This window comes from Mesoplodon mirus (genome assembly GCF_964341445.2).
Source record: "Mesoplodon mirus genome assembly, chromosome: 20".
NCBI lineage: Eukaryota > Metazoa > Chordata > Mammalia > Artiodactyla > Ziphiidae > Mesoplodon > Mesoplodon mirus.
The window spans coordinates 28450353-28594531 of record NC_138996.1 but is presented as its reverse complement, the minus strand read 5'-3'; the positions used below and the strand labels follow the sequence as shown (position 1 = coordinate 28594531).

Here is a 144179-nt window from a genome sequence, read left to right as displayed (position 1 = left end):
CAGCTTATCCTTCATCTTATAATTACAATAGGGTAGTGTCTGGTGAACATGTACAAAACTTTTAGCATATCAATCAAGGTAAGTCGATACTTATTTCTGTATCTTGTCATCACAAAGCTGAACAGAATAGCTGTTTATAAAGAAGGGCAAAGAGCTTTTCTGTAATATTGAAAAGTTTGTTTTCACAGTTTCAAGGGCAACTGGCTTATAACCATTACCCATGAATATTTATTATAGGAAACTACACTGAAAACCAAAACTATTTATTATCAGGCTTTTTACAGAAAAAGTTTGCCCACCCCTGATCCAAGTGGATACTAAACTCACCATTTTTATAACTTTAAATGAACAAGCAATGTTCTACAACAAATATTTCTCCTATCATCCATCTATCTATTTACCAGTCATTCTGGGTGGGGTAGGAGGAGGAAAGACAGGTCAGGTAAGGTAAGGCTGTCCTCATCCAATGCGCAGGGCCAAAGCAGAGGAAGATCAAAACTCCAGTGTAGCCCCAAGACTGTCCCACCACATTCCTCCAACTTTCCAGGCAGATCCTAAAGGAAGAAGACATCCAATTAGCACCAGCTAAAATTACCTGAAAAGGTGAAGAGCTTAGCGTAGTTTCCAACAGCTGGGGCCTGTGACCTGAGCCCAAGTCAGCCTGGGAAGAGACTCCAGATGCTTGTCAGAGAGACCCATGCTCGCTCCCTTCTAAGCTTCTGAATTCTGTTAACTTTTTCCTTCTTGTGCCATTGAACAATCTTTATAAAAAACTCTTGTCTTGACTGAAATCAGGGGAAAAGGATTCTTTTCTTTTCCAATATTTGCACTGGGATAGCTCAGATGATCCAAGTGCTCAATGAGGCCAGGTGTGGTGGCTGCAGGATCTGGGAGAACAAGGGGCACACCCAGGTGGGGAGCTGGAGAAAACATATCTGGGGCAGGGCAGTGGGCAGGAAGGGCCGGGGTTGAGCTCCTTCCCACAGGATTGGCTCTCCCATGCTGCAACAGGGAGGGCCTCTCCATCCAACAGAATTCCAGGAGTCAAGTTACATGTTGGGAGAGATGAGATGGGAGTCCACTTGGTGCTCTGTGCATGGCATGGAGAAGTGACTTTCCTCTGGGAAGCCAAGTGGGTAGAGATACCCCCTGGGAAAATGGTAAAGTGAGAAAGTTAAACATTGTCACATGTAGCCAGGCCCTGCCCAGAAACTTCAGGCATCCAGTGGCCACAGACTCAAAGCTTCATGCCAGCTTGAGCATCTTACTGTGGCACCCCACCTAGGCCTGTCCTAACAATGCCCATGTTTCAGATCTTCCTAGACCCTCAACCCGCCACCTCTGGATTGCATGTTTTCTATGGAGACAGGTCCTGCTTTCTAGATTTGTGACCATATTCTGATAAATTCACCACAAGGTCAAATGAAGTCCCTGCCACCCTTTGTGTAAGATATTTGAAATTTTTGTAGATATGCCCAGTCTTGAGAAGAAAGCTGAATGCTGAGGATTTCTGGGTCATTTCCTCAGTATTGGATTTCATTAGTGGGTTTTAGACAACCCACGCTGAGGCTTTGTGACTGTCACATATGAATGTCACAAAAATAACAGAAACGTGCTCTCAACTTCAAGGATGACCATCAGAGACCAATAACCATGGTAACAACCAGAAGCACCCTAAAGAAGTGTGTTGGATTCTTCCAGGCCCTGACATGAGCTTCTTCATTCTTTGCTTCCGCCCTCCTGCTTTTCTACTTCTTCAATTTTCCTTTTCCCCGCTTTTGCTTGATTCCTTCCTGCCCCCATACTCTGGAATTATTCCTGGAAGACAGGTGCATGCCAGCATGTCAGCCCCATGCGGGCCGGGAGAGGGTTTTCTGCTTTGTTCCCAGCTGTGCCCACAGTACCAAGAACTGTGCCAAGCAAAAAATGGGAGCACTGTTTTGTGAATGAATGAATGAATGAATGAGGTAGCTAAGGGCCCCGGGGACGTTGTCACCGTTACCGCATTTCTAACGCCCACCAGGGTTGCAGGCCAAAGCCTATTGCTTTCTTTTTTTTTTTTTTTTTTTTTTTTTTGCGATACGCGGGCCTCTCACTGTTGTGGCCTCTCCCATTGCAGAGCACAGGCTCCAGACGCGCAGGCTCAGCGGCCATGGCTCACGGGCCCAGCCGCTCCGCGGCATGTGGGATCTTCCTGGACCGGGGCACGAACCCGTGTCCGCTGCATCGGCAGGCGGACTCTCAACCACTGCGCCACCAGGGAAGCCCGCTATTGCTTTCTTGATGCCTCATAGGGGCATCAACAATCGGTAAATGTTTTCTAGAATCTCACCCCTCCTCCAACAAGTCTTCAGTGAGATGAAATAAAAATTCCCTTTCCGAATCTGTGTTTTTGGGTACCGTCCAGTTCTCAGTCGAGCCAAGACCAAAGCTTTAACTCTTGGGATGCTTCAGAGCTTGAAGGAGCCCTTGGAGCTCACGTGACTTCCTGCACGGGTTTCTATAGAGAATTGGAAAATTGCACACATGCCTGGAAGACCATTAAGTTGTCTAAAGTTCTGTTCCTCCGGCTCCACGCCTATTCAGTCTGTAAAAATGGCCCAGCAGAGACCGCACGACCTGCCGCAATCAGCGGCTGTCGTAAAGTGCGGCTGCCGTAAAGTACGGCTGTCGTGAAGCTCAGTCCCCGAAAAGTGTTGCTGTCGTAAAGGCAGGGGTGAGTCCTCCTCCCTACCCTCTCCCTTTAGATCAGTTTTCCAGACCTTCCCTGAGCAGTGGGTGTGCACGAGGCAGCTCAGAAATTGAACCTCCTGAGGGGGCGCTGACCAGACACTCCACCAAGCACTTTTCCTGCGTTTTCTCATTCGATCCTTCTTAGAACTCTCCATTATTAGCCCGTTTCCCAGATGAGGGAACTGAGGCTTAGGTGGGTTAAATGGCTTGCCCCACACCACAATTAACTAAGTAGAGGAGTCCGGACGTGAACTCAAGTCTGCTTTGCACTAAAATTTGTTCTCTTAACTTTTACAGAAAGTTCCAGGTGTGAGGTGACAAGAGTTACAGGTGCTTGGGCTCTGCGCTCTCAGGAAGTCCTCACTTCAGAGAACAGATGCCTCCCTTGTAAATATCTTGCACACTGAAACTGCTGGCCAAAAAAAAACACGGTTTCTGCTTCTGCATGTTTTGTTGTAAGCATGTAGCAAACCGTCTATATTTAGCATAAATGAGTGTTTGTGAGTGGTCCCGGGAATCTAAATATAATGTATTTTGTTTCTAAGTTACAAACAACTAACTTACAAGGGGAATTTTGGTCTTTAGCCTGTTTATTAAATCAGGCACTTTCTGAACTTTCTTCTACAAGAGGAGAAAAGGAATGACCTTTTACTGAATGTTCCTCTGTGCCACTGTTGTACAGAATGAGTCCATCTATTCCAGTAGCCCAAGGAGAGAGGCCCTTCCCTCAGTTTATAGGTGAGGAAATGGAAGCTTAGACACAATGAGAGGCAGAATCAGGATCCAGACCAAGTTCCAATGCCAAAGCCAGCCTGTTTCCATGGTTCCTCTGAGCTGGCTGGCATCCTCCCCACACTGAGCATCTGGGGCAGGCTGGAAAGCAGGCCACCACGCTCCCAAATGCTCTCCCAGCGAGCGGGAATCATGCGGTCAGGGTGCGCAGCACAGCGCAAGCCCGAATATCAGCTGTCTGTGTTCAGTGGGTCTACCCTGAGAATCGGAGAGAGCGCCGCTTTAAAAACCACCCTCGAAGATTCTCACCATGAGGGGGACCCCCTCAGGCTGGTGACGAAGAGTCTCTCCTGGACCAAACTCCAGCCAGGCTCCTCTGAGCCCTCTTCTCACCTATACCTCAACTTTGTCCTATATAGACTTGAACAAACACTAACCTAGTTTCTCAAAGCTCAAAGCTGCATCCCTAGGTGACCCTAAGCCCCCCTTAAACTGCCAGCTTGAGAAAACTCAAGGCTGACAAAGAATTGACTGTTCCAGCCAACACCTGAATGCAGGGCCCCTGGCTCCCAGCCTCTGTGGGAGCAGGGGAAGCTAACTTCACGAAGTGCCAGTTGACAAACCCAGGTGGGCTTCACGTGGACCAGTCGCTCCCGCCCTCACTTTCTGCGAGTTCTCACTTCCCTGAGTCTACTGAGCCCTGCTCACCGCCCTGCATAGTCCCTCATTCTCCCTTTAAAACACTCGGTGACTTCTGTAAAATCGAAGTTGAGTTCAGTTCACACTGGGCTCTTTCCCCTGTGCCAGTGGTATATTACTGATTAAAATCCAACCTTCCCACTTTAACTAGTGTCCAGCTTTGTCTGTCTTTGACACCGGTCAGCCGGGGCAGGCAGAGCCGCCCCTCAGTGACTGTCACTCTTAATACTCCACAGCCCCCTCCCGGTGCCCCCTCGGCCCCTACCCTGACACTGGTCCCAGCAGCCACTCTCCCTGGCCTCCGCTTCCCGCAGCCTCCTGCCTCTCCCACACCTCCTCCTGGGTTTCCACTTCTCATTGCTGGGAGGAAAAGCAGGAGTCGCCTGAGTTGGGTTCTGGCATGAAATAGAAGAGTGTTTGGGCCAGATGGATGTTCAGGTCGCTGAAACAGCCCATCTGAGCACTACTCGTTCAAACCCTACAGAGCAGCTATTAAGGGGATCGGGAGGAAGTAGCTTACTTCCGAGAGCCCAAGAACCGGGTGCTGCAGAGAAGGGAGGTGTTGCTGGGAGCTCTGGCCGCCACCGCGTGGTGCTGTTGGAGCGGCCCCTGCAGGTCTCCGCGCCCCGCGTTGGGGAAGAAGACGACGCTGGTGGGGAAGGAAGAGGGCTCTCGGCCACCTTGCGGGGGAGGACGCCTCAAGGCTGGCATCTTCACTCTTAGCTGCCGGCCCTTCAAACCACTGCAGATGGGGTGCCAACTGGGAGTTTCCATGGGAGTTGGGTAATTTCCAGATAGCTTAGTGTTTCCTCCCCAGCCGTGCACAAGACCAGATATATCTACTGCTTTCAAGTTTTCAGAAGAAGAGTTGGGGACCTGAGGTTTTTGGGGGTTTTTTTCGGTACGCGGGCCTCTCACTGCTGTGGCCTTTCCTGTTGCGGAGCACAGGCTCCGGACGCGCAGGCTCAGCGGCCATGGCTCACGGGCCCAGCCGCTCCGCGGCATGTGGGATCTTCCCAGACCGGGGCACGATCCCGTGTCCCCTGCATCGGCAGGCGGACTCTCAACCACTGCGCCACCAGGGAAGCCCGGACCTGAGGTTTTGATGTGGCATTACTTTAGTTTGTGATAAATGTCAAGGGCGTGTAGCCCAGCATCTGAGCCAGGCTGTTCCTTGTGAATTTTGGGCCTGTACTTGGAATGTCTGGACTCAAGGACGTTCATCTGTAATGTGAGATTATCGGAGTTATGACATTCAAGGTATCTTTAAACTTTAAAATAATATTTGAACATCTCATATTTTTATATTTTCCCAACACTATTCTGGGCAAACAGTGGTAGCATAAGACGTAGAATTATGGAGCAATTACATGTGAGTCCTGGAAAATTCTGGGACTCCTTCTATCACTTTATGACCCATCTTCCTGCTGCATTACATCCAAAAGAAATATAAATCTAACCCAAAAGCAGTGAGAGCAAAGTCATCAGCCACCTTAGCAAAATTTCATTCAATTTCACTAATCCCAGAAGCTTCTCAGCCAGAATTTCTCATCTTTCTCTCACCCTTATCTCTTCCCAAGTTTGTGAGCTATTCTTTTCCACCTGAGGGAACCTCCTGTTTCTGTCTTTGCCTGCACTAAGTTTTTCAATTTTTCCAGCTTTACGTATTGCCACTGAAAGGGAGGAGAAAGAGGAGAAGGACTTCCTATACTTGTTTCTGTCATATATGAATCTAAACACACGTGTAACAATATCTTCCCGGGAGATACTGTTTTCCTTAAAGAGCTAGCAATGTAAATCCTTGACCTTTCAACACAGAGTTCCTCTAATTTCTCAAGGCAGTTTAGATCAGTGCTTTTCAAACATTTATGTGCATTGGAACTCTGCAGATCCTATTAAATGCAGATTTGGATTCAGTAGTTCTGGGGTGGGGCCTGGGATGCTGCATTTCTAATAACCTCCCAGATGATAGCCGGGGACACTGCTGATCCTTAGACCTCACTTTGAATAGCATGGTTTAGGTTACCTCATTTTTTCTATAATGCCCCTGGAAACACTGAAGTGGAGTTATTACAGTTATTTTCATTACTGCATTTGTCATTTTACAATCAGGCAACCTAAGGAATCCTGATTGGCCTATGATTTCATCTCCTCTTAGCTTTGAAGCCAGAGTTGGAGCTCTCTGGGCAATGGATAGTCTGTTGGAGATGGTGCCACGTGGAGGCTTTTCTAAGACAGAAAAGAGAGAGAAGCACTAGTTGGCATGTCTCTGTATGAATCGTTAATGAATTGAGAATCTGGCTACTGTTTGAAAGAGTGTCTTGAATTGGTCTCTTGGAAGATCCAAGGAGCCTCTGTTTAGGACAGTTCTCAGATGTCACTGGAACATCAGGCAGGTGTGAAAGATTGTTTCCTGCAGAAAAGAAAAGGCAAGGAAGGGCCTTGAGATAATGGGGAGCCCCTGGGCTCCCCTTTCAGCTGAATCTGCTGGCTCTCATTAGCAAAACTTCCCTTACAGGCCTGAACTGAAAAGCGAAGTTGAAGGAGTCGGCATATGGGACTGGGAGCTGAGTCTAATGTCAGTAAAGGAGTCAGTGATCAAACTGCTGGCCAGAGAACATTCGGGAGGGTGTGCGTTCTTCAACGTTATGTGAAATCAAAGCATGTCATAGCTGAAGGGACCTCAGGGATCATCTGGTCCTCAGCCTCCATTTGCAGCTAAAGAAACTCATCTCCAGGAAGTTGGGTGATTTTCTCAAAGTCATAATATTAGTTGGGGATTTTAGCTGACTTTTGAACTCGTGGTCCTGAGCTCTTTTTGCACTTGAACATGTTAATCAACTCTCACACATGAAATTAAGTGTAAAAACAGTTCTTCCCAAGAATGAATTTAAACTCGATTTCTGAAATTCTACAAGCAGTGGCCAGGAAAGAAATCAGCAGCAGAGGCCATCACCATGTCCCCCAGAGCCCAGCTGTGACACCTGCAGGCAACTGCATGGTTTGAGGAAGGCTTAGATTGTTCACGCAACATGTCTCTCCAACAGAGAGCTGATTTCACCACACCGGGGAGCATAGTTAATTCCCACAACTGCCCATTAAGTGGATAATATTAATCCCATTTTACAGATTAAGTAAACGACTGTAGGTCATACATCTGCTGACCTGGGACTCACACCGGGGTCTGCCTTCTCCCAAATCCTGTGCTTCTTCTACCCTCTGCCTGGCCCCTTGCCCTGCTGGGCCCTACTTGACTTGCCAGGAGCGTTGCCTGGAGCTTCTGGGAACAGGACTTGGTTTTCTCAAACATGGGGAGGAGTAGAATCCAGGGGAAATGAGACCTATAACCCAGCTGCTGGGAGAAGCAAGATAAAGGGAGGACAAAGCAGAACAGTTAGTGGAGAATGTTTGCTTAGTGCCCAAAATTTACTGTACCGTTTTTCCTCTCTGCTCTTGTTTCTATGAAGGGATCATTCAAGGTACTTTCCAGCAACTGTCTGAGACTCTTGTTTTCATGAGCTGGAACAATAGCAATTATGTGGGTGGTGGGAGCCCCCTTTCTCACTTTTCTTTCCTTCTTTCCTGTCCTGACCCCAGAGGCAGTAAGTCACCCATATACACCCCAAGAGTGTGTCAGGTAAGGGTAACACCTGGGCTGGTGCTACCATTCCTGCGTAGTGACTACTCAAGGCTTCTTGCCCTTCAACAGCATGGGCTGAGTACTGGGGTTGCTGGGGGGGAAAGGCAGATCTCTACCATAACGATGACATCTTTGCTCCACATTGACCATCAAGCTGGGGTTTTGTTTGTGTCTGCAGTGAGGTAGTCAGCTTGAAAGCAGATTCCTATTGGGAGAGAGATTTTTTTCCATTTTTTAAGTAGGTCAAAAACCAAATTAGATGACCCAGATCATTTTCCACACAGAGAAAATCCCCCCATCCTTCAGTGACAGCTAAACTGGTTAGGCTATAATCCTTAGGCAAAAGGATGTTGTCACATGGAGGAAACAGGAAGCCCAGAACCTGTCCCTTCTAGAACTGAGGAGTTACAGGAGGAAGGAAAGGAGATAAAGGAGGTCAAACTCTGGGGCTTCGGTTTACCTCTTCTCTCAGGACCAGCTCTTAGGAAGAGAGGAGCTGTAGAAACACCCAGATCGCTGAAGGAAGGCTGGAACCTCAGGATTGGAAATCCACGTCTCTGGGCAGAGGAAGGGGAAGTTTCAGGTCCATGGGGAACACCAGCCTTGAGCTCAACGCCATATCTAAAATGGCGCAAGATAATGGCAAGTGGGTGACAGATAAACCCAAGGCAGGGCTTCTGGATGCCCTGGGCCTGTGTGTGGCTGGAGTCCAACAGTCCCAGGTGCCACAGGAAGGGAGCACAGCCATGCTAAGAATGCCATCCGCCAACAGAGATCTCGGATCCCTTCAGAAAGGCCTTGGTAATTCCAGACATCAAGATCAGAGAAAATGGCCAGGTCTCCAGACTCCACTGGGGGCTGCAGTATAGCACCCCAAAGGGCCAGATGAGGCCAGCAGCCCACACAGAAGGACCCGTGCAGGAGACAGCCCAACCCAGCCACGTCATTGCACAAACTGGCATGTAAATAGTGGACACGAAATGCCTAATCATCCCCTCTTCCATGAGGCTGCAAGAGCCACGCCTCTCCTCCATTACCAGGTATACCTACTTCACCAGTTCATTCCACCTGTCGTCCTGAAATAATTATTAATGGTGCTCTCTTTCTATCTCAAACATGTCCCAAATTGATCTGGCATGTGTGGTTCTAGAATAAATAATATAGAATCAGGTACATATTGTGATTCCATTTATTAATCAGAAAAAAAAAATCACCTGTACGTCTCAGGTTTCTTTGTGTTTGCACATCTGCAGAGAACGTGTTTGGAAAGGTACTGCTAACAATGGTTACCTGGGCAGTGGGTGGGGATATGGAAAGTGCTGTGCTATTTTATATGCATGGCTTATTGTATCAGTTGTGTGTGTGTTTTAAAGTGGCCCGTTTGGAGGATGATTTATAATGGTTACTCCACCCAGGATACAGGCATCGTCTTGAGGAAGAGCCAGGCAAGACAATAGAAACTGAGAGCCTGAGCATTTCTGCTAAAGGGACTGAGCAGTTTTCTCAAACTGGGACAGTTTATATTATTGCAAACAGACTAGGTGCGCCAGCTCATTCTAAGCCGAGTGTAGTTTGTTTTTCCTGTTACCCAGTGGGGGTGGGCTTGTGAGGAAAATCAGATGAGCCAGAGAGAAGCACTTTTTCTGTGCCTATCTGAGCACAGGGTGAGTAGTTTCTGTGACCATGTTGGAGTTGAATCTGACTACTAGTTTTGAAAGACCGGTTACTCATTTCTTCTAATTGACAGAAATTATACTATCGTTTTTTGAGAGCATGACCTGTGATATTTCTCATTTTAAGGTTTTGCTTTTGGTCCACACTCAGGCCCAGAACCAGTGCTACATCCCAGCAAGTGAGAGTGCAGCAGCCCATCACTGGGCTGCTGATGGGCTACAGGGGACAGTCACGGGGCCCTCGACTTTCAGAAGGTCAGGCAGGGCTGGCTGGACAGTCACTTCCAGTCTGGAGAAGCCTCTCCATGGGCCCCAATGGTTGGGTAAATGTTCATTCGCCATGTGCACCATGACATGAAAAAAACGTGGGGACGCACCACCCGCCCCAGCACTATTTCGCCGCAAATGAGATTTCGTGAAGGGTGACTGTGTCCGTAGAAGCATTCTTGACAACTCTAAGAACACTGGGATAAAAGTTGCCCTACCAGAAGTTCACACTTATAATTTTAAGTGGAAAAGAACAAGATAGTCATTTTCAGTTTGAAACCAATACTGAGTCATTTCGGTAACTTAACAAACTGTCTTATTCATGTTTCTGCTTTATCTGATGTTTAAAAGTTATTATAAGGTATTTGGAAAGGCTTTTCTGTCAGATGTGCTCCAAAAGATATGTAAATATGATAAATTTGCAAATGAAATGACAGTGTTTGAGGGAATCCCATGGCCCCCTTAAATATGTTAAGTGCATTGTCCCACTTTTTTATATTCCGATTTCTTTTTTTTTTTTTTTTTTTGCGGTATGCGGGCCTCTCACTGTTGTGGCCTCTCCCGTTGCGGAGCACAGGCTCCGGATGCGCAGGCCCAGCAGCCATGGCTCACGGGCCCAGCCGCTCCGCGGCATATGGGATCCTCCCAGACCGGGGCACGAACCCGTATCCCCTGCATCGGCAGGCGGACTCTCAACCACTGCGCCACCAGGGAGGCCCCCGATTTCTTTTTAAGTATTTCAATTGCTTATTCACAGACTTTCCCAAACAGTAGATATTATGAACAAGAACAGCAAAAAGAAGAACAGCGTCACTCATATCCAGTTATATAAAAGGTTAAGTCACAACTCACTGCGGTGGCCCACTGACAATGCTCCCTGGAGGGAATTCAGGATGGAAAAAAACAGGATGAGGCACTCTGTGCTTTGGATAAAGGGATCCACCGATACTTAAGATGCGTGTCTCAGGAAGAATGCTAATGACTCCAGATTCTTGCATCTTCCCAAACATAGAAAAGCACTAAAATCATTAACCTGAGATATCTGTTCTTTGTGATGAGCAGTCATCTTTTACCAAGATGCATGCTTGACTACATGTATTTCCCAGCCCCCAAAATTTATATATGTAGTGTCTCCTCCCCTACCTCTTCAGATCAGTTTCTCTGAGCTACTGAGAGGTTGTTTCCTGGGCTATAGCCCTCAGTAAGTTCCCTGAATAAAAACTGAAATTCACAAGTCTTATGCTGTGCGTTGTTCTTTCAATCTTTGACAATATGATTGTTGAGAATGTACTTTACTAATAAATAAAATAATAGGATTTGGAAGTTGAACTTACACACTTAAGGAAGAAACAGCTTATTTGAAAATTTTTGTAACCTTCAATAAGTTGAATACTAATTTTTAAAACCAAATGGTCCCTGAGTAATCTTTTCTGCAAAAAAGGACCCCAAGCCCCCAAAATTTACCCTGACACACGCATTGGTTTTTGAGTGGAGTCAGCCTTGTGCAGAGCAAGAAGACAAACTAGCCCATCAGCACTTCACGCTTCTGAACTTCAGTTGGTGCAACGAACTTCAATGAACCAGAGATGTTATATTTAGGATTTCTTCTTCTTCCTCCCTGTCAGTCCTAAAAATTCAAACACTGGGTGTCAGTATTGCTCAAAAGCACAGACCTATTCTTAGAGTCAGGATGTAAACTGTTTAAGTAAATCCATTGACAAATCACCCAGAAAAGCTTTTAAATATGTTTGCAAGCTTGACCACAGAAACAAAGCAGATTGTTATTCCGATCTCTGAAGCTGGCGTGCAGGTTTCACCAGTTCTCCCACCTGACCAAGGCAAGTCTGCAGTTCTGCAAGTCTGCAGACCATGGGCAAACGGCTACTTTCCCACCATATCTGCCCCTTCTGGGAGCTTCCTTTCCACGCAAGGGACCACTTGTTATAAAACCAAGGAGGGACTTTGAACTGTTTGTCCCCTTCACGGAGGGTAACTGCTTCATGCAGGTATAAAAGTAGGAGAGGGGGGGAAAGAGATTTAAAAACAGCAGAAGAGGGGCTTCCCTGGTGGCGCAGTGGTTGAGAGTCCGCCTGCCGATGCAGGGGATATGGGTTCGTGCCCCGGTCCGGGAGGATCCCACATGCTGCGGAGCGGCTGGGCCCGTGAGCCATGGCCGCTGGGCCTGCGCGTCCGGAGCCTATGCTCCGCAACGGGAGGGGCCACAGCGGTGAGAGGCCCGCGTACCGCAAAAAAAAAAGTAAATAAAATAAAATAAAATAAAAACAGCAGAGGAAAAATGAACCATGAGAGGAGTGAGTTGAACTTACAAGCTCACAGTTTCTGGAGTCATTCCAAGCACCTGCAATTCACCTCCTGCATCAGAAATGCTTCTTCCTTGTTTTCCCCGTGCCCACATTTATTATTCCTCTTCTCTATTCCCACACTCATGTTGAGATTTTGATTAGTTTGTTTGTTTGGTGGCTTATTTTAATTGTTTTAATCACAGTTGCCTAGCACTTAGGACCCAGATTATTTTCCGCCTGCATTTTCAAATTGGACTCGTTATCCCGTCCCCTGGTCTTATCTCGCTGCTCTTCCCATCTCGCTGCTCTTCCCACCCTCCACCAAATGGGAGGGCACGAGTTCACTCAAGTTCCAGTGCTGCTGGGGGTAGGCAGTTAGAAATAAAGAACATCGTCATTTGTGAATGTGGAAACCTCTCTGGTCTTCTTCTCCTCCAGATTCATAGTCTCTCTCTCTCTCTCTCTCTCTCTCTCTCTCTCTCCTTTCCCATCCACCCCTTTTTTCTGTTCTCTCTTCTTTCTGTTCCTTTTCCGTAATGTAAAATCTATTCCATTGAAAGGTTTCTCTCTGACTAATTCTACTATGGAATTTTCTAACATTCATTTTTGACTTTCAAGGGAGCCCTCACCGTATTGTGTAACATTTTTCATGATTGGATGAATATCAGCGGTTTCTTACTGAGCCACAGAAAAGGGGCTTGTAGGTGTTAGGCCCCTAGCTTTGCCCTCAGAAAGTGACATGGGGCTCTGCGCTCCATGGAGTTGCACGTGGAGTTGCATGTTACTATCCAGCAAAGCAGGGCGGGGGGCGGGTGTCACAGTCTCTACTCTGAAAAGATCTTCCAGCAGGAGGAGACATATGCCCTTGGCCTGACCAGGTTCCTGCTGAAGCAGGTGGAGAGGGAGGGGACCAGACCACCTCCAGGATGATCATATCCAGTGAAGAAGCTGATCTTCTAGGTAGAGCTGGGACGACTCCAGTTTGATCCTGGACTCCAGAAGGGTCCTGAGCAAGGAGAGGTTGCGACGGATTCATCCTCGGTGGCGTCATTAGCACTTCACTTCCATCCTCCACTTGACTGCCTGGCCAAGCTTTTTTCCTCCTCAATTTCTCTAGCCCTTGGTTACGCTGTCATCTTAGTGGGGATCATCATTTCAATCACCAGTATTGTTGACTTTGGTATTAGCGAAGCTTTTAAAAATCCTTTCGGCTAGCACTCTCACATTTTGTCATCTGACGTCTCTGCTTTGGACCCATCAGTTAACAGGTATTTAATATGTACACATTGTTTGCCTATCTGCTTTCTCCCCTTGGCAATTATGTGAACATTTCCCCTCTGTCATTTAGTAGACATGTAAATATTATTTTGATGGTTGTGTTGTAATCCATCATGTGATAGCCCATAAAGTATTTCTTGCTGTTGGACATTCAGGTTATTTCCAGATTTTCACTACTCTAAATAATGCCTCCATAAACATTACTGTAGCAAAAGCTTTGCAATCATTCTTTCAAATATTTTTAAAATACACATGTAATAAATGAACACATGCACTTGGTAAAAACTTAAAACATTATAGGTATGACTAAAGTCCCCATTAGTGACTAACTTCAACCTAGTCACTGTCATTCAAATAGAAATAACTATTGTTATTGGTTAATGCATATCTTCTCATTTTTAATGTGTTTACATATATGTTCATGTATCTAAATAAAGTATAGTTTATTTAGCTACATGAACATACATAAAAAAATGAACATGGACAAATAAAAAATAGTTTTCATTTGTGAGTCTGGGAATGGTGCACAGAGGCTCACATGCTATATATATTCACTAGGCACCATGTCTTGGAGACATTTCCGTGTTTGCACATGATGATCTGGAACCCTCTCTGTAACTGTTGCGTAGGATTCCATAATAAGGACAAATCACTGTTTATTGAGTTAGTTCCCTACTTCTGCGTATTTGGGCTCTTTTTAGTTTTTTGCTAAGACAGACGATGCTGGATTAGATCTTTTCCTTGTGCACATGTGCAAATGTTTCTCTGGTGAGATTCAGAGAAGTAGAATTGCTGGGTCATAGAGAAGGCACATTTTTTATTTCAAGAGCTAAACTGCCCACCAAAGTGGCTACACAAGGAGGCTCCCACCAGCGAACAGATGAGGGTATGTGTGTCACTGCCAACTCATCCACGCTTTATATGATCAAATTTTGGATTGTTGCCTCTCTGATTAAAAATGGATCTTATGGTATTTTATTTGCGTTTCCCTGATTTCTAAAATACTAAGTATCTTTTCGAGTTTATTGGCCTTCTTAGGTCACATTCCTGAAAATTTAATTACTGGGTCAAAAGATATGCAATGTGTGTGTGTATGTGCACATCTATATTTCTGTATGTATATATGTATGTGTGTATCTATTATCTGTCTCTTTAAAGGTTATATTTTTTCCAAAATGCTCTTCTGCAACAATTGAACCAAACGTATACTCTCACTATATAAACTCTATTTTTTCATACTCTCTACAGAACTGAGTTTTAAATCTGTTGTTGTTTCAACAATTTGGTAGGTAACTCATTATATAGCATCTCATTTATTTTAAATTGTTTTCATTAAGAATAAGATTGTTGGGGCTTCCCTGGTGGCACAGTGGTTGAGAGTCCGCCTGCCGATGCAGGGGACATAGGTTCGTGCCCCAGTCCGGGAAGATCCCATGTGCCGCGGAGCAGCTGGGCCCGTGAGCCATGGCCACTGGGCCTGCGCATCCGGAGCCTGTGCTCCGCAACGGGAGAGGCCACAGCAGTGAGAGGCCCGCGTACCGCAAAAAAAAAAAAAGAATAAGATTGTCTACTTTCTTATAATTTAGGGCAGTTTGTATCTCCTTGTTGTGAATGGCTTATTTCTTTTTCTCCCATTTTTGTGTGGGGTTTTTTGTCTTTATTTCTGTATGAGTCTATAAGACCTCTTTATATGCAGTAAGAATGTTAACCTACATCTGAGGGTTCAATAAGGTCCAGATAGTTCAATAAAAATATTATTCCTAGTATATTGATATATAATATAATACATAAATATATTATTATATAATATAATATATAATAATATTCCTAATAATAATAGAAATTCCTTACAGGGTAGTAACATGCTGCCATGGAAAGGGTCCCTGGGAAAGTCCACTTTGGGAACTACAGCCCCTCAAATAAAAATTTTATAAGAACTGTCTTCCTTTGGTTTCCATATTGCCTCCTAATTTATAAAGTGTCCTGACAGTGTGTCATGATAAAGCAGCCAATTTTGAATGCTTGAATGTGATTAGATGCCAGCCGTTCACTGCTAAAGTTTCGGTCAGTGACTTATGCCAGGTCATTGTAGGTCCCCAATGCCTGGCCACTCTTCACAGGAGCCAGGACTACCCCCCCAGCTCACAAGAAGCGGGCAGAGCTGCAGGCCCCAGGGCGGCCCCTGCCGTCGCACTGGCTGGAGCCTGTGGAGCCTGCGGTGCCACATCAAGCTGGAGCGACAGTGGCAGCTCCTTACTTCCCTCGTTTGCAGGGAATCCTCCCTTTCTCCCAGTTAGAGAAAATTTGCCTTGGTTTTACGTGTTTCTTGAAAGTCTGTATTTTCTATACGAAGGAGAAGAACAGGTTCTAGAACTAGAAAGCTAGCTGGTAATGAAATAAACATGCATAACGGATAGTATGTAAACTAAACTGAAGGCAGACTAACAAGATTGTTTTACGACACAAACTCTAGCCTGGATTCATCCATAGCAGGTTCAAAGCTCAGCTCCACCCTGACTGACACACAGCTTTGACACAGGGCTCAACTTTCTCATCTGTGAAATGGGAATCATATGAGTGCCTGCTTTAAAGGCAGTTGTGAGGATTAACTGAATTAGTTCACCTATGGGTTCTGGCTCTATGAGAATTTGTTGTGCAATATCTCTAATCACAGTTTCTCCATCTATTCTCAGAATAGAGACAGATCTCTGTATGTAAACTACATTTTCCAAAGTAGTAGAAAGGGGCACACGGGGACGTATAAATTCTTCGGAAACACTGTAGCTATAAAAAGAGTCTGATATGAGTAAAAGGACTTTTCTTGTTTGTCCTGGATATGACATTAGGTTTTTTAAAAACCCTCACTTCAGTTGAGGAGTCTGGCAACCACGGATTACCCAACAACTGTTACCATGGTTGCGAGGAGGAAGCAGAAGGAACCTCCCAGCAGTGTTTACTAAAGAAAAGGGAGTCAGTAGCTCCAGTAGTTAACCAATGACTGTGCTTTGTCCTTGAGACTATAAAACAGGAATGACTGCAGAACGTGCAGAAAAACACAGCCCTGCCCTTTCCAAGGAAATCACAAGAAGCATCTCCGCTCCCTGAGAGGAGCCATCCCCAACTCCATCATTATCTCCCCACACAGAGAAATATGCCCAAAGGTCCCGTCTTCAACATTGTAGCTGATTCTCTGCCATAGTTTCACTATGTTCTATCATCGTGTTTACGTTTTTAGCATTTGAGGGACACTTTTACTCACGAAGTGAACGTGGATGATTCATACTGGCCCAGATTTCTGGATTAATTTCAAGAATTTTGGAAATGGGTTGGTGGGGGGAAGGATTCATGAAGTCACTGATGCTCCCTGACCTATTTAAGGCTGTTTTCAATGATAGATGGTCATGATCTGTGAAATGGGACTATTGATAGTTATTAAGGGAGAACGAGCTTTAGTTGGGCTGTTTTGGCTTTGAATTCTGTCTCTAGCCCTTAGAGATTGTGTGACACCTATTAGTTATTTAGGATCTGTGAGCTTCAAATTTCTCATCAGCAAACTGAATACACACCTATATTGAATATCACACTTAACAGGATCTTGTGAGGATTCGAGGTGGTATATGGAAAACAATGAGCATGGTATATGGAAAACAGTTGCCTTTTGTGGCAGGCTGAATAATGACCACTCAAAATGTCCACATCCTCATCTCTGGAACCTGTGAATGTTACCTTGTATGGCAAAAGGGACCTGCAGGTGTAATCACATCAAGAATCTTAAAATGAGGAGATTATCCAGGTGGGCCTGGTGTAATTACAAGGACACTTATATGAGAGAGGTAGGACATCAGAACAAGTAGTAGAGGCAATGTGACCACAGAAGCAAAGATTGAAGTGATGTGTCCTCTAGATGCTGAAAGAGGCAAGGAATGGATTCTCCCCTGGAGTCTCCAGAAGGAACCAACCCTGCCAACACCTTGATTTTAGTCCCATGAGACTTATTTCTGGCTTTGACCTCCAGAACTGTAAGTTAATAAATTTGTGTGTTTTAAGCTACTAAGTTTGCGGCAATTTGTCACAGCAGCAATAGGAAACTAAGACAGATTTCTAAAAATGGTGGTCATTTTCATTATCAAGCACAATAGCATTTATTCAAAATGTGGGAAAAGGTTTGGGACTTCCCTGGTGGTCCAGTGGCTAAGTGCAGGGGGCCCAGGTTTAATCCCTGGTCAGAGAACCAGATCCCTCATGCACGCCACAACTAAGAGTCCACATGCTACAACTAAAGATCCCACGTGTTGCAACTAAGACCCAGCACAGCCAAATAAATAAATATTTTTTTAAAAACGTGGAAAAATGTATGAAAATTGTAAACTGCCAAGTGACGATCATTATCATCAGTGTTCCTATGTTAGTCTGCTTTCATTTAAATCAAGTCTGTTGCTTCTGAACTCTGGGGGGGGGGTTTGTATTTAAAAAAAAATATTTATTTATTTGGTTGGTTGCTTTGGGTCTTCCTTGTGGCAGGCAGTCTCCTTAGTTATGGCATGCGAACTCTTAGTTGTGGTATGCCTGTGGGATCTAGTTCCCCAACCAAGGATCGAACCCGGGCCCCCTGCATTGTGAGCACAGAGTCTTAACCACTGCACCACCAGGGAAGTCCCTAAACTTTGTATTTACATATTTTCCTATTATTGTATCCATGGATGGCAAAACTACACTTCCATTCTTTTTACCATTTTCCAAGAAGAGGTATGTCTTAAGAGACAGTCAAGTACAGTGTCATATAACTTGTGCCAACAACTTGATCTGAGCACAAAAGGTGAATGGAGTTAATAAGTAGGGAAAAGCCAATAAGGGACTCAAGTAGACAGAGGCAGAGACTGCCAGGAGTCTCCCAAATGTCCATTCTCCCCGTTTTCTATAAAGGTTTTTACCTGGACGCATGACCACCCAAATATGGACTACGTTTCTCAGACAGCCTGGCAGGTAGGTGTGGTCATTGACTAAGTTCTGGCCGATGGAACGGAAACAGAATTGACATATACAACCCCAAGGAAATGTCCTTAGCAGGAAGCTCTCTGCCTGGCTCCTTTTTGTACCTCAATTCTATTGGCTGGATTACAGATGTGATGGCCACTTCCAACCACAAGACAGAAGCCAAGTGTTAAGGATGGTGAAGCAACAAAATAGAAAGACTTGTTTCCTTGATAACTGTGGAGTCAACATATGAAAATCAACATCTATCTTGTTTGAGTAGCTGTTTTTATTTATTTGGGAGGGGGAGGAAGCTGTCACCTGCAGTCAAACCAAACCCTACTCCTACAGTGCTTATTCCAAAACTTGTTTTACAGGACTGTTCCTATTACAGCTTCCTAGTAAAATAGAATTCCTGGAGAAAGCATGCATCTTTATCAAAAACAGGGAGAGAGAAAGCATAAAAGAGATTTAATTGTACCATAAATAAGTCATGATGTTCAGTCGTTAAGACAAGCACAGATTAATTTATCTGTGCTTGTCTTAACGTAATTTAAGTCGATGGTGGTAAGTATGGAGGCCTGATGAGTAGCTCGGAAGGTCAAGTGGTGAAGGAGATGAAAAGTTAGAGAAAAACTCAAAGGATGAGGAAAAGGTTAGCACTGAAGATAGATCCAGGAAAGCAAGATGTGATTACATGTCTACAATCTCTTATCTGAAACCACTGAAGCCAGAAGAACTCTGAACTTTAGATTGTTTCAGCTTTTAGAGATAATATTGTATTATATATATATATATGTATATATGTATGTATTATATATTTATGTATGCATTCATTTTATATCATATTTTTACATTATTTATATCTGCATATTTATAGTGTATACTATATATTGATAATATCTCCAGGGAGATATGGGAAGTACTCTGAAATCAAACATTTTCAGCGGCAAAACATATGAATATTCATACTAATATTTTTTAATGACCCAAAATAGCCTCACATTAGTTTAGGTTATGTTTTTCCACCAAAGGTGTTTGCTGGAAATTTATTTTTTTAGAAAACAAATAAACAGAAATTTAAAACTTTAGATAAGGGATTGTGACTCTATATTAAGATTTCCAATAGCAGGAAAAGGGTGTACATGAAGGAAAGGTAATGACTACAGAAGTAGAGAAAAATTGTCCCTGGCTTGAAGAAAGGCTGAGTCTATAGTTAGAGTTTAATATGTTCCAGGCTGGACTGATCAAAAGAGGGATATCCTAGTTTTAAAAAATTCTGAGGGCTTCCCTGGTGGCGCAGTGGTTGAGAGTCTGCCTGCCGATGCAGGGCACACGGGTTTGTGCCCCGGTCCGGGAAGATCCCACATGCCGCAGAGCGGCTGGGCCCGAGAGCCACGGCCGCTGAGCCTGCGCCATGGTCGCTGAGCATGCGCGTCTGGAGCCTGTGTTCCGCAACGGGAGAGGCCACAACAGTGAGAGGCCCGCATACGGAAAAAAAAAAAAAAAAAAAAAATTCTGAGTTCCAAGGACAAAAAAGAAATATATTACAAAGTTCTTGACATTTAGAACAAGTTACATACAAAAGGAAAAATGAGCTGACATTTGACTTCTTTTCTGCAACACTAGGGATCAGAAGGGATACTGGGAAACATCACAGAATGCCAAAAGAAAAGAACTGCAACCCAAGAAATGATGCAGCCAAGGTATCATTCCCTGTTACAGTGAAAGAGAGAGATTTGCAGATATGCAAGCGCTCAAAGACTATAGCACGTAGATATGGTGCTTAGAGATGGAACTGAAAAATGACTGAAAAATCAATGTACCAAGATAGCCTCTTGTGAACAGGATGAAGTAACAGGAATCAGATTTGCCCTTCTGCCTGAAACAACTAAAAAACTGCACACAATTTATACAACGGTTTTGAGACATTGACCATCAAGCATCACAGGCTAGTGCTACCTGAGGGAAGGGAGTCATGTGATTGACGCAGCTTACTGCCCGGAGAGAGTTCCTGAGGCACAGCCCACGGAGGAGAGCCCTGGCTGAGCCCGGTGGTCACCGTGCGTGGCACAGACAGGGATGGGATCCTGGGACCAGGCAGTCAGCGTCTGCAGGGCAAAACACCAGAGATCTGCAGAGGCTCGCTCTTGAGACTTTGGCTGAACACTGATGAGAGCCTGCCTATAGGAAACCACACAAGGCTGGAGAAAGGGAGTACAGTTAACCTGGTGCAGAGTCACCCCTGTTTGTGTACCTACCGTCTATGGCTGCTTTCACAGTACAAGGGCAGGGCTGGGTAGTCTGGACAGAGATGGCGGTACACCCTCCAGTTATCAAATAAATAAGCCACAAGGGTGTAATATACAGCATAAGGAATATGGTCAATAATACTGTAATACCTTTGCATGGAGACAGATGGTTACTAGACTTGTCGTGGTGATTATTTTGTACTGTATGCAAATGTCACGTCACTATGTAACATGCCAGAAACTAACATCATATGTACATCAACTAATGTCAATTTAAAAAAAAGAGAGAGAGACTGTGTGGCTCATGAAACCTAAAATATTTACCATCTGGCTCTTCATTGAAAAAGTTTGCTAAACATGGGATTAGAAAAAAGAATACTTTTGAATTGAAATACTTGGGCTCAAATCCCTTCATCACTGTGTGACCTTGAGTAAGCTACTTAACGTAAGCTTCACTTTTCTGTCTGTAAAAATGGGCAAATAGGGCTTCCCCGGTGGCGCAGTGGTTGGGAATCTGCCTGCCAATGCAGGAGACACGGGTTTGAGCCCTGGTCCAGGAGGATCCCACATGCCGTGGAACAACTAAGCCCGTGCGCCACAACTACTGAGCCTGTGCCCTAGAGCCTTCAAGCCACAGCTACTGAAGCACGCGTGCCTAGAGCCTGTGCTCCGCAACAACAGAAGCCGCCGCAATGAGAACCCGCACACAGCAACGAAGACCCAATGCAGCCATAAATAAATAAATAAATAAATATTTTAAAAAGGGCAAATAGAGGCACCTTCCTCAGATACTCATACAGTAGTTGTGAAGATTAAATGAAGTAAGAAAGTGAGCTTTGAATGGTGTTCCTAACCACACAGGGGTGAATCCTTCCCTTCTCTAGCTGGTGCCGGAGCCCAACCTGGTGATGGGAAAAGCAAACGTGCCCATCCCCCGGCAGGGAGGGAGCCCTCACTCTCAGGGCTGTGCAATCAGTTCAAGGATGCTATGTCCTCGGCATCTCTCTGGCCTCACCTGGTCACACCCCTCCCCCCCAGGGTGACACTCCTGGACCCCGCGAGAGAGAACACTGGCTGGCTTGTATGATTATGATATTACACACCTTTGCTCCGTCCCCGTCCACACCCCCATGACAACAACAACTCCACCATGGACTCTGTTTCAACCAAAACCTGCTGAAGAGCACGCCCAGGGCAGGTGCAGACACAGCCCCCACCTCCTTCGTGCAAAGACCTTCAGGGGCAGCTTCCTCGGGCCTCTCTGCTGGGGCAGAAGTTCTTTAACCAAATCCGCTCCACAGCCTTTCCTGACGGGCCCCCCGGCCACCCGTGCCCCTCTTTCCTGAGCCCTCTGCCTAGGGCAGGAATTCCTCTGGCTTTGCTGCTTCCTCTGCACCCACGTGTTTCTAGTGTGGCCGTTATTATCGGGGTGGGAGTGATTGCTTAACAGGTCTGTTTCTCCCACGAGGCCGTGGGGCTCTGGAGGGCTGACCTAGTCACCTCACCCCACGGCTTAACACCCCTCCAGGACCCTGCCTGCCCTTGGGACAAAGACCCGGTTTCCTTAGAATGGAAACTTGGCCTTACTCCTGTTTCGGCCTCACCTTCCCAGTCCCTCCTCTGGCTCCATGCTCTGTGCATTTCTGCAAAGAGCCATATTCCCTGTTGCCTCAGAACTTTCCCCCATGATGTTCCCTCTGCTGCCAACAGCTATTCTAACCCCTCTTCTTCTTCCCCTCATGTGATGAATTCCGACGGTCCCTCAGGCCTCCAGAGCCAGTCCCTGTTCCCAGGGACCATGCCAAAATTAGGCTGCCTTCCTGGATGAGCACACGCCACGTGTGGGCCTGTCCTGGTCATACCACATTGCTTCCAGCCCCAGTGAAATCACAGCCTTCATGAGGGTGGTTGTACGCATCAAACTGTGTCCCTCCCCAAACTCATATGTGGCAGATCTACCCTCCGTTACCTCAAAATGTGACCTCATTTGGAGACAGAGTCTTTACAGAGCTAACCAAGTTGAAATGAGGTCATTAAGGTAGACTCTAATCCAACATAACTATGTCCTTATGAAAAGGGGAAATTTGGGAGTTTCCTTCAAAAACTAAAAATAGAGCTACCGTATGATCCAGCAATCCCATTCCTGGGCATACATCCAGAGAAAACCATAATTCAAAAAGACACTTGCACCCCAGTGTTCATTGCAGCACTATTTACAATAGCCAGGACATGGAAGCAACGTAAATGCCCATCAACAGAGGAATGGATAAAGAAGATGTGGTACATATATATAATGGAATATTACTCAGCCATAAAAAAGAACAGAATAATGCCATCTGAAGCAACATGGATGGATCTAGAGATTGTCATACTGAGTGAAGTAAGTCAGACAGAGAAAGACAAATATCACATGATATTGCTTATATATGGAATCTAAAAAAAAGGGTACAAATGAACTTCTCTACAAAACAGAAACAGAGTTACAGATGTAGAAAACAAACATGGTTACCGGGGTGGGGGAGGGACAAATTGGAAGGTTGGGATTGACATATACACACTACTATGTATAAAATAGGTAACTAATAAGGACCTGCTGTAGCACAGGGAACTCAATACTCTATAATGGCCTATATGGGAAAAGAATCTAAAAAAGAGTGGATATACATATATGTATAACAGATTCACTTTGCTGTACTTCTGAAACTAACACAACATTGTTAATCAACTATACTCCAATAAAAATATTTTTTTTTAAGTTAAAAAAAAAAAGGGAAATTTGGAGACACATACACACACAGTCAGGGAGAAGGCCACGTGAAGGCAGAGACTGGGGTGATGATTCTACAAACCAAGGAACACCAAAGATGGCCAGCAAACCAGGAGAAGCCAGGGGAAAGGCGTGGAACAGATTCTTCCCCAAAGCCCTCAGAAGGAATCAATGTTGCCAATATCTGTGAGACAATAAACTTCTGTTGTTTAAGCTGCCCAATTTGTGGTGCTTTGTTAGGGCAGCCCTAGCAAACTAATACAGGCAACGATCATGGCTTTATTTTTGTATTTTTTGCCATTGTGTTTACAGAGCTTAGCGTAAGAGCTCAATGCATATTTACTGAAGGAACATTTGTACTCCTGAGAACAAAGGGGAGATGTGGTTCCTGCCCTTAAAGATCTGATAATGTGATGGAAAACACAGAGAAGGAAAAAAACAATTTGAAGTGTATGCTTAAGGCCAGGTCAGAGACGTGGATGGGGTAGGCAGAGCTGGGCAGCCACCCCGGAAATGTCCTGATGCCTGAATGTTGAAGTATGAGTTAGTCAAGCAGAGAAAGAGAATTGGAACAAACGGAGAAACAAAACCCAACAGCAAGTGAGAACATGGACTATTACCTGTGAGTAACCTGGTATAAAGATAAGCTGGAACCTGATCATGAGGGGGTTTGTATAACCTGCAGAGTCTGGGAACCAAAGGAAGTCAATATAAATAGGGGAGTGACACGCCTGGGCACGCTTGAGTTCTAGAAATTTCTCTCTGGCAAAGTGGGGGTCGATTACAGGGGAGTGTGACTCACCACCAGGATGCTCAGTGCTCTTTGTGGACATTAGAAGTGTGTGAGGGAATTTTTATCACCCCTCCACCTCGAGGGCAGGCAGCCTCCCTAGGGCTGGGCCTGGCTGGGGACAGCCTGTAAGGTACATGCCCTGCCCCCCAGACCAACTCCTATTTTGTCCTTTTAATGGGCAGCAATAGCTCCTCACAGGATGTGTTGTCCTACTATTTTTAAGTCCAGACAATCCCCACTCTCCTAGAATCTGCCTCTAATTCTTGGAAGTTGGGGTAAAACCACATGTTTTTCATCATTCCTCAAAACCGCTGGCTCTGAGCGCATTGTTCTGTGACACTGTGGACATCTGTGTGATGTTTCTGTTTCCATTCATATTTCTCGGGTAGAGGAAAGCAAAATCGTGCAAAGCTATACAGACCACAGGGAGAAGCAGAGGGCAGACAGGATCCTGAAGGAGTGAGGCTGCCCCAGACACACCTTCCCCAAAGGAAACAGGAGCACAAGAGGGGCTCCCAGATCCGAGGCGGCCCCCTGCTGCAGGACACCCACAGGGCTCTGTTCAAAGTCAAAACACCTATCTTGGTCCTGTTGTCTTGGTCTTTTTTTTTTTTTTTTTTTTTTGCGGCACACGGGCCTCTCACTGCTGTGGCCTCTCCCGTTGCGGAGCACAGGCTCCGGACGCGCAGGCTCAGCAGCCATGGCTCATGGGCCCAGCCGCTCCGTGGCATGTGGGATCTTCCCGGACCGGGGCACGAACCCGTGTCCCCTGCATCGGCAGGCGGACTCTCAACCACTGCGCCACCAGGGAAGCCCTGGTCTTATCTTTACCACCTCTCAGAGGACGTGTAGTGACCCTGAACGCTGTGCTCAAGATCAGAAGGAAAGCAGGTTCAGAGAGCTCATTCTGGGGGAACAGAACTCATTCTGGGGGACGGGAGGAAAGTACCCAGGTAGACCTCGCTGAAGGCCCGGCCGCCACCACACCCAACCGTGGGGCTTCTGCGTCCTCAAACACTGTCCCCCAACTGCCTCCAGGACCCAGCCTGGCCCCAGGCCCCATGGAAGCCAATAGGATGGACATGGTCTGGGCACTGTGGGAGTTACGGTGCCTATTTGCCCCTGCAGACCCCAAATGCCAGGGGACCCATCTGCTGACCTTCAGACTATGACATTATGATGGGGCTGGTGTTGACATTTGCATCAGCACGTGCAGCCAGCCCAGCGCCTACCTCGATGGTCCATCCTTCTGTCAGCGCTTCAGAGGCACTGCGGGACACGGAGCCGGGGGGTCACCGTCGAGCAGGGCTGCCACCTGTATAGGCAGAACCTACGACATGGAATTTCCCTGCTGGTCTGGACGGGGGTTAATGGGCTTTTCTCTTACTTCCTCTCTTAGACTTTTAAACAGCATTATTACTGATGCAAGAGAAACCCAGTGTCCTGCTTCAGTCTAGTAGGGGTTGCATTTCAGCAACGGAAGGTGTTTACCCCGCCCCCAGAGGGGTGCAGAGTAGGAGCAAAGAGAAGCAGCCCACTGGGCCCTGGCAGTCTTCTCTGCTGTAGAAACTGCTGAAGTCTCACCCCACCCACCTATCAGGACATTTGAAAGAATTCATTCTAAGTCATGTATTCAAAAGTCATGTATTCTAAGCCCTGAGAGATGTAAAAGGAAGGGAGAAAGAGAATCAGGGCTGTACAGGTCAATTTTATTGCTGTTGTCAAGGACGAATTTGTAGACAGTGTAAGAGAACAGCGTGTTGAGACAAAAGACTTTCAAATTCTGTGCAATACGCTTGCAATGCAGGTTAAAAAAAAGCTATGAATTATTAATCAATATTCCAATTGAGATATCCACATTTGTAAAAAATCAAGATTTCCATCTTCTCTTGAGCAATAGGAAGACATAGCAACCTTCACCCATATATCTGCCTGCCAGCAAGCAGCTCAAGCTCAGAAGCAGCTCTTCTCTCTAAATGGGGCCTTATCCTCCAACTTGCCTGAATTCCCACCCAGTCTCTTTTTGTCGTTTATCTTACTTGCCTGGCCACTGTGGGCACTTGTGTTGGTGGAATCGTGCTCACTCGGTGGACCCCGAGGTCAGATCTGGGGAGAGCTGGGCCAAAGCCCATCCTGGTGACGTTCATTCCGCTGGTACAGGCTGAGGAGCCATCTGCTTGTCCTTCTGCAGAAGGCTGCCCTTAACTTTCCAGCCTGTACGAACAACCGTTCAGAGGACATAACCCCACAATGAGAAGAACCCGCCGGGTTCAGTCCAGGCTGGACAGCAGGCTTTGGTACAACTCATTCTAAGTCCATATGAAGCCAGGAAGCATTTCTGCCCCCTTTGTGCCACCTTCCCTCAGTGCCACCAAAATAGTGACTAAGACATAGCCTTAGCCAAGTACAAACAATTACATCTGGATAACAGTGAGGACCCAGCCAAGTGGGAAAAGTCTGCCCCCAAGGCAAACCAAAGTTTAATCTCTTTCAGGAAACACCTGCTTGAGATATTTAAGTGGTCGGTTTTCCAGAATGTTTTCCATAAAATTATTTAAAAAAAAAAAAAACTTAAGATTTGGGCACCTATTAACATCACATCATCTATTCTGGTGTTTGGACAGATGGCAAGGTGGAGGATGATAACAGCTAAACACTAAAACTTTAAACCCAGACAGTTAAAGATGGCAGGGCAGAGAGTGGTCCCCAAAACCCTGGAACATCTGGTGAACTCGGAGCGTGGAAGAGACCATGAAAGAAGAAGCAACGATTTAACTTCTTTTTGCATAGATGCACAGTGTATCTCTCTTGCTTGACTTGGAAATATTAAAGGAACCACAAGAAGATACCAGCTTTGGGAAATCCCAGGTCCCCTCCAACTCTGACTGAAAAGGGCAGGTGGCCTCTGTCATAGGTCCTGCTCCCAGAGGTCTAGTGACATTCAGAGTGGGCTGTAGAGAGAAGCACCTCTCCCTTATTTACCAATAGGGCCCGAGGGTGGGCGTATGACCCTTCCTCTAATATCCTCCCTTCCTACTGGCTCACCCAACCTACCTCTGCACGCTACACAGTTACTACGACATTGCGCCATGTAACTGGAATGTTTCTACAGGTAAGGGGTAGCCACTCTCTATGAGCACACAGAGAACGCTGAATATCCTGACTTAGAAAATACAGCATTCTGGTCTTCGGTGTAGGATTCCCAAACTGTCTTCCAGACCCTGGGGTCAGACTTAACTCCTAACGCTTAGAATCCTTTAAAGCATTTCTCAGTTCCTTCCATTTCAGACCCAAGAAGTGAGACTCAGAGAAACCTCAGGGTTCCTTCTCTTGCCTGACGAAGGCCCACCTTCTGAGTTCTGGTTTCCTGTCTGAAGACCTGCCACTTCTCGATAATTCACAGTGGGAAAGTCCACTCATGTCAAAGAAGACCAAGCGTGCCCAGGTGGACCCCAACATTAATATCCAGCCCACAGCAAGGTCATTACCAGTGAGAGTGCCTGGCCATTTGACCTAGAGATGCATGTGCCTGATAACTGACCTTTGCTGTTCCCTTAGAAGAGTCAATTCTGCCCACACTGGGTGGGTATCCAAGCTTTCACATCAGTGGAGGGCAGCATCAGCTACTGGCTTCTTACCTCTGAAGACCTTTCATCAGCTAATTCAGCTAAGCATTCAAAACCCTGTGTCCTCCTCCTCCTCAAGCCATACTCCCCAGTGTAAGATAAACAGGACTCATCGGGCTTCCCCGGTGGCGCAGTGGTTGAGAGTCCGCCTGCCAATGCAGGGGACACGGGTTCGTGCCCCGGTCCGGGAAGATCCCACATGTCGCGGAGCGGCTGGGCCCGTGAGCCATGGCCGCTGAGCCTGCGTGTCCAGAGCCTGTGCTCCGCAACGGGAGAGGCCACAACAGTGAGAGGCCTGCGTACCGCAAACAAACAAACAAACAAAAAAAACCAGGACTCATCAGAGAAGAAGGAAAAGAGGCAGGGCTTATGGGTGAAGATGTGAGTTTCAGCTCCTTCTCTGCAACTGAAATTCCTTCCAGCTCACTTCCCTTGCCTGTCTGCTCTACTTAGCCCATGTGAGGATCAAATGACACAATGGCGGTGAAAAACCCTATTATAAATTACCATGTAAAGTCAGTTATTAACTAGCACAGAGGATGCCCGGGAGTTTCTGTGAGATGACTTAACAGTGATTTCTTCCACGTGAACTGGGCATATACATCCTCCTGAGACACTCATTCCGTACCTCTGCAGCATGGCTATCAAGTCCAATCAACGTTTCCAGGATTAAAAGGTTGATTTCTTAGGATGCCAAGAGAATCAGCCCAGTTGGCCTATCAGCACTATCTGGTGGGAGGCCTTTTAGAGAATCGTGAATAAATATGGCAAAAATGAATCAATTAAATCTGTTTTTTTCTCTTGTTACTCTGTCTTTTGTCAGTATAATTCACAGCACCCTCAGCTACTGACTGTAGGAAGGGAGAGGAAAAGTTTTTCCTACCCCACAGTGTTATGAAAAATATAAGATCCTGCAATTAAGGTTGCGCCCACTCTGAACCAATATTCCCAATCACCAACCTCAAGCCTATTTTTCTCCTCCTGAATTGATTGTATATTGACCTAGAGAAGATAAAGCCAAAGATATTTAGGAAGGTAACACTAAAGATACCCAGAACCAGTTGGGTAGAATAGCTGGAAAAGTCCATTTAAGAGTGAAATGATCCATAACTACAGGTGAATTATCACTAGTTTTTAAATTTTTGCTAGATGTTGAAATTAGATGAGTAAAAAGCATAGGACTTAAAGTCTAAGGAATTTTAAAAATGCTTTCAAATCCCAGCTCTGCTTCTTAGCAGCTATTGCCCTTGGGGAAGTTATATATTCTCTGAGCTTCGATGCGCTCACCTATAAAATTCAGTCAGTAGCACACAGTAGGAACACAGCAAATGCTGGAGTCATTGAATATGTGGATAGGTGAGGAGTTGACAGTCATTGAATCAAAACTTGTTTGCTAAACCCAGGGTCCAGGGTTGACAGAGAATTGTTTTCATGGGATGACAGGGTAAATGGAGAAAGGAGGTGGATTCTGAAAAAGAGCTGAGAAGCCACCTGCCTAGTTCCTTAACCATTCTGGTTAAACACCCAGGAACCATTCTACTACATCAAACCTAATGATAAATAGCCCAAGTTTTTATGAAAGAATGATCACTGTAGTTTGATGCATCCAAAAAAAATCTCATGGCTTTTCTGAATAGGACTGCGCCCAGCTGGGTGAGCATAAGGCCTTATAAGTACAACTCGCCTGCATTCCACTGGCATCAATTCCAGTCAGACAGTCATCCCGCTCTCCCCTGTTCCCATCCTCTGGCCTTTAAAGAAGAGGTAACTGGCCTCCTAAGGAAACATATTTTTTTGCCACTAACAAAGAGCAAAGGTCCTTTCCGAAAATGTTGCTTGCTGTCCAGTCTCACCTCTGTGGAATCATTTAACCCATGACGACTTTGCATTTACGAGGCTTTTGTTTTCACAGAGTGGTCACAAAGCTTAGTTCAAGGCCAAGGGTGAAAAAAAAGTTAAATCGATGATAGATTTTCAACATGAATGTTTATGGTAGTGATGAAACTATCTGCTTTCTCTACTGATTTGGGGTGCACACTTACACATCACACACAAGGATGAGGTATTTATAAATGCATATCAGAGGAATGAATGTTTCACGTTGGCAAGTTAACGTGGACAGTGACTTGGCTACTCTAAACATCAGGCAGTTCATGTCCAAAATAGCTCATCCCACAACCATGCTTTGGCTCCCAAATCATCATTTTCTTAACATTAAGATTAGACAGGAAATATTGTTTTTATAGAGTCTGGAATTTTAGCGAGTCTGAGGACTCCTGATGGTCTTATTTATTTTATTCGTGGGGCTCCCAAAAGGAATTTCACAGCATAGGTAGCAAAAAGTAAGCATTTTCTCACTTACCAAAACCAAAGTCAGCTGACACAGAAGTAAAGAGTCACTCAGTGGTGTATTCCTGGTACAGAGATGAGTGATCGGGCACAGAAAAAAGAAGTACACCACCTCCGGGTGGTGGTACTGAAAGATACTAAAAGAACAAACAAAGTAACCGGCTCAGTGCAAAAATAAGTTGGAGTGGGGCAGGTTTCCTGAGGCTTTGAAATGACGAAGAGCACTTGGCTCAAGCCAGGGGGTAGAAATTGTAGCCTTAGCGGGGTTTGTTGGCTACAGGGATGTCAGCCCTGCCTGAAGTATCTCTCAAAAGCTGAAACTTTTGACCCTATAAACACAAACACACGCATTTTTAAAAATGGTTCCTAGAGCAGCAGGGTGCTCTCTTTAATATTCTCCTAGCTCAATACCCTTTCGTTCATCTTATAAGTCTTTCTAATAAAAGAACTGAGGCGGCTTACTCTAAAGGGTTTAATGGTGGAAAAGCCAATATGTAGAAATATAAGGGGTCCTAGAAATAAAGAACGCTTCTGCTGCTGCAACCAAGGTCCTTAACAAGGGATTCATGCTTTATTCCAGGCTTCCAGCTTCTGAGAACTTTCTCAAACTAAGGGACATAAACCTTCCTATGTGGGCACCAGGTGGGCCTGTGTGCCTGCGATAGCAGGAGGGGAGGGCTGTGGTCTCCTGTCCTCAACTTCATTACCAGGTGGTACATTACAATGAAAGCGAGTCTCAGACTGAATTCTGCCATAAAATAAACATTTGGAAGCCAGCAGTCACGAAAAAGTTGCATAACCAGTTCTGCAAACTCAGTGAGGAATCAGTTCTCCATCCTCCTGGCGCTCTGACAGATTCCTTGTATAACAGATTCACTTAAGGCAGATGTGACAATATTCTAACACCACATTTAGCTACACATCTAGTCACAGTCCGGGGCGACCATGTTCCTACAAGCTGTGGATGCAGGTCCCGTTTCAAATCCTAAGCCAGAGGCAGACTGCATTGGGAACGGCATAAACTATCAATTAGGCTTTCTAGATCACAATACCCTTTTTAAGCAAGGGCAAGAAGGTCTGATACAGTACTTTCAACCAACTCACGTATTTGAAACACCTCTTATTTCACCAGTGAAAATTACTGCCAAGATCCATTGTGTTAAATATGCAAGCCACTGGTGTTTATTGGGAATGAAGGTAGGGGAAGTGTTTATAGCTGTCCCTAGAGTAGGACCTTCCTGGTAATCCTCCCACAAACCTCCCGGGAGGGCGTATTCATTCCTGAGGAGGGTCCTTCAATATTAACTACCTGCTCCTGAGGTGTCAGTTAAATAGAGACAGATATCACACTGCCTATGTCCATTGAAAACTGTACAGCACTTTTGTTATGACATTTTATTGTTTCTAGTCGGAACACAGACAAGAGACCCAGGCCTTCAACTGGGCTCTGGGCTTAAGAGAACACTCTCTCTTTTCTTTCCCCTGGCCTGGAGTCTTGGTCAGAATCTGCCTGTATCCAATAGTGATGCCTCTTTTCTCTTGCCTGTGCCTTGGACCAACCCTATTTACCAGGTGGAGGTAACCAGGTGGGAGCTCAATTCCTTCCCAGGGTCACCAGTGGAATTAGCCTGTGGAAATGATGTTCTGGCCTCAAGTAACCAGTTTGAACTCTAACTTTTTTTTTGGGCTGCGTCAGGTCTTAGTTGCGGCACGCGGGCTTCTCTCTAGTTGTGGCGTGCAGGTTTTCTCTTCCCTAGCTGTGGCACACAGGCTTAGTTGCGGCATGCATGTGGGATCTTAGTTCCCTGACCAGGGATCGAACCTGAGTCCCCATTGTAAGGCGGATTCTTTACCACTGGACCACCAGGGAAGTCCCTAACGTTTTCTTTCTATAACTCTAAATGCTCTGATGTTTCTTCTCCACAGGGTCTCTCATCCTCCGATAGGCAAAGCCTGCGGCCTTCAGGGACATTACAGGGCAATGCTCCAAGCGAAGGAAGGCAGAAGCTGCCAGAGCTCTTGAGCCTGGGCTCTGGGACTCGCAGGTCCCTTCTGGCACATTCTACAGGCCAGAATAAGTCACTGAGTCATCTCAAGTTCTAGGGAGTGAAGAAACAGACTGTGCCGCTGGAATAAGAGGCGTGGCTGGGCCACGTTGCAAAAAGTATGCATTCTAGCAAAGGAGGGATATGTAGCCATTAAACAATCAACCAGTGCCGTTAAAAATATTTTATTTTCCTCATATGTGAAATAAGAACGATACCTAATTTCTAGGGTTATTATGGTAATTAAGTGAAATAACATCTTTGAAAGGCCTAACATATAAAAAAACACCTGCTGAAAGGGCATCTATTATTAAGGTCGTTATGGACTAAGGTTATAGACAGGCATATCTCAAAGGAAAGTCTCCTGTTCTAAAACACTTGTCTTGTTCACTTGTCTCTTTTTCTTGGTAGACCCTGCAAGACAATGACAAGGAACTGAGTTTTGTTGTCAAACTTGGGGGATGAAGTCTTGCTTACCCCTTCCTTATTGTAAGCTCCAAAATGCAAGGGAAGTAGATGAAGCACATTGAAATTTTAATTTGATTTGCCTTCAGTTTTTGTGTTTAGTTTCTATGTGTGCGTATGGGTCAGCGTCCAGTCAGCAAAACAGAAACCACTGTAGGACTTTCAAATGGAGGAGCGTTAACATGGGAAATCAGCTACAAATATGTTGAAGGGCTGGAGGAAAATAAAAGAGAGAGAGAAGCTGAGATCACTCAGAGATTAGTAACTGCAGAAAGCCACTACCATCCTAGGGCTGACCAAACAGAGGAAAAAATAGTGTTGAGGAAAAAAAAAAAAATGGTGTTATCCAGAATCCACGATTGCTTTGCTGCTGAGGTTGCTAGGACGTCCACTACTCCACTGCTATTTCTGGAACATCTTTCAGGAACCCAGGAGGCTGAACTCCCACCCACAGGTGCCTACCACTCATCCTGCTGCTGCCAGAGCCAGTGTGCAGGAATCCTGTGCTGTGGAGGCTCCAGGGGCATCTCTTCCTCTCCTGCTGAAATTCCACCACCTGAGCACAAACCCACATCACCCACTGCTGCTGCCGCTGCCAAAGACTTCAGCAGAATTTTTTAAAAATTGGCTTCTCCTTTCCATTTACTTCCAGTCTCCCAGCCGTGTTTCCCATTGGTAGAGCCCAGTTGGAAGCCAGCTGGCAGAGGAGTCTGGGAAATGTAGTTTGCAGGCTTCCAGCCCTCCATGGAGAAGGGCAGGGAGAGTGGGAATGGAGCTGAGAGGCTACAGACAAAGAACCAGCCCCAGGCTCGACTTATACGCAGATACTTCACACAGATGTGTGTGTATCTCCAGATGTTTTCTACTCAGGTCGATCGGAAGCAAAGAGAACATACGCTGAATGTTTCAAAATCTCTAATAGAACATTATCTCACCACATTTAACCATCTGATGATCAAACCGCTCTTCCTCCTGGCCATTTATTCCTTTCTTCCTTAGGGCGAGCAGGGACTATGTACATGCTGGTGAAAACTTGCATGTCACACTCCACTTTGTAAAACACCAGTAGAATCACTCCAGCCTCTTTACAAACAGGGGAACTGGGGGACCTCACATCAGGTCGGCAACACAACCAGTTTCCATGCCCTATCTAGTCCACTCACGCATCAATATGGGCGACTCCTGATGACTGGCTCCCCCTAAGGGGGCCGAGGACGAGTAACCTTCACTGAACCTCTGTCCTGTGCCAGGCACCACGCTGTGTGCTTGCACACGTTATCTACCTTAGTCTTCCTAAGTAGCCCGACTGCTAGGTATTGGCACTCCCATTTTTCAGATTGGGAACGTAAAGTCTCACATTATAAATGTGTACAGATAGAGGATTTGAACCCAGGTCCAACTTACCCCAGAATCATATTATTTCCATGACACCAGCAGCCTCCCAATCTACTTTGGGAGTTAAGATGTAAGCATTGAAAGAGCAGGAGAAGGGCTGGGCAGAAAAGGGCAAGAGCCGGATGACTGGTTCAGACAGAAGTGAGTAGACAGTGGAGGGGCTGGGACGGCCACCACTTGTCACAGTTGTCTTTCTCCTTGTGTCCCCTTTTCCCTGCCAGTGTCTCTCAGAGGTTGAGAGAGGCCTGGGCCAGTTGCTTTTATTTTTTTTTTCCAGAACCCAGTATAAGTTTGAATTGGGGGTCCCAGCCAAATGTTTCTGCTCCTCTCCGCCATGGTGGGCCCCCAGGGTCCCCCTCCCTCTGTCTGCACCCCAATCTGCTGGGCTCCACGGGGCAAGCTTCTTACATTACACACAAGGCCTCCTCTTTCAAAAGGTTGTAAATACAGCTGGGCAGGGCCCAAGCCTGCTCTTTAATTGCTATCCCTACGGACCCATTACATCACTCTGTACCCAGGGGAGGTCTATAAATATCTTCTGACCAACTGAAAAAACACACTAAGCTTTTTTTGAAAAAAAAATTCCCCAGCATTTTAGGAAAAGAGTGGTCACTAAACTTAATTTCATGGGCTCACTTTGGGATTTGCAACGTTTTGAGCTACTACAAAGCATGAAGAAGTCCGTGGCGTTGAACAAAATGAAAGAAGTAAACCATAAATGTATACCATTTTCTAAACTCTCTTCCTTTTAAAATCTGATGATACAAGACAGTATTTCCTGCCTGGGCAGCCTTGTAGTCGGGTCCTCACCCCACACACCCTGCTCTCCTCTGGAGAAGAACAAGAAGCAAGGAAAAAAAAAAAAAGTGATTGTGTGCTACTGGGAAATTGCTGGCTAAAAATTCCTTCTATCTCAACACTTTGTCCTCCTAACCTAGTTCTGTGAAATATCTCCATGGTCCAAAGGTTTATAGATTTAAACCAAACAGAACTCAGAGAGGGGAGAGAGAGAGAAAATGAGATGTTCTGAGGTCATAAAATATTTTAGCTTAATTTTCCATTCTAGGTGAATATCATCTATAGAAAAATGGTTTTAAACACCATTTTATGAAAACCCATTACTGGGAAGCAACAAACAAGGGGTTTCTTCGTGAATAATTTGGTGTTGCTTTTGGAATTTCACGTCCACCATATTTTCAGCAGGCGGTCAGAAAAGCAATAACGGTAATTCTTCAATTCTACAACAACTACAAGACAGATCATCCCAAGGGTCTGAAAAAAGTATATCCCCAGTGGTGATTTCTTAGGACGTTTTAAAGACAGATTGCTTTATAATGCTCAGTGAATTCCATAGGCATTTTCAAAATGTCGCTTTCCTGCCTTCAATTTTAGTTCCTCTTTCAGCTGTGGAACAGCAAAGGCTGCTGCAGAAATTACCTTCTCCCACCCTTCTGGGGTCTCCAAATAGAAATGGATGGAAGGACATGCATGATATTCTGTCTCTGGGCCCACAAGCCTGTGATTAGGGGGCTGCATTACTTCTCAGCAGTGTCAGGTTTCTATTGACTCAAGAATCCACCCAGAAAATTGGGGAAACATCTCTTGCAGGGTGATAACAACTCTCCCTCCTCCCGCTCGTGCATTGGCCACCAGATACAGGAAGGAAGTCACAACTTAAAAATAAAATTCACACATAAGCATTCAGCCGACATTTCAATCTTAATCTGAGGTCTCATGGTGTCCCGCCCTGAGCTTTACCCAATGTCACGAACAGTCACGTGGATATTCAGACACCTCAGACTGCCTCCTCTGGGCCGGGATCTTCCTGGGAGAGGTACCCCAGCAGAATCAGTTTTTTCCCCTTCTGCTGAGAAAACCCAGCCTGTGGCTGGATTTGAGTCCCACACCCACACCCCCTAGGCTGCTGCCGTGTCCGTCTGCCTTGTGATGAATTCCCCAGGCTTTAAGACAGCATCCTTGGATCTCTTCAAGTTTTGCTTAAGGAGGATTTTGGAACTTGCCTCCTGGACACAAATGATGGATGAAAGAGCTTGTCACTGAGAAACTTTCATCAAAGCCTCTACTTTTATTCCTCCCCTGGAGCCTGCCCCACCTGAAAGAGGTCCCCAGGCAAAATCTGGTCACACTCAGAGCCCAAAGCAGCCAGGAGAAGCTTTCAGTGTTTCCACCCAGAGAGGACGTGGGTTTTAATACCTTGAAGTGAATGCACTTCTCCAAACAGCCTTTCAGTAAAAGATCAGTGCCAACTTCTGATATGCATATTTCTTTTATTTTCTTTTGTTTTTTTTAGATCACTTCCTGGACTCATATAGGTGACTCATATAGGTGACTGACCCCTTTCATAATCTCCCAGCGCCTGCCCAACACCTCTTCCCTCATGGCAAGGCTCTGTTACCCAGAGGTCAGTGTGAGGCCAGTGGCAGAGCCATCTGGCCCCCAGGACATGGGACATCATGATTTGAATCCAGCGATCAGGGTCTATTAAGAGACCTCTATTTGTAGTCTGGTGCTCCATGAGATAAATTGTTTTTCTGAATGCTAACTCCAAATCATCACTCCATACCAGTGAAATTAAATCAGACACCTAGCCCTAGATATGCCTTCAAAAATTATTCGTCTCTGACTATTTACAGACTCAGTCCTTTCCCAGCCCTTTTCCCCACCCACTGGCTAGTGTGAATCGTGTATTTATTTGCTGACTAAAGTTCTTTCTGTCCTGGTTTCACAGAGTCCTCCCTGCCCCCATCCGTGTTGGAGGTTACAGAAACAACCTTATCTTTTGGCAGCAATTTTCGAAAACATATAAGTCCTTTTCTTTCCTCTCCACCTCCCATCCCCACCATCCTGGACTACATTGTACTAGTGTCAACTTCCCAAGCTTTTCTCCAGGGCATTGCACTGGAATATGGTCCATGGAAAAATACCACCTGATATCTTTGCTAATGCAGTGGGATGATGGGAATTCAGGGGATTACGGAGATCATTTCTCTGCGGTGTTAACAGAAGGTCAAGGTCCACAGTACTTCGTGTCCCTGCTTTAGAACACAAAGGCCAACATGACTCTCACCTTTTCACTGTACCAGCTTCAAATCAGAGAACTTGGAAGCCTATGGGTGTGGCAGCACGGTGATTGGCTGAACCAACTGGTAAACAAATATTTACACTTGCAGGTGCAGCTTCCTGGGCAGGGGCTGCACAGTGAAAGTTACCTCCCGCTTTCCTCCTCTTGGCTTTAGTAAGTCCCAGTTTAAACCAAGTTTAATGGATCCTCTTTTTAAAGCCTTCCAGCGCAGGGTTCCTAATTGCCCCGGATAGAGCTCCTTATTGTGTAATTTAAGTCCACTTCACTTAGGTATCCAATCTGTGCCTTAAAGGCATTTACTAATCCATTGTGTGTAACTCATTTTTCATTATTATTTTTTTCACTGGAGTATAGTTGATTTACAATAGAGACGCGGAGAGAGAAGCAGGGGGAGGGGAGGGAGAAGAATAGACGCACGGGCCTTGGAGAAGGAGGAATAGGTGCGGGTTAAGAGCCGCTCCTCGGGCTTCCCTGGTGGCGCAGTGGTTGAGAGTCCGCCTGCCGATGCAGGGGACATGGGTTCGAGCCCCGGTCCGGGAGGATCCCACATGCCGCGGAGCAGCTGGGCCCGTGAGCCATGGCTGCTGAGCCTGCGCGTCCGGAGCCTGTGCTCCGCAACGGGAGAGGCCACAACAGTGAGAGGCCCGCGCACCGCAAAAGAAAAAAAAAAAAAAAAAAAAGAGCGGCTCCTCGGCCGAGAAATGGGTGTAAGTTCACAGTACACGTCAGTACACAGGCGCTGCTGACATCCACGAGGCAGCGTATGCTTTTGAAGGCCCACCTATCCTATAGTTGCTTCGTTGGTGAGGCCCTTTCTCTAAGCGTTCTGTGATAGGCAGAGGCATTACAATCATTTGAAGGACGTTGGCTGGGAATGTTGGGGAAGTATGCACGTCTAGAAATTTCTCTTCTATATTTTTAATTCCTCCAAGAGTACCAATACCACAAAATCACGGGACGTTGTTTTGAAGGGGAAATTACAGCGGTGAGGCAGCTTGAAGGATATGTGAGGAAACCGTAGCCTAAGGTATGAGCATAGGGCTGGCACTGCCTCTTTGAGAGAAGCTTCTAAATGCCCACCGTCCAATACCATGAGAAGCAGCCACGTGCATGGGAGGACGCCTACCTCTGGCCACTGAGCCAGCCAGTGGTACCCGAGCCAAGCAGCCCACCAGGGACACGCCAGGGTTGATGGTGCTGCCGTGGTTCTCCCTCCGCCGGGAAGGTAGTGTGTACCCTCCACAGCCTTAGTCGTTCCCAGGGCTCAGCTCCAGACCACCGCCAGCAGGAGGCCTTTCCCACCCACTGCCACTGTTTGAACTCACAGCACTCACTGCTTCTACTAATTACAGTCTGTTCTTCCCCAATCTTTCCAAGCCGATCAACATTTTGCAGATATGAGCAGCAAGCGTTTTCAGAATTCAAGAGAAAGTTCTAGCGCTCTATGAAAACTTAGAAAAAAGATCTGAATCTCTTGCAGAAGCCTCTTCCATGAATGCAAATAGGAGCTGGTTTCATCACTTCAAGTAACGGGACTTTCCGGTACATCTGGGGAAGTTGTAAGTGTAGGTGAAGGGTTTGCAAAGACACTTCTCCCTGTGTTTAAAAAGAAGTAATTGATCAAGAAGACGATCTCAGGACAATATTTTTAATTTTAATGAAGGAAGCAAGTCACTCTCAGAACCCAATGTCCTTCTGAACATTCCATTCTCAAGGAGAAAGCAACGAGCCCAGGGTATAAAGCTGCAAAGGATGGACTCACTGAGGTAGATGCAACCCCACTGAGATGAACTGTACTAATATTTTTATTAGCACTGTTATCAGTTTGATCAGTGCTCTGGTTGTAAGTTCCATACGTTTAAATGATCTGCACCAACCCTACTTTCCCCATAAGCCCGATTAGTTTTCAGGCTTGAATGTTTAGAAGTCAGGTTTTGTGGGGGGCGGGGAAGGATGATGCATATATGACGTTCAGTAGAAACCCCAGTATGTGGCAATTTCTGGTTTATTGACCTATGACACTATTTTCTGGATTTTTGTCTCATGTAATTTTGCTGTTATTAGTTTCCTTTGGCTGGTGTAATAAATCACCACGAGCATAATGGCTTAACACGACACCAGTTTGTTATCTTACCGTCTGCAGATCAGAATTACAAAATGGCTCTTAATGGACTCAAATCAAGGTGGTCGTAGGCAGGGTTGTGTTCCTTTCTGTCTTTTCCAGCCTCTAGAGTCTGTTTTCATGTCTTGGCTCATAGCCAATAATGGCCAGTCAAGTCATTCCCATGTTGTATAACTCTGACTTGCCTCTGTCTTTCACTTACAAGGACGCGCGTGATTACATTGGGCTGAGCTAGATAATCCAGAATCATCTCCCCGTCTCAGAGCTCTGACTTAATCACATCTGCAAAGTTCTTTCTGTCACGTAAAGTAACATATTCACAGTTTTCAAGGATGAGGACGTGGATGGTTTAGGGGGCCCATTATTCCGCCACCACCCTGTCATTTACCTTTCCATGTGTTCAGGCTTTGGCACCCCCAATAGATTGGAAACTCATTGAAGGGAGGGGTTGATTCTTTGTCTTTTTATTCCCCACAATTGCCCGATTCAAATTCTCAGCGAATATTTTTACCACTTTTTAAAACCTGAAGTACAGTTGAGTTACAATGTTGTGTTAGTTTCAGGTGTACAGCAAAGTGATTCGGTTATACATGTGTTCTTTTTCATCATAGGTTATTATAAGATATTGAATATAGTTCCCTGTGCTATACAGTAGGACCTTGTTTATCTATTTTATATATAGTTGTTCGTATATGCTAATCCCAAACTCCTAATTGATCCTCAGAGGTTATTTTTAAATTAACTTTCCTTCCTGATTCTACTTTGAATAACATCCAGGTATGGGCTGTGCTGAGCCAACCACGGTACCTTACCTTCTTGCTAGGCATTGGGGATACAGTGATGATTAAATATGGACCCAACTTCCCATAAATTTGCCTTACAAAATGTTCAGGATGACTGGCCAGCATCCAGGGGGCGGGCTCTTTCAGGCATGAATAACACATACAACTAAAGATAAAAATAAGTGTGAGACCGAATCAGGGGCAGTTTGACAGAGCAAGAAGAGAGCTGGAAGGAATAGAGGAGACAGCCAGGGAAAAGCGAGCCCGAGTGGGTCCATTTTCTCTACATTTTGAATAAGGTCTCAGAAAATCAAAGTGGTCATGAGGGGCCAAGATGGTGTGCAAAGAAGTAACAGTATAAAAATGAGAGCCCAGAAGGCAGCAAAATACGTTTATGCCTAAACGTATCAGAAGAACAGAGGAGTGCTCACCTTATTTCAAGTGACACGATAAAATATTTTAAATGTATATAGACTAACGGGGCGGGGGAGGGAGAAGGCAGGAGGGACAGATATAAACAGACTTCCTGGGCTTTTGCTTTGTCAGTCAAATGCTCACACAAATTCGGGCTCCATGTACATTTCAAGCTTCTCTCCCTCCACCCCGACCCACCCCCTCCAACTCTGTAGGTACAATGATGTAGTCACATTACCCCATACTTCCCTACCTCCCTGTATTTAGAAGTGCAGTCTCCTCCTGCCTAGTGTTCCCTCTTGCCTCCCCCACCTTGCCAGGTTTAGCTCAAATGCAACCAGATTCATCTCAGTGAGGAAAGATTTTGCCCCTCCTGGACCCCCAGAGCGCTTTGTTTGCAAAGCATAAGCACCGACCATGTGTGGTTTCAAATGCTGCAACACAAATCCCCTTGCAACCTCTAAAAGCAGAATCTGGTGCGGCTGATCGTATTTTCCAAAGATGGAAAGATTACAAGGGTATCCAGGCTCTTCTAGAACCTTACCACTAACCATCCAGATGTAGGGTCGGATTCCCATTCCTTTGAATCTGGGAAGGCTGTGGCTCGACTGTAACCAGTAGAAGCCCGTGGAAATAATGCTCTATGACTTCCAGGTCATAAGAGGCCATGGAGCTTCTGTCTTGCTTGCTGAGGCACTTGGACTTGGAGCCCTGAGCTTCCACACCAGAAGTGCAGCTACCCTGGGGCCGCCATGCTCTGAGGAAGCATTCACGTGGAGAGGCCCTGGATAGGTTCTCCAGTCCACAGTGCTCATCTTCAAATGCTCCCAGGCCAGGCACCAAACGTGCAAATGAAGGAGTCTTCAGATGATTTTATCCCCCAAAGGCTGTGACACCCCCAGCTGTCTAAGCCCCAGATACCATGGAACAGAGGCAAGCCATCCCTGCTGTCTAAATTCCAAACCCATAGAATCCATGAGCTGGTTGTTTGAAGCTGCTGAATTTTAGGCATAATTTCTTATGCAGCAACAGTAACTGGGGCACCAGGTATGAGCAGTATACATACTTTCACTAAATTTACTGTCCAGGAATGTTCCTGAATCAGAGTTATCATTATAGCCATATGTTACCAGAAAAAATAAATATTTGGGGGGGAGTAAATCACTTTTCTAGAAGAGAAAAGTGAGCACAATTTGGGTGCCTAGAGACCAAAGCAAATAGGCACAACTGCCCACCCCCCCCCCCAGGATCCCCCAGGGTGAACTTCCCGGCAGGTATAAAAAAGATCACCACCCAAGGTAAGCAGGAGTGGTCCCTGCAGGAGGAAAGCAGCAAACGAAGCTTATCAGACAGATTAGGGATTTCCAGGGAGTCATGGGAAAAGCCCTTTTCTGTTGCATCTTAATACTTATGTCTTTTTTTACATATTGTATCATTTTATTTTTTAATTTTATTTTTGGCTGTGTTGGGTCTTCGTTGTTGCACGCGGGCTTTCTCTAGTTGAGGCAAGCGGCGGCTACTCTTCACTGCGGTGCGCGAGCTTCTCATTGCGGTGGCTTCTCTTGTTGCGGAGCACAGGTTCCAGGCACGTAGGCTTCAGTAGTTGTGGCACGTGGGCTCAGAGTTGTGGCTCGCGGGTTCTAGAGTGCAGGCTCAGTAGTTGTGGTGCACGGGCTTAGTTGCTCTGCGGCATGTGGGAGCTTGAACCCGTGTCCCCTGCATTGGCAGGCAGACTCTTAACCACTGCACCACCAGGGAAGTCCCAGTATTTATGTCTTTTTTTTTTTTTTTTTGCGGTATGCGGGCCTCCCATTGCTGTGGCCTCTCCCGTTGCGGAGCACAGGCTCCGGACGCGCAGGCTCAGCGGCCATGGCTCACGGGCCCAGCCGCTCCGCGGCACGTGGGATCCTCCCAGACCGGGGCACGAACCCGCATCCCCTGCATCGGCAGGCGGACTCTCAACCACTGCGCCACCAGGGAAGCCCTATGTCTTTTTAATGCCACATTGTGGGTAAGACACACATACACACACACACATAAACACACTGTACTGCTGACAGGGGACAGGACTTCCTGGTGATTGGATAAAGCAGTTATTGCTGGGAAGAGAAGGGAAGTGTATTCTTCCAGTGAGTTTTGCTTTCTGTGGCTGAAATGTGAGGAACTTGGCAAACTTCCCAGTCCGAGAAGCCCCTGTGACAGACTGATAAAGGAAGGAGACTAAGCCCCACCAAAGTTACTGGAGTGAAAATGAGCTGTCCTAACATGGGATCCTTCCTTATAGGGGGAAGGCTTGAAATGAAAAACAAAACACAGTAGATTTTTTAATATTATCTTGGTGGTTAAGCAGTCGTCTATAGATATCGTGTTGTTTTTTTTTTTTACATCTTTATTGGAGTATAATTGCTTTACAATGGTGTGTTAGTTTCTGCTTTATAACAAAGTGAATCAGTTATACATATACATATGTTCCCATACCTCTTCCCTCTTGCGTCTCCCTCCCTCCCACCCTCCCTATCCCACCCCTCTATATAGATATTGTTAAGACATTTAAGAACTCAAGTGATTATTATTTGGATTATTTGTTTGTTTAAGATATCTGAACAATTTTGCGCAAACCAGGATGGGCATATAAAGTTCTTGTATTTTCTTCTCCAATTAAATTAATTCATCAATAAATAATTACTGAGAAGGTAATTCTAAAACTGTTCATTTGGATATAGAAATCCAAGAAAGAACTTTTAAAAGTCTGCAGTAAATGGATGTTTCCTTCTATATAAGCTGGTACTTACTGTGTATTGGAAATCTACTCAACATTCAAGGATCCAGACTTATATTTTAAATATCAGCCTTCCTTCTTGTTCAGAAAGGTGTACACATGCACTGAATATTGGTTTAAGGTACATTGGTCTTACGGTAATCACCTACCAGACACCCTCAAGTACCTGGTCACCGCATAGCCAAACCTCCAGCAAACCTGGGCTGACATTCTAGGGAAAGTCAATCATGAAGCATCTTGTATTAGTTAAGATCGTGCTCGTTGCTATCACACATAAACCCCCAAAACTCAGTGGCAAAATACTATTATTTATTTATATGAAATGTAAAATTGTATTTATGAAATTTATTTCTCACTCATGTAGTGTCCAATTGACACTGGCAAGGAAAGGTAAAGTTCTACTCTGCACAGTCCTGTGGAGACCCAGCTAAAAGAGGCGGGGCCATCCTCCAAGCATGACTTGAAATGCTGCCCATGGCATGGATGCATGGAATGGTTTTAAAACAGGAAGGAAGTGGTACCTCCCTTGTTCCAACACCCAAGATAACTTGTTTTAACAGGCTTCTGTAAGGTCTAAGGACTCATATAGTCATGTTGCCTTCCTCTAGCCCAGTCCACATGGTTCTGTCAAGAGAGACAACAATGATGGCACATGAATAATTTAAAGCAGTTTCACTAAAATCTCTGTTAAGTATTTGCCATCAAAAGCCCCATGAGTGAACCTGTATCCTTAGCCTTTTTGAAACCAAACTTGGGAAAATAGATCGATATCACTTTTTATATGATTATCTCGTTGTAGCCGGACCATCCTCTTGCAGGTGGAGGTGCGGTTCTCCTGAAGGTTGTAACATTCCAGCTGCCAATCATTCTGGCAAGAGATCATTTCTGGGGCAGGAAATAAAGACCCTGGGTTGAGATGAAGGGATACAACTTCCTCCCCTCCCTTTTCTTTTTTCCCGTTAATCTTTTTCGTTTGTTTAATTTTCAGTGCTCCACTCAATGAACCTAAGAGGGTAGAGGAAAAAGTTTTTTCCTCCCCTACATCTTAAATAGATGAACACACTGTGATGTGTACAATGGAATACTACTCTGTAACAAAGAAGAATGAACTACTGAAACATGCAAGGACATGGTTGAATAGCAAATACACGTAGAAGGAAAGAAGCCAGACTCAGAAGGCTACGTGTTGTATCATATCATTCATATGACATCCTGAAATAGGTAAAACTTCTAGAATAGAAAGCTGATAGGTGGCTGCCAAAGTCTAGGAGTAGGAGAGGCAATGACTACAAAAGGGCAAGAGGGAAGTTTTTGGAATGAAGGAAATATTTTAATTGTAGTGATGGCTATGTGGCTGTGCACTTGTCAGACTCACAGAACTGAATACATCTACTGCATATAAGTTATATTGCAACCATTTTTTTAAGTGAGGACAAGAGAAAAAATATGGCACAAAATGAATGCCAAACAAGTAATAAATAAATGCCTATTCACATCCCATGGAACTGTTTTTACTTGGAGCATAGTTTGTGTTAGGGTTTGAAATCATAGATGAAGCATTCAGACAATCACACCAGAATCCATCATTTATTTATTCATCCCACAGAAAATCCCTGGAACAGGGTCTTGGTCCTCTAAGAGCTAGTCTCAGCTCTGCAGATTTTTTCTGCCACATGAGCCCATTTTCCTTATCTGTTAAATGAAAGCATCCATCAAGGATGGGACCAAGATCTCTTCCACTCAAGTCTTGGATTCTAAATGTCAAACTTCACTGACTTCCCTTCTTTTGAGACTGCAACTGGCTGATCTTCCCATCTGACTGACGTGCCATGCTCACAAACCCACTCTTTCCACTCCAAATACGTTGGAAGAACCCAGTCTTTGCTTATATTTACCTGCCCTTGACTCTCTATGGTGATTCCATTTTTTCAACGTCTTCTCTAAGAACACCCAGTAATCTCATCTGTTTGAAATCATCCCTAGCCCTTCATCCCTTAATGGTTCACTTGAGCAGCCTAAAAAAATCACATTTCCCCAATTCTAAGATGCCACTGATTTTAAGATGCTCTATCAATGAATAGAAGCTTTTCAGTGGGAGAAAGAAATAAGAGAAGTTAGAAAGAAAGAAGGAGGGGGAAAAGAGAGAGAGAGAGAGTGGCTGAATTTACTATGCATAGTCTTAAATAACTTTAGTATTCATTTACCTAGGCAATTATATACTGCCTTTGCTTTCCTATACACCAGCAATGAACAGTGGAATTTGGAATTAAAAACACAATATTGTTTACCTTAGCATCCCCCAGAATGAACTACTTAGGTGTAAGTCTAGCAAAGTATGTAAAGATTTATACAAAGAAAACTACAAAACTCCAATGAAAGATGTCAGAGAAGAACTAAATAAATGGAGAGATTATTCCATGTACAATACATGGATAGGAAGACTCAATATTGTCAAGATGTCAGTTCTTCCTAACTTGATCTGTAGATTCAGTGCAATCCCAATAAAAATTCCAGCATGCTATTTTGTGGATATTGATAAACTTATTCTGAAGTTTATATGGACCGGCAAACAATCCAGAATAGCCAACACAATATTGAAAAAGAAGAAAACAGCTGGAGGACTGACACTACCTAGTTTCAAGACTAACTACAAAGATATGATAATCAAAACAGTGTGGTATTGGCAAAAAAATAGACAAATGGATCAATGGAATAGAATAGAGAATGCAGAAACACACCCCAATAAATATAGCAAACTGATCTTTGACAAAGGAGCAAAGGAAACACAATGGAGAAAAGATAGTCTTTTCAACAAATGGTACTGGGACAACTGAACACCCACATGCAAAAAAAAAAAAAAAAAAAAAGATTCTAGATACACACCGTCCACCCTTCACAATTATATGCTGATTTTATTACCAGAGTTTAGCTGTAGTTTATTTCATAATCAGAGACTAAATATTTTTCCAAGTCATTTTGGACACCTACAGTTATTCATAGCCTTAGGAGATGCTGCCCTGAGTCATGCTAAAGAGCTTGGCACACTTAAGGTTGACAATGTAATTTGAAGGCATCACAGAGAACCCTAGGGGTTTGTTGGCATTTCCTCTTTGATTAAACATAATTCTGTTTTTCCTTTTTGAAAGTTGAATGTTATGCAGCTTCTATTGAAAGTCACTAGAAACTTTTGAAAGATTTTGAAGCCTAAATAATAGTTTTTTCATGATGCATGAAGTGGTCACACCAATTTTCCCTGGTTTTGAAAATTTTCATAATTTACCCTGTGTGATGGGGCAATTTGTAATGCTTTTGCTTCAATACGGTAAAGCAGTGTAAGCTTTGTGAAGACATTTTTCTGTGTCTATTAGGGACACAAATCAAAGTTAACAGTGTGTGGTGCCACCAATGCAAATAATGAAACAGAAGTGGCAGAGTGGAGGGAGAGATACTTCTACACTGGCAAAGCTTGTGGCCATAGGCAGTGCCAACCATACTGGCACCTCACTCTCTGCCCAGCAGCAGGCAAACCATTCTGACAGGGCATGCGTTACAATTCCCAAGTTCATAAATGTTAACATATGGGAAAATAAAGTGAGTGTTAAACTAGAGAAAATAGGGCAGTGTCCAAAAATTACAAGGCCTTGAGAATTCTGCAGAGCTGGAGCTGTGTCCACCAGCTCAAAAGTTGTGTCTACCTCTACCCTTTCTGTCATCCCAACTCCCCCTCCAGCTTCAACCCTGGAGATCACAGAGTTGAAATCACAGCGTGGAGGGAAAACCAATCTAAAAAGGAAGAAAACAATGGTTATGCTTATTTTAAGCTTCCTGCCTGAACTACCATTAGGCTAATTTCTTCTATATCAGACTTCATTTCCTGAGGGCTCATGAGCAAATGTGTCTTTTCATGGCTGTGCTAAGACATGAAGCCTCCTTTTCCCAGCTCCTCGAGCATCATTTGAATGAGTATGAACACATGGCTGTTGTGAAAGACCAACTCCTATCTGATATAGAAATGAAGAATAATTCCTATAAAAGTATTTTGCAGTTTTGCGTGTCCATGTGTGTGGTTATTTTTGCTTTGGGTGTTCTTTGATTCTTTCTTCTTTAATAAAGTTATAAAGCAAACAAACTTTTCATGGTGGTTACAAGCGCTCACACAGCAAAGCCCCTCCCTTCCTGCTTAGCAATTAAGGGCTTTGCTTTACTGCCTCTGAAAAACTTCTTAGCTTTTTAAAAATTTTTTTATTTTTTATTTTTTTGAGGTACGTGGGCCTCTCACTGTTGTGGTCTCTCCTGTTGCAGAGCACAGGCTCTGGATGCACAGGCCCAGTGGCCACGGCTCACGGATCTAGCTGCTCCGCGGCATGTGGGATCTTCCTGGACCGGGGCACGAACCCGTGTCCCCTGCATCGGCAGGCGGACTCTCAAACACTGTGCCACCAGGGAAGCCCAAAACTTCTTAGCTTTAAAAGAAAGAATAAGTCCCCCAATCTGGAAATAGGTGACAAGAACATACAGGAGGACAAAGTCAAACCAGGCCAAGATGCAGGTGCCTGGAAGGAATTTACACAAAGCTCTGGGAGAAAGGGTCACCTTGTGAGGGCTCGGTGCACCCCTCACCCAGAGGGTTAATTTACTGAGACCACAAAAGCAATATATGATCAATTTTTCAAAATGATCCATGTTCATTGCATTTGAAAAGAAGATAATCTTTATATTAGGGCATAGTGTTGAATATACATGCATAAGACCTACCTTATTATTTATTAAATTGTTTAAAATACTTATATCTTTATTTTCTTTCCACTAGAACTGCCACGCTGAGTGTGGTGTGTTGAAGTCTCCTTTTACTAATGTGTTTTCGTCTATTGCTGTTCTCATTTTATGTAATTTCTGCTTTATATTGATGGTTGCTGTATTATTTGGTGCATAGATGTTTATAATTTGTCTTCATTGTAAACTGTGATTTTCAGGCTTATATATGAGTAGCATCCTTTTTTCTCTCATTTAAAGCTTTTTGGCCTGAATTCACTTTGTCTAATATAAGAATCATCCCCCTTCTTTTTTACTGTTTTTATTTTTCTGGTATAACTTTGCCTGTTTCTTTATTTTTGGTCTTTTGAATCACTGTGATCGAGGTGTGCCTCTTAAATATAACGTTGCCTTGTAAGCTAATTTGATAATTGGCTCATTTGTCACTACAACAAGAAAAGAGAAGAAACTAGTAAAGCCTGTTCCATTTATTGATATGACTCATGTTTAGTCTCAAGGCTGTCATATTATTTTATGTTATAATCACTGCATGTTATGTTTACTGTATTTCCTTCTTTATTTGGCACATTTTCTTTGCTATTTCTTTCAAAAATTTTTTTAACTTTTTATTTTATATTGCAGTAGAGTTGATTAACAAAGCTGTGTTAATTTCAGGTGTACAGCAAAGTGATTCAGTTATATGTATCTATTCTTTTTCAAATTCTTTTCCCATTTAGGTTGTTACATAATATTGAGCAGAGTTTCCCTGTGCTATACAGAAGGTCCTTGTTGGTTATCCATTTTAAATACAGCAGTGTGTGCTATTTCTTTTTCTTTTCTTTTCTTTTTTTTTTTTGCAGTACATGGGCCTCTCACTGTTGTGGCCTCTCCCGTTGCGGAGCACAGGCCCCGGACGCGCAGGCTCAGCGGCCATGGTTCACGGGCCCAGCCGCTCCATGGAATGTGGGATCCTCCCGGACCGAGGCACGAACCCGTGTCCCCCGCATCGGCAGGCGGACTCTAAACCACTGCGCCACCAGGGAAGCCCTGTGCTATTTCTTATATCTTTATTTTTTCAGATGACCTGCTTCTGCCTTCTCCAGGGTAGCTGCCATCATTCTACTGGATCTGCTCCCCAGGCTCAGGCCACTGCTCATCCAACCACTAAGAAAGAGCTAGGGAAGTAGAAAATAAACCTCCGCGTAGAAAGGGGTGTGGGTCCTGGGATGACAGCTTACATACCCTCAGCCATTCTCTCCTCAGGCTACCCACCCCTCAAGGGTGATGGAGCGTCTTTACACTCCAAGGGTGATGGGCTCAAGCAGCAGTCAGAACACTACTGAGAACAGCACCCACCATCTTCAGCACCTTACTGATCACATCCTCAGGCTAGATTGTCTTCCCTGCATCTAGTGTCTGACACACTCTTCTTGCTCTTTTCCCAGGAGGCTTCTCAGCTCCAGTGTTAATCAACTGCGGCAAACAGATGCCCTGGAAGGGAGTTCTCCTGCCCTCACATCTGGTCTATGTCTAGCCTCTATCAAAGCATCTGCCACACAAGCTCCCTCATCCTGTGCATGACCTAAAATAACATTCTAGGATAGGACAGGAGTACAACAAGAAACACAAAAGCCTAATAGTTTGTTTGTCTGACTTATAAGTATGTTGAAATGCACCTAATTTCAAAATTGCTGAGTCAAAATGTCATGCATCCCATGAATCTGGTGGGAATTACTGTGCCAACTGGCCTATGATGAAAATTATATTGCTGACCCAGAACGAAGCAAATTAGGATCACCTCAATAATCAAAAGTTAATTAAATTCCACCTGGTGGTTTTAGAAGGCATTTTAAAAATGTGTTTGAGTCCATGTTGTTAAAAATAAAAGTCACTACCAGCAGATTCTGATGCCCTTCAACTTCTACAGGAAGGAATATTTTCTTAGCTCCTTCTAAGCCCACTCAATAATAAAGTTAGCTTTGCCCAATAAAGAATGGCCCAGGATCTAGGGGTGAAAAAAAGACCCACTAATTTTAGCTACATAGAAATTGGGGTCGGCCTTCCCTGGTGGCACAGTGGTTAAGAATCTGCCTGCCAATGCAGGGGACACGGGCTCGAGCCCTGTTCCGGGAAGATCCCACATGCTGCAGAGCAACTAAGCCCGTGTGCCACAACTACTGAGCCTGCACTCTAGAGCCTGCGAGCCACAACTACTGAGCCCACGAGCCACAACTACTGAGCCCGTGAGCCACAACTACTGAAGCCTGCACGCCTAGAGCCCATGCTCCGCAACAAGAGAAGCCACCGCAATGAGAAGCCCGCGCATCGCAATGAAGAGTAGCCCCCGCTCACCGCAACTACAGAAAGCCCGCATGCAGCAACGAAGACCCAACACAGCCAAAAATAACTAAATAAAATAAATTTATTTTTAAAAAAACCTCATTAAAAAAAAGAAATAAATTGGGGTCACATGTCTGAGCTCTGAGATCCTCAGTGATAAATTCTTGAATTAATGTAAGTCTGGGAGCGGCTGGGTAATTTGGAAGCAGCGCTCCGTAATATGGATCCTAGCTATTTTATATCCAGATTACATGCTTGATAAAACTGAGTGCATACAACACAGCCCAGACTCTAATAGCATGATCTTATTTCTCACAGCATTCTTGCAAATAAGATGTTAATACCCTATTTTATATACAAAAACCCTGCTTCTTATAGATATTAAGAGATTTCCCAAAAGTCATCCGCAAGTGAGAACTGAACCCAGGTTCACCTGATTTCAAAAACCTTATCTCTTTCCACTCTACCATGTTGCCTTCCCATATACACTAGGGAGTATAGGATGAAGATTCTGTTCTCTGGATGTTCTTACTTTGGAGTTTTTACTTCCTTTGTTGTTATTGGCAGAGTGGATTCCTTGAGATGCATGCATGTCCCAGATAGGCACTCAGCAGTCCCCACGCCCATCTTTTTCTCGTCTGGCTTCCTCTAAGGCCAAAGCTGGAAATCGAGAGCCATATTTCCTGTTCTTGCCCAGGGCTTCTAACTGTGAATTAGGTTCCCCTAGTTATCTGCCCTTGCGTGAGACTAGGAGTCAGGATGGAAACAGAAGCCACCTGCCCGCAGATTCACCTGTAACCACTGGCCAAAGTCACTGTGCGACACTGGGACTTTCTAAAGCTGCATCCTCAAGGCTCAGTCACTAATTTAACGGGTATTGAGAGATAGTTAGGGTGGGGCTGACAGGGACTTCCGGGCTCTCGGATCTCAGCTAAGGCAGCACGTCCTCACGATCAATGTCTCCAGTGCCAACCTCCCAATTTCCGACCTTCATGGTTGGCAGAGGGGGAGGCAGCCCTGCGGTCGGCCCCTCCAGCCTTTCCAACCATGCAGAAACCTGCTTCTCCCTGGTCAATGCCTCTCTGCTGAAAAGAGCCAGAGTGGGTTCTGTTTCCTGCAACTGAACCCTGCGGATACACACTGTTCCCCATCTTTCCCACTAACTGGCCTTTGCAACTGTCAGCCCTTCAATGGATCCTTTAAGCTCTAAAATAAGAGCTTTGAATATCTCCATCACTCCCTGTCTCCCTTACCCAGCTTTATTTTTCTCCAGACTATTTATTGTCTCTGAAAGATTATTTATTGGTTGGATGCCCACCCCTACTAGAATTTAATCTCTATTCAAACAAAGACTTTGTTTTATTCACTTCTGTACAGCCCTCTAACACTTAGAACATTATTAACAAACAGTGGGAATAAATAAATAGTGTTGAATGAATGAGTCTACTTTTCTTAACAGAACACTACTACCAAATTAATGTTAGTAATAGAGTTGTCAACAGTATACCCTCAATAACGTCTCCTCATGAAGCTTTCACCTGGGTTCAGAAAATCCCCAACGAACACAAAATGATATGGGTTCTCTGGATCTCAGCATTAAATTTAGGGTGACCAACTCCTTCTGGTTTGCCGGACACTTTCCCAGTTTTAGCACTAAAATCCCACATCCTGGGAACCCCATCAGTCCCGGGCAGACGAAGACAATTAGTTTCCCTAGTTAACTTCATGAGGTGCTAGAGAAAGGCATTTGGAATTACATTATTTTAAATCAATCTTGCAAATAGAAGTTTGCAAACACAAATCTTTTAAACCAGCCTGTGGTTTCCTTCCCATGTCACAGCTGTCTTGCAAATGATCCCTGAAACCCTCAGGGTGAAATCTGAGCAATGGCCTTGGCCTGCATTCTACACTTTTACTAATACTCCTGTTTGGCTATATGTTGAATATGCTACAGCTCAACATGTGAAATATAATTAACAGCATATTTCATAATTAAATTGAAAAACATGATACAGGAGCGTCCCAGAGAAAAGCTATAGCACTAGATCCTTCAGGGAAGGCAAGAGAAATCTGTTTACAATCTCGTTAATTCTAGGGATGAATAAAGGCTTAGCTATCACGAACCATAAAGAACTCACACTCTCTAGCGCTAACATTATCCTGAAACTTCAGACAGCGCATTCAAGTATAATTTGTGGATTGAAAACAATGTCTTTGATCTGGTGCATTAGAGAGAACTGGAGACTATGAGCATTTTCAGACCTACGACCCAAGCTTCCGGTAGATGGATCATCTTGGAGATTCTTTTTCCCTGATGATTCACGGTGTTGAATGTTTGGATGTTTAGATTTTAAAATATTCTTCTCAACCAAAACCAAAACTTAGTGATGCAATCACCCTGGAGTTTGTTTTGCACATGTAAAAACAGTTGTGTTACTAAAATCAACTGTTGCACGTGACGGTGGCGTTTCTCTGGCCATGTGTGTGTGAGGGGTTAACGGGGGCAGAGTTGCACAATCCAGCACAATGCATTCCTCAGAGCCAGCAAGCTCTGTCTGAACGTGTTTACAAAGCAGATACAGAGAAACTGACCAAGTCTCCCAAGGGCATTGTGCTTAGAGGAACAGAAGCACTCACGCTGCTTTTCTTCTTAAGAAATCGCCTGAAGGACTCCAGAAAATGCTCTTTTCTGACTGTGTGAACTCTGACATGTCCTACTTCTCGATCCTTCCAATCCTTCCATGGTATGACTCAAGTTCTTGGACAGACTTCACATTTTTGCTCACACCGGCTATTAGGCTGGCCACTTCCTTCCTTCCAGGCACTATTTTCGGTAGCAGAGCCCCTGCACCTGTTGTCAGTGTGGCCACAGAAGGAAACCTCAAAAACCCTTGTCTGTCCACCCAGCATGGCCAGCACTGCCCAAGCCAAGGCAGGGGATGGTGCCAGGGTCCAGAGGGCCGGCAGGGGCCCAGAGGCCAGGCAGCCTCAGGAGGAAACATCTCACCCACCATCTTCTTGTGTCCCCTGACCCAAAGTTTTGCACAACCTGGGACGCTCCTCTCCAGGTCTATGGCTGGCCACGCTCCAAAGGGGGACAGCCCAGGGGCCTGGCCCTGTTCTTTTGACACTGGTATGTGGATCCCAGGGGAAGGGGAGGAGATCCTGGGGGTGACTGCCTAATTTCCACATGTGGGATGCAAATGTGACTGACACACAACCTCAAGAAGCTTCCAGTCCCACGGACTGGGATCCCCTCAGGGAGGGGTCTACTGCAGCCTGGGAACAAGATGGAGAGCTGGTTCCCAGCCCCCTTGGCTGGTCAGGTTCAGGTCCCACTGGCTCTGACCATCCTGGCCCTGGAGGCGCCAGGGTGTGGCATTTCAAGATGAGGTGGCTGAACACCATCAGGTAAAAACCAGTTTCTGTCTCCTTTCTCTTTGTAAACCAAAACTGCTACTGAGACCCAGGGTACCTGACACTGCATGTCAGGACCCATTTTGGCTACCGGCTTGCAGACTTCTTCCTAGTGTGCTTTTTTTTGTCTTGCCTCAGTAGAGATTCCGCAAAATAGGGGCTTCTTATTCTTACCTTTTATCTGGGTCTGTTTGTCCATAGCTAGAATAACAGGGGGGCTTTTAAAACCTAATGAATTCAATGTTCAAAGAATGGCCTCAAGCAAATGGAATGTCTAATGTTCCATTAGGGCAGGAGGCCATTTGGGGCTTAACATCGTTTTCATTCACATGCAAAATACTTCCAAAAGCTCAAATTTGAAAACTCAGAACCCTGAAACCCAATCACATACCTTCCTCATTCCTAAAATTTTGATCTCAGTAGTGGTTACCTGATAGTTTAGTACACTTCAGATTTGGGAGGGGGAAAAAAAAGGATACTATTTTGGGGTTCTGATGGCCAATGGATTTGTGTGCATTTCTTTTCCATGTGTATTTCTTGTTCTCTATAAATACATTTAAATAGACTAAACACCTCCTTTGGCAGTTACTTCATCAAAACATGGAAAAAATGTTATGGTTGAGCATGGATTTATTTAGAGACTTGCAAACGGCATTCTGGAAGCCCTTTGTGGTTCAGGATGTGCTGGGTTCTCTCAATCTTCTGAGTGGGCGTTAGTTCCTGTCACTGGATTCAGAGTTCACATCTGTACCGGCTCCTTCTTACCAAGGGGTGACCTAGGTGCTGGCTGCAGAGAACAAGACGCTGAACCTGCTAGTTACACACACACACACACACACACACGCCCATCATAAAAGCATATCAGCTCACACAGACGCCAGACGAAAGCAGCACGTGTCCCCAGCACTTCCTGTAACGGACAATGAGGTCTGAGGCTGCAATCCCCGAGTCGGCCCATCTCATTTGTTTTTCTTCCTCAGGCCAACCCTAGGCATGGGCTGACTAGCTTCTTTTCCTACACAACTGGCAAGTAACACTGAGAAACACGACAGCCTTTCTCAGAAATAATTGAAACATGATTCTGTTTTCCGTGGCCTGCTTGGCAATGGATGGTCACCTTCAGTCCCTCAGTGGTGCATTTCCAGATCCCCCACCTTCTCTCACCTGGTAAGATGCTGTACTTCCGGTCATAACCGTGTAGGAGGAAGCACGAGAGGCGTCTGGGCCCTGCAGAGCTGCTGACAGGGCTCAGGAAGTGAGCTGGGGGTTCCCTCTGTGTTGGGAAGAGGAAAGGGGGGCGGGAATCAGGAGTGGCCTTAACCCTTTGATCTCCAGGCCATGTGATGGAGAGCTGCCTTCCGTTATTGGTTTCTAATTTATTCTAAAACAGGATGACTTAGAAGGATTTAGATACAAGTCGCAAAGAACTGGACCTGTGTATTCAGGACCTGGGAGAAGGGTAGGTCTTCAGTGAAGAGCACAGGAAGCGAGGCTTCCCGTGAAGCGCAGGTAAACCCAGAGTCACCAGGGTGCTCCTCGGGGAAGCAGCCAGCCATCAACCCTGGCATTTCAACCACAGCCCAGCAACTAGCAAAATGCTTCAGTTAATTTTTGTTCAGGGCTGGATAATTTTATGGCCGCTAATTATATCTGCAGCCACCCACAGAGAGAGGCATTAAAATTAGCCCTTTGTCCTTTCACTGAAGCAACCTTTTCAAATATTAACCTAGCAATCTCCTCCATAAGACCCCAGAGGTGGTAGGGAGGCGGCTAAGTCCTCGTAGGCTGATTTTTCTGGACATCGTGGAAGCATGAGGGGTGAGCGCCGCGGCCTTCTTGCCCAAGGTCAGAGACTGGGTGGTGGGGGGAGTCTGGGGTGTGGAATTCACATTTGTCACTAGAAAATACATGCCTTAAGTTCTGAGGGCAGGGCCTAGGTCTGAGGCCCCAGGTCTTAGAAAGAAGACTGACTTTGACGAGGAACCCAACAAATGTTTCCTGTTCTCAAAAATCTTATCTGTGAGGCCGGTATGTGACATCAACACAGAATTTCAGTGCTATGTTTAAGAACAAGAAAAACACAGATGTGGGTGGAATTTGCTGACAGCAGAGAGTAGTGGAAAGGGGAAAAGAGACTCCTCCAGAGTCACACCAGCCTTGGATTCTGACTACCTATGTGACCTTGACTAAAGGCATTTTCCTTTTAAGTCTCCATCTCCTCCCTGTGAAACGGAGATAAATCTCTATCCTGTGCACAATCTGGATGAGTGAACAAGTGAAATCATCGTGTAAGACACACAGTACAACGTCCAGCTCCGGGAGAGCGCCTAACAGAGGAAGCCATCTCACAACAGAAAGCTCCAGGGTCGAAAGGGGGAAAGTTCTGGTCCACCAGAAGAAACGATATTGCACCAGTCCAATCCCATGACTGTGCTCTAAGGGACACATACACAAAGCCAGGCGTGATGCCCATTAAAAATTTAACTATATATCATATTCATTTATTATCAATCCACAGGATAATTTGATTGCTACATGAGCTCATAAAAGCTTTTTCACCTTTACAAAATTAAAAAAAAAATGTGCCACAAGGATGTAATAACTGCCGATAAACAAGAAAAGGAATCTTAAAATTATAAATTTGCTGTAGAAAAGATAAAAAACAATTATATTTTCTTTAGAATTTTACCTTGAATAAAATATTCCCCGGTATAAAAAATAAAAAAGCTTGCTCTGGTTAGAATTAGAGTATTTTTCTCTTCAAATCTGGGAATTTGCATACTCTCTCCATGATAGTTTTCCTTTGTACCGCGTGGCATTCAAGCATAGCAGATTAGAAAGATTTTTTTTCTTTTCTTTTCTTTTTTTGTTTTTTAAAGCAGTCTTTTAAAATGGGACATCTGTGGAGAGGTTCATTTTCTTCTCCTCCTCAGGGATGTGGAACACAGCCTTTGAGGGGAGGAAAAGGAGGAAAGAAAATGAAGGGGATAGGAGGGCTGGGGAGGGGAGGGGAGGGGGTGGGATGAAGGCGAGGCAAGCGAGGGGAGGGGCTGGGAGGGGAGGGGGTGCAAAGGGAGAGGAGGAGATGGGAGGGGGAGGGGAGGGGGACGGGACGGGGGAGGGGAAGGGAGGGGAGGAGGGAAGAGGGGTGCTGACTGTGCTATGAAACAGAGCAGGATCACGAGAGGGTCTATCTGTAAGTGCTTTAAGATAAGGTGCAGAAGCAGACTGCAACGTCGCTAGCACTGCCCTATGTACATATTCACAAGAATAAAAAATTCCAGCTAGTTCACATTTTCTCCTCCATTCAGAGGCATCCGTTCCACCATGCTGGCCTTGACCGCAGGCAATGCAGCACCTCACTGCCCGTGTGGGTGTTGGTCCTATGACGTCCTTGAACTTGAGGGAGCAGCCCTGGGAGATCCAGCAGGCTCTAGAGATATGCGTCTACCAAGGGGCTGGAGTCCTGAGTTAAAAAGAAGCTCCAGTACTGGAGTTGGACACAGCAATCAAAGTTCTATTGTCAAGGCTTTTTCCCTTAAGATTCGTCTAAAAGAGGTGTCAGAAAGAAAAATATAATACAAACAAACAATAAAACAAAGCCAAGAAATCCCAACAACCACCAGGGGAAGTCGAAGGCTTAACAGCTCTTGACGCGGGCCTGGGTGATGTCAGAGGTCTTCTTGATGACGCTGGCCCGGGTCTCCCGGTCTGGCCGGCTGCTGCTGGGCGCTGGGGTCACGGAGGGGGCGAGGGGGAGGTCTGGGAACGGGGGCCAGGAGCTGTTGTAAGGCACGGGACAGCTCTCCTCTTTGATGGTGACCTGGAGGTCGGGCTTGTTGGAAGTGACGAAGGTCGCCATGCTGGGTAGCAGGTACGTGCTTCGTGTCCCCATGTTGCTGAGGTACTGTTTGCCTTCAATGTTCCTCTTCCGCCAGTGTGGTCGGCCCTTTCAAAGAAAATAATTATGGTATACATTTCCTTTGCCTTCTCTTCAATGGCTTTTAAAAAAATATGCCACTCTTCCCATGTGTTGGTGTCTGAATTTCTTAAGAGGCACGGAATAAACGAGAACCTTAGGGACTCCACACCCCTGAACTGAAATCCATCCCCAGCCACGCATGCCCCAAGCACAGTTTCTCTTCCCTTTTTATCCATGCCCATTGGCTACCTCCCAGAAATCTAGCCAAGACTGTTCTATGAAGGCAGGGAAACAAGGCAGCAGCTTGGTTTCTGGTTCCCCTCTACTCTGGCTGCCCGGCCTCATGGTTAGGTAGCTTTGGGCCAGGATGGCTGGTGTGTCACAGCGACTAAGTCCTCACAGATGGCCCGGCCTGATCTTTGAGTCAAGCTGCATTTTCAGAGTGCGGGAAGCGAGGAACGCAATAAAAGACAGGGAACGCCCCTGGATTGCTTTCAAACGGGTACAGCTTAGAGCTCCAGCTCCAGCAAATAGCTGGCTTCAAGGGTGGCGTCATTCAGCGAAGGAGCTAGAATTCTGACCTTGAAGAAACAGGTTCCAAATGTATGTGCGCATCTACACCTACTGTCTTTTCAGAATTCCTGGACTATATATTTAGTACATTGGGAAATTACTAATTCAGAGCCTAGTCAGCCAGGCTCTGTCCGTCTGTCTCTCACTAACTCACTCACTCAAACACAGACACAAAGCAGGCTTCGCAGGAATGCTTCCCCTCACAGTTCCAGCCATTTCCTGCCATTGTCTGAGCCTAGCCAAGAGGAGAGATCAGAAGCAAAGCCACTTGGAATCCGGACTGAACACATACCTGGCCCGTGGGCAGGGATCACAGGGCACAAGGCGGGCTGGGGGGTTGGGGACACTCCCGGTGTCTGGGGAGCTACTTTTGCTTAGCACTTTCTGATACTGACTTCTCATCATTGCTTTGGGCCACTTGGACCTCCTGTTTCTGCCTGTGATTTAGGATGTTTATGGTGGTAAAAGCATATCAGCGTTTCTTAGCCTTTTCCTGCCGTCATAGCCTCCTTTCTCACTGTAACACCTTACTCCCTTCCCTCCCATTTACTTCCCAAAGCTTCATTTTGTAAGTCAAAATCCAAAAGCACTGTACATTTTATGTGATGTATATTTCACATCACCAAAAAAAAAAAAAAAAAATCCAAAAATGAGTGAAAACCCATGCTCAAAAGAAAAGAAATGTCACTAGCAGCAGGGAAACCAACGTGCCAGTTGGGAAGGCTTTGCCCCGGTGCCACCATGCTTACCTCCGAGCTCTCTTCATCACTGGGCACACTGTCGGTAGTTTCGCTTTCTGTTCACAGAGAGAAAAACACAGGCACATCATTCCTGCCACTCAAACTGTTTCGAGGCTCAGGCAGTGTTTTAAAAAAATACATCAGCACGTCTTTCTTCATAAGAGAAATGCATCACTAAACTCATAACCTCTGTGCCCTTGCGTCAGGTCAAACGCGTGTGCCTGGGAGATGCTAGGGCGGAATTTAGAGTTGAAGGGGGGCTCGTTTTCCCAGGGCCAGGCTATGTTTATTCATGGCCTCTCTTCCCAGGATGGGGTGCTGGGCCCCGGGCTGCCCATCTTCGTTCTGCCCGCCCCTGCCCCCTCCCCCCCACCGGCCCTCTGCTGGCTCCACGTCAGGCCCTTTCCTCACTGCTGCTCCATCACAAGCCATCTTTTCCCATTCATGGCCGTTGGTTCATTTAAGTCCCAGCCCAGCCTCCCTAGATGAGCCCCATTCTCCTCAGATCCCTCCTTTCCCTCATGGCCCTTCAGTACTTATATCCTGGGTTAATAAAGTGGCATCTTCCCCCTGGGTTACTGTGGGTACACAGATTCTAGGGTGGCTCCCGTGAGCCTCAGCTCCTGGTGTTTACCTTCTTGTGGGGTTCCCTCCTCTGGAGGGCAGGCGGGGCCTGTGACTTGCTCTGAACCAACAGAACACAGTGGAGGCGATGGGATGCACGTGATTACGTTATGTGAGCCTGCAACCTGTCTCATGAGGAGACCATCTCCCTTGCTGGCTTTGAGGAAGCCAGCAGCCATGGCGGGGAGGCTCACATGACGGACAACTGAGGACCGCTTCCAGCCAACAGCCAGCAAGAAACTGAGGCCCTCGGTTTGACAACCTGCCAGGAAGTACACTCTGCCCCAAACCTTGTGAGCCTGGGAGCAGATCCTCCCCGACCCCATCCTCAAATGAGACATCAGCCCTGGACCAGACCTCAACTGCTGGTCTGTGCAGAGAATGCCCTGAGCAGAGGACCCAGCCAAGCCATGGCTGCTCTCCCGACCCTCAGAAACTGGGGGATGATAAATGTGTGTTGTTTTAAGGCACTAGGTTTGTGGTTATAGGGTCACGCAGCAACAGATAACCAACTCACTTACCATCCTGATTCATCCTGCCGCCTGTGAGACACAGAGCAAGTTACTTAACTTCACTGAGGCACAGTTTCCCCATCTGTAAAATGGGAGTATAAACACCTTCCAAAGAGGATTACATGATGAGTGAGGGAAAGGCCTAGTACGGGGCCTGGAACACAGCCCACACCCAGTAAACGTTGGTGCGCCTTTGTCCTGAGCCTCATTCAACAGGGGATCTGCACCACACGCTAGGGTGACAGGGTCACAGTCAATAGCTAGCGATTACACATCACCTGTACATAGAATAAAAGATTCTTTTAAGTAAAAAAAAAAAAAAATTTTGATTTTTTTTAAAGCAAACTTTTTTTTTTTAAAGCAGAAAAATGTTAATTGTTTTAAGTACAAAATTGATGGTGTGCGGTTTTCCAGGGTTCACAGCGTTGAGAAAATGAAAGCACAGCAGGTAGAACTTCCAAAATACACGGACCCTTAGAGAGCCCTGAGTCTGGGTCATTCACTTCGCAGACACGGCCTGAAGGGAAGCTGTATTAGTGAACGTTTTGGGGGCCCGTGCTCTGCACACAGGTCTTGTTCAGTCTCTCAAGGACCCTAAGTCAGGGAGCAGGTCCTGTCACCCCTTGATTGTGCAGAAGGACCTTATGTGTTCTTGTGCCTTCCACCCTTTCCATCCTAAACCTACAGAGGGACTGGCCTCCAGCCTCACATCTTGCTGGTGGCACAGCTGTGACCAAGTGGCTCCCAGCCCAGGTAGAGTCCTTCTGACGACCCAGGGCACCAGGCCCAGACCAGGCCCTCCATGAATTAAAGGCTAAGGAACAAACGGGCAAACTGAGGCACAGATTCATTCCTTGAACAAAGAAACCGGAAGTTACTACACGGGGCCCACCCTGGGGCCTCTGTGCACGTTTCTCGGCCACTGTTCTCCTTCAGTGACTTCACCTGGGCACAAGCGATTGCCGAGCGCCGACCCCCAGCAACTAGAAGACAGGCCTGTCCACTCCTCAGACTGAGCCGACTTCCTGAAGCATCCCCAGCGGGGGCAGCAGAAGCCCGGAGAAGGCCCAACCCTAGTTGTCGGGGCAAACTGGCAACGCCGGGCACAAGAGAGGTTTCCCCACAAAAACAAATTATACACAACAGCAAGGGAAAATGCCCCCCCTCACTCAACCTTCAGGCTAGCCCGGGACCCTGAGGAGGCAGCAATCAGCACTGCCACTCCCAAGAAAAATGCGGAACAGAGATGTTGAGAAACCAGCCAAAGTCATCATGGACTGAGTCAGCACAGAGGAGGGAAAACAAAGCAAGCTTCTGATTCCAGGGCCCCGGGCGCTGAAGCTCTCCGGCTGCTCCAGCCTCTGGTGAAACTTCAAGATCCCCTTTCCGTTTCTATGGTTAGCTTTCTCAGTGCTCCGAAGCCAAGGTTTCTCTTCCCGTCCTGTAGGTCTAGGCCCTTCCACTCCTAATCACCCTCCATAAACACCATCATCTTCTGTTCCTCTCCCCTTCACATAAAACCAAGATGCCACCAGGCTTGCTCTGGGCGCTGGACACAGGCAAAAATGAGCAGGTTAGACCAAGGTTCTGGGATTCCACAGCATGAGTCACAGCTGCGGGAGGGGAGGGAAGGCAGACCCTGGGGAAGACTCCTTGGTAAGGCCTGGCACGAGCCATGAACAGAATCAGAGAGTTAAATCGCCTGTAAGCACCCAGTTTTCAACTTCAGGGAGATAGTCGGAGACAAGTTCACATGCTCTGAACTTCTGTTTTCAGCTGACACAAACGTCAGCTGAAGAGCACCGTTTCTAAAGGAAGATCAACTGCCTCTGAAGTAGTTTTGAAAACTCTCCATGTAAGCAAACTGGAAGTTCTCATTTTCATTGTTTAAAAGAATGACCTTGAGCGCCTTCAGCTTAGGAGCAGGCGATGCTGGGAAGCTCTAGCGTGAGGACCCCAAACCCTTCCCTCTAGAATAACAGTGGTGTTCCCGGCCACCCCTGGGTCACTGGCTCAGAGTGCTCTGTTGGGGGCACTCATGCCCATTTTCCTCGTTTTCTTGGTTTTACTCCACCATTGCCATTTTCAAGATCGGTTCTTATAGAACAAATTAATTCATGGCAGCTCCTGCTTCCAGATCAATGTTACCACCGACACAGCAACATGAGTTGTTTCATTTTTCCTTGTGATTACTTTGGATTTGGTTTCGTATTTGCTTTGAGTAGAATGGAATTAAAAAAATTTTTTTTGGAGTTGCTTCCCGAGCACGGTCTGAGTAAGTTGCAAGTGTTTACAGAGTAATAACAGGTACCTAAGCAGTTTGTTTCATCTTTCTGGTCTCCGTTTCCCGGAAAGCGACTGGGGTGAGAGGGAAGGAAGAGGTTTGGATTAGATGACCCCAAAGATGCTTCTTCCAGAGCTGCAGTTTTACAATGATGCTAGTCTCGGGCTCACACTCCACTTAGCCCAGTTTTTTATCGTCAGACCATCTCAGGAACATGAGGGAGGGAGACGTCTTCTGTCACAGCCTTTTTGCACTACGACATCTTGGTACATTTTCTGGAAGGCTCTTGTTCAACAAGTTTTATTAATAAGATTGACAAGGATTCCTTTCCCTCAATCATCTCATTACTTTCCCTAGAAGGTTCAATGAAGAGGTTCAAATCAGAGTCCTCTTACAGCACTTCTATCTTTGCCGCACCCAACAAAATGCAAGCCTGCTACGGTTTCCAGAAGGACCCAAAGTCTTTCCCGCTGGTCACTGGTCAGAAGGAAATCTCCCTTCTCTCAGTTATCACCAACCAATCCTTCGTCTTATACTTTCTTCTCCATACTCTCGTCCAGCCTTCCCCAAAACACTACCGTGGCTTTCTTTCACTAAACCACCCACAACCTAATAAAATCCTGGTGCCACACAGCAGGCAAGAGGCCACTTTGCGGTAGATCTTTAAAAATAAAAATGACTTGTCTCTAGAGTTTCCCAAGGTTGGGCTTTGGGATATCCCTCCCCAGGACACAGTTTTATGAATCCAACTAGAATTTCATGTTGTCTTGAAACAATCTAATGCAAGTACGTCCACTCAAAGGAACTGTCCCTTTTCTTGCTCACCGTAATGTTTAGACTGTGGAGAAGACAGACTTGCAAAAATGAATGTGGTTTTTGTAATACTACTGGGATTATATTTCAATGATCAGTAGGGGGGAAAAATAGCCAACAACCGCTTCCAAATACCAGTTTCTAAGTGAATGAAGTGGTTTGAGGAGGCTGAAATTCAGTTCAGTCGTCCACACAAAGGGACCCTGTCATGAAAAACAGGCAAACAGCCTATTCTCGTGGGGAACGTGAAGTTAGAAAGTGAATACCACCAAAGGGCTGCCTTTCCTAGTAGCAAGCTATGGAATCCCTGACTGAAAGATTTAGCTACCCATGGTCAGTAACAGATACGTTTCTTATGTGTCATAGGCTCTAGAAAAGTAGCAACAATGACTTGTCTTGACTCCATCCAGGAAGCTTCCCTCCACAGGGTTCTAGAAAATTCAGACAGTGAAAACAATCGAAAGAACTAAAGGCCAGGCTGAAACACCAGGCTCCAACCAAACCCGTACTGCCTGCCAGCCTGGCACTAGAATCGTCTTTTCAAATCTTGCAAATGTCCTGAAAAGGGTAATGAAATTTTCATTTCTCTCTGCATGAATCAGCTGTTCTTGGGATTCTTCTGCTAAAGCAAAATGCCAGTGCTGGCAGAACAGCAAGAAGAGGTCTTTCCAGAATCCCCAAGAAGACTTCAGAAAAGTCTAACTCAATAGATAAATAGAAACGTCTATTCTAAAGCTCTAAGCCCTTAAGAAGAAGAAAAAAAAAACACTTGGGGTGTAATAATGCCTGCAGCAGCATCATATAGAGGGAAGTCACACATTTTCAGCCATCGTCAGGGAAATGTAAGCACAGTGGCTTAGTGTTTCAAGTTTCAGTTATCTCAACTGTAAAATTAGGGCATAAACATTCTGTTCTGCCTCCTTTGGCTGGTCCTTGAGATTCTGGGAGGTGGACTGTTCTGAATGGCAGAGCCCCACACGGTCCTGCAGGGCAGCAGTGCAGTCAAAGGGCTAAGAGCAGGCCTTTGGCATCAGCCACGTATGGGTCTGACTGTGCTACGGGTTGTCCGTTTCTGGACACGCTGCTTCACCCCACTGACCTCAGATACCTAACTTTTTTTTAAAAAATAAATTTATTTATTTATTCATTTATTTAATTTTTGGCTGCATTGGGTCTTCGCTGCTGCACGCAGGCCTTCTCTAGTTGCAGTGAGCAGGGGCTACTCTTTGTTGCGGGGCACAGGCTTCTCATCGCGGTGGCTTCTCTTGTTGCAGAGCACAGGCTCTAGGCACGCAGGCTTCAGTAGTTGTGGCTCGCGGGCTCTAGAGCTCAGGCTCAGTAGTTGTGGTGCACGGGCTTAGTTGCTCCGCGGCATGTGGGATCTTCCCGGACCAGGGCTCGAACCCATGTCCCCTGCATGAGCAGGCGGATTCTTAACCACTGCGCCACCAGAGAAGCCTAATACCTAAACTTTAAAGAGAGAATAATGACAGTACCCAGGCTGACGGGGTTATTCTCATGATAATTAAATAAGCCAATCGATCTCAAGCACTAAGCACAGCACCCTGGGTACCACAAACATGCAACAAATAGTAATTATTACGAGGACTGGCAGATATGCAAGAGGGACTGGCACACGCAGGAGTTCAAAATATGTTTCATGAATAAATAACTGATGACAAGCTTATCCTGTCTGACAGATTATAGGCTTCTTGTAGCCAAGGTTCGTTCGCACTTTATTTTTATGTTCCCAGCACGAAAGAAAGTCAGGACCTTGAGGACATTCTGCGAAGTGAAATAAGCCAGTCACAAACGAACTACTATTGTAGGATTCCGCTTATACGAGGTACCTAGAGTAGCCAAATTCAGAGAGACAGAAAGTAAAAGGGGGCTGGCCAAGGGGCTGGGGGGAAGGGGAGGGGGAGTTATTGTATAATGGGCACAGAGTTTCAGTTGTGCGAGATGAGCAAGTTCTGGAGACGGAGGGTGGTGCCAGTTGCCCAACGATGTTAAGTCACTGAATGCTGCTGCAACGTGCACCGAAAAATGGCTAAAAGTGGTAAATGTTACGCTGTGGGTATCTTACCGCAACTGAAAAATATAAGTTAAAATGAAAGAAAGTTGGGGTTCAGGAAATATGAGGTTAATTTAGGGGCGGAAAATTCACAAACAACTTGTCATCTGAATCAACCTAATTCTAACGCTGACTCTGTGCCGCTCACTAGGGTGGCGTCCTGACTGAAGGGCACGTGATTTGGCAACACATAAAGGGCACTGGGAAGAATTCCTGAACTATTTATTAGAGCGACTCTGGTTACCCGTGATAGGGCCTCTGCTTTTTATTTGTAATATCTGCAAGCAATAACCCTGACTCAGAACTTATATTTCAGAATTATAATTGAGTCACCAAAAGTTAAGTGGAGTCCATCAGGAGTGTATAAGGTGACGTAATGCTGGTGGGAAAAAGGAGCTGCCACTTTATCCTATAAGGATGGAAGAACCCACTGAACCCGGTGCTAGCCCTGTGACTGTCGGGGCCAATTCCTGCCATTCTGGGGCCATTCCCTGGGGAATTTGCAGTGGGCTCAGTCCCTGGCCCAGCTAGAAGCTGTATGAAATTGAAAAAGAAGAGGAAAATACGTGGAAGTGACAAGTCAACTTGGTGAACGACAGAATGGAGCTTGGGGTCTGAAGGTTTAGTTCGAGTCCTGACCCAAACACTTACTGGCCATGTGGCCTGGAGGAATCCCTTCTATTCCAACGAAGGAACCGGAAGAGGTTATCCCTATGGCCCTATCCAGCTGGGTCAAACTCAGATTCCATTAAAGACATCCTTCCGAATTTCTGATAACTTGCGCAAATAAAAGACTCAGATGAACTACTTCCCCAAAGAAATCTTCTTATGCGTTAGTCATGCATGAACATGTTATGGGTGATAAAGTAAAATGCTGTGACTGAGTCTTCGAATTGAGAAAAAAAATATCCAAGAAGATGTTGGTTGAGAACATTAAAGCAAGACTAGTTCCAGACAGAATAATCCTTAGGACACAGGAGAGGTTCTCTGCTATGTTGGTGAAACCAGTGAGTGACCCTAGACTAAAGGACCGCCCTCCCTGGGTCCTTGCTCAGTTCCAGCGTTTCCGACCCCCCCACCTCGCCTTACCTGCGTAGGAAGACACGGGGGAGATCTGCAGGGGGTAGAGCTCGCTCATGCTGACCGGCTGCTCGTCACTCTCAGTGGTCACTTCCACAACTTGGCAGATGTCTGGTGGATTAGTGACAATCTCTTGATCCTCAATGCTGCTGTCCAGATGTGACTGTCCTACGACTTCAAAGAAAAGACAGCCATCATGCACCAACGTCACCTGCCTTCACAATCCTAGCATGCACTCTCGAGAAAGGAAACATCCCCCCAGAGAGGCCAAGAGTCAGATTCCTGGTCACCAAATGTCATCTGCCATGAAACAGCAACAAGCCTTAGCTTTGGTTTAATGTCCCTGGAGAAGCAACCTGCCAATAACCTGGCTCGCCAGGGCTATTTCCAGTGTCCCTGCCAACGGTGTTTACACGTGGCAACGTCCCAGACTCAACCTGGCCACAGCCAAGGCTGCAGGACGAGAGCTGCATCCAGACCTAGCCCCAGGGCCAGAGAGAGAAACAGTGCTTTGAACCTGACCCATTTCTGTTCTCTGCTCTTGCTCTAAAGGAAGCTGCTGTGCTAGTTTCTGGGTCCTGGGGTCCAGAGAGACATCATCAAACCTTAATAATGAGGGAGGACCACCAAAATCCACCCTATTGTGTCATTTCTAGCTGTGGGATGCTCCGTTCATACTCCCAGCCCTCCTCCTCCTCTGCAGACAATAGCTGTCATATCAAAACAACGGAAAAGAATGCTTTCCCAATTCTAACACACCTTCAGAGCATCAACTTCTCACAACACTGATGATATGAATTCTGACCACCCTGCCTCTGAAATCCTGACTCAACTTTTAATTAAACTTTTCAGCCTGAGATCATGTGCAGTTGTAGAAATAATACACAGATCCCGCGTGCCCTTTACCCATGTGCAAAACTATCATACAGGATCAGGATATTGACATTTGACAATCGACGCACCTTGTTCAGATTTCCTGTTTCACTTGTACTCCTTCGTGTGTGTGTACTTAGTTCTGTGCAATTTCACCACGTACGCGGTTTCACATACCCACCTCCGCAGTCAAAACCAGTCTCATCATCACAAGCATCTTCTGTAACTGTATCCACCTTCCTTCAGCCTCCTCCCCTTGTCTCTAACCCCTGACAACCACTCATGTTTCCCATTTCTATAATTTTTGTCATTTCAGGGATGCTTCATAAAGGGACTCAACACAGTAACCTTTTGAGATGGGCTGTTTTCACTCAGCAGAATTCCCTGGAGATTCATCCAAGTTTTTGTGTGTATCAGTAGGAACTGTAGGTTCCTTCAATTGGAGGAACCCAATTCAATCCACCCACTGAAGGAATTGTAGGTTCCTTTCCATTCTTCGGCTATTACGAATAAGGCTGCTATGAACATTCATGCACAGGTTTTATCTGAACATAAGTTTCCATTTCTCTGGGACAAATGCCCAAGAGTGCAATTGCTGGATCACATGGTAATTATATGTTTAGTTTTACAAGAAACTGCTAAACTAGTGTCCAGAGTGGCTATACCATATTACTTTCCAACCGGCAATGTATGGACAAGCTAATTTATGCACATTTTAGCCAGTTTTTGGTGTTGTCACTACTTTTTGACTTTAGTCATTCTGATAGATGTGTGGTGATACCTCATTGTGGTTTTAATTTGAATGCCCCTAATGCCCTGTCTTACTTTCAAACAGAGCTGACCTTATACTTCTGCTGACAATTGATTGGATGGAATATCCCTGAAAACTGGCACCCATAAACAAATGGGATCAACGTTTTCCCAAGGGCCTCTCTCAAAGCACTTTGCCCTCATAATCAATGTTTTACTCATGCCTGTATATGTTATTTTCACATTTCAACACATGAGAATGACAGGAAAAGCATCATTATCCTGTTATAAATGCAGAGTATCAGGCACAGAGAAGTACAGTAGCTCGTCCAAAGTCACACAGCATGGATTATGGGCAGTGCTGTACGTCCTCGGCCACCTGTAAAATGTTCAGATTAGGCGGGAAGGTGGCCACATTCCAGTCTCCTTGAGAAGTTAGCATCATGGGCCAGTTCCTATTTTCACTGCTCAAAGTCTAATATTTTGATTACTCAAGTACTTCTGTTTATACGTGGGTTTCTGTTTTAATTGCTTGAAGGGGAGTGATGAAGTGACTAGAATTAAGGTAGGGAGAATATTACCTGATTTCTACTCAGGTAAGGTTTTAGAAGGCAGTGAGAATTCATGGATTTTCTAGCAAAGAAAAGAAAAGCACCGAAGAGGCTGGGAAAGGAGATTTGGGGATGTGATAAAAGACTCCACAAAAGCCACAGCATACAGAATGGAAGGGAAACTGGATGCCGTGTGGGTTTTCCTGGAGGGGATAAAATTAAAGAAAAGGAAGGCAGGCTAAATATGGCAGGCAGACTCCCAAATTCTTATTTTATCCTTTGGACTATACTCCTTGAGCCTGAGAGCATCAATTATGCAGCTCACCAGACACAGACTGAGCGCTGACACTGACCTCTCTCAAGTTTCTTCCGCCTCCTCTCCCAAGTAAAATAAGACGGCAGGAAAACAAGATGGGTCCTGTCCTTTCCGAAATTGGTAGGTGGAGATAGAAACCAAACAGGACGTGTGTGTGTGTGTGTGTGTGTGTGTGTGTGTGTGTCTGTGTCTGTGTGTCTGTGTTTGATGAGGGGGTGGATAAAACTGATACCTTACATACTAAGAAAATTAAGATCTTATATAGATTTGATTTAAATCAAGGCCCCTTTAACTTCCAATCCTCCAAAATTCATTTCTCCCTTGCACTGTCATTCCTGGGAGTATCAACTATGGCAGCCATTCAAGCATCTTCCTAATTACGGCCCTTTGCTCTGACCAGGAATTCTCTCCCTCAGTGTTTTTCCCCATAAGTCCCAACTCAGTCATTCAACTAACAGAGATTTCTTGAGCATCCTCTTTGTACAAGGCACTGTGGTCAGGTAGCAAGGGTAGAGGAAGTGTAATCTAGTCCAGGATCTGGTTTGTAAGAAGTCCAGTAGGGCTGGAGGCCAGCACACAATGATCTAGAGAATAAACTGAGGACAGTAGTGAAAAGGAAAAGCGGGGAGGGCGGAGGGCCCGTGATGAAAGTTCAGGAAGTGGGATATTTTTTTCTTCCAGTTCCAGGAAATCAAAGGCTTCGGGGAGGCGGCAGCGTGGTGGGTGGAGGGGGAGGGGGAGTGGCAGGCAGGAGTCAGATGCCTCTGCTTTCGGGGGGCCTTTTCCTGACCCCCCAGAACAGACTGCCCTCTCTTTCCTGCGGGCCCCCCTCGCTCGCTGTCCCCATGGCTTGGCCAAAACGACAGCCGGACACGACCTTGTGATGTGCCTTCACTTTCGGCCTCGCGTGCCCAGTTAATGCAGTGTCCCTTTATTTAACTCTTTATTTGTACGTGTTGTCTCCCAGCCACACCGTGGCTCCTGAGAGAGTTGAGACCCTGCATTAGAACTTTTTGTCTCAAGTCACAGCACCCGTTCACGGCTTGTACCTGAGAGCAGCTCAGTGAATCTTTGCTGAGTAAAGAGATGAATAAACAGAGCAAGGCTCCCAGACTGCAGCCAGAGGCCTGCAATAGTTCAGGACCACTTGTGAATACCAAATGGAACGACGAACGTTTTCTAGAAAATGTCAAGACTCCTGGCAAGCGGGCTTTTTAAAACCTAGGTGAAGGGATAAAGACATAGTAGACCATAGCTGCCAAGGGCTGGAAGGAGGGAGAGGAAACATTTGGGGGTGAGGAAAATGTCCTATGTCTTAAATGTAGTGGTAGTCACACAACTGAGGATGTCTGTCAAAAATCATAGACCTGCAGGGTTTCCCTGGTGGCACAGTGGTTGAGAGTCCGCCTGCCGACGCAGGGGACAAGGGTTCGTGCCCCGGTCCGGGAAGATCCCACATGCTGCGGATCGGCTGGGCCCGTGAGCCATGGCTGCTGAGCCTGCGTGTCCGGAGCTTGTGCTCCGCAACGGGAGAGGCCACAACAGTGAGAGGCTCGCGAACCACACACACACACACACACAAAAAAAAACATAGACCTGCACACCTAAAAGGGGTTCGTTTTATGGTTATTTCACTTAACATACATGCCTTAGGACAAAAAGTAGATAAGCATCTCTATTCAAATTTTAAGTGTATCCCAAATGCTGGTGACCAGGATAGAAAAATAAGTTTTAGTTTTCTGGGCCACATCTGGATACGCGGTTAATAAGATTACATGATCTCTAAGGCCAGACATTGCCCTAGGAGTACGTGGCTTTGTGCCTGGGACAGGGACAACCACTGCTCTCCATCTGAACACGACTGAGGGCACTTTAGAAACGTCTGAACTCGTCAGTCGCAAGCCCGAGAGAGAAGCTGGGAAATCCCAACATGTGAGATGCTCTCTGGAAGGGCTTTATGCACCAGCCCTGATCCGTATCTCTCTCTTTATCCGTCTATGGAGATAGATGCGAGCTGATTTCTCCTGAACCACCAAACTCTGTCCTAAGGGACAACACAGACAATGCCACTGACTCCTAACAAATGAAAAGTCACAAGAATAGCAAGCTTAGCAAACTGCTACAGCACATAAGGTCAGAAGCGGGAGCCCTCTAGGTGCTCGAGTATCATGACTGATAACCGATAATAACAAAACCTAGCATTTCCTGGGCCCTGAACTTTGTCTTTCCCACCTTGACCTATCACCTGCCAGACCTCACAACTCCACGGGGAAGACACAGTTATCAGCCCATTTGAGACAGGAGGAGAAGCATCGTGGAGAGTTAAATAACTAACGAAGAGTTCAATGACTAATTCAAGGTCAGACAGCCGGAAAGTGGCAGCCTCAGGAGGCAAATTCAGCTTTCCCTCTCAACAGCACCGTCTCCCGGAAAGAAAGAGTTAAGGAAGTTCAAACTGAGTTTCCCTGGGCTTTCTAAGCCCCTCTTAGGATAAAACCTTTCAAATCTCACCTTAATAAGACTCTGGGCTCATAACCAATAGTGAAATTGCTTTTCAACAGTTCTATATTGGGTGCCAAGGAAATTCCTGAATGGTTAGGGAACTAGAAATCCACTAAGCTTCTCCAGATTATGAAGGTCAGAGCATCAGGAAGAGTCCCCCGCAGGCATGTAATTTTATCTGGACCTTGGTGCTGAGATTTACAACAATATTATTCATGGCTGGTTAACTGATGAACCGGTTTAATTCCTTAAAAGGTCATTCTTACCTTATTAACAATTGTTGACAACGCAGGGCTCCACCTGTGAAAGCAGTTGCCCCCGTGCCTCAGAGAAAGCTCTTAAAAGTAGACTATTAGGAACGGGAAGGTTCTGTGAAGGTGGGCTGGTCCTATCACTTTGCAGCTGAAAAAAGCTGAAACCCAGGGAGGTTGGGTAAATTGCCAAGGTCACTCAGGCAGCGGCAGGGTCAAGATAAAAGCGTATATAAAAGCCGGCCATCTGCATGCTGCCACGGAGAGAAATTTCTTCTTGCCCTGATCGGAAACTTCGATAATTTAAACTGTGAGTACCAGCCCTGAGGACGCAGCACAGATGGAGGCAATGTCTCTTAATCACATATATTTTAATATGATTTGGTAATACCACAATCCTAATATTAATTTGACCACCTTCTAACCACACAGTGAGTTTTCTGTTACACCCATTTGGTCCTCACAACAATCCTGTGAGGTAGGTGGGATCACAGTTTTATCATTTCCACTGTATTTAATTTTTTTTTAAAAGATTTTGTTTTGATGTGGACCATTTTCAAAGTCTTTAATGAATTTGTGACCACACTGCTTCTGCTCTATGCCTTGGTCCCTTGGCCACGAGGCGTGCGGGATCCTAGCTCCCTGACCGGGGACGGAAACTGCACCCCCTGCATTGGAAGGCGAAGTCTCAACCACTGGACCACCAGGGAAGTCCCCTCGTTTCCACTTTAGATAACGAGGAAACTGAGTCTCAGAGAGGTGAGGGAGTTTGCCTAGGATCACGTGATCAATAAAAACCTGCAGAACTAGGTCTAGAACCCCAGTCTTTTAACTTCTAATCTGGTGCTCTTTCTGTCTTCTTTTTTTCAATAAACTCTGGCCACGATTCGGTTTAGGCATCCAAGGGCGATGGTGGGAGACACAAGTCTCTACGGGATTAGTACTTTCAGAGGAGGGGCCAGACTGCCTTAACAGTGACAGGTCGACGTGGGTGCAGGGTGTGGTACACACTCTGCATTTCCACGAGGAAACAGCATCACATGCTGCTCTGCTATAAAGGGGGGCAAATAATATGCTCTAGTAAAAACTCAGTTGAGTTCATCACCGTGTTTCAAGGGTCAGTGGTCTGGCAGCAGAAACCTGGCTAAGACCTCATGGGCTGGCAGCATACCCTTCCCGATGGACCCGCCTAACGCCCCTTCCTTACTCTGCTGGGTTGACACAGGTATAGCGTCCACCCCACAGTAACAAAACCCACCACCCAAACCCCTCTTTCTCGCTGGATAGGCACATGGAGGTCCAACTGTTCAGAGTCATTCGACTTCAAAAACAAGTATAAAAGAGGTGGACAGGGGCCAGGTCACCAGGACACTGGGGACATGCGGGTCTTTGTCCTGGGGGGTTGGGGGCAATGGTGACATGGTAAGACTGGCATTTTTTAACAAATGACTGTGTCTGGAGAAGGGGCAGCATGGAAGCAGAGCTGAGGCAAGCAGGAAGGTGACTGGGAGTCGCATCTGAAACAGAAAGAAGGGGACGGATGTGCAGAATAGGACGGGGGAAGACAGGATTCCATAGGTAATTATAAATAAGGTGGAGGTGTCAAGGCGGAAAAATATATACAGCCTCGTAAAAAGTTGGCAGCTTTCTTGGGTAAATAAAAACCCCTTAAAGGTTGAAAAACCCTCCACGTCCACTGCCCAGGGCTGCCAGTGCACGTGGTGACCGAGGGCACATCCCATGCGGCCTCACCTCTGTGACCTTGGCTTTTCCAAGGTCCAGTTCACCGAAGAAAAACAAGATGTATTATCGGTTGTGTCTGGGTTTACTGTGAGATCTGGGTTCACACCTCACATGGACTTTCTATTGCTAAGAGTTTTCTAGGGGTCCTGATAAAACTGGATGGCTTGTCGCTGGCCCCCGCTCCTGAGGGATGAACCAGCATGGAAAGCCTTCACTCGCTCCTTCTCAAGAGGGGTGCCTTCCATCTAAACAACCGCCCCAAATCTACTTTTTATCTTGTCGATGGAATTTTTCATATCTTAAACACCAGAGAAAATGGCAAAAAACAAAAGCAAACAAACAAAACAGGGAACAAAGGATCTGGAAAAGTTGAAGACAGTTCTACAGCCTGGCATCACCTTTGGCCATCCTCAAGTCATTATGAATTCTGGTACCAGAGGCTGCCAGGCTTGAGTTATAACCGTGAGGCCCTGGGGGCACCCTAAGTTTGGTCTCTTAGTTGTGAATCTGTTTTGCTCCTTTTTTTTTTTTTTTTTTTAAACTTTTTTGTTGTTGTTCTGCTCCTGTTGATATTCAAGTTTCTAAGCTTGGCTGAAAAAAAGCTACTCAAGGTTTACTTTAGATAAAGTTGGTCAAATTTGGAAGCAACTACCAAAAAAAGGTACATCCTGGAAGGTGCATTTTGGGCCACTAAAATCGACAGAATTCAAATTACATTATTTCCTAACTGTCTGTGTCTAGCCACCTAAGGCCAGCTTGATTTACTTCAGGGTCATGAATCGCCTCCCTCATTTCACAGCAATCTTTGCTTTCTTGAAGGGTGGGGTTACCTTTTATCAAGAAACACAATGGGGTTATGAAGCCCCGCCTAGGCCAGGGAGAAAGAATGTCCACACCTGCTAACTTCTCACACTGGCCTGGAGGTGATTTCAATGCTGCTCAGCAGAGGCCCTGCTGACCTGGGCAAGAGGCCAGCAGGGTATTATCAGAACAATCCAACACGTTGCTGGCTTCTTCCGCTTCCTAAAAACAGAAGTTGCCGCACACGCAAAATAATTCAATGTGAAAGAAAAGTAAAAATAAAAATGAGTCTTTTTCTCCCTCCCCTTAAAGGGATAGCAGGGAAGATCTTTGGAGGTGCTGACCTGTGCGTTTAAACAGGAGATGAAACGTGAAAAGACCTGGTTTAAGTGGTGAGATGCTGCCCTCCTGCTTGGAGTGCACAGCCTGCTAAATCTGGACGTACATTCAGCTGTTCTGGACAAGAAGGCGAGACCAGGACACTGCCCATTGACCATGAGCGTGTGCGCACTCGTGCGTGTGTGTGTGTGTGTTTTCCTGCCACAATTTGCCGCAGAAATAAAAGTAAAACACAGCAGCAATCCAGCAGGAGTTCATCTGTCAGGTAACAGTACATTTTGTGCTTTACACCCTTACTGGATTCACTTACCGGACAGCACCCCTCCTCCAGAATACAAATGTACTGGGTGGCTGGCCTCCAAGGGATTAAGATATTGATTTTCAATCTATTTCCCTAGTGACAGAGCCTACTGACAACGAGAAAAATGCTCTCGTAGTAAGGACTCGGTTCAGCTCCCATTTTTAACCTTATAAACATGGGCTTATAAGAGTAGAATGAAAACATCTTGAGGTTTTTCACCTTGGTGCCTGGATACAAAACTGGCCGGAACTCTGGGTTTAGAGACAAATGAATGGAGAGCAAGAAATGGTTTCGTTTTTAAAGAAAGCATTTTTTAAAAAGTAAAGAGAGCCCGAAAGAGAATCTCTCCAATGCCACAGTGGCCTTGGGATCAGAACCCCTGTGCTTCTCATCTCGGTCCACACATCGCAGAGGCTGGGATGGCTAATTACTGGTCACTTGGGAGAGTGCAGACAAAGCTCTACAAAGGGTTTAAAATCTGAGCTAGTGCTACGGTTAGCGATAATCACAAATTACCCGCTTCTTTAAAATACCTGCATGGATCCACTTCATCTATCATTACATACCTTCACAAGGGTCACTGACTAATTAGAAAGAGATATTCAAACTCATTTTACTGCCATCCATTACGACTTTATTGTTAGGAAGAGAATCATTTAATCCAGTAGGTGATTCTCTAACCAAGCCTGGCCTTTGTCTTTGCCCCAGGATGACTCATTAAATTAGTACCAGCACCATGTAGCACAAATGATACCATAAGGGCAATGAGCAATCGACCTGGCAGAGAATTTACATACTGAAGGCTCAACCAAAATGTAAAAAAAAAAAAAAGGTAAAGAAAACTGGTCCAATTCTGGCTTTTGTTTGGCATTTTATCTGAGGCTGAATTCACCTCCTTAACGAAGAGGAGCTCCAAAAGCCAACCAGCTGCCTCGAAATAAGCTGAATCTTAAGAGACCGTGCCTGGGAGATTGGCAAATATCTTCCTTTTAAAAAAGGGCTCAGGGGCCTCCCTGGTGGCGCAGTGGTTGAGAGTCCGCCTGCCGATGCAGGGGATACGGGTTCGTGCCCCGGTCCGGGAGGATCCCACATGCCGCAGAGTGGCTAGGCCCATGAGCCATGGCCGCTGGGCCTGCGCATCCGGAGCCTGTGCTCTGCAACGGGAGAGGCCACAACAGTGAGAGGCCCGCGTACCGCAAAAAGAAAAAAAAAAAAAAAAAAAGGGCTCAGTGGGCAGAGGCTTTCTGAGGACAGCCTGCTGAGAAAGGGATGATAAAAACCCAGGTGCTGGGGAAGCAGCTCTCAGCCGTGGAAAAAAGGGCCCAGGAGGGAGGAGAGCTGGGCTTCCGGTCAGGCAAGTGGCCTCACTCCAGAGGGGAAGTGAGAAAGATGCTCACTCTCTGAGAGTTTGCTCGGCTCAAAATGACTGTAGGGCCATCTGTCTCTACGCAAAAGTGCCCCATTCAGACAGTGAGCCCTGTGAGGAAGACATGGCCATCCTGACATGAGATACAGCACGTGCCGAGTCTCAACCCAGGCTTCGTTCTTTCTTCACGCTGCACACTGCTGGAGACCTCAACGTGCAAGGGAGACCCCGCACATGCGATTCCACTTCCAAACTCCAAAGCCCAGGGGAAGGAGCAGCGGCTGCGGCCTCCTGTCCCTACTCAGCTGAGAACCCACAAATGAAGGTCCTCAGATGTGAGGCCTGCTCTTGGAACAGGATTTTTCCTGTTCTTACCGGCATCAGAATCCCTAATTGTTTACAAAATGGAACAAAATGTAATGAACCAAAAGGTATTGAGGGCAAAGAAACCGAGGTTCTGGATTCCAGGGCTGGAGTCAGAATACAGGGTCAAGCCTGGGCCTCCTCCACTCTTGCAAAGAGTCCCTACCCTCCGTGCTTGGCAGCATCCCAGCGGGACTTTATTGAGATATAATCCACACTTGTCACCCACCTGCCTAAAAGCCTCCAGGGGTGGTGTTTCCATGGTGTGTGTATGTAAAACATTTGGGCACTTCACTATCTGCTATACTTCAATTTTTAAAAAATTAAAAAAAAAGAAAACAACAAAACCCACACCCTCCAGCAGGCTGGGGATAAAACCTAACCTCCTTCCCAGGGTCTTCAAAGGTCCCCATAAGCCCGCCCCGCCTCCCTTCTGAGGGACCTCACGCGCCCTCCCCAGGAGCACTGGCCTTCCCTCTAGTCCTCCAAGCGTGTTCCTGCGTCGGGACCCGCGCTGCAGGTCCTCACCCACTGGCGTCATCTCATCTCTCCACTCTTTTCTTCTGGTACATTTATCACAGACGGTAATGCTGTTGTTACGTGTAGTTTTTATTTGTTTATTATGTGTCTTCTTCTATGAAACTAGGGATTGGGCCCGCCTTGCTCCCCAACCTATTTCTGGCTCACAGCGCTACATCTGGTATACAGAAGGCACTCAACACTCTTTGTGGGATCACAGGGTGCCCTCTGGCCACGTGCCTCTGTTTCCCCATCTGTGAGATGAGCACCACCTCTGTGGCAGGTCCACCATGGAGCAGATGCTGAGAGGACTCATGGGGACAGTCTCCCCCCTCCTTGTTCCCAAGTTAAATAAATAACACTTTTGTCCACGTGACCAATTATTGAAAGATTGAGAACCGCTAATCCTTAGCTGCTGGGGGGAACATCCCCATCTCATCTACCTATTTTTTTGAGGCGGATCTGCCTCAGTTCCTTTATCTGATCCTCAAAGGCCTTTATTCTTCAGCCCTGAAATCTGGGGGCCTGAACTTGCATTTTGAGATGGTTCCAAGACCTCCTCCCGCTGACTACGTTATTTCAAATCACGTTTTACAAATTCTCGACCCCAGAGAGCTACTCATGTGTATAAAAAAATGAGATGTCAAAACAGTTTACCTATGATGTTCACCGTACTATCCACTTCATTTTTTATAGCTGAAGTCAGGGCCGCATACTCAGGAGAAAGATCACTTACTCCATTACTAAGCCCCAAAGATGACTCAACTGGTTCTTGCTAGGAAGAAGAAAAGAAAAAAGAATTGAGAACACTTCCTTTTCCCTCCCTGTGCTTAGCTTAAATTCTACCCTCTGTCCACTTTCTTTAATGCCAAGGTCATGTTCGTCTCCCAAACGCATTCCCTACGTGTTTTAAATCAGCCTGGAGGTTAAGAAGCACATTTCTGCGTAGAGTGTCTCGCCAAGGGTTCCCTTTCTTTCCTTTTCCTTGGAGGAGACGGTATCCGTGCACCGGGCGTGCCCTCCTGAAATGCTTCCCCTGCGCAAGGTAGCCCTGGGGTTAAGCGGAGCTGTGGCACTGCCTTGGTGAAGCACCTTGCTGCTGAGATCCTAACTCATCCTTCTCTGAGGGAGGGGTGCGTGTAAGACTCAGCTCCTGGCTTTCTCTCTAAGGGAGGAAACGTGCCACCTCTTCCATAACTTCGGAGGAAAAGCTCTGCCTTAAAAACTATCAGCCCAAGGACGAAATCCAGAGGACTTGGTGGATGAATTCTTCTTGGATAGGGTTTGCTCTGGATTTTGGCCACTTGAGCATCCTGCCCCAGGGTCGGGGGGCAGGTGGCTGGTCACACGGGCCAGACTCATTGCCAAAGCCTCCGCCACCCCGTGGAGTCCAGTGAAACAGCCCACACCCATGGGCTCCACAGGCATGCCTTCCAAATGCCCATGCAGCCCAAGAGGCTACACATTCATATTAATGAAACTAGGAGAACAAACTCCTCTTCCTAAGCTTGGCTCTCAATTCTGCTTTATTCAAGTGCACCAGAGCCCTCCAACCTCTGAACGTGCCAACAGCTCTGGGAGAGCCAGCGCTGGAGTACAGACTGACTTTCAGCATTTTGATGAGAGAGCTTCTCCTCAAGGGGAGGTTACACTGGCGTCTATGACAGCAACAGAATCAGACAAAAAAAGCCACACGTGACAACTCCTGGGGAGACCAAACTGGAGAGGAGGGTGGAGGGGTGGAAAGAATAGAAGACAGGAGCGGAAGATCATGTGAGGTGGATATGACTGTGCTTTGAAAAATTTAGAGTGGATGCTCCAAGGCATGCAGGGTGCTCTTATCAATTTATGTGCTGCTTGGAACCAATGATGAACCCCCCCCCAAATCTTAGGGAAGGAGGGGGAAATTACCCCCTCTCCCAATCCCACCTGGCAAATTCCCGCCATGATAACCACGGCTTCAAAGACATCACCTCACTGTATAGCTCAGTTCTCAAAAAAAATAAACAAATAAACAAAAATCACACATGGCAGGGTTGACCAGAGGTACCAAAGGTTGAATCCAGGAAGGGCCCAGGACAGTCCCACTGGGCAGAATGTTTATCCCTTTCTCCTGCAGCATCTCTTTTACAAATTCCGAAGAGTTTATCCTTTCTGGGAAGAAACTCCCTTGCCTGTGACTTGAGTCACCACTTTTCTCTTCCTTTAGAGGCAAACTCCTGACTGTGCACCTTCCTTCCCACCATCACCTCCTCACTGCACCACCATGAAGCCTGCAGTCTGGCTGCCACTCCACTTGTGGAATCAAACTCCCAGCTCCTGGGGTAGGGGTGGTGAGACAGCCTGGCTTTAGAGTCACATGAGCCTGGGGTCCAAGTCTTCCTCTAGTTATAGGACTTTAGCCTCTTTAGTGGTCTCTTAGGATGCTGCGGACAGCTGTAAACTGGGGACAGTAATAGGACCCACGTCATAGGGATAATGGGAAGATTAAACGAGATAAATATGCACCTGGCACCTATTATTAAATAAGCACTCACTATTATCTAAGGTCACCAATAAAACTCTACTATCCCCAATCCAGTGACCTTTGCGCAAGTCTCTTTCCCTCAACCCCACACTCTGACCTCCAACAGGAAGGCCTGTACTCTCCCTCCTTGGCAACAAAATCTATCTGTTTCTCCTCCTTTGTGATGGCATCCTTCTCCCTGGCTTCCTCAACGGCCCCCTTCCCACCCATCCCCATCATGCCCCACGTGTCATCTTCTTTCCCGTCCACCTCTTCAATTCCCCAAAAGGACCTAAGAACACTTTAAGGAATTACGGAAAGAACTGCTCATTTTCGTGGGTTTCTTTTGTTGCCAAGTTATTATTCACTCATTCTGCTTCTAGGCTTCTTATAAAGGTAATGAGGCAGTCAGACTTGCATAAATTTAAAAACCTACGTTATTCTGATTTCTCAGTTGGAGACTTCAAAAGAGTTTCATGTGATCTACAGTGTAATTAGTGGCAAGTGATCCTTCTATCACACTACACTTGAGAAAACTATGACTCATAGACGAAATGAGTTTTCCAAGATCACACTGATTTTACTCTGAGGAGATATAGGAACTGAACTCACATCTTTGGTCAGGCAACGTGGTCCAATTCCAGTAGCTTCTGTCTTAATAAGCCCTTGGATCCTGTACTCATTCCAATGGAGATTGAGACTGAACTATGTTCAACATTGTTCTACTCCCCAGATCCCCACCTTGCCTCTCGCACTCCTTCTGTAACGAAACAGAATCTTCTACCAATGGAGACTGAGTTGGACTACTCTGGACATTGTTTTGCCTCCTCCCATCCCCACTTCCAAAATAACCTGCCAATCTCCACGTCTTCAGTGCAAACCTCACTGGTTTTAGAAGGACAAGATAGCAGATTGTATAGTGAAATGTAGCCAGCACCTCCCTGAAAGGTCTCTATCCAGGGTGCAGAAAAACAGGGATCTTCACTACACTCAGTTGACTTTTTTTTTTTTTTTTTGCGGTACACGGGCCTCTCACTGTTGTGGCCTCTCCTGTTGCGGAGCACAGGCTCCGGACGTGCAGGCTCAGCAGCCATGGCTCACGGGCCCAGCCGCTCCGCGGCATGTGGGATCTTCCCAGATCGGGGCACGAACCTGTGTCCCCTGCATCGGCAGGCGGACTCTCAACCACTGTGCCACCAGGGAAGCCCCTCAGTTGACATTTTTGAAATGACTAGAATAGGAAGATCAAAACCTAAACTATGTATTTTTTTTTTTAAAGCAAGGAATCCAAATTAAGAAAATGGGTGAACATTTCTCTACGGAACATGTACAGAGATCCTGCAGGTCACGAACGGCCTTTGCCCACAGCGTCTCATGCTTCTCTGTGATGCCCACTCCCGCCCTGTCCCCCGCCTGGCTGTACCATGACCTGGCCTGGTGAATCCTGAACTAGCCTCCTTTCTGTTCCCTTTCTTACTTTAAATATAGGCTCTCCTGTAAATCACCTTGCCCCAAAGAAAACCAAAAAACAGATTGTACTTGGGTTCAGACCACTCCATGATCTATTAACTCTGCCAAATATTTATGCCCAAGAACCTTTCTTCTCATTATAGAATCCAAGGTTTGTTCTACAGTTTAAGGGATTTTAGGCAAAAGCAAACCAGCACAAGAGAGCGTGCAGGGGCAGGGGCAGCCTTCCTTAGACCTCTAAAATAATATTCCTTTGGTTGGTCTCAAAGCCATGCTTGCTGGAGGGGCTTGGGGGTGGGCCGAACAGAGGACAACCAAGGCCACTCATTCTGTCTCATCTTGTGTCACAGCCCTTGTCTAGATGCTCCTTCCTTTGAGGCCAAATATAGTGGCCATAAGACCATTTCCCATCCCCAACCTGCAGAAAGGCCCTAATTCATCTGTGCAAAGCCAGTCTCCTCAAAGCCAAATTTAAGGGCATCTCTAGGTGTCTCTACCAACAAAAATCTCAGGCTGACAGCTGGGCTTCATGAAAGTCAAAGTCGGCCCGGGGAACTGCACACTCTATACCTCGGAGGTCCCGAGGCTACTAAGAACAGGAGTGCAACTGAAACAGGCTGTGGCCTCCTGCGTAGCCCCAGGAACACCTTCCTCCCTTGGAACTAGGCCGTCTTCGTTCTCCTCGCTGCTCCCACTGCAACGTCCCCTTAGACTTCTTTCTTTCACTGGCTTTTCTCCTCGTCTTCTCCTTGGGTCTCCGTGTTCATTTCATGCAGCTTCCCTCTTGAAGAAGGCATCTGTTCCCACGGCCTCCAACATCGCTCTTGGGCAAATGACCACACACCTGGCGTCCAACACTCACCCGAGCTTGGTGCCTGTCAGATCCAACTGTCCACCTGGTGTCTGCCTTAGAGGGCCCTCCGCCCTCTCTAGCCCGTCACGTCCACAGTTAAACTCATCCTCTTCACAAAACATGCTCCGCTCCCAACAGCCCCTCCAGGAAGCTTGAGAAGTCAGGGCCACCTCTTAGATCCACACCTGGCTTCCTCCTCCACCTCCTCTTCCAGAGAAATGTCTCCTCCTCTACATTCCAACTGCCACCATCTTCATCTAAACTCTCTACCGCAGTCCCTCCCCCCATCTGCTGCTCCCCATCACGGTGAGAAAAACCTCTCTTAAATATCAACTCCTGGGCGTCCCTGGTGGCGTAGTGGTTGAGAGTCCACCTGCCGATGCAAGGGGACGCGGGTTCGTGCCCCGGTCCGGGAGGATCCTACATGCCGTGGAGCGGCTGGGCCCACGAGCCATGGCCACTGAGCCTGCGCGTCCGGAGCCTGTGCTCCGTGGCGGGAGAGGCCACAGCAGTAAGAGGCCCGTGTACCACAAAAAAAAACCCAACTCCTCCATGCTCCAGAGCCTCCCCCAGGAGTTCAACTGTGCCTCATCTCACAAAAGCATCCACGGAGGTTACTCAGCCAACCAGTTTTCAGACTGCGCTCTGAGCAGTCCTCTCAAGAGCCACCAGGAGGAAAGGGAGGCACCAGAACGGGCAGGGCAGGCCCCTCACTTGCTCCCTTCAGGGCAGCTCTGATTTCATCTCTTGAAAGTTCAGGTGGGTTGCCGGCATGAGGCTTAAAAACTGAAGACCCCTTGCAACCCATGGAAAGATCACTCCGGTATCAGCCCTGACAGGTGGTCGGTCGTTCAGCCTGTCTTTGGACAGTGACAGGGGGCATATTGTTTCGTGTTCCAGCTCAAGTCACTGGTGGCGGTGAGAGCTCTATTAGAAAGTTCTGCTCAGCCAATACCTGCTTTTCTGTAACTTCCACCCAGAGGCCTGCACTCAGAACTAATACAGACCAGTCCTAGTCTTTACCAAGTGACATTAGAGACAGTCCCTGATTATGTTTTCCATCATCACACCGATGTTTTAATCTGGAAGCACTTCACAGTTTCGAAGCACACACATGTCCTCTGCAAACAATGCTCTGAGGCAGGAAGTATTAATTCTGAATCCTCCCTACCTACGTGCCTTTGTTTCCCCTTGTACCCTCACTCAGGCTCTGGCTCTAATGAAGCCGGTGTCCTGACTCATCCAGCGAAGACCAAACAGCAGCTCTGATCTCCAGGGCTTCACGTATGATCTGGTGCTGGGGAATGTCCACCAATATACTGGAGAGTCCCCCAAGGCCTGGATCAGAGCCCACAGCTTCCGAGAGGCTGAGAGACACTGAGGGCAGTGAAAGAGCACAGGTTCTGAGGTTGGACTAACCTGGAATCAAATCCCAATTCCATAAAGTGGAGCAACTCTGGGAAAATTACTCAACATCTTTGGGCCTCCATTCCCACAGATGCGAAACAGAGAAAACCTGCCCATCAGAGGAAGAACTAAATGAGATAATGATCAGAGCTGAGGACCGGGTAGGGGCTCCAAAATGTCAGCTATCACCTCGCTGTTTTATCCACCTCTATCCTTACTGATCTTGGCCTTGTGACATTTTCTGAAACACCAATATGCTCTGATGATGTCCCGTCTCGCACTGCTCACGACTGTGTTTCTTACTCTTACTTCCTTAGACAGCCAGTTCCCTCCACGCAGGCAGGGCTTAGTTCAAGTAAAAGATGGCTCACTGAGTGCACAGCATATACTCCCAAAGAGAACATCAGGGGATACAGGGGCAGCATTTCTGCACATATTACATGGTCAATGAGCCTTGGGTCTCCCAGTTTCAGGGAAGTTATTTAGGGAGGAGACAAAGAGCACGGAGATAAATTGCCTGAATAGCCCAAGAAATATTCTGACAGTGGGCCTGCATGTTCTGAACGTCCTTTGCTAGTTAAAACCTCAACTTGATCAACTCTACTCGAATAAAAAAAAAATAATTAAAAAAAGACTAGGATTTCTTCAGGTATCTTAAAAAAATTCAACTCGAATTAAAGGAAGATTGGGAAGAGCTTGTTTAACAGCAAATTTTCATACCTAGTTACTACATACAAGGCAAATTTTCTCTGCGGAAGAAACCAACCTAGTCTATCCAGTTGCATACATATATATATATATATATACACACAGAACAGAAAACTCAGAGCTTAGGTGTTTGACAAACAATAAAAAGTCATGTATTAATAGCTCAGTAAGGATAAGGTCCTTTATATATATAATTCCAGACAACCTAGAGAATTAACTTTGAACCGCTCTACAGAAACATTAACACTACGCAGTCATGAACCACAGAACTGCGGGAGCCGGCTCGCCTTATCCACGTCCCGAGGCTTTGTCACAGGACAGATGCGAGTAGATTTAAATTCAAAAGTTAGGCTGCTCTTATTTCTGATGAATCACCTGCCTTCTGCTGAAGGAACAACGTCTCTATGAGGGCCATGTTTTGGATACTGACCATGTCTACATCACAGGAGGATTTCTCACTGTACTCTCTTGGGACCCACGTGGCTGCACCTAAGAGGAAATCTCTCACTTGCTTCCCTGGGTCAGTGGGGGGCCTGGCCACATGGAAGACACTGCCATCGGTGATGTGACTGCAGATGTCCTTTACTTACAAGAACACCATGTGTCATCAATTCTAAGGTGCACATTCCTCACATTTCCACACCCCTGAAATGGGACGTGCCTTCTATAATCAATTCTATGTCATGATTTCACTGCAAGCAGTTTTTTCTTGCTTACAGATACATAAAATAATGGTGCATCTTCCAATCGCTGGCATCTGATATTCAGTGAAGTCTGGTGGCTATGTTTGAGCAAAGCTGGTTGAAAAGTGAACGTCTGTTACTCCATTTTCACTTCTCCATTAACTGAGATTGTGAAATTCAATCTGCATTCTAAACCCCCCACTCCCTCCTCCCCATACATTACATTTATTTATGCATCTATTTTGTCAACAAATACTCATTCATCTATTCAGTGATTATATATGTATTAATTATCTGTTCTGTACCAGGCACTGAGCTAGATGCTGTGAAACTAGTAGCAAATATGATATAGTTGTACTTGAGATTTTATAGCAGATTCTTCAAAATCACATATTTGTGGGAGTTACACTTTTCTGACTAAACAACAATAATCAGAATGTAGGCCCTAAAAAAATCCAAACTGTGGGGAACTTGATACAACAAGTAACAGGGTTTTTTTCATTCTAAGAAAAAAATAAATTTTTTTAAAGTAATCTAGGGGAAACCTATAGGTTAAAAAAACCTAAGAGACATATCCAAAAATCACAACATGTGGACCTTACACAGATCTTGATTCAAGTAAACAGACTGTATCAAAATTATGACACTTATGAGACAAATTGGAAATTTGAACACTGACTGGATATTTGATGTTTTTGAGGAACTACTGTTAATTTTTTCAGATGCAATAATGATACTGTGTTATTTCTAAAGAGTGTCTATTTTTTAAAGATATATACTGACGTAGTCATGAAAGAAATAAGATGTTTGGAATCTGCTTTAAAATATTGGGCTGAACCATATGAAATTGTTTTTGTAAGTCAAAAATGGTTGAACATCTGCAGTTTCATACTGGATGTATGAAGTGGAGGGAGGTACTAATGAAATAAAATGGCCACGAGCTGATTAATGCTGAAATCGGGGTGACGGTCTATGAAGTACGTTTGACCCACTTGCCTCCTTCCTGTGTATAAAGTTTTTCCAGAATAAAAAGTTATAACAAAATGAGGCCTATACTATGCTATATTTAAAATAAGTCACCAACTAAAAATACTGGAAGTGGAAACTGGAGGTCTCACTGCTAAAACACTCTAGCTAAAAAATTTATTTTCCATTGCAGGAGTAAATGTGTCTGAAACTTTAACAATTTACCTAAGTTTTCCCTCTACCTTCACAAGTCAAACTGAAGTACATTTTTTTGGTATTTTTTCTGATTATTTTGACTAAGTGGCTTGCTTTTAAACATTGTGCTGTCTGGGCAATTTGGTTTTTCCTTCAAGAGTTATTCTAGGAGTAGAAACCAGAATGCTTGGCATCCCTTTTAAGTTCAGTTCTAAATAACCATGTGAACTTGGCCACATGTTCCACTGCCCTTGGGTCCATGTCACTCAACTCTCTTGAGCCTCTGTTTCTTCATCTGCAAACAGGGCACGGTGAAACAGACAATCTTCTCTCTGATGGTCTGTCAGTCTGGACTGTAGTGCCTGCTCTTTGCTTAGCAACTTGAGCTCACCCTCGATTTTGCATGGGATATTTGGCAGTTCTCTGGCTATTGAACAAGGGCCACCTAATCTACACACAAAGACCCTCACACTGCAGTGGATTTCAGACTACACAGCCCACTGAAAAGCTCACACACACAGACGCATCCCTACGGACAACTTTTGGAAGTTATGAAAGCTGGTTCTATAGTGGAGCAGGAAAAAAACTATTGAGATCCACACGAATAGAGGACTTGAACAGACCTCTGTGTCCCCAAACTAATGGCTTGTCATGGAATATATGCATACATACATACATACATACATACATTCATACATACATACTGGGTTGGCCAAAAAGTTGGCCAACACAATACATATATATAAATATAAGTAATACATTCTAATGTAAGTATATACTATTTAATATACTTTTAAAAATATTTAATGGCCTGAAAATATACTTAATATTATCAGATAGTAGCTGGTTGCTGGAGCTTAGCTGGAACTAAGTGACATGCTGGCAACAGTTGCAGGGACCAGATGGAGGCTTGAGACTGTCAGGCTCAGCATGGATTTGTGAGTTCATTCATAAATTGCTCAGGGAAGTTGGATGAAGCAGGGGATGTGTGTACTTGAGTCTACAAGTGGGTACATGCCAAAGAGGAGACGTGTAAAGCACATGAAACACAACAGCAAAAGAAGCAAGATTAAATACTTCACAGAGATCACATCACTTATTTTTATGAGACAGAAGATGAATCATTAGTAAGATCACAACTTTGGCCTCCTCTCTAAACAAAGATTACCTTGATGTGCTTCACTCTGTCTTCTTTTTCTGTCTTTGGTTTCTTTCCTGTGGCAACAAAAATAGTTCTGGATTAATTCATGAAGAACAGAGAGGCATTTTCCCTAAGTTAAATTCTTTCTGAAACTCTCAATGAACTTAGTGCTTTAATCTGTACATGGCCAAGATCCCAAATGCTTCTTTTACTGCTTTTGGGGGCCCTGAGAGTCATTCTCCCCGGCCGGGTAAGAGCAGAATTATCATCCACAACGGGAACAAGGGTTGTACCCTTGCTGTGACTACAGATGTGGAAATAAAGAAATCACAAAGGCACTATAAGGTATATTAAGCCATCATTGTTTTAGTCAGTAAATATCTTTATCTACCTTTCTTAGAAGGTCGTTCAGATAAAGGCAACATTCGGTAGACTCTGAAGGCATTGTTTCCTTTCTTTATGCTTTTATCCTTGACTTCTTCAATGTCAGGCAAAGAGTTCATGGCACATCGGAAATTCGCCTTCCATGTTTTTGGATCAGGTTTATCTACTCCGGGTTGATGCTTTCCTAACAAAATAGTTGAAAGAATTAAGGTTAAGAAAAAGAGGGGAAAAATTATTTCTAGAGTAAAAATTTCTGGAAACAGGATTGCTGGCAGGTAGTATAGAGAACCCTTTTAATTCTAGGCCACACCTACAGTGAGCAAACCTCCTGGTTTATTTGGGGCTGAGAAGGTTCTCGGGATGCAGGAATTTTTGTTTTAAAACCCGACAGTTCCAGGCAAACTGGGACAAACTGGTCACCCTGGCTCTACGAAATAGCTTGAGAGAAAATTATAATGGTAGAAGAACGGAGAACCAAGGTAAGGGAAAGACAAAGCTAGGAGGCCAGTAGACCGACAAGCACAGGCAACTGGAAGGTCTCTTTTTCATCTGACTCTCAAACATTAAGTAAAAGTCCGTTCCTGCAAAGAGCTCACTAGTTAAATTTTGTTATAAATAAATATAATCTTGACTACCTTTGGGGGAGATAAATTTGACCAAAGTTTATACGACGCAAACAAATAAGTTCTATATTCTCCTGGTACACACCTGGGGAACTTCATCAGAAAACCACATTTACAGGAAATTTAAGGACTAAGTTTTCTACGGAATGGGTTGAGCATCACTTCTTTTTTAAAAAAATAAATTTATTTATTTATTTGTTTGTTTGTTTGTGGCTGCATTGGGTCTTTGTTGCTGCACACAGGCTTTCTCTAGTTGTGGCGAGCAGGGGCTACTCTTGGTTGTGGTGCGCAGGCTTCTCATTGCGCTGTCTTCTCTTGTTGCAGAGCACGGGCTCTAGGCGTGCAGGCTTCAGCAGTTGTGGCTCGCGGGCTCTAGAGCGCAGGCTCAGTAGTTGTGGCACACGGGCTTAGCTGCTCCACAGCATGTGGGATCTTCCCGGGTCAGGGCTCGAACCCGCGTCTCCTGCATTAGCAGGCGGATTCTTAACCACTGCGCCACCAGGGAAGCCCGAGCATCACTTCTGAGTGATGCAGGCTGTACCCCACGTGTCCTAGATGTGCCTGGGAACAAGTCCCAGGTTTATCAGAGCTATTTTCATGAAGTCATAAGCCAGGAGATTTTATATATGTAGTAAAAATAAACCATAGCTAACAGTCTACAGTGTAACTGAAATTTGCCAAGAGAGTAGAACTTAAAACATTGTCACCAAAAAACAAGGTACACTTTAAATATTTTGCAATTTAATTTGTCACTTATACCTAAAGGCATGAAAACTACCACAAAAAAGCAACAGTGCCAGGCTCTATAAACAATGTGGGGTTAATACCTGTATGGATGGCCCAGTTTCTAAAGAGCGGTGCATCTTTTTCCACATCCCACCCGTGTCTAGCTGCATGCATCCAGGGGATCTGAAAAATCTTCTTTTCCTGAAAAAAAAAAAAAATGTAAATAAGCACTGCAGCCCTGGGTTTCAGGCCACCACTGCAGAGGATTATACCTAGTTCTAGCTAGTAAGATTCCCTGTTAAGTATCACTGGGTTTGCTGAGTATCTACTGTAAACCAAACCCACTTCCCCACTAGGCCCCAAACCTTGACAGTCTACCAGGTGAGACTGAGAGGCAAGTGGAGTCTGGTAGGATAAAAATAAATTCCAAGGTCAACGGTGATGATTTGGGAAATGCCAATGTGCCTCCTTTCCTTTATAGGAACACAGGTAACTGGTCACTTACTGAAATTTCTAATGCTTAGTCTTATGATCTACTCCCATCACTTGGTAAAGAGGAACTCCTTCTGCCTTAGGTAAATTAAAAATTAGGCAACTCTCCAAATGAACACTCGTTTTGCTGCTAAAGGGAAGTTGGGGGTGTCTGAGGCCATTGTCACAGAGACTAATTATCTCAATTTGCTCACGCAGCCAACAGAAATAAAAGATTTTGTTCTAATCCCTATGTGTCTACTACCCTGCATGAAATAGCAATAAATACAAACAAAGATGTACCAATTATACGAAGATGATACTCCTTTTCTGGAGAAAAGTCCCTCGAGTTCAGTTCTTATAGCAGACCCTCTCCATCTCTCTTATATCCCAAGACGTAACTCAAAATTTCTTAAATCAATCCTGGCAAACATATGATTGGAAACCAGTGCTTTGGAAACAAAGTCACACTTGTAGTAAAACTACTTATGTGAAACTTGGTTCATTTGGCACGTTCACATGGTCTCAGGTTTGGTTTTCGCAACACCCTAACAAGCTGCGTGTATGTTATTTTTTCCGCTTTACAGTTGAGGAAACTGAGAAACAGAATTAAATTTTCTAGCCAAGGAACTTGTAGTAGTAAGTATCTAAATTCGAAACCGAGGCCGTGTAATCCCATATTCAGTCACTTATTCATATCACCCATTGTCTCCCAGGGTTTAGATTTAGAAGATTTCCGGTCCTACAACAGATCTGTTGACTTGGACTCCATGGAGATTAAAACCCAGGAAAACCATATTTTTTTAAGCTCTTAAGGTAGGTCTGATAATTTCTAGGTATGCGGATCTCTACACTGGAGCAGGAAAGAAAATGTCAGTAGGGATTTTCCACCACTTTGGTCTCACACAATGAAAGATACAAACGGTCCCCACCGACCCAAAAGGGACTTGGCCCTCCCCACAGAACATATTGCAAAGCCTGAACTAAAAATATGTTAGAACATTTGAGATCTCCCCAGAACTGTTAAAAGGGAAAATTCTATGTATTTAAAACTTGGTCAGTAAAGAAGAACTGAAAGCGAGAGATTTTTCATAAATCCCTCCTTGTTCATGCTGTATCATCCACGGAGAGAGGGCAGGGTTTCAGGTTGGCCAGATTCAAAAGGGCAGTGATCAGAAGAGGGCTCAGTGAAACTTTATTTCTTACTGTAGATGAAAAGAGGGCAAAATCATTTAATGCAGCTTCTGACGTTCACATGAAAGCGAGAAACATGCAAATGAATTTATCTCAGAGAAAGAACTTTTCCTGAACTACACAACCAGAATCTAAAGGTTTATGCTTAAAGATATAGATCCTTAAAGAATCTGCTCTTGTACTTTCTTCTAGGACAAAGGAGATCTGGGGTGACACAATCTGAAATCTTATCTCCTAAGACACAAAGTTGATTTTATAAGTAGATCTTTTCAAGCATTTGCGTGTTTGCAGGCGCGCACACACACACACACACACACACCCCTCCCAAAACTAGTTTCCCAGAAGCCATGCTCAATCCATGAAACCACAAAAGTAATGACTGAACCTAGCAATTATCCATCATGGATCCTCTTTAAATGGGCAAAGGACGTGAACAGACCTTTTTCCAAAGAAGATAAATAAATGGCCAATGAGCACATGAAAAGATGCTCAACATCACTAATCATCAGGCAAATGCAAATCAAAACAGCAATAAGATACCATTTCATATCCTCTAGGATGGCTAGAATTTTTTAAAAAAATAAACAGAAAATAGTAAGTGCTGGTGAGGATGTGGAGAAACTGGAACCCTCACACACTGCTGGTGGGGATGTAAAATGGCGCAGCCATTCTGGAAATCAGCTTGGCTGTTCCTCAAAAAATTAAACACAAAGTACCACATGATCCAGTAATTTCACTCCAAGAATTACAAACGGCTGTCCATGCAAACATTTATACATGAATGTTCATAGAAGCACTACTCACTATAGTCAAAAGACTGAAACAACCCAAGTGTCCACCCACTGATGGAACAGATAAAGAACGTGTTCTACATGCATAAAATGGAATATTATTCAGCCACAAAAAGGAACGCAGTCTGATACGTGCTACAATAGGGATGAACCTTTAAAGCACTGTGCTAAGGGAAAGACGCCTTCCACCAAAGGCCACATGTTGAATGAGTCCATTTATACGAAATATCCAGAAAGGGCAAATCCAAAGAGACAGACAGCAGATCAGTGGTTGCCACGAACCAGGGAAGGGAGAATGGGGAGTGACTACTTCATGGTACAGTGCTTCCCTCTGAGGTGATGAAAAAGTTCTGGTGGTGACGGCTACATAATATTGTGAATGTACGGAATGCCACTGAATTGCACATTTTAAAATGGTAAGTTTTTTTAAAAAACTACATGTACCTTTTAACTAGTTTTTCAAATTGCAAAACTATGTTGAAAGATAAAGATGGCAAAACTCATTTTAAACCTGAAAGAGATTCTGACCAGTAAACATTCTGGTTCTATGGGACAGGGAGGGCGTTGCTCTGTGTAGACTATGTGACATCAGGCTGTGCCATCAGAATCCCAAGCGCCGGGTCCCCACCCGTGGTGTCTACACACAGCGTGCACGGAAGGACTAAATGCAGTAGCGGAGCTACTCATGTTTAGATACATAGAGACCTCTGCCCACCTGCAGGCAGGAGAGAGAAGCCAGGCTCGAGTTGAGAAGACGAGATATCTTGAGCAAAGCAGAGCAAATATAGCTTGGCCCCAAGCGGAAACTAGTCCTCTTATCTCCGTGTGCCTCTTCACTCCCCCAATATTTAGAAGATGTTCCAATGTTGTTTGCTATTTTTGTTTGGACTTCTTACTTTGTTCCGAGATGGCCTGATATTTACACAAGCACAAGCCTGCTCTCAAAGGGCAGAGCAGGAAAAGGTCGAGAGCTACCTGATGATCTCCCAGGCTTGGGGAGGGGCCTTGGTCCTGGTCCAGGCAGATCTCCGGTGAGAAATAAGAACGTCAATAACCGGGGTTGGGGGACGTCCCTGGTGGCGCAGTGGTTAAAAATCCACCTGCCAATGCAGGGGACATGCAGCCCTGGTCCGGGAAGATCCCACATGCTGCGGAGCAACTAAGCCTGTGAGCCGCAACTACTGAGCCCACGAGCCACAACTACTGAAGCCCGCATGCCACAACTACTGAAGCCCGCACACCTAGAGCCTGTGCTCCACAACAAGAGAAGCCACCGTAATGAGAAGCCCGCGCACCACATTGAAGAGTAGCCCCTGCTCGCCGCAACTAGAGAAAGCCCACGTGCAGCAACGATGACCCAACACAGCCACAAATAAATAAAATAATTAAACAAAACAAAACCAAACAAACCAAGGTGGGAATCAATCGGAGCGACGAGAAAAACGGTGAACCTGAATGTGGCCACCTCCTTCCTTCCTCAAGAAACAGCCCAGGGAAACCACAAGCAAGCATGAGGACAAATCCAGAACCAAGGTGGTCTCTTCAACAAGCCAATGGAGAGACGGAAAAAAGGGAGAGCGCACAGCTCATAGTCAGGAACCAAACACAACCTGCGCGCATTCTTTGGATGCTGATTGAACAAATCAATTGTAAAAAAATATCTGGGGAATACTCAAGGCATTCTGAATATGAACAGGGCAGTAATGGCATTTTAAGTGACGATTACCTACGATTAATTTACAATTACCTAATTGATAGTGGTATTGTGGCTCTATAAGAAACGTTCTTGGAACCTAGGGCTAAGACAGGAATAAAGACACAGACCTACTAGAGAATGGACTTGAGGATATGGGGAGGGGGAAGGGTAAGCTGTGACAAAGCTAAAGAGAGGCATGGACATATACACACTACCAAACGTAAAATAGATAGCTAGTGGGAAGCAGCCCCATAGCACAGGGAGATCAGCTCGGTGCTTTGTGACCGCCTGGAGGGGTGGGATAGGAAGGGTGGAAGGGAGACGCAAGAGGGAGGGGATATGGGAACATATGTATATGTATAACTGATTCACTTTGTTATAAAGCAGAAACTAAAACACCATTGTTAAGCAATTATACTCCAATAAAGATGTAAAAAAAAAAAGAAAAAGAAACGTTCTTGGATCTTACAGATGTACAGGGTCAGGGAGCTGCTTTACCACACACGCCACAGATCCGTTTTAAATGTTAATGACTGTTCAATCTCGATGTGAGTTTTAAATCTAGACGGGAATTTACTGCACTGTTCTTCCGAGTCATTAGATCATTCAAGCACACTATGTCTGTTTGCAAATATTCATAATAAAAAGTAACTGGCCCAAGCCACGACCACCCCTTTCAAGAACTAGTTATAATATTGCTTTGCCAAACTTCCTCACCGTTCCTCCAGAGGAACCCAGAGGACCCGTTCCATCACCCTCCACCCCTCATGTACTGAAAGGAGCAGGTGGAAACAAATTTAAGGCATTAATTAACCACCTATTTGTTTCTTACTAAGAATGCACTGGGTTTGACGGTGTCCCCATCTGAGAGGCACGTGACAGCTGCCAACCCAGTGTTCTTAAGTCTAATTATCTTAACAACAAAAACAGAGTCACTGATGTTTCTCCCCTGCAAGTGCCCATGATTCGTCCATTCATTCTCAGCACGATGTGACCTCCTGGGTGTCAGGCACGAGGCCTGGCACTGCGCTCGCAGCAACCATCAGGGCAGCCCTGGTGCCCGCCCTCTGGCACGGCCAGCCTGGAGTGCCTCACCCTGAGGACCGACACTCGGAACGCAGCTAAGGCGCAAGTGAATGACAAAGCGCCGCAGACAGCACAGCTTTTCCAGGAGTCACAACAGGCTCCAGTGGGAGAAGAGAATTTGGAATGGCCTCAAACCACTCAACACACGAACAGGGATTCTTAGGCTTATGAATGGGCAGGAAATAACAGTAGGGTCTGAGTGAAACATTTATGTGGACAGACGAATGCCAGCCAGCCTAAGTTGGCAGAAACCTATAAATAGATGCCCTGGGGAGGTGTGGGTACGGAGAGGAAATGCCCTGAGGCCACTTGAGGTCTACAGGGACAGGCACGGCTCTGTCTGCGTTGGGCGCTCAGGCAGCCCACAAGCTCCTGGGACAGCGCCGCCCTGAGAGGTGCCGTGTGCTGTAGCCACAGCACACCCTCCTTCCTTCAGCCTGGCCCACACCCAGCCCAGCAGAGGACAAGGGGACGGTCTCCTGTCCCTCTGTACCAGGGAAGGGAACTCACGAGCCAGGAGCCGGAGAGGGGTCACGTGCTCACTTGCGCCAAGAGGCATCCATTCACTTTCTGGTCCTCTATCCGAAAAACACGGGCACAGTGACCGGAGGAAAAGGTGTCTCAGTGGAGAGTACTGGTGAGGAAGCTACCCTGCGAGCATGTGTAAGTTTCCTACAGCCGTCGTAACAAACTGCCACCCTCTGGGTGGCTTACCACCACAGAAACGGATTCTATCACAGTTCTGGAGGCCAGCAATCCAAAACCAAGAAGGCAGCAGGACTGCACTGCCTTCAAAGGCTCCGAGGAGAATCCTCCCTCGCCTCTTCCAGCTTCCGGTGGTTCTAAGTGTTCTTGGCTTGTGGCGGCATCACTCCAGTCTCCGCCTCCTCTTCCGTGGATGTGTTTCTCCTCTTCTGTGTCTTGTCATTGGCTTGGCCCAGCGGGATAATCCAGGATGATCTCATCTGCCCATCCTTACGTTAATGACACCTGCCAAGACTCTTTTTTCCAAATAAGTTCCCATCCACAAGTTCTGGGGGTCGGGATGTGGACCTATCTTTTGAGGGGCCACCATTCAACCTCCTACAGAGAACAACAAACTGTAGCACATCAAGCACCCACCGGGTGCAGGAGACGCAGACACTGTAAGTGTGCCACTGCGTCAAGCCAGCCAAAACGGGTGGGTGGGTTTTACAAAAAGAAACAGCAAGACCAAGCTTACTGCTCTTCGGAAATCAGCAACATCTGCTTTAATTTCACACCCTAAGTCAACAACAGGCAATGTTACTTTGTTCTTCAAAATAGAATCCTACTAAACCTACAAGCCTTGGTTTCCTTGTCCGCAAAATGGAAAAAATAACAGCATCTACCCCATAGTGGGGGTTATGGGAGTGAATGCACAATCTTGCATAGAGGAGAGCCTGTACTTCATAAATTACTTTTATTATGATCATCATCACTATCGTTATTCTCGTTCTTTTTTTTTTTTTTTTTTTTTTCTTTTTGCGGTACGCGGGCCTCTCACTGTTGTGGCCTCTCCCGTTGCAGAGCGCAGGCTCAGCAGCCATGGCTCACGGGCCCAGCCGCTCCGCGGCATGTGGGATCTTCCCGGACCGGGGCACGAACCTGTGTCCCCTGCATCGGCAGGCAGACTCTCAACCACTGCGCCACCAGGGAAGCCCCTATTCTTGTTTTTGAGGACCCTATGTCTCTTCAACTCTCCTTTGACTGTCATCTCCCCTCTACTGACACCTCTGCCTGCGCCCCTGCTAACCCAGCAGGACAAGGGGCAACCTGATTTCTCGTTTGTTTCTTTGCAACAGGCTAATTACAAAGCCCCTTCAGGATATAAACCTAAAACACTACAGACATTGCAAGCCTAGAAAAATATATTGTTTGCCATTAGACTTTAAAATACATGACAGGTCAGGTGAAGTGAGCATATGCTTTATTTAAAAGTATTTCTGTTTATTTCTACTCCATCTTGTTTCAGAAGGGACTCAGATACATTCAAATACATACACTGTTACACTTAAAATAAGTGAAAAAATAGGTAAATGAGGGGAAAAGAACAAAAAGAGATAAGGTTTGAGAGATATCTGAAAAAATAAAATGAAGCAAGGAGTAATATTAGTAAAAAAAAAATTATGCTGCAATATTTTGTACACTTGTTAGGAGCGGCCACAATCTGGCTCTAAGCTCTGAAGCACGTGATACAAAGGTAAAGGCTGACCTGCTAAATTATTCATCGTGTCCTTAAGATTAAAAACGCAGGGGGAAGGCAGAAGAGGAAAAAGACATTTGCTCAGAAGAACTGCAATATTCCTGGTAGTGGGAGAGCAATGTCTGTCTTGGGCCATCTTAAAGAAAGCACGATGTATTCGTTGCTTTTCTAGATTATAACTAAATGTTTTCAGATGATCTTTATTTTTTTATTTTTATTTTTAATTTTTTTGTGTGGTACGCGGGCCTTTCACTGTTGTGGCCTCTCCCGTTGCAGAGCACAGGCTCCGGACGTGCAGGCTCAGCGGCCATGGCTCACGGGCCCAGCCGCTCCGCGGCATGTGGGATCTTCCCGGACCGGGCCACGAACCCGTGTCCCCTGCATCGGCAGGCAGACTCTCAACCACTGCCCCACCAGGGAAGCCCGGTGGTCTTTATTTTTACATCCAATGTCTTCCTGATCCCCCCATGAGAGGTAGGAGCAACTAAACTGAGAGTTTTCAGGTTGATAAAAGTAAGGAAGTATTTATGTATAGATAGGGGGTGTAAATGATGGAATACTGCTTTTTTAGGACAGGTAGGCACACAAACAGGATTTCATGATAAAAATAAAACCATTTTTTAAAGACAAAAACAAAAGTTTTCTTTACATAAAGAATACTGAAAAGAAAATCAATATGCTCCATTCCCAACAGAAAGCCCTACAGTTGCCATGTCCTCTAATCCTTGAAAACCAGAAGGAAGAAAGGAATCTAGAGAAGGAAAAGGGTAAGAATTACTGAACAGAAATACAGCAAGAAGCTTCCCATCAACAGTCATCCACGAGACCAGAGCCCTACCTCGGGGTCGAGGCTACAGTCTGAGAGGATGATAAGTCTCCCTTGTATGATAATTTCATACTTTCACGATCCTTTTCGCTTGGTTGTTTTTTGTAAACAATAAGCATACTCTTTTGAACACGAAGAACAGTTTCACTTGCGGTGATCCACAGGCAGCGGCTTAGTAAGGATCTCTCTCACACAGAGACACACACCCATGCGCATACAAGCAGTCGCGCACACACGCACTTACCTTGTTAAGCCACTTGAGCCCTGGTATCGTGTTTGAGTTGATCTGTTCTTCTAGCCATGGGCGCATGCGCATCCTCTCCACCGGCATGGTGCCCTCCTGCAGAAGAGAAGCAACACCATCAGGCATTTCTGCTACCCACTGTCATGTCTGCTCCGTGAAGTCTGACACCCCTGCCTGACCCTCTTCTATTTTCCTCTTCCTCAAAACCGCACAGCTTATGTGTACATAGGGGCTGGGGGGCTCTGAGAGCTTATCAGGGGCTTTGCCCTAGAGCCCCCTGCCCCTGCTTGAGCGCGCTGCTCATTCCCCAGGGGCCGTCTCGGTGGGGCGGTGGTGCAGGCCACCCCTGCTCTCAGCTGAGAGGGTCCCTTGACGCAGAAACTCAGCCAGTCACAGGGCCCGGACACCTAACGCTAGGCTGTGTTTACGGCAGGTACCTTCAGTGTATCGGGTGCTCAGGGGACCAGGGTCTGACAAATACCTTTGGGTATTATCCTTCCAAGAGCCAAGGGTGGACAGAGTAACCGAGTCATTCCTTGAGATGGTATCTGGGTTACAGACACACGTCAAAGCCCCGGCACGGGCACTTCCAAGCGCTTACGGAATCAATTCACGCGGCTCCAAGGCCTTTCACCCACTGGCCACCCCTCCTGATGTGGTCTGTCTCCCTGCAGAGCGCACCAGCCTCTAGCTCTGGCTTCAGCATCGCTCTGGCGTGAAAGCATCTGTTCTCTGGAGTGTTCCCTCAGGGGTCTTTCCTCACTGCCGTCCGCCTCCTCTGACCTGGGGTCACCTGTCCTCCACCAGCCCACACAGCACCTCTCTCCCCTCCTTGCAGACGCATTTCTCGACAGTCTTTCCCTTGTCCACCTAAATACACCCAGAGCGGGATCACTGACACAGCGCCGTCTATCACTCGTCTTCAGCCTGTTCACACGGAAGTTTAAATTCGATGCAGGATTCAAAAGCAGAGACAATGGCGACCAGGCATCCATTCCATAGGACTTCGCGCACCGTGGGACACGGTCCTCTTTTCAACCCTTGGCTGCATCATCTTTCCTTTATCCATCTTCTCCTCCAAAAACGAGCTCTGAACATTCTATTCAGATGACTTCAGGCTGAGACGGTCCAAGTCTCAGTAACCTCCTCGTCCAGCTCACAAAGGTCTCACACCACAGGGCAAGCGCCGCTAGCCGCCCCCTGGGGCCCCGCCCTCTGCCTGCAGAGCCTCACTCCATTCCAGAACTAAACTCCAGCCCCTGCCTTTCCCTCGGCCCTCTGCCGCACTTCCGCTGTCTCAGACGCCGCCTGCCTGCCGTTGCCTCTCTGTTCCTCCTTCCCGGCCTTGCCAACCCCCAGCCGTCCTCCAAGAGGCAGCCTCCGCCCTCCTCCACCACGAGGCCTCCACGGACGCTCCAGCGGAAGGCATCCGGCCTCCTCCATGCTCCACGATACTCAGGGATCCTGTACTGCTCATTTGAAAATCAAACATTGCTTCAGGGCAGCTATCAATGTTGTCTTTCTTCTTATCTAACGTGTGTGTGTGTGTGTGTGTGTGTGTGTGTGTTTTACGCGGGCCTCTCACTGTTGTGGCCTCTCCCGTTGCGGAGCACAGGCTCCGGACGCGCAGGCTCAGCGGCCACGGCTCACGGGCCCAGCCGCTCCGCGGCATGTGGGATCTTCCCGGACCGGGGCACGAACCCGCGTCCGCTGCATCGGCAGGCGGACTCTCAACCACTGCGCCACCAGGGAAGCCCTCTAACTCTTATCTTAAATGTAAACTTCTCAGCGGTGCTCAGCCCCTCTTCCTAACCAAAGTGTAAGTTCGCTGGGAGTAGGAACTCTACCTCTTGTAGGTCTTTGGCTAATCCTACAAAGCCTAAATGCGGCTGTCCCCCGCCCCCGGAGAAGTGCAATACAAGGACCAGGCCAGTTCTGAAGATCAGCCAAGGTGCAGTCACCATTACAGGCCGGCCCCGTCCACTCATCTGGTGGCTTCAGGAGTGACAGGAACTGCAGGGACAGTCCAAAAGGACATGGAACGGCCACAGGGAGCCCCCAACACAGCTGCTCTGAGTGGGTCTCAGCTTCTTCCACTCACTCACTCTTTCACCCACCACTCAAAGATCATATATCAAGAGTGATGTTCCAGGAATAGGAAGAAAGAAGACAGTCCCTGCCATCCAGGGACTCCCAGTCTAGCGGGAGACAGGGGAGAAGATAACTCCCACAGCCCACGGAGCATCCCGTGTCCAGGATGGTAAGAGGAGTTATGGAGAGTTCTGGGAGCGTCAGGAAAAGCCGTCCACGTTAGATGCACTGGGTGAGTGAGCACTGCAAGGGCTCTGCCCAGGCCACCCGGTCAGATCCTCCTTCTTGAGAAGATCTTAAGACCCAGAAAGGGCGCAGCTAAGTCAGGGCAGTAGGAAGAGTAGCTACGTAGCGACACGCGCTTCCGAGGGGACAAGACGACAAGCAGGACTGCTGTGGCTCAGGACCCTGCGGCCCTGCCTAAGCTCGGCAACACGGAAACATGGCCCTGCTTCCAATCCGTCATTATAATAACATACTCCTCCCCTATTTTTTTTCACAGACAACCCATTTGGAAAAAAAAGTCACCTGAAATAGTTCAAAAAGCTTTCTGTCTTTACAACTAAAGCCTATGTGGGGAGATACAGTCAATTTTCATTATGCAAGGATTCCATCTTTGCAAACGTACTTACTCACTAAATATATTTATAACACCCAAATCAATCCTCAGGGTGTTTTCCTGGCCCCTCACAGACATGCACAGAGAGGTGAAAAACTTGAGTCATTCAATGCACATGCTCCCAGCTAAGGTCAAACAGGTGACATTCTGCCTTCTTATTTCAGCTCTCACACTATAAATATGCATCCTTTTCACAGTCTATCTAGTGCAACATTTTTCACATTTTCCTGCTGTTTGTTGGTGATTTTGCCGTTTAAAATGGCCCAGAGAGTGGTCCGTCTGAAATGCGATCTAGCATTCCAAGCTGTGATGTGCCTTATGGAGAAAATATGTCTGTAAGATAAACTTCCTTCAGCCATGAGTCACAGTTTGTTGGCTTTGAGTTCAACATTACTGAATCTACAATACGTATTAAATATGGAGCCTTTAAACAGAGACACACATAAAACAAGATTATGTATCAATGGGTTGATGAAAATGTTGTGACCAAAGGCTCACAGGAGCCTAACGTCTTTAGAAGAAGAGGGAAATATGGATACAGACACACACAGAGAGAACATCATGTGCAGACAAAGACACAGGGCAGATGGGCCATGTGAAGACAGAAGCAGAGATCAGAGTGATGCAGCCACAAGCCAAGGACTGCCTGAAACCACCAGAAGCTGGAATAGGCAAGGAACGATCCTCCCCTAGAGATGTGAGAGGGAGAACAGCCCTACACTTCAATTTGGTGCTTCCAGCTTCCAGAACTGTTAGAAAATACATTTCTGTTGTTTGAAGTCACACAGTTTTCAGTACTTTGCTATGACCACCCTAGGAAACCAGTATAGAAGGTAAGATATTGAGTCAGAAAACAGGGCTCCTACCCCATCTACAGGTAAAGGAAGGTGAGGAGGGTAGGCAGTGCAAAGGTCCTGGGGCAGGAGGACCAGCTGCAGAAGGCAACCAGCAATAGGGATGATGCCAGAGACAGGCTGACCCTGCAGGCCTGGGAAATCATGTCTAGGATTTTGGTCATCAACCCAAGACTCAAGAGAAAACTGGAGATTTACACCAATGAACAGTGTTGTATGATCAGTGTTGTTGACAGCAAAGATAAGAGCTGATTACAAAACCGAGACCAGTGCTTCACCAACATTAACGCACATACAAATCTCGATTCAGCAGGTTTTGGTGAGCCCTGGGATTCTCTATTTCTAACAAGCTCCTAGGTCCTTGGACCACACTCTGCGGAACAAGGCTCCAGACTCACCTGGCTCCTCTGCGACTCGCTACAAAGTCTGGTCATCCTGGCAGACAGGCCTCCTCTACTAGTCTCAGTGTGGCAGGCTGCATCATCTACCCGTTGGCCCAGCCCCTATTTCTATCCTGTGTGTTTCTAACAAGGATGCAGCTCAGCCAAACCTCAACATTTATCGCTCACCTAGCCAAAACACTGGAAATCACACGTGTAAAAACTGTTCTAAGTCAGTCATCAGGGCTGTCATTAATTACAAGCAGATTTTTAGGAAAAGCAAATATACCAAATATCTAATCCGAGTAGGGAAAACTCTATTATCAAGGGCTTCACTTATTTCAGGCTCTATGGTGTTGCTGTTTTTAACAGCTAGGACATCCCCGATGATACACAATGAAAGGTAACCTTTTACCTGGAGGCACTTCCTCTGTCTTACTTGATTTTATAGCCTGCTCCCCCGTCCCCTGCCACAAACACGCTGAACAGGTAATGAATTACCAGTGGTCTTGCTACACAACCCAGAATGAAAAGGTTGCCATTTGACATAGATTTCTCATGACTTTCAGAGGTCAAGTATGCATCCTCTGGTGAAAGAAAGGAAGGGTAGAATTCTACATGCAGCTAGCACCAGAAACTCATGCCTACGTGGCATGTGTTTTCTAGCTTCTATCAGTGAAATTCAAGATGATAGATTGGTCTTCCTTCTTTAAGGCAAGTTTCCCATGGGCAGCAACACCCAGGCCAGTGTTGCTTGAACAGAGCTGAAGAGGGCATGGAACTCGGTAGAGAAGAAAAAGAGGTGCTATTTTTGCCAAGAGGACCAAAATACATCAGAAATTGGGACGCTCGTGTTCCAGTCCTGGCTTTGTCATTACCGCTGTGTGTCCTTGGGCCAGTCACTCAATCTCTCTGGTGGATACTTTGATCATCTAGAAAAAGGAGAGGTTTCACAGAGATAATTTCTAAGGTTATCTGTGATTCTAGGAATCCATTTGTAACATGAAGGCTCATGATCTGATTTATCTTTTTTGTAAGCTTCATTTCTTGTACACTGTGCTGTTTTTAAAAGTGAAATGCTTAAATTTATGGTTCTATAAACCTAAAATATGAAGCTTCTACCCTCAAGCCTGACTTTGGAAAATCAGCTATCCTTACATCTTTGAGATTTCGGGTTGGGATCATCTTCAAAACCATGGCATTGGCTACAAATCAATTCAGTACCTGGCAAGTATTTCGAATATTACTGGCACCAGGGCTGCTGCATAAAGGCACATGAGCTGTTCACTGTGATACACAGGACATAAATCGCATCCCCCATGAAGCTGACAATGCTGACTATGGTCCTGATTAGTGTCATTAACAGTGATCTTGAATTCTAACTTAAATAATTGAGGTTTGGGTCTTGGAATAGTAACAGCAATGGCTACTACTTACTGAGCACTTCCTATATGCCAGGCATGAAAACCAGGGTTTTCTGTGAGTTTCTCACTTCTCTTTTAACTCTAGGAGGTAGGGACTTTATTAATCCATATTTCAGATGAGGGGATAGGTTGGGGAACTGCCCAAAGGCAACCTGCTGGTCAGTAGGGGAGCCCAGACTCTCATTCAGGTCTGTCTGCAATCCCCAGACTCAGAAACCATAATGCCTGCCTTCCTCTCACTTCAGGAAGTATTCAGTTATGATGGTCTTTTAACTGTTCTACTTATGGAGATATTCCCAACCCCTCTCTGCTTTGCATACCACTGACATATCAATCATCCTAAAATACCACTTAAATCATGTTAGTGTTCTGTATGACAGACTTCTAAACATCTCTGCTAGATTTTAGATAATAAAATCCTTGGCTGACAGGGTGCTGCTTCTGGTAATGGCATGGTAGGTAATTCAGACCTAACTCTCCTGGTGAATAACTAAGAAACCTAAACAAAGTGTGTGTTTTTTGTTTTGTTTTGTTTTGTTTAGCTGCATTGGGTCTTTGTTGCTGTGCATGGGCTTTGTCTAGTTGAGGCGAGCGGGGGCTACTCTTCACCGTGGTGTGCGGGCTTCTCATCACAGTGGCTTCTCTTGTTGCGGAGCACGGGCTCTAGGCATGCGGGCCACAGCAGTTGTGGAACATGGGCTCAGTAATTGCGGCTCGTGGACTCTAGAGCGCAGGCTCAATAGTTGTGGCACATGGGCTTAGCTGCTCCGCGGCATGTGGGATCTTCCCAGACCAGGGATCAAACCCGTGTCCCCTGCATTGGCAGGCAGATTCTTAACCACTGCATCACCAGGGAAGTCCCACAAAGTGTGTTTTAAAAAATATGTTTAGAAACATCAGAGAACTAAGATGGTAGTAAAGAATTAGAAGGGCAAGATCTGGGAGAAGAAAGAAACCCAGGATGGTAAGCCTGATGTTTGGGGCAGCTCTTCTTCTAGCCTAGGGGCATCTGCTGAATCCAGGATAGGAGGCTTTAGGGCATCAAAGCTGAGCAGAGCTGTTGACACATTCAGTGACTAGGGGGATAAGAACTGAAGCTAAAGAAAAGGGAGTCCTGGAAACCTCCCCCTTTCCAAACGTGCAAGCTTTGTAAGGGATAAAACAAAATGGAAATAGACTAACCTCAAAGACTAAAGCCCAGCTTTGATTAATCTCAATCCTTGACCAAGTTAAAATGATCTGGAACTACCAGAAGTTAATTTAAATCATATCTTGAGGAAAGATAACATTATCCTAAGATTCATATTCTCTCTGCTGTTTTTCAGATACAATGGCCAGCATTCAATCAATACAGCTAGGAATACAAGGCTAAAAGACAACAAAATAGAAAACCAAGGGAAGTAATGAACAATAGAAATGACCCAATAGGGATACATACACAGATTTTATACAGATATCATGAATATACACTTACCAAATGTTTCCAGATGTAATCTTTAAAACAGCTATGCCTAATACATTCAAGGAAATAAAGTCAAGATGGAAAATTTTTTCAGAGAACTGGAAACTATAAAACAATAGAAATTCTACAACTGAAGTATAAATAATTAAAATTAAGAACTCGATGGATGGGTTTACCAATAGATTAGACATCACTAGGGGAAAAAGTAGTGAACCAGAAGAGAGGTCAGAATGAAACAGACAGAATGAAGCACTGAGACAAAAAAGTGGAATGTGTAAAAACAGACCTAAAATCCATAAAATCCATAGACTGTATTTTAGACCTAAAAAGGTCTAAATATGGGTAGTTGGAAGTTCCACAAAGATAAGAGAAAGAATGAGGCAGGAGCAAAATTTGAAGAGACAGTGATCAATGACCACCTAACCACAGGTTTAATACTCACTACAGACCCCAAACTGGCAACTATAAATAAAACCACACCTAGGCATACTGTAGTACACTTGATGAAAACCAAAAACATAGAGAAAAATCTTAAAAACAGCCAGAGGAAAAACAGGCTCATGACCTTCAAAAACCAAAAAACACAAAACCCAGAAGGCTTACAGTGACTACTCAACAGAAACAATGGAAAACAGAAGACAATGGAAAGATGCCTTTAAAGCACCCAAAGAAAATAATTGCTATTTTAAAATGTTATATACAGTGAAAATTTCCTTCAAGAACGAAGAGGAAATAAAGGCATCTTCACTCAGAGGAAAACGCAGAGAATTTCTACCAGAAGCCCCACAGCACATCAGTTCCCAGTTACAGCATCACAGGAGATAAGCCACAACTGGGCAAGAGGGAAAGCAAAGGGATGAGAGCTAAGTTGCTAAGCACAGGGCCTAACTTTGAGGCTGTGTCACAGAAGCCAATCACAGCAGTGCTCAGTGCCATCTCTTCTGCAGCTGCATCATTTGTTTTAAACATGCCTGTGCAGGCTCCTGTCACCTAATAGTTCTCCCCACACAGCCATGCGCCACCCCTCGTATCAACCTACATAAATGTTACCCTCCCAACAAAAGCCAGCTCAAGTCTATTTTCATCCCTTAAACCTTCTCTCACAACTCTAAGCACTGGACCCTATCCTCCTGTGGATGTGCTGTCTGCAGTATCCAGTCATCCGGTGTACCAACAAATATTTATTAAATACATATTATTACAAGGAACTGTGCTAAGTGCTGTAGAGGATTCAAAGACGTGTAAGACAGGATTCCTACCCTCAAGGAATTAATAAATTATCTGGGGGCATGAGACATAAATCATATAAAGCTAACTAATATACTATAATTATAATAATAAAAGACTGCAATAGAGATCCGAAGGCAGTATACGATTAATTGCCAACTAGGTTAACTCGTTCATAAATCATTATTAGATGGGTTCGTAAGCGAAAGCTTTATGGTAAAGGAAGAGCTTATAAGGTAGGGAGGAATCACGTAGGCAGAGAAAAGGCTGCAAGTCAAGTCAGGCAAGGTAAAGGCTGGTATTTATGGCCAAAGCAGAACTGAGGAAGATGTCTTTGCTGATGTGGGCAGAGCAACTGATGCATGTACCAACATGGGGGAAGCTTCATAAGAGCCAGCCAGCGTGTGAGAAGCACAGACTGGATAGTTCACAAATATCATCACTAAGCCTCACAACAGCCCTACTCAGTTAAATATTATCATCCTCATTCTAGAGATGAGGAAAAGTATAGCTTGAAAAGGTAACTTTAAAAAAAGAAAAAAGTGTCCAAGTCACACAAGCCCCCAGATGGGGAACCAAGATTGGAGCCCAGGTCTTTCTGGAGGGTCTCCAATGCCCAGCTAGATACTCAGCTTGTTTACAGGGGCTACTAAAAAGTTCCGAATGGCCTCGTTTCATCATGAACCAAGCAGCACTCCATGCAGGAACGCATGGAGGCAAGGAAACCAGTAGCCAGAGCTACAGCTCTGTCCAGGATGGTGGCTATGGGAACACACAGGAAAAGAAAAACACACGCACAAGTGGCAATACATCTGTAGGAATATAATAGCAATTTTTAGTGGTGATTTGTCCTGAATATGCAGTAATCCTTCCCAAAATATAAGTTCCTCTTACATAACATCCTACACTCCCCACACTGACTTTTGTGTACCTTTTTGAAAAAATAAGAATTTCAGTTCAAAATTATGTGAATTGAGAGGAAGCTGTAGTTGAAGACTGAATATCACCACCACCACCATTATCATCATCATGATTCTCTTTATCCCTGTCACATTGGCTCAGAACCTTACTAAGAATGTGATACCAATGCTTTTCATGCATTATTTCATTCCATCTTCAAACAATCTATACGAGGTATAGTATCTTATCTCCATCTCTACAGATGAGGAAATGAAGCTACTTCCCAAGATGCAGAGCTGTCAAGTGGTAAAGCTAAGATTCAAATCCAGATCTTCCTGACTGGAAGAATATGCCAGAAACCTCTGAAGCAGTTTTTTTCCCCAAACATCCAGTAGCAACCCATTAGAGGGTCAGGAAATCAATTTATTGGATTAAGATCTGAATTACAGGATGAAGAGCAGCACTTTAGTTTTAATGTATGAGACTACAGAATAGAAACTATGAGAGTTCCCCAAATAAGAGTAAGCATTGTTTCATTAAACTTTTGTTTCAATTTTATATTATTATATTGGTACTGTGGCCAAAAAAGTATAAAAAGCATCGTACTGTGCTAGACTGGTTCCCAGCTGTGTGTACAGATGTGTGTGAGCATGTGGATGGTGGGGGAGGCAGAGGTCATGGTGGAAAGTAGAAAACGGAAGAGAAGGATATAGAAGAGAAGAAGCGGCAAACCCTTACAGCGCTAACTGACTCCCAGGAGACAGAAGTGAAATGTACAAGAGAAGTTCAACAGCATGTGCTTGGCATGAAAATACCATGTTCAGAGCTAAGATGAAAGGACTCTGTGCATTATGGAGGGGGTTTGAGACTTACCCATTTGGCTATACTTAATACTTCTCTGCCTACAATATTCAAATCACTCTACATACTCTGGTGGGACCGTAGGGCCAAGTCAACAATTAGCAGTCAGGAAATCAGAAAGACATTCAACATTTGGATGGAGCGCTTGACACAGAAAAAAGCTTGCCTCTCAGCATAATATTATCCACACCAATGCAAAACCAATTTTAAAGTTCTGTTAAACTTCAGGAGAGTTAGTAAGTAATGGAAATCAATTGTATGCTATCCATTGTATCATGGATATAATTTCATGCATTTACTGTTTTACTTTATTGAACGTTAAAAAGACACATGTCATAGATTCATTTAAGTATTTTAGTCTCTAGCCCAGTGTTTCTCAGGTTTTAAGCAATTCAACCATGAATTCCCTTATTATATGGATTTTCCAGGAACCCAACCTTGAATGATGTGGCAGGATTGCTATAAATAGCTCAATATATCATAACCCAGCATGGCTCAGTATATCATAAGCATACTTTGCTATACTTTCTTTTCACCTATACCAGCATCCCAAAACTGCCTGTGCAGCGTTATTACCTGGGGAATAAAAATAATAATAATAAAAAAAAAAGTTCCCAGGCCCCATCCTAGAACTACTGAATAAGAATCTCCAGGGTTTAAGAATCAGTTATTTTTTTATTATCCTAGGATAACTGTTATGCAGCTAAGTGTAGGTATCACTTCCATTTAGTACCATTAGCCAGTGGCCTTCCAGTTCTCGTATGCTTCATGAATATCTCCAGTTGAGTCATGGGAAAACAGGAAGGCCAATGGGGAATAGATTTCATCATGAATGGCACATAAATGCATATGAAATTAAAAGTCTAAATACTTCTAAATACCACAGAAACAGTTTCCCATACTGAGAATCATCCAAACTATAGTTTTTGCATATTTGCCATTCTACCCACAATTTTCTTATTAGGCATGTTTTCTATACCCTTTTAGAAGACATTACCATAGCTCCTTTACAAAAATTTCCCTGTCTCTGACCACAAAATCTACCCTGGTACCTGAAACAGTATGATTTAGCCTCCGAATCACAACCATAAGCTGACAGAGAAATTGACTTATGGCCTCCACACGTGTGCTCGAAAGACACCAAAATATCTCTGGCTTTCAGTACTGCAGGTGAGCCAACGGTCATTCTAGAAAACAGTTCTCAACACAGCCTAAAGAGAACAGAAGTTCTCCACCCAGGGAGTAAGTCTTAGAAATATATGGCACACGGTGCATCTGTGCACTTTTCCAAGAGAAGATCCAACCCTGCCCTTCAGGCTCCACTTCCCCGCTTCCTCTCCCTAGTATGTCCACTCTCTGGTCCCACTCTTCCCAAACACAGGTGCCCAACCACTTTACTACATACGGGTCTCTCCCTCTTGTTTGCTCCGGTGGCAAAAATTCAGGACTGGGCTGAATAGTACCCAGTCGAAATAATAATAATACCATCATAGATTTATGGTTTATCACCTCTCCGGAGCTTTCTGCAGGTCTTTTTTTTTTCTTTTTTTTTTGCTTCTCCCTCATCAGTGCTTCCTGTTCCCCACGGGAGCACTTTCAGATTTTTCCAACCTCACTTCCACACTCATTAATCCCAGCAAACGATCTTGTCTCCAGCTCCAGAGGAAAAAAACAGAGGCCACCACTCTTCTTTCTGAATGTCTGACTCCCTTCCTTCTTCACACTTATCGGTGACCTCCTTTTGTCCTTCTTCAGACCACTGTGCAACAGGGAATGTGGAAGGCTGAGGAGGAGAAATACTTTGTATGATCATCTTTGGGTCCATGCATGTTGCTGCAAGTGGCCTAGAGATGCTCATACTGAGAGAATTAAGTCAGACAGAGAAGGACAAATATCATATGATATCACTTATATGGGATCTAAAAAAATGATACAAGTGAACTTATTTACAAATCAGAAATAGACTCACAGACACAGAAAAGAAACTTATGGTTACCAAAGGGATAGTGGGGTGAGGGGAGATAAATTGGGAGTTTGGGATAAACATATACACACCACTGTATATAAAACAGATAAACAACAAGGATTTCCTGTATAGCACAAGGAACTATATTCAATATCTTATAATAACCTACAATGGAAAAGAATTTTTTTAAAGTATATATATGTAAGCTGAATCACTTTGCTGTACACCTGAAACTAACATGATATTGTAAACCAACTATACTTCAATTTTCAAAAAAAAAGAGAGGAGAAATACTGAGATTGGTTTCAGGTCTTCTGAATTTGAGATATCTTTGGGATAGCCCAAGAGATGTTGGATGAGCAATTAGGTATCTGAGGCCCGAGCTCAGGAGAAAGGTCTTGCCTGGCAATAGTCAGGCACCCCTTTACTGACTGTTCAAATGCCATCTCTTCCACAAAGCCCACCCTGGCCAATTCACAACTGCCCTTGAATCCATGAAACACACTGCCTCTAACATGCATCTTATGCTGCCTTACATTCTTCGCTGCAATGTTACGTGCCCTTCTCCACTGAAACAAACCTCTGTTAACACTGCTACATATGTTAACATGTAGAACTAGTTAGCCTTGCACTCTGCACCCAGCAGGTAGCCAATAAATGCAGACCAGCCCCATCCAGCGATACTGCACATATTCTATACGCACACAGCTCAGCAAGGTAGCCACTGGCCACACACTGCTACCGAACACCCGAGATGTGGCTGGTGTGAATGGGGAACCATTTGTTCCCAAAGATAGACACACAGTTTCAAGGCCGGTTCTAGTCTTTCCAAATCACAGTGAGTTGTCCAGTGTCAGGTAAAAACAAAGTATCTTCAGAAGACACCCCTGTGGGGTTCCTGAAAAGGCAAGTTACCCACCTGACACTGCGCTATTCTGAGTTTTTAGTCAGGCCAGTTTGAAAAGGCCTGACTCACCCTCGGCAAGCTGAATTAACTTTGGGAAGCCAGCGTGATGTTAAGTTGGGGAGCTTCTGTGTGAGCCATCCTTATCCCCGCCTAGACCTGCGAGCCCTGGAAAACAGGGATTGCCCAGAGTATCCCATGCCACACCACCGTGACACTATTACTAGATAACAAGGCTGAAGTGTTAGGCAAGTTCTAAGCTGGCCAGGGGTATTACTTCACTTGATTCACAGCAACCTTGTAAGGTAGGTACTACTAAAATCCCCATGTGATAGATGAAGAAACTGAGGCACATACGGTAAAGTAACTTGTCCAAGCTCACAGAAGGTGGTAGAGCTCATATTTAAACAGGAGTCTTAGGCCCTTACTTAGCCTGTGGACTATGAGGCCAAAATGGGGACCACATAAACAGGCATTGAAAGCCCTCCCAGTCTCTCCCGGCACCCGCCCCAGGATCCCTGCCGGCAGGAGCACTGCTCAGGCTGCACTCGCCGGGCCTAATGAATAGAAAGCAGCGTCCCAACCCAGTTAACCAGTCCACCCACTTCAATGCACACTTCCTGCCCCTTTTAGTACCTTCCTGGCTGGTGGAAATCAGCAAGACGCACTGCATATCCTGTCCAGCTGGAGCTTTATTTTTGTAATTGGTACTAGGAAAACAGTATTTCTCTATTCCCATACTCCAAAATAAAAATATTTTCCCACTCTCTACCCCTTTACCTCCATCTCCTCTTTAGGAAGCAACAGGAAAGAATTAGAGTTGTTGTTTTTTTAATGTGAGTCACTGGGTGTATTCTCCAGTTGTTTCATTTTAGTCTCTGCCTCTGCCATAAAACAAGGTCACCTGGCCCCAACACTGGCCACCTAGGTCCTAGAGGGGTCTTAGGAAACCAGGCAAGGAGGAAAGTGCACCCTGCCCGGCTCTGCCTATTACTGATTCACCTGGAGAACTATTTCAGGAACACAAATAAACCCCATGGAAGCCATGGTCCACCATCTCAGAGTTAATTTCACAGGAACTCTTTTGTAAGGTACTGAAAACCAATAAAGTGCTAGGCATTATGGGTATTTGTCAATTTCCACACCCTTCCGTGTGTATGAAGAGCAATCGCTTGCCTATGAGGCCTTTGTTCTTCTCCCTCATTTTTAGTTTCAGGACCTCTGAAAAGTGCCAAACCCCCAGTCTACAAATTCCACTCCAACCAGCTTCAATCTCTCAGCGCCATCATGTCCTACACGCTCTACACCAGCTCACTTCTCTCTTGGAATTCAGGGGCCAGTTTTAAATCTACTCTTCCAAAAAAGCTTTCCCTGACCAATGCAGATTCAACTATTACCACAAGGATCATCTTGTTCACACTGATATGACAGCCCCAAGAAATATCTAGATATTAATGATAATCGATCTTGTCTGACTCAGCTAATTAATTGGACCTGGAACTTCTGAATAAGTGATTAGATCTCCACAGGGCCTAGCACTGTCCTTATTTTTTTTTTTTTTTTTTTTTTTTTCTTTTTGCGATATGCGGGCCTCTCACTGTTGTGGCCTCTCCCGTTGCGGAGCACAGGCTCCGGATGCGCAGGCCCAGCGGCCATGACTCACGGGCCCAGCCGCTCCGCGGCATATGGGATCCTCCCAAACCGGGGCACGAACCCGTATCCCCTGCATCGGCAGGCGGACTCTCAACCACTGCGCCACCAGGGAGGCCCAGCACTGTCCTTATTTAACTTGGTGGCCAAGATGCAGGACATCATTGGAGGTCTGACTGCTACTGTGACTCTGGGACAGCACGGCCATCCACAGGTAGGTGGAGACTAGGGATGGCCTCGGCAACTCCTGTGTCCACCACAGCTGGGCAAGGAGTGAGTCTGTGGCTACTGCCACTTCTTTATCACCATACCTTACGTGAGACAAGGACTGGGTAGTTGTGCCCTTAAATGAGAAATCGATGCGCTATTCCCCTAAAACTTCAGAAATTCCTTAGTCTCTGCCACTATCTCCACTCCTGTAGGAGCCGTCCAGGTCTGGGAGTATCTCCATCGGTACCTAAGGCCACTCCCCAGGGCAATGCTTCAGGAACCAAATGCAGAGGGTAGCAGAACCCAAGATCCTTATGCCTTGGTTTTCTCATCTGTAAAATGGGGATCATTTCCTTAGGGTTTGTGGCAATGCTTAAATAAGACATGCGAAGTGCCCAGTCTACTATCTCGCCCTCAGAATGGGAGAAAATATTTGCAAATGAAGCAACTGACAAAGGACTAATCTCCAAAATTTACAAGCAGCTCATGCAGCTCAATATCAAAAAAACAAACAACCCAATCCAAAAATGGGCAGAAGACCTAAACAGACATTTCTCCAAAGAAGATACACAGATTGCCAACAAACACATGAAAGGATGCTCAACATCACTAATCATTAGAGAAATGTAAATCAAAACTACAATGAGGTATCACCTCACACCAGTTAGAATGGGTATCATCAGAAAATCTACAAACAACAAATGCTGGAGAGGGTGTGGAGAAAAGGGAACCCTCTTGCACTGTTGGTGGGAATGTAAACTGATACAGCCACTATGGAGAACAGTATGGAGGTTCCTTAAAAAAACTAAAAATAGAACTACCATACGACCCAGCAATCCCACTACTGGGCATATACCCTGAGGAAACCATAATTCAAAAAGAGTCATGTACCACAATGTTCACTGAAGCTCTATTTACAGTAGCCAGGACATGGAAGCAACCTAAGTGTCCATTGACAGATGGATGGATAAAAAGATGTGGCACATATATACAATGGAATATTACTCAGCGATAAAAGGAAACGAAATTGAGTTATTTGTAGTGAGGTGGATGGACCTAGAGTCCGTCATACAGAGTGAAGTAAGTCAGAAAGAGAAAAACAAATCCTGTATGCTAACACATATATATGGAATCTAAAAAAAAAGGTTATGAAGAACCTAGGGGCAGGACAGGAATAAGGACACAGACCTACTAGAGAATGGACTTGAGGACACTGGGAGGGGGAAGGGTAAGCTGGGACGAAGAGAGAGAGTGGCATGGACATATATACACTACCAAATGTAAAACAGGTAGCTAGTGGGAAGCAGCCGCATAGCAGGGAGATCAGCTCGGTGCTTTGTGACCACCTAGAGGGGTGGGATAGGGAGGGTGGGAGGGAGACTCAAGAGGGAGGAGATATGGGGATGTATGTATATGTATAGCTGATTCACTTTATTATAAAGCAGAAATGAACACACCATTGTAAAGCAATTATACTCCAATAAAGATGTTTTAAAAAATAGTGGATATTTAATAATAGTTTCTGCAGACACATATTTAAGGTCAAGGATGTTTGATGGGGCATTATTTACAGTAGCAAAAATTTTAAGGTGACCCAAATATCAGACAGTAGGAAGATGGTTAAATAAAATGTGGTAGACTCAAATAATGGAATATTGTAACTATGGAAGACTATTTATTTCATTGGCATGGGAAAATGCTCAGAATATATATGTTGATATAGTTAATAAACATAATTATATATTCTATGTATGTATTTATATATATACTTATATAAGTAATATATAAGTTAATATAGCTCAGAATATAATACAAGGTAATAAGTGAAAAGAAGCAGGGAGTGCGGTCGGTTTTCAAGCATCGGGGCAGTAAACTTCTAGGGCAAGCTGGGCGGTGGTGGCTTCCCCAGGCTGCGTGCTGGTGACAGTCAGGGTTCACCCTTCCCAAGTGCTCCAGCGATTCTTCAGAGACAGCCGGCAGCACCGCCTAGTACGGGACTGACAAGGGACCCCAAGACACTGTTGCTTGGAACTGGGCAGCTAGGGGACGGGGGCGTCAGGGAGGGGGCACCCCAACCCCAGGCAGCACCATATCAAGCTTCCTGAACAGTTAGAGTAACGGGCTGCAATGCTTTCCAGCAAAGGTATCTTGAGGGGTGCAGTCCCCGTGGGGACTTGTAAAGTCCCACGACATGACAGGGAGTGCTATCCTGTGCTCTCTCCAAGTCCTGCGTTTTCCAAGAGTCCTGATGTCAGCAGAGTGCCCTAATTTTAGCTCAGAAAATAAGAATATGGCAACAGAGAACATTCTTCGCAAAACTACTGAGAGTTCCTTCTACCCTTCTTTCCTCCCTCCCTCCCTTTATGAACGATTTAGTCCAAAAGCACATCAGGTGGAACTGAGCAAAGCAGAGGCAATGCATGGAACGGTGTTCCCCCCAATTTATGTCTACCTGGAAACTGTGAATGTGACCTCATGTGGAAATAGGGTCTCTGTAGATGTACTCAAGCTACAATGAGGTCATTCTGCCTTAGGACAGGCCCTAAATCCAACACGACCGATGTCCTTACGAGAAGAGGCAATCTGGACAAAGGCCCACAGACGGAGGAGAAGGGATATGAAGACAGAGACAGAGATTGGACTGATTGAAGATTGGAGTGATGCGTCGACAAGTCAAGGATTGCCAGCAACCATCAGAGTCGAGGAGAAACGTCTCCCCATGGAGCAGATTTGTGCTTAGAGCCCCAGAAAGAACCAATCCTGCTGACACCTTGACTTAGGACTTGTGGCCTACAGAACTGTGACACAATAAACTCCTGTGGTTGAAGCCACCCAGTTTGTTGGTACTTAGGGCGGCCTTAACAGACTCAATATGGCAGACATTAGGGAAGCAGGGCAGAAGCAACCCCGCGTGGAGTATTGACATAACGCGGTGGGTGGGAGGAGGCCTGGAGTGCTGAAGCCCACGTGTGGCAGTGGGGATGCATGCAGGAGGGAGGCGCAGCCCAGAGCGGGGTTCAGGGCCCAAGCAGAAGGAAGGGGCTCCTGTACAGGAGGGCAGCAGTCTAGTCCAAAGTACAGGAACCCACAGAGGGAAGTGAGGTGGGGCAGCCGTGGGAACATGAGGTCAGAAACATTCAGGCAGTTGAGTAGATTAACTAATACATAAAGGATAATGGGACCCAGGTTTCGCACTATGGGAGAAGGAAGTTCAAATACAGAAAGAAAACGAGACTAACCCCGGGTGTTGCATTGGAATAGGACTGAATTCACGGTTTTTCATATACCTCCATAAATACAGAAATAACCATAGATGTAAATAGTGAGTGTATGTGTAAGTATACATCTAAACGGTACAAATATTCCCTAACGCTGTCCACGAAGAGGGTCTGGGGACAGCAATACACCAATGGTGATGGGCACGTGTAATGTCCAAGTCTTAGTTTCTAAATACCAGTCTCCACTAAAAGGAATCAGGGCTTCTTGGGAAAATGGTTGACTCCAGGGCTAGAGCAGGGAAAGCAAAAGATGAGCCTGAACCACCTTGGGGGCCAGAAAGTAAGGAACTGATCAAAGAATGCTGGGAACACATCAAAAGAACATAGCAGTCAACCTGAAGGGGCTCCCACTGGCCAAATCTGAGACAATCTGAGCATCGAAATAATGAAACAATTGTGTTATAGCCCACTGAACGAAATAGGGATCTACGGAAAAACTAAATAGGGAGAAGAGGAAGCTTTTCCACAAGGTGCGGTGCCTGCCACGGAAAGACGCTGGGACTAGAAGAGCGCCTCTGGCAGCGATCCAAGTAGTAATTACTCGGTTAAGAAACATCACGGACGTTAAAACCAGTGGGTGAAAGGTTGATGAGAAGAGGACACCTACGTAGATTCAAAGCACCTCCCACAAAATGTTTTTTATTACAAAGGGGAAAAGAGTAACTTTACAATGGAGAAGCCTGACAGATACCTTCGTACTCAAACAATCAAATGAACATCACCAATAAAGGAACAAGTCAATGACATACACCACCTGAGAGGAGGCAACGAAAAGAACAGAGCATCGCGTCTGAAATATCCTTGCAGAAAATGCATCATCTGAATCTAACCATGAGGAAACCACCAACAAACTCAAACTGAAAGACATTCTATGAGATAACTGGCTTATAATCATCAAAAATGTCAAATTCTGGACGTTAAGGAAAGGTGACAACGGCATGACACCTCAGCCTGGATGGGATTTTTTTTGCTACGAGGGACCTTATCGAGACAACTGGCAAACCTGAATGGGGTCTGTGGGTTAGATGGTCCTCATGTCAATTGCCTGATTCTGACGGTCACGTGGAGTGTGCCCTTGTCTGCAGGACAGACACGCTCAAGGATTCAGGAGTGATGGGACTTCAGGTTGGCAAGTTACTCTCCAGAGGTCCAGAAAAAAAAAGTCTTTAGAAATATTTTTGCAACTTTCGTAGAAGTCTTAAAACTAGTTGCAAAGAAAAAGACCTGGCACGAAAGCCAATAGTGAAGCATGCAAGTGATTTACCGTCCGGGGGAGAAACAACAGCATTTCTGCAAATACGACAAACTCTAGCAAATTCCCCCTGTGGTGCTTAAATTAAACTGATGATAGTTTTTTCTTAATCCAGGCACGGCGACTGTATTAAGTACACGCATCAATCACTTTATCCGTCCATCCATAAGGGGCCGCACAATCAAGTGACAATGATCTGAACAAGGAACCTTGAAGCTTCATTTCCTGGGGAAGATGGTCGGTCCACAAGTCATTTAAAGTGTCGGGTGTGTAGAAAACAAAAAGTGAGATGACCCAAAAGCCCACCTGCATATTTTATTTTACCTTTTAAAATAAATTTGTTTATTTTTGGCTGCATTGGGTCTTTGTTGCTGGGCGTGAGCTTTCTCTAGTTGCGGCGAGTGGGGGCTACTCTTCATTGCAGTGCGTGCGGTGGCTTCTGTTGTTGCGGAGCACGGGCTCTAGGCGCGCGGGCTTCAGTAGTTGTGGCTCGCGGGCTTAGTTGCTCCGCGGCATGTGGGATCTTCCCGGACCAGGGCTCGAACCCGTGTGCCCCTGCACCGGCAGGCGGATTCTTAACCACCGCGCCACCAGGGAAGTCCCCCGCCTGCATGTTTTAGAGAAGGCTCTCAGATTTCAGCATCAAAGATTTACCTCCAGTTAAACTTCTGAACTAATATTTACATGAAGTTACTTAGATTCTAAAACATGAGGTTGGCTTCCAAGTGACACTGCTTCACCTCGTAGGTTAAGTTAGCAGTGGAAGAAAGAAGTCATAAGCACCGGTCCCTGGGCTGCCAGTGACGCAGGGTTTAGATATTCAGTCTTCAGAGGCCCCACGCCACAGGATTCTCTGCAGGGCATTTCAGGCCAGTCTGAGTTGTCACCAGAGCCCCCAAAGCTGGCATTCCTGGCATAGTTTCATTTTCTTTCATGACAATAGTTCCGGATCCCACAGCTTTTCCAACACTTGGCTCAAGAAAAGCCCACCATGAGTAAGGGTTTTGCTTTTTGTTTCTTTTTTCTTTCTTTCTTTTTTTAACAGATCTTTATTGGAGTATAATTGCTTCACAATATTGTGTTAATTTCTGTTGTACAACAAAGTGAATCATCCATATGCATACATATGTCCCCATATCCCCTCCCTCCCACCCTCCCTATCCCACCCCTCTAGGTCATTGCAAAGCACCGAGCTGATCTCCCTGTGCTACGCTGCTGCTTCCCACTAGCTATTTTACATTCAGTAGTGTATATATGTCGATGCTACCCTCACTTCGCCCCAGCTTCCCCCTCCCACCCCATGTCCTCAAGTCCACTCTCAATGTCTACATCTTTATTCCTGCCCTGCAACTAGGTTCATCAGTACCATTTTAATTTTTTTTTAGATTCCATATATATACACGTTAGCATACAGTATTGGTTTTTCTCTTTCTGACTTACTTCACTCTGTAGGACAGACTCTAGGTCCATCCACCTCACTACAAATAACTCAATTTCGTTTTTATGGCTGAGTAATACTCCATTGTATATATGCACCATATCTTTGTCCATTCATCTCTTGATGGACACTTAGGTGGCTTCCATGTCCTGGCTATCATAAATAGTGCTGCAGTGAGCATTGTGGTACATTCCTCTTTTTTTTTAATTTTTGAATTTTATTTTATTGCTTTTTGTTTCTTATTTACAACTCTTCCTCAACTTGGGGAAAACGGAAGCCTGAATAACCTGCAGTTCTTCTTGCTCTCCCTTGGCTGATCATTTCAGTAACCACTTTGGCCTCCAAGTAACAAGCAGAGCACGTATTTACTGTTTCCCAAGAGAGTAACTATAACACTGTAAGAATAGAGAGTGAAACCAGCAGGTCCAGAACAATTCCTTCCTTCAGCAAAGCCGGCACCAAGCAGCCATTCTGACGGCTCCCCACCACCTCCCAACCACGGTCTGCTATCTGCCAGGCAGCCAGAACGCTCTCGTAAAAGCATAAACATGATCTGCTTAAAGCCCACTGTTGTCACCCACACTGGCTCCAGCTTCCCCTCCCTCTGCTGGCCTTACTCCCTGACCCTCCAGCCAGCAGGGCAGCCCAAGGCCTCTGTACCTGCCGTCCTCAAGGGCATCGCCTTTCACTGGCTGACTCACACTGTTGAAGTCTTAGCTTCAAAAGCACGTCATTGGCAGGCGAGGCCAGGCCTCAAATCTGTCTGCCTTCCTAGACAAGAATCTCCATAAGGCCCAAGACCAATTCTGTCTGCTCACCACTCTGTTCCCAGGGCCTAAGAGTACGGCAAAGACTGATGCTAAGTTAATAAACTATGACCTGACTGTGGATGCCAGGCATCAAAAACAATGTGAAGGGCAACAGAGAGGGGGCTTGCAGCCTAGTAAAAAAAAGTCTGGTACACAAGCAATTACGATAAGGAAAATGATGATTTGCCCTTAAAAAAAAAAAGTGTATATTTAAATACTATGGAGAATTCGTCTAAGAAAGCAGTGGATATGTATTTTTACATTTAAAAAATTATTTCTTATAAACACTGCTTTACATTATTTTAGGCTTTCAAGATATAATCTGGAAGCTTATTTATTTCAAAGTTGTACATATGGAAATTCACAAGGAACTTACTGATGCCCATTAGCATTCCGTTACCCAGAATGCATCGATGGTCAGTATGGTGACCAATCATTTATTGTCCAAAATGGAACACTTCTGAGCATGAATGGGGCCTTAATTAATAATTATACCTTTCCTCTAAACAGATGTAAAGAGAAACTGTCCCTGGAAAAACCAGGATGAGGGGATGTTCAAGTTCTGGGACATAACTGCTCTTTTATTCAAAACCCTTGGACCAGATATGTTTCAGAATTCAGCAGCCTGGGGATTTTAGAGAGATAATATGGTGCCTATACCATATAGAACATAGCACCCCCCGCAATCTCCAGAGCAGAACCCCTTAATCTAATACAGTAATATTTCTGCAGTAAAACGTGAGCATTCACACAGATTGGGATTAGTAAAAGCTATAAATAGCTTCATGCCAATTCGAGGCAGACTCTACTGACAAGTGAGTCATGATAAAAACTTTCAGTTTTCAGAGCTTTTTGGATCGCAAAGAAGGGATTTGGGATCTGTAATTAATTTCAAGTTATTTCTATCCTTGGAATATATTATTGTTCCCATGTTATACAAGAAAATCAGCATCTTCTTCCTTAAGTTGTACTTACATTATAAATTAATCTGGCCTGCACTGTGCTTGAGTTAGTGAATAATGGCACATTTTTAGTCCTGAAATGGAAAACTTTGATGCAAACTGCTTTTGCATATTAAAAAGTGAGTAAGGGCTTCCCTGGTGGCGCAGTGGTTGAGAGTCCGCCTGCCGATGCAGGGGACATGGGTTCGTGCCCCAATCCGGGAAGATCCCACATGCCACGGAACAGCTAGGCCTGTGAACCATGGCCACTGAGCCTGCGTGTCCGGAGCCTGTGCTCCGCAACGGGAGAGGCCACAACAGTGAGAGGCTCGCATACTGCACACACACACACACACACACACACACACAAAGTGAGTAAGTACTTCTGCTGAATATTTTTTTAATTTGACATCTGAGGTAGCCATTTAAGAATTATGACTGCCTTTACAGTAGTTCTACCTAGCAATATATATACATTTTTCTTTACCAATCTAATACAAAAAGACTTATTTATAAGAAAAGCTTTAAATAAGATTCAAGTTTTCTTTAAAATATCCTCCCCTAGGGTTTCCTTACAATAACATTGGTAATGACATCATTCCTCTTCCTACATTTTAAATATTTCATTTCGAAAATTAGATTTATTACGAAGAATACTTTCACGGGTATCAAGTTAAATCACGTTTATTTGTTGCTGTTCACTATAGTTTATGCAGCGTGAGAACGGCGTCATCTGTTGAGACGGGTACGTGCACCATCCTCCCACTTCTTTTTTTTTTTTTTTTGCGGTACGCGGGCCTCTCACTGCTGTGGCCTCTCCCGCTGCGGAGCACAGGCTCCGGACGCTCAGGCTCAGCAGCCATGGCTCACGGGCCCAGTCGCTCCGCGGCATGTGGGATCTTCCCGGACCGGGGCACGAACCCGTGTCTCCTGCATCGGCAGGCGGACTCTCAACCACTGCACCACCAGGGAAGCCCGCCTCCCACTTCTTATAAGCCCTCCTGCTCTGTGGAAACCATCATGTGAAACAAGAAGACTAAATACTCCAAGTGGCACAAATGTAAATTCACTCAAGGAATTGTCTGGAAAGTTTAACTCTTACAATTAAAATAATTTGGAATGAAAGCACAGGTATATCATTGCCACGTGAGACGTCTCATGTACATTGAACTGTCTCAGTTCTGCGGGACTTGGGTAGAGATTCAATTCAGAGATCCTTGCACACACACTTCCTCCAGGCAGTGTGAAGAAAGAACACGTAGCAAGGCTAACGATGGTCAAAGGTGAAGGAGCCCCAGAGACCTCCTATCAAAAGGGCCAAGGCACTCACACCAGAGATTACATTTACACGCACTGAACTGAATTGCTTACAAATATATGCATTGAAAGAGTCGAACATGCCTCCAAAAAAATGCTCTCCCGATCCCTCAGCAGGTAAAGATGGTGGTGGCATGATGACGGCAACTACTAGGATATGTACCTGGTATTAAACTCTACGCTCTTTCTATATTATCTCCTTTAACCCTCACAACAACCCTATGAGGTAGGTATTATTATTATTATTATTTCCATTTTCAGAGGAGGAAGCTGTGGCTTAACCCCTGGCAAAGCTGATTCTCCATCGCTGAGCTCCTTTATCATGAGACCCCAGCATCCAAGACAGGCTTCAACCTTGAGTGGACAGGATTCATCTACACGTGCCCTTTGGGTTCTCAAACATACACACTAGAAAACGGGTGTTTCCCAAACTTATCTTGGACACCATGCTAGTTCTGACAGGTGCTTCCTCACATCAGGAACATTTCAGGAACATGAGCGTTTAAGTCCTGCGGGGCTACAGATCCAGAAAGAAAACACAGAGCCGAGTCGTGGTGGCATTTCCCTACACTTTCTGTTTTGTTGGGTCTCTGTTCTGAGGGCGGAGCAATGAAGAATACAAATCACCCACAGACAAGGGTGGAACAAGAAGACAGGGAGCTGTCTGGGGCTTTTCCTAAAAGAGGAAGTCTTTTGACCTTGTATGACTCCAGGGCTGCACTGGTGAAAATACTGTGTGTGTGTGTGTGTGTGTGTGTGCACGCGCGTGATCCGTCTCTCCAGATCCAGCAGCAAAGAGAAGCAAGGGTTTAAAAGCTGAAGCAAAACTCTGCAAAACCTTCCCACCTCTATGTGACATGCCCCCCAGGGGATGCTGGCAACCACTTGAGCCTCCCAACAGGCATCCAGGATGGGTCCCATCAACACCTCCGTGAGGGAGAAGGAGGCAGGAAAAAGGGTCATAAGGGTAAGATTTTAACAGTCTCCTGACTGTCTCAGCCTGCAGCCAGCAGAACAAGGGGGCAAGGAAGAGCTGAGGAAAGGGGCTGGATTTCAAAAGATCTCTCTGAGAACACTGTCTGAATCGTACAGTTTCTGAAAGAATGAATGTAAAGACCAAAGTTTTTGCCTCAGGAAAATCATTCTGCACCTCTCTTATCTGACACATCCAGAATAAGGGTTAAAGAAGAGCTTCTATCCGCCCCCCAGGGACTCACAGAAGGAAGAAAGAGTCTCATCACAGCATCCCTTGGTTAATTTCCTCACAAGGGCTGCCATGGCAGTAACAGAGCAGAAAAGGCAACAGTGTGAACTCCAGCCTGGTTCTAAATCCCAGCTCTAGCACTTATTAGCTGTGTGACCTTAGGCAGCTTATCAACCCTATCTGTTCCCAAAGGGCTTTGCAAGGATTAGATAAGGAACCCTGTAACACATCTAGAATAGTGCTTTACATCTCATATGTACTATGGGTTGGAGTACAAATAGGTAGAAATTTTCCAGACAGTAGCTTGGCCATAGGTATCAAAAATTTTAAAGGATACTTTTTGACCCAGCCATGGGTCAAATGTTTCCTAGGCGATTTAACCATGTGTGAAACATGTTTTCTGAAAATATAAACAAACAAAAAAAAACCCACTACAATGATCTAAATCTATATGTATGTTACATATACAAATGTAATATTCTTTCTTGTAAAAAAAAATAAGATGAGAAAGCTGTGTGAAGTCACACAGATAAATTACTTTCCAGATACAACTAAATTATGAAACTCTACGAGCATTTTTTTAAAATCCATCACCTTTTAAAAGAGTATTTTCTAGAAGAACTCATGGAAGGCAGTAAGGACCTAAAAGGGTAGACTGACTTTTAAAAAGTATTTCATAGGGGCTTCCCTGGTGGCGCAGTGGTTGAGAGTCCGCCTGCCGATGCAGGGGACACGGGTTCGTGCTCCGGTCCGGGAAGATCCCACATGCCGCAGAGCGGCTGGGCCCGTGAGCCATGGCCGCTGAGCCTGCGCGTCCGGAGCCTGTGCTCCGCAATGGGAGAGGCCACAACAGTAAGAGGCCCGCGTACTGCAAAAAAAAAAAAAAATCATAAATTTGAAATCATGCTGGGACCACTGGGTGTGTGTGGCCCTAGACCCAAGTACCTAGATGGCATCAGATTCTGCAATTCAGCAAAGCAAGAATCATGGACAGATTTCAAAGCATATGGACTCAGGCTCATACTGCATGTTCAAACCTTCTTTCCATATGGAAAATGGGAAAAGAAGCGACCCTATTTTTCCCTTAATCAGCATGTTCTCTGAGCACTGCCTTTGCAGTAAAGCAAAGTCTGAAAGGCACGACTTCTCCTTTTGGCAGTTAAGTGGGGACTTCATTTCAGACTGTCCCTCCTTCCATGAATAGATGGGTGTTCCTGGAGCCATCCAGCTAAGCCAGCAATACAAAAGCCTGGAAAAGACATCTTGGTCCTCAAGTACACGGGGAAAGTACAGGAAAAGTTAAATAAGATGGTGCATGTGAGAAAACTATGGACCACAGAGTGTATCACTGAGACACACAAAGTAGCTTGGGAAGGAGGAACATGGCAGGAAATGGGCAGGACCTAAATTCTCTGTGCTGTTTATATTCCCCGCAAAAAAAAAAAAATAAAATAAAATAAAAACAAATAAACAAACAAAAAACACTACAATGATCTAAATCTATATTATGTTACATATACAAATGTAATATTCTTTCTTGTAAAAAAAATAAGATGAGAAAGCTGTGTGAAGTCACAGATAAATTAATTTCCAGATACAACTAAATTATGAAACACTAAGATATAGATACAATGGGTATATTTTGTCCCACAGGAAAGACAAGGGAACGAGAAGAAAAAGGAGATGGCAATGCTTTCATTACTTAAGTTTGAAAAGTCAAATAACAGGGATTCTTAGAAAGGCCAGCATACTGGAAACTTCTAAGAAAACCTATTTGCATAAAATGGCAAAATTATTTGCTACCATCTGATTTCAAATCCATTACTGGCCGATGATGTTGAAAACCGATGTTTCCCCTAAGATGGTTGCCTGAAAATAATTTGCTCTGAAAAAGGTTGGCACTGAAGGGCAACGTCTGCCTCTTCCCCTGGATAAGAATAAATGACTCCCTCCCTCATTCCACACCCACAGGGTCCCTGACAGCTTCCTTCTTGCTGCTATTTTTCCTCTGGGGATTTCCTTTGAGTTGTCCCCTCAGCCAGCAAACTCTCAGTAAGGTCACTCCTGTTGCTTCTTCTTTTTCTCCTTCTCCTCTTCTTCTTCTTCTACTACTTATTATTATATAATATTATAGAGCCATTCAATTCAGCTCTTTTTGTTCAAATCAGGTTGAGATCCAACACACAAACGATAACCGTATACACTAATGATTCTATTCCTACAATAAGGCATCCTGATTACCAATGAATTCCAACTGGAAATGAGAGCCAGCATTGCTGGCCACCCCAAATACAATAAATAGGACCTCTGAATCAAGAACACATCTCTCCTCTACAAGCTGCGTAAATGTCTTCAATTTTTTTTTTTTTTTTTTTTTTGCAGTACGCGGGCCTCTCACTGCTGTGGCCTCTCCCGTTGCAGAGCACAGGCTCCGGACGCGCAGGCTCAGCGGCCATGGCTCACGGGCCCAGCCGCTCCGCGGCATGTGGGATCCTCCCGGACCGGGGCACGAACACGCGTCCCCTGCATCGGCAGGCGGACTCCCAACCACTGCGCCACCAGGGAAGCCCTCTTCAAATATTTTTAAAAGATACTTACTGCCACTAAACAAGTTCCAAACGGTACCTGAAAATTGGATTTGGCCTCCACTGTATTGTTACCATTTCTCCCTCTCTGCCAACCCCTCCCAGGACCACACTGGTTTCCTTCCCCCTCGGTGCTTGCAGAGCGCTCAGGTTTGGTGTCCAGCACACCTGACTGGAACCTCACCACTCACAACCTGTAACCTCTCCGAATCTTAGTTTCTTCATCTATAAACAGAGACCTTAATAGCAACTTGGCAGAGCTACTGTGAAGAAGAAATAGATAACAAGGCAGCTTCTAGTAAAAGGAAAAGTATGGGATGACTGCTTTGGTCTCCGCTAAGACTTCCCCAAAGAAATTCCGAAGAGCAGAGCCAGTGCCTTACCTCATAGCAGAGTGGACCCAGCCAGAATCTCTCACAAGGAGCAGGACGGTACCCAGGGTCCATGTTCTGGAATATTAGCATCATCTCCACCCTGCACAGTGTTGGCCAGATCAACCTTCCCAAACATCTGTCACCTGACTCAAAACCCTTCAGGGGCTCCACAGCGCCCACTGAATAAAATCTGGACTCTCAGCCACCCTAACTCAGCCCCGTCCCACCTTTCTGACTTCTTATCCCACCAATTCCTCCACCTTCTAAACTCAACCAAAGCTCACAGCTTCATGTACTTGAAAATAGGCAGAGCTCTGGCTAAAGTCCTTGTGAGCAGGCATCCCATCTTACCTTCAGAACTCCCAAAACATCAGGTACAGCTCATTGCATATAATGATATGTAGTAATTATTTATTGATAAGAAAGTGGATGAATCCCTCCTGGAGAACCCTCTGGGGGCAGGAAATGGGGAGGAAAAGGCAGATGACATGAACTATATGTTGTGATGGATAAAACTTAATATGAACAAGTAATAAACAAGCAGGGGAAAAATGACTGCAAAAAAGCATGCAACCCAAAGAAGAAGAATTTCACTATTTTTATGACATTTTCCAGGTGAATCGAGTTAAGTATGTTAACAACTTTTGAATTACATTTATGTAGCATTTCATTCAAAAAACCTTATGGAGCTGAGTCCTGTGAAAAGCTCTGTGGTGGGTACAAAGATGATGGGGACGTGATCTCTGTCCTCAAAAAGTTTACTTGGTAATGATGGAGGCTGGAACCTAAACAACCAGCTCAAAAACGAGGCACCATGTCCTGAAGGTGATACGAGAGAAACAAACCACAGATGATAAAACTTTCCAGGATGTGGCTGATGCTACAATACACCCCGATTCTTGAACTCAGGCTTTCAACACAACTGTTTCTTGGTTCATTCTCTGCATGGGACTCACCCCAGTCATTTCATTAACCTCCCAATCAAAGGACCTTGCATTTTATATAGGTGAGTTTTTTGGAAGGCATTTCGGGGGAGTTTTACTATATTATGCCAAAGCCCGGAAGAGAGAACACTGGAAGGCTTCAAAGAAGAGGGGGCGTCTGAAGTGGGCCTGGAAAGGTAGGGGATTCTCAGGCGGAAAGGAAGGAAAAACATTCCAAACAAAAGGAAGAATAACAACAAAGGCAAGAGGAAGTGTGATAGCAGGTTTGAACCATTAGCAATACGGAAAAGCTGTGCCCCAGGAAAACTGGGCAGATATGGTAGAGAAACAGCTGGAAGGCTCACTAAGGCTGGCTAGTTAACAGAGAGACATTTGTCCTTGCACCTTAACAAGGGTCCCTGCCAACTGATGAGGGGAAACACCCTGGTACACCCCAGGGCACATGCACACGTGGCTAAGCTGCCTCCCACCTGCTGTCTGGTCCTCCTTTCTCACTAGAAAGCCCAGCACATGAGCCCCATTAGCTCTAAGGTCCTACCAAGGAGTCTGTCTGGAGAGGAAATTACAAATGCAGAACTAGGTCAATCACTACGATTTAATTCATCCAACATTTCTTGAGTACTGGGTAGAAGCAAGTCATTTTGCGGAGCCCTCACATAATGGCACTCCAAAATTTATAATCAGGTCAACAAGGCAGTCGTTGATAATAAATGTAGAGCATGATATATTGAAATGTAACACAGAAATAGCTTGGGCCTTTGAATAAGATCTTCAAACCTAAGTGAAGAGCCCAGCAAATATCCAATAAATGCCATCAATGCAGCCACCAATCAAACTATGGCCTTCATACCGGATGGTGGTGCCCCTGTCACCTGGTCATGCTGGGGGGATGCAGACGGGAAGAGGCCCCACCCGGTGCACCAATACTCCCAGCTCCCTCCAGGCTTCCTAAGTCCCTGTAGTTGAGGCTTGACTCTAAGGTTCCATAAGCCAGCCCTTCCAGGGTCTTCCACGGTGTCTCTCGGAGAACATGGCCGAGCACACCACACGTCCTACCGCAACTGGCAGTCTCACTGCTGAGATGACAGCCAGATCCAGCCACTCTCAGAGCCACGGGGATGCCTTGTCGTAAACACTTCCGCTGTGCGAAGCTGTCGTTTGGGGGCCCCTTGCCATCGTCTTGGTTCTCTAACTTGAGTTTCTCATCTGTATTAATGGCAGCCGTCTCTATCTCCTCCCCACTTAAGTATTGTAAACCTATTCATAATAACTTCCCTCTCTTTATAAACTAAATCAAAACAAACAAAAGAGGGTACAAAAAATATTTTTGTACCTGTGTATCACTTCCTCTTACAAACGTATGAAAGCATCTCAAAAACAGGTCTGGTTATTATCAAAAGCACAGTCTGGTCCTTCCTGCAATGCCCATGCGTCTATGAATGAAATGCACGCGTCATTCTTATACCTTCTCGTAGCTCCTCTTAAGTGTGGCAGGCTCACAGCTCTGCCACATCCAACTGCTAGGAGTCATTACGTATCATCTTCTAAAATGTAAGGGAGGTAGATGTTCCAAATCTTCAATAACCCTTCCTCCCAAAAGCTTGCTCTATGCTCAGAATAAAGCCTTTCCTTGCTAGAAAACACGGGAACACATGCACTGAAGGAACTTTTCGTGGCCACCAGGAACGGTCCCTGACACTCCCTTGACCTGCCCGTTCCCATCAGACCAGAGAACTCTCCATCCTCCAAGAGTGTAAGGAATCTCCAACCCTTCGTGGTTTCGCTCTTACTGCTCTTTCGACCAAAGATGCCCTGAGCACCCATGAGCCACCAATTGACTCTGCCCTCCTCCTACCACAGGTGGGAGTTCATGGTGAAGCTCATCCCTGGTCAAAGATAGAGCTCCTTCCTCTTCCCTCCCGTAGCCTTCTGCTGCTGTGCTTCTTCTATTAAGCACATATTTCATTCTTCTTGTTCTTATAGATGGTTATTTCCCTGCCTGTCTCTCTAAGTAAATGATAAGCTCTGTGAGAACATGAAATTGTCAAGTTTGCATCTCCACGCACCGGGCGTCACACCAGCAGTCCAGAAACATCTGTTTGAAGGAATTAACTCTTCTGAGAGTTGTATTTAAAATACTTGTTTGCAGAAAGGAGTCTTCAACTTAACTTCATCATCACATTTCTTTTCATATTACTTGAGGCTAATTTTACAGACTTTTAAAACGCCCTGGGGGACTTCCCTGGTGGCGCAGTGGTTAGGAATCCGCCTGCCAATGCAGGGGACACGGGTTCGATCCCTGGTCCAGGAAGATCCCACATGCCACGGAACAACTAAGCCTTTGCGCCACAACTACTGAAGCCCAAGCGCCTAGAGCCTGTGCTCCGCAACAAGAGAAGCCACCGCAATGAGAAGCCCGCACACCGCAACAAAGAGTAGCCCCGGCTCTCCGCAGCTGGAGAAAGCCCGTGTGCAGCAATGAAGACCCAACACAGCCAAAAATAAATTTATTTTAAAAAATAAAATAAAAGCTTTGGCCCTAAGCCTGAAGGGAATACAAATTTAACACAAATTTTTGCAGTTATCTATCCGCTTCCCAATTATTTACAACTGATTCCTAGTTATAATCTGTATGTTAGCTTGTCAGGCTACCTTATGCAATAAAGACCAACTTCTCAAAAGAATTGAGTGAAGTGAAAAATGTGAGCAGAGCATAAAAGTAAACCAACAATTAACTTGCTACTGTAAAGCTGATATTTCACTGCATTTTTTCATCTACTATAGCTCTTATAAGGACAAACAAATGGCTTCTCATTCTGTTGATTATTCACAATAAATACACAAATGCTTTTATTCATTTTTCCTAAGAGATCTGTTATTACAGCAATATTTTTTTTCATCCACTCAAGTAGTCATATTGAACCATTACTGAATGTATTATGTTTAAATTCTCATGCCCCCAAACGTTATCCGGAGGCTGTTTTACTCACTTTTATCCCGAAATACCACAATACTAGGGCTTTTTGATGAGCCCCAAGTATTGAAGGTACCATATGAGAGGCTGCTACGATTAATTCACTACCATATTCAAGCACTGCTAAGTTTTTCCTCTCACCAGAAATTTTAGCATTCAAAAATACAACAGAAAAAAATTAACGCTTTACTACAGAGTTCAACAAAATGTACTAAGTACTTAATCCAGCCACATGACCCTGGGCAGGTTACTTGATTTCTCCAGCTGTAAAAATGAAGCAACAGACTATAATCTCTAGGAAAACTTCCAATTCTAGTACTCTATGACAAGGTTAAGTACTTTTAGCTGATTCCCCATTTTCCACTCCACTCTGATGTACTTAATTCAGTATAATTTAATTCCTCAATAGGTGCTTTATCAGCTCTATAACATCTCAAAATTTGAAAAATGGTTTTGTGCCACATGCTACACATACGGTAATGATGGAAAATCTTCTGAGTTTTCAGACCATACTTGTATGTCACTTTGGAACCCACAAAAAGAATGACTCAATCCTACAACTCAACAACAACAAAAAACAAATAACCAATTCAAAAATGGGCATAGGGAGGGTGAGAGGGAGCCGCAAGAGGGAGGGGATATGGGGATATATGTATACGAATAGCTGATTCACTTTGTTATACAGCAGCAACTAACACAACAATGTAAAGCACTTATACTCCAATAAAGATGTTAAAGAAAAATGTGCAAAGAACTGGAATAAACATTTCTCCAAAGAGATATACAAATGGCCAAGAAGCACATGGAAAGATGCTCACATCACCAGCCATTAGGGAAATGCAAATCAAAACCACAATGAGAGACCACCACACACCAATTAGGATGGCTATTATCAAAAAAAAAAATTAAAGAATTTTTGGCAAGGAGAAATTGAAACCTTTGTGCATTATTGATGGGAATGTAAAATGGTGCAGCTGCTGTGGAAAATGGTTTCTCAGAAGGTTAAACCTAGAATTGCCGTATGATCCACTGGATTGAAAGAACTGAAAGCAGGGACTCAAAACAGATACTTTTACAGCAGTGTTCAAACCGGCAAGGTTCACAATAGCCAGTGGTAATGACAACCCAAGTGCCCATCAACAGATGAATGGAGAAACAAAATGTAAGAATATTTATCAGTTTTTAAAAGGAAGGACATTCTGACACATGCTCCAACATGGATGAACCTGGAAAACATTCTGCTAAGTGAAATAAGCCAGACACAAAAGGACGAATATTGTCTGGTGTCACTTAGATGAAGCACCTAGAGCAGTCAAGTTCATAGAGACAGAGAGTAGAATGGTGCCTGCCCAGGCAGAGGGGGGTGGGGTTCTTTTTTTGCGGTACGCGGGCCTCTCACTGTTGTGGCCTCTCTTGTTGCGGAGCACAGGCTCACGGGCCCAGCCGCTCCGCAGCATGTGGGATCTTCCCGGACCGGGGCATGAACCCGTGTCCCCTGCATCGGCAGGTGGACTCTCAACCGCTGCGCCACCAGAGAAGCCCCGGAGGTGGGGTTCTTGTTTAATGGGTACAGAGTTTCTGTTTGAGATGATAAAAAAAAGTTCTAGAGAAGGATAGTGGTAACAGCTGCAAACACTTTAAATGAATTTTTTGCCACTGGACTTCATACTTAAAGATGATTATAAAAGCAAATTTTCTCATAGGTAACTTTTACCATAATAATAAAAAAAGAATGACAAACACGCATTTATGAATTCACTACTTGCTGTCACTGTTTCTTTGAGTCCTACCGTGGACAAGTCATTCTTTACTTCCAGGTAACTTGAAGGTAACTTACTGACCCCTCCCCTCCAGACATACACAGAGAGAGAGGGAGACAGAGGGAGAGAGAGGACGGATTTTCAAAATTAAATAAAGGCCAATTTCCCCTTCATGGCGATGCCATCTCAAGCCATGTGAGGGAAAAGCCTCTCCTGGATGGTATGTGAAGGGAGAGGTTCTCCCAGCACAAACCTCCAGGGAGGGCTTCAGAGCTGTCTGTTATCAGCAGCACTGCCAGTTACCATCTCCCCTCAGGGAAAGGGAAGTAGAAAGTGGAGATAACTATCGAGACGAAGCCACTTCGTGACAAAAGACACCAGACAACAGCCAGCCAGCTGAATTCGACATGCCAAACTGAGAGGGGGGGAAGACGGTAGAGAAACAGCCAGAACAACAAAACAAGATGCTGTTTTATGCCTATTATATGATTTACGAAGACTCTGTCCTTTAGAAAATAAAATGTACACAGTTGGCCCCAAAACGTGCCATGTTAGCACTGTCACCTCCCCTACAATCTGAGACAACCCCGTGTGGCCCACTGATGGGTGGAAGAAGACCTCTAAAAGGGATGCTCAGACACCAAAAATCATGGCTGGAAGTGAGGTGTCAGCTGCCCAGACGAAGGCCCCTCACTGCAGGGAGCACAGGTCATCTACCGAGCTCACTCAATTCCAAGCTGAGGACTTCGCTACCTTTCTAGACCTACTCCCTGCACATGGAGATGAGTACACACCTGTTAAGAAAGCGATGACTGGATGAATGATCAGAGTTGTCCACTGTTTCCTTTCAGGGCCCAGACTGCAGCCCAAATTGCACCCTGACTTTGAAAAAAAAAAAAAAGTCTTGATGCATTCAAAGCACCTGTAAGAGAGGCAAATAAATCAATCCTGTCCTATAATATTTTAAACTCACCCCGACTTCCTGAATCACCAGCAGAGACACACCCAAAAGTGGAAATAGCAGTTCATCCACATTCCCTCCTGGGGCCTTTGGACTTCGCTTTTGTAACGGATAGAAGAAAAGGGACCATCTGGGTCGGTGGGGTGCTCGGAGCCACCTAGAGCACCCCACGTGCCCAGGGCATCCTCTGGGGGCACCAGCTTCTTGTCTCACTTCTCTGTCCCTCATCCCTGAGGACCTTAACTTTCCAGGTCAGCTCAACAGTGCACATGAGTTAAGTTTTCCCATATAAACAAAATCCCCACATCCCCACAAAGAGTCAATAAAGATTTACCTTCAGGATTACGATTTGAAAGTGAGATTACACGTTCCTGTTCTTCTGTCAGTTGCAAATCCCCAAACCTACTAGAATTCACTTAAAACTAATCTACAGTGTTTTCATTGGAAGAAAGCAATCACGAAAGCTCTGACCTGCTGAGCAGCTGGGAATTTCTTTGCTGAAGGTTTGGTTTAGTCTTTATTTTTCTAGCTGCTGGCCCTGCTAACATGATTCAGTGAAGGTCGTATTTAATCTCACAGAGAAAAGCTACCTAAGCAGTTCTTAGGTAGGCTTCAGTAAAAATAAATTGCCTGGGCTCTGTGGATAAGTCTGTTGCTTCTACCCAACAATTAGAGTCAAAGAGAACAAATGAAGGCAACTGTAAGATACCGGTGCTTGATTTCAAAAGAACTTCCCTGCACATAAGTTACGGGCTGAGTGTTTGTTAATAATGAAGTTATTGTTGATAACTAACCCACCAAGAAAGTAGCAGCTCCCAAATGTATACCTCGGGTTTATCAGCAAATACAGCTTATTTACATGTACAGGAAAGTATTACTACCAGCACTGGGACATAAATGTCACAGTTATAGCCTGATAAGACTTTTGTTAAGCCCTCGGTAAAAAGGAGAAAACCGAACAATTTTTTCACCTTCTGGATGTTGAACACCTAATACAAAGTGACAAATCCTATTGCAAAGTGACAAATCCCAATGTTTATGTGCTCAATACATATACCATTAGGTTTCTAACACAAAGGAGATCTAGGCCATAGGTCCCAAGCTGGAATTCAGCCTTTGAAGCTAACCTTTGCTTTAGGGCTGAAAATCAAATCAACAAATATTTATCTAGTGCTTACTGTGTATCAAGCACTAGTGGAGAATGCAAGGAAATACGACACAATCCCAGCTCTCAGACAACCTGCCCATGGAGGTGTTGCAAACGGGGAAATCCAAGGAATCGACCTTCTTCACAACAGTTCAAAGGGTGGAAAAGATTCAAGATGTTTGTGACTAATCGCCAAAGGAATGGCACCCACAGTGTGTTGCTTCTGAAGAGATTCAGAGCATCTTATTATTTTAAGTTGATGAGATCGGGTGAGGTTTGTGGGGGGAGGCACAGTGAGATGCAGTTATAACCAAACGACCTACCTCTGCTTTCCTGTGGTTTTTTTAGGTTTAGCCTCGTATTACAATGTTTCCCTGTATTTCTCTTCACACCTTGCTTCATTTCCTAACCCTGCACCATCCAATATGGTAGCTACCAGCCACATGACTACTGCACACTTGAAATGTGACCAGACTGAATTAAGATGTGTTGAAGGTGTAAAAGATACATTGGATTTTGCAGATTCAGTATGAAAAAAAGAACGTAAATAATCTCATTAATACTTTTACATCCGTTTTATGTTGAAATGATAATATTTTGGACACACTGGGCTAAATAAAATAGTATTAAAATTAACTTCACCTACTTCTTTTTACTTTTCTAACGTGGCTACTAGACAATTAAAGATTATACACGTGGCTCACATTCTGTTTGTATCGGACAGTACTGTCCTAATCAATACTCATCACTTTGGCATTCTGCCTCTGAAGTCCTTGCGGTTACGCCCAACCCTAGTTTCATAACAAATGCAAAAAACATCTCCCATATCTATAAAGGGATCAAAACTAATCTAAATTTTTTTTCAGACCCAAATTCAGGATTTGGAATCTTTTCAGTTATGGAAACTCAGAAATCACACTCTGATTGAGTCACACAAAGTCACTCTCCCGTGGGGACTTGTAAAGGTTGCTGTGTGGGGAAAATAAAACTTCCCTGGATTCCTCAGTGCTCCTGTAAAACAGCTGAGCCACCTGAGACACAGGAATGAACACAACATAAAGATAGTGAATAAAAGATAGTGAATGTTTGCATTCACTTCCCCTAGAAACATTTTACTCTTCACCTACCATGAGAACTGGATCTGTAGCCATTTGTCTAAATTAATTGCTCTGATCCCGAAGGATAATCAAACTTCTCTTATCTCTTCAAGAGGGCCAAATGGTTACAGCCTTGACTAGGTCCCTGGGTTAAGTTTGCAGGGTCCCAGGAAGACCTATGTCTCTAAGCATGTACATTTCAAAATGGATGAAGCCCAGACCTTAGCCCAGACCTTCCAAAAGGTTAGGATGAAAACCCTGGATCCTTGCCATGCTGGCTCAAAGGAGCAAAGGCGCCTGCTTGCTCATGCACTCTCGCTCTCTCTCTCTCTCTCTCTCTCTCCCCCCCTCCCCGTGCCCCCTCCTTTGGCAGAGGAGGGGGATGGTTGCTCTGACCGTACCACACCCACATTCCATCAGCTTTCATGGCATCACTTATCACTTCAGGGACTAGGTATGGGGGACCAACACTGCAACATCTCTCTGGCCACTGACCGGTTGTAAAGCTCAGTAAAGAACTCTTTCCTCCAGCCCCTGTGTCTGGGGCTTCTGCAGTATTCACATACATAGAAGACTTATCTGTGAAGTGGGATAACATCTCAGACCCTCCACAGTTCTTCAGAAAACAGTGTGTCCCAACCGCACCACGGAGCCATCAATCTCAGGGTCTTCAAGTAGTAACAGATGAATGGGGACAAGGGCATCTCTCAGCACTGGCTGGGAAGGCCCTGATTCTAGAGCCCGGCTCTGCACATCAAGGCACGAGGGGCCCAGGAGGGGCCAAGTTCATGCGCAACAGCCTGCTGAGCAACATCCAACTTACTTGTCCTCCGCCTACGTTTACCAGACGTGAGGTCAGAGGGAACCCTGCAGAGCTGTCTTGAGAATATTTTTCTGGTTATAAAAGTAACTGTGCTGTTGTATTAAATTTGGAAAATACAAGTGTTTCAAGGGGAAAAAAAGAGCCAAACAGCCATAATCATACCAGCGAAATGCTTCCTCCCAGTTTTTTCTTAATGATGTGTATACAGATACACACACGTTTTAAAAATAAAATTAGGGTCACAATTGAATATCTTCTTCTTCTCCGCTCAGCATATTCCACAAACAGCTTCCCATCGTTATTAAATACAAAAACATGAATTTCATCGGCTATCTATACTCAGGGTGTGGACTGTGCCGTAACTCATTTAAACGTGCTCCTGCTGTTGGGTGTTTAGGGTGTTTCCGAGTTTTCACTATTACAGAAGCTACCAGTTAAACACCCTTGTACATAAATCTTCACTCCACCTCTCGTTACCTCACATATGTAGGTTCCTAGAAGTGGAATAGCGGGAGCAGAGAGTGCAACATTTTTAAGACATTAAGTGTACACTGCCAAACTGAATTCCAGACAGCTTATTTCCAAGTACAATGCCCCAACTACAGTATGAAGCGCTTAGTTTCAAAACCAGTGGCCTGCAGTACCAGAGATGCCATCCATGGTTCAGTCTTAACCCGTGCCTTCTATCCTTTAGGGAAACACAGTATCGGCCGATTCTATTTTCCTGACTCCCTATTTATCTCCTGCAGCATGGTAAAAATAAAAAATAGCAGCAAGGAAGACCAGCATGGGGGAGGGAGGACAGCCTAAGAGCTATGACAGTATTGCTGATCCATTTCATCAACATGCATCTTCCTCGAGGGGACCATGGTTGCCTCCAAAGGCAATTTAGACTGAATCTGAGGCCTCAGGTCAGGGCACCAATTCCTCCATCCTCTCCAGCTCTAACGTGGCTTCAACCATGTCCAAGTGGTGACCACTCACAGCTTCCTGTTTACTTGTCTAAAGTTGGCCGATGCCTAGCAATTTGCCCCCCCAGATAAAAAGGCCAAACTTCAAAGTCAGAAATGGAGGGTCCTCCGGCATTCATTTCAACTTGTCCTGCAGTCACTATCAAACTACCAATCTGTCCCCTCTACCTCAAGACGCCTTCAATGACATTTGTGGCAGACACAGGGTCTACCTGCCTGACTCCCTCCTGTCTCCCACTCAAGAATTCAGGAGGGGCTTCCCTGGTGGCGCAGTGGTTGAGAGTCCGCCTGCCAATGCAGGGGACACGGGTTCGTGACCTGGTCCGGGAAGATCCCACATGCCACGGAGCGGCTGGGCCCGTGAGCCATGGCCGCTGGGCCTGCGCGTCCGGAGCCTGTGCTCCGCAATGGGACAGGCCACAACAGTGAGAGGCCTGCGTACCGCAAAAAAAAAAAAAAAAAAGAAAAGAATTCAGGAGGCATTATCCTACTCTCCACCTTAGTCTCTTTTTTCATCACCTCGTTCTCCCAACTGTCACCTTCCAACACCCTCCCCACTCACATTCCACCACCCCACACACCCACTAACATCCTAACCACGTGCCAGGACACTCTGGTCCACCACTGTAACTTTTCTCATCATCTTCAATAATTGTAGGGTAAGGAGAACAGGAAAAGCTCTCTTCAAAAATAACCCGTTAGATATTACTTGAAACAAAGTTATTTGTATGCACTTTCTTCTCATTCAAAATGTCAACCTCATGAGATGGGAAAATCAGTTGGATTCTAAGCTTACGGGGCTAGGAGCTATCTAGAAGGTATTTCTTTGGTTCCTACAAAAACCTGACATCCATAAGCTCAAAAAGAACAAATTAAATAGGAAGCTCATCTTTCCTTTGATCACATTAGGTGTGTGAGTATCAAATGCTCTTACACAGATAGCAACAGATTGCTAAGGACGCTGGAAAAGAAATTATTTATGAAAATGACAGAGCAAGTAGTTAACTCTCAAAAATGTTTAATCAAATGGGCAGAAGACCTAAATAGACATTTCTCCAAAGAAGACATACAGATTGCCAACAAACACATGAAAAGATGCTCAACATCACTAATCATTAGAGAAATGTAAATCAAAACCACAGTGAGGTATCACCTCACACCAGTCAGAATGGCCATCATCAAAAGATCTACAAACAATAAATGCTGGAGAGGGTGTGGAGAAAAGGGAACCCTCCTGCACGGTTGGTGGGAATGTAAACTGATATAGCCACTATGGAGAACAGTATGGAGGTTCCTTAAAAAACTAAAAATAGAACTACCATATGACCCAGCAATCCCACTACTGGGCATATACCCTGAGAAAACCATAATTCAAAAAGACCCATGCACCACAATGTCCATTGCAGCTCTATTTACAATAGCCAGGTCATGGAAGCAACCTAAATGTCCATCGACAGATGAATGGATAAAGGAGATGTGGCACATATATACAATGGAATATTACTCAGCCATAAAGAAAAACAAAATTGAGTTATCTGTAGTGAGGTGGATGCATCTAGAGTCTGTCATACAGAGTGAAGTAAGTCAGAAAGAGAAAAACCAATACCATATGCTAACGCATATATATGGAATCTAAAAAAAAGGTACCGATTAACCTAGTGGCAGGGCAGGAATAAAGACGCAGATGTAGAGAACGGACTTGAGGACACAGGGGAGGAAGGGGAAGCTGGGACAAAGTGAGAGAGTGGCATGGACTTATATACACTACCAAATGTAAAATAGATAGCTAATGGGAAACAGCCGCATAGCACAGGGAGATCAGCTCGGTGCTTTGTGACCACCTAGAGGGGTGGGATAGGGAGGGTAGGAGGGAGACGCAAGAGGGAGGGGAAATGGGGATATATGTATACATATAGCTGATTCACTTTGTTGTACAGCAAAAACTAACACATTTTAAAGCAATTATACTCCAATAAAGACGTGAAAAAAAAAACCAGACAGGCTTTTATCACACAAAACCCTGAAGTAAGATATTTTGTTGAACTAAATTGGTCTTGCCCTTGATATAAAAATGCTTAGAATCCATCACCAGAAAGAACAGCACAGCCTTCTGTTTCTCAAAAACATGGGGCTACAAGGCATGCACACAGGGCATGGGACACACGGAGACATTTTTTGCTTTGCCTCTTGTTCTTTCTTGCTTATCGAAGCTGAATACTACATTGATAAAGGGGACTATAAGCCAAAACAGAAACAAACAAAAAACAAACCCGTGACTCTGTGGCCTTCCTAGGGAGAGACATACTCATGAAACAAAGTCCTTCTTGCGTGTTCAGAATGGAAAATTCAGAGTATCACAACTGTACCGCGAATCCCATTTTTGTATGACAAGCAAGGTCAACATGGGCAGAGCCCACAGGGAGGGACCACAGATTCCCTATTCAAAGCACTGCCTAAAAGGTGGTAACAAGTTCCATCTGCTTGCTTTCCTGCATCGCCTGGCCTCAATGAAACAATGAAAAGGTCTGGCCCTGGGAAGAGATCCCTGACTCAGTGGTTCTCTGCCTTTGCTCTGGCCCATATACCTGAGTGACAGGGATCCAGGACACACTGGTGAACGTGAGAGGCTTACTATGGAGTCGGAGGAGGGGTTCTAAGGTTGGGAGAGACAAAGAGAAGAGGGGGCTGCAGACAGTCTCAAGTCTGAAGGTTCTGTGTGGTTTCTAAAGGCCCCCTCCTCTCCATGATGACGATACACGCATAAGCCCCGTCCCTCGAAGATGACAGAACCATGCAGCCCCATTTTATAGATGTGAAAACTAAGGTCCAGAAAGGAGACGTGATTGGAGAGTTAATGAAAGAGCTGAGTCAACTCTGGGCCTCTGGACTCTTGAGTTCATGCACCTCCCACTACCCAGAGCCTTGTACACAGCTGTCTGTCAACAAATATTTAATAAATAAATGAAATAAGGACTCAGTGTTTGCGTTCATTGAACAAAATAATCGCCTGAGTTACTGCAATGGTTCATATCATGGGGTCCCTGGATCCCCAGTAGAACTCAAAGTTACTGATGGGAGTGGGAAGGTGGTAACTACTTTTAGGACCTCAGAAGGCCCAATAGGTCTAACAGCTTATCTAAGAAACAGCTGCCCAGGCTGCCTACAACATCGAGTTTCTCTACTTTGGGCTGGAATTAGATCAATTAGATTTGCTGATGCTGGTTCTCTCAAGTCAACCAGGAGTTCTGACTGCAAGTCTAATGTGTTTCTGAGTAATAAAAATGGGCATATGAAGTCTTCCTAGCTACACACAATCTGTTTCAGAGACCATTTGTCAAAAGATGGAGCTGGGGAGAGGGGAAATCATTTTAAAAGGCTCTCTCAAGGCAAAATGCTGGTGACTGTGGGTTCTCTGGACGGGTCAGGGCCCAGCCTCAGGTGCCTGTAGACGTGACTTCCTGCCTGTGTATTTCTCTTGGTATTTTATATAAAATACTGACTTCAGGTTTAAATCTGGACCCTATAGATAACTTACCATTCTTTGCTGAAAAAAATTCAACATTTAATCACATCTCGTCACTCCCAAGCCCACCAGCACCCCTCCACCGTGAGGGCCACTGCTTGACCCTGCCTTGGGCAGACATTACAACCAAATACTGATCAGACTCAGGCCAAAAGTAGGGTACGAATGGGGCCAACAGGGACAGAAAGCCCTGACTTCCTACCCCTGTGTGAGAAGGAACACTGTGTCCCATACAGACCAAAAGAAGAACTGATTTTACTGTTAACAATAACTATTTCACAGCAACTTATGTTATTTTTATATACCATTTTATGTATTTTATATCTATGGTAAATATATACTATCTATTATATTTATTTTCACATATGCTGTCGTATATCATTTTCACATATATAGTGTTAGGTACATAGTAAGCATTCAATAAATGCAAGTTCACTGAGTCCCTTTCAAGATGTTACAGCAAAAACTAAAATCAGTTAAGGGCATACAATTAATAACAGATAATGAATTGAAGAGTCTTCAGCAATGATGAAGAAAATTCAGACTACAGCAAAGTGAGCTTGGGAAGGTTTTTTCTTGATATGAAGAGGGAACATACACATTGGTCCAACCATTTTTATTTCCATATCATTTGGTCTCCATGGACACCATCTAACTTCTCTTCTGACAGAAAAAAAAACTCACTGACAATATCTTATGTCACTGTTAAATACTTTAATGCTTTACATAAAATAGCTATGCTGTGTTTAATTCCTTACCATTACTATTTTCTCTCAGAACAAGTAAAATCCCTTCTTGCTGAAAATTCTATAAGAGAAAGTCAGTGCTTAATCCACAGTCATGATTCCCTGGCTTTTCAAGTTAAGAATAATCTGATAAAATTCTGAAAGTGAATGCCTTACACATTTGTAGGTTGCTATAACTTACGCAACCTTCTTTCATAACAGTATCTCATTTGTTCCCAAAAGCAACCCTATCAGATATACAGTTAAGTATTATTATCACCTTCCATAGCACTCACCCCTAAAGGTAATTACTGTCTTTATTTTTTAGCTGGGTATTGTCAGCTCACCAACTAGAATGCAATCTCCCCAGAGGGTAAAGAAACTGTCTTCCTGTTCCCAGTTGAACCCACAGAACGTAGCACTGTGTCTGGGGCATAGTGAATGTTCTAGGAATAGTTATTAAATGAATAAACTCCCTTATCTGCTTTAAGCCTTTTTTGGTATAAAGAACATAATAGAACCATGTCCCAGATACCCCATTTAGAGTTCAGTGGTCTGTTCTCTATCAAAAGGAAACTGTGTAAAAATGCTCTAAAAACAAGGAAGCTTATATGCCATAATACTAAGAATAAAAGTACAGTGTCCTTGGAAACATGAGAAAATCGATGCATGTCAAACATCCAAATGTTAAACATCCAAAGTTTCAAATTTTCCACTACTAGGTTTAAACATGTTTAACTAGCTTTGGTATACGGAATATTTGCCTAATAAAGCAGGAAAGGAAAGGAAGAGAAAAGCTGGGTCATGGTTCACTGAGCTGTCAGGACTTTTGTTTGCCATAATTGGCTTCCAATTTAACCATAAACGCTTACTTTTGATTATGATGACATTTTTACAGGTAGGTAAGTCTGAAATATGCAGTTATCTCTAACTTTTGAAGGTCAAAAGAAGAAAAAACCCGACTCATTGAGAATAAAGTATGTAAATGTTTAATATTAAGAATCAGTTACGAATCATAACAGACAAGAACCCTGATCTAAGAGGCCAAAATCTAACTACTTACACAACAGGCTAAGTTATAAATTATAATCATTCACTAATTACAGTGAAATTCTGGACTCTGCCCCGTCAATCAATAGATTTTTCAAGGTTATCCCTTAAAATTACCAGGTTAAGTCCTAAATATTCCATCTGCTGAACTTTCCTTAGAAAACACAAGCTTTTCCAGGATTTCACCCTTTCCCTCTCCAAGGAAGGAATGGTGGGGGGGCGGGTGAGAAAACTAGAAAATCCTGAATCTGTGCATGAAGTTAAACAGGGGTCCCCCTCCAGGTCATGGCAAGGAGCGTGCATCTGCCTAACATCAAGACCATCCACCTTTCCCATTCAGTCTGTCACCAGGCCCCTGTCTGCACCTGCCCCTAAGCACCAAAAAGCGCAGGCTGCTAAATCCCAATGTTATCTGCAGTCGGTCTGAAACTAATAAATGAATGCAGGCTTGACAGCAACCTTGGTGATTCCTGAAAATCCACAACAGGAAATGTAACTATCCTTCACCCTCCCTCGCCATCCATCAAAAGCAGACCGAGTCACAGCAACTGGGAGGCCAGTGGCAGAAGGCAAATGCCAGCACTTTTCCTCAAGTAGGAAGCTTCTGCGTTTTCTTAACCAAGGACAGGGCGCGCTACCCGTTGCCCACACTGCAGGGAGGAGGCTGAAGAGGGAGGGAGCAGGTAAAATGTCCCCAAGTTCCAAACACTGTACTCTGGGGGCAAAAACGACTGAAAGGCACGCCGCTCGCATGTGGCAACCTCGACTGCTAGTGCCAGGGGTCACATTCACAGCGATGACCAGCGGTCCTGCCTACACCGACTGACCTCAGCGCCTCGCCTGGTGCCCGGAAGGCTGTTTCCGCGCCCGGCTCGGGCTGCCAGCCTCCTTTCCGCTTCTCCCTCTCTAAAGGGGTAAGGGGGTGAGGGCGGCCCACGCAGCCACACCTGGGGCCCAAACAGAGATGCCGGCGCGTCCCAGGAGGGGGATGAGCTGCATCCTGAAACCCTCTGAACTTGGAAAGGCTGCCCGAGCCCTCTCGGGGCCGGCTTCCAGGCCGTAGGACCCCGAGCGGGCGGGCGCCACGATCGGCCACGACTAGCATCGCTCGGTGGGCGAGCCCGGCCCGCGAGGCGGAAAGGAAGTGGCTGCCGCGGCTTTGCACCAACCACGTTCGGCCGGCGGGCGAATGCCACTCGGCGCCCCGAGCGGGGTCGGAGGGCGCGGGGCGGGCACTCCCGTCCCCACCCCGCCGGCGCCGGCGCCCCGGGACCCCCAGGGGACGCCGGCCCCGGGCCTGCCAGCAGGGCGCCGCTCGGTCCCCGGAGGCTCCCCGCCCCCACCTCGCCCGCTCCGTAGCCAAGGCGGGTCAGGCCCAGCGCGCGAGTACGGCCCGGGGGCGCCCGCGGGGACCCGGAGGCGCCCGGCGCTAGGCCGCGGCCGGGCCGCTGACCCCTGGGCGCGGCGCCCTCCCGGGACGCGCCGCCCGAGCCCCCCGCGCGCCGGGACAAGTGCAGTGACAAAGCCCCAGGGCCAGGCCGGGCGCTGGCCGGCGGGAAGGAGGACGCGGCGTGCCTCCCGGGCGGTGGCGGCAGCGGCCCAGCCCCCAGGAAGCCGGGCGCGCCGGCCAGGCCCCGCGCGCAGCTCCGCTCCGAGACCGCCCGCCGGCCCCGGCCGCTGGCACCCGACGCCCGCGACTCTTCCCCGAGCCCGGCGGGCGGGCGAGCCCCGGGACCGCCGCCGGGCGCCCCATCAAGTTTCCTTTGGCCGCGGCGGGAGGCGCCTCTCCCGGCCCGGGCGCGGGGCGCAGGCTGAGGGTGGACTGCGGGTTCCTGCCTATTTACGCCAGAGGCTGCCTGGAGAGAGGCACCGCCGCCGGGCAAGGAGAAGGACCCGCTCCCCTCCTTCGGACCTGGTGGCGACGGCCTCCGTAAACATACACACGCACACACATGCACGCGAGAATTTTGTTTGAAAAGGAGGCCCGACTCCAGCGGACCTGCACCCCCCAACACACCACCTGGGGCGCGGAATCACACAGAGCAGGTCTGTGTCCATGGAGCCACCTCTCCGCATCTGCAAATCCAAAAGTGAAATTAAACCTCCACCAACCTCCTCCTCCTCCTCCTCCTCCTCCTCCTCCTCCTCCTCCTCGCAGCCTCAGCAGCCCCAGTAGCAGCAGCAACAGCAGCAGAACCTGCTTCCCCTAAAATCAGATGATCCATAACAGCGCCGACTGTTCCTCCAAAAATCAGTATTACTATTTATGAACCTCAGCATTTTCCGTCTGCAAAACATCGTGTCAAACCATCAGGACGCGCGCACACACATATCCCCTCCAGTCCTCATAAACATGCCCTCGAGAAAAACACACACGCACAGTCGCAACTATTATTTGAAAAATGTTACCTCTCAGTGTGCTTTTTCACGCTATCAATACAATTCCGCAAGGCTTAAGTGTTGCTAGGATGTGTGAAATGGAAATGAAAGCCCGTCAGTTGAATAATCGCAGGAACAAAACTAAAAGTTACTCCCCGGCTTGCCTGAGAACAGTCCAGATCGAAAGCAAAACAAGGAGAGGAAACTGCGAAGCGCTGAGGCTGGAAATCCCCCCACCCCCCGCCCTCCTGGTGCCTCGCTCCCTCCCTCCCTCCGTCCCTCGCTCGCTCCCCCCTCCGCCCTCCTCCCTCCGCCCTTCCTCCCCAGTGTTTGTTTCAAGCTTGTGCAACTGGGAGGTGGAGGCGGAGGGAGGGCGCGAGCTGCCCGGCCTGGAGGTGCGGAAGTTCGCCGCCGCTGTTCATTGGCAGGCAGCGCCGCTTTCATCATTTCTCAGAAAAGTCAATTTCATTTTCACTTACCCACGTCGCGGCAGCGGGAGCAACAAGCGGCTGCGCGTGAGTCTGCTGCTCGCACACTCGGGCGCTCACACTCGAGTGGGGGTCCGGGGGGTGGGGTACGGGGCGCGAGCTTGGGTTCCGGCCGTGTGCTGGCGGCGGTAGGAGGGGACAGCAGGTACCTACCTGACTCTCCATCCTAAGGGTCACCTGAAGGTAGGGAAGGAGGGAGGAGGAGGGCGTGTCGGGGAGAGCTCTTGCCATGCAGTTGGTGGGGCAGGTGTCAGCGGTGTTTAGAGCCTGTTTTCTGAGTGAATAAAAATTCACTTTCTAACACTGCCCACTTCCAAGGAATACAAGGAGCAATTAACTGACGAGAGAGCATTACTCAGATATTAGTGCAATAACTGGGCCAAGTAACGCATCCTTAACTTTA

At 45.5% G+C, this 144179-nt stretch overlaps 1 protein-coding gene across 3 annotated transcripts; it reads right to left on the bottom strand.

Annotated features, from left to right (window-relative positions):
• Positions 1-56169: 56169 nt before the first annotated feature.
• On the bottom strand, positions 56170-143494 carry IRF2 (interferon regulatory factor 2). 3 transcript variants are annotated; one of them, XM_082608359.1, is made up of 9 exons: positions 143319-143494; positions 97189-97284; positions 88758-88857; positions 87315-87491; positions 86951-86997; positions 77652-77769; positions 66329-66493; positions 58942-58988; positions 56170-57646 (listed from the first exon to the last, which is right to left on the bottom strand). In XM_082608359.1, exons 2-9 carry the CDS (start codon positions 97273-97275, stop codon positions 57338-57340), a joined length of 1050 nt encoding a protein of 349 aa, XP_082464485.1. In that variant the 5' UTR covers positions 97276-97284; positions 143319-143494; the 3' UTR covers positions 56170-57337. The 3 variants fall into 3 exon arrangements, with proteins under 3 accessions (XP_082464485.1, XP_082464484.1, XP_082464486.1); XM_082608358.1 differs by lacking the exon at positions 143319-143494 and adding an exon at positions 141737-142104; XM_082608360.1 differs by lacking the exon at positions 143319-143494 and adding an exon at positions 131407-133092.
• Between the last annotated feature and the right edge of the window lie 685 nt (positions 143495-144179).

Bases quoted from the DNA above. Each gene is read 5' to 3' on its own strand.
- IRF2 (XM_082608359.1), bottom strand. From the start codon at position 97,275: ATGCCGGTGGAGAGGATGCGCATGCGCCCATGGCTAGAAGAACAGATC. The intron at 88,858-97,188 runs GTAAGTGCGTGT...TTTTTTTTTCAG, and splicing joins GGCTCAAGTGGCTTAACAAG to GAAAAGAAGATTTTTCAGAT. The intron at 58,989-66,328 runs GTAAGGCGAGGT...CTCTGTGAACAG, and splicing joins CCCCGTGTCTTCCTACGCAG to AAAGCGAAACTACCGACAGT.